This window comes from Trichosurus vulpecula, chromosome 7 (assembly GCF_011100635.1).
Source record: "Trichosurus vulpecula isolate mTriVul1 chromosome 7, mTriVul1.pri, whole genome shotgun sequence".
Lineage (NCBI taxonomy): Eukaryota > Metazoa > Chordata > Mammalia > Diprotodontia > Phalangeridae > Trichosurus > Trichosurus vulpecula.
This window is the reverse complement of record NC_050579.1, coordinates 186,550,558-186,694,736: the sequence shown is the minus strand read 5'-3', so window position 1 is coordinate 186,694,736 and position 144,179 is coordinate 186,550,558. Positions and strand designations below refer to the sequence as shown.

Here is a 144,179-nt window from a genome sequence, read left to right as displayed (position 1 = left end):
ATTATTTGGAAAGAATTAAAATGAATTTACTTTTAAGAATTTTGCACACATTAAACCTCCTCCCCCTTGGATAACTGAATTTTAGCAACTCCTGGGTTAGCAGCCAGTACTTAGCATGTTCCAGCCATTGTGATAAACACTGGAGACATAAATAAAGGCAAAAAGAAAGAGGTTGTCTACCCTCAGGGAACTTACATTCTGATGGGGAAAAACAACACATCCCGGAGGCTGCAGGTTCCCCACTCCTGCATTGAGGTGCTAAGGAAAGTTCCAGATTAAGAAGGCAGCTGAATCATGATAGCAAAGTCCAGAGGGTCTGAAGCACAATCAGAAGGGTTTAGGAATGACCAAGGGAAATTTCGGAAAGAATTCCTAAACTAGTCTATATCGTGACAAAGAAATAAAAATTTCCTAGCACAGGATTGATTATGCCAATGAAACCATGAGACAAAGAAAGGTTTGGCCTGCTTAAGGTAGGTACTGAGCGAAGGTATGAGGTACTTTTGCATTAGCTGTTGTAGTTTAATATAGTGTCCCAACAAAGGAAATCATTCCCCCTTTGGCCTTGTTCCATGATCCATGATGGCTCCAAAACCTTTTCCACTGCTTTTTAAATCAAAGCTATTTATTGCCTTTTCCCTATTAGCAGATATATTGCCTGGAGGATAACAGCTTGATATCTTCCCATTGAGCACTTCTGATAATAAGCTTTTAAGCAAACAGACAAAAACTAACAAATATGCATGAAGTACAAGATTGTTCCAAAATTTAATTGTGTAGTTTGCTACCTATTTCAGTAGGAGATTATTTAAAGCCTGTTGTTGGTGAACTAACGGGTACCAGTTATTAGTGAGACTTTTGTCCTCCTCACTGGCTGCCTACTTAATTGGAATTTTTTTTGTTTCCTAAACCTAGCATGCCTAAGGGTCTGAAATCAGGAGGTGAACCTTCTCTGGATTCAGATAAGTTTAAAAAAATCACTCATAACCAGGGGCATGTGAGTACAATCGCTTCCACCAGCTGCGTTCACCAGGCTCAGCTGTCCTTATTCTGAATGTAGTTATATCTTTCACTGAAAACTTTGATGTGCCCAGCACCAAAGCCAACAAAGTTTATTAGAAACTTAGTGATACTTTGAAAGCTTTCCAAGCAGAGAAAGGGATTTTCAAAACTCAGCAAGCAAGTGCCCAAATGAGACAAGCTATATGGCTAGTGACCGGACCCTGATTGAAGGGAGCATTCAAAGCTCAGTCAGACATAGCAGAAAAAGTTGGCCAGTTATTTGTACAAACCATAGCTCAGAGTGCCCCAAATGCTTCATGTACTCACAAAAACAGGCCAGGAGAAATGGTGGTATGAAACAAAAATGGAGGTTCACACAAAATAAGCCATTTGTTTATGGCAACGATCATGAAGGAGCTGGTTTTTTAAAATCTGTTATCTATACTGATTAAGACATCTCATTTCCAAGACATTTTGTAACCTGAGACATTCTTAAATAGGCACATTTGATGATTTTGTACACTCAACTTCTTATTAGACAGCAGTTTAATCGATTCCTCCATGAATTTCTCCTAGCTGAAATCCTCTTTCATACTCAAGATATTTTGGGCACTCTTCTCATCAGGAAACCAAAAAAGAAAGAAAAGAAATCTGACAATGAAGATGGAGGAAGAATTATGACAAACTGAATATTTACCCCTCCCAGACTGCACTTAACTTCTGAAGACACTTTATCATCCTTTTGTTTTCCTTTCCTGCTATTTGTGTATCATACATTCATTGTTAGGAATCAAGAGACCTGATTCTTGGGTATTAAATGAATTACAAAATTGCTTTGCTGCTCCCATAAGGAGGATGGAAAATAACCAAACAACTGATAATCATTTAATATCCATTTAGTAACTTTGATAAGGGCCAGAGCCTGAACTAATCAACCAGAAGCAAAGCCTGGACCCTAACAGCTTCTTTGTCCTCTTCTTATGTCAACAAGCCCAGATGGGGCTGACTTAAGAACATTCTTTCTTCTGTCCATGGCCATTAAGGATGAGACCTTTAACCCAAAATACTATTTTGAATAATGGGACTTTTTCTTACCTCAGTATTTTATGGACATATACTCTGTTATAGTATGTTAATGGTAAAGAAAATCCAGATGTCCTGATCATAATTTCAATGGAAATTTTGTCAACTCTCTCATCTTACTGTATTTACAACCTATGCAATTGAGAAATTCCTTTCTTATACTGTGATTAAACATACATGGAGATCATAAATTTTGAGTGACACAGACATGCTGAGTTGGGGCTGTCCTGAAATGCATTTAAGCCTTTTCATTCTTTTGTTCGGAGTCAGAACTTATGCTCTGGCTCCCTGAACGTGCAAGTAAACTAGCTCACTAGCTTTAAGGGAATAAACTTTATGAATTTACATATCACCTAGCTTGTTTACCTCCTTTAACCGAACTTTCAGGTCGACACAACCTAAGGATTCCAAAAACACAGAACTTTATGTAACATCGAATAGAGACTATAATCATGCAAATGAGCAGACACCCAAATTTCCTTATAAGAAAAGAAACTATTCATTCCTCGTGCTTCTCCAGGCTATACTCCAGATTTCCTCTGCCACATCTCAGCTCTTCATCCTAAAAGCTTGCTCCAGCCCTGGAATTCACAGGTCAGAAATACTTGCCCTTTGGGCCTATCCCTCTGATTGGATGTTTCCTCCCAGAACTTCTGTTTAAGGAGGGTTCCTAGGTCAGCCATGCTTGTTAGCTCTGTGGAAAATATTATACTATTTTATATCATTTTTGTAATTTCAATAAGACTCAGGGCCTGAACTACTTAACCAGAAGAAAAGCCTGATCCTAACAGTCTCTTTGTTCTCTGAGTAAGCTCAGAGACATCTCTATCTTGTATCAACAAATCCAGATGGAGTATTCCTTGCTCTGTCCATGGCCATTAAGGGTGAAAACCTTGAGCCCAGACACTATCTTGAATTATGTGACTTTTCCTTATATTAATATTTTATGGGCATATACTATGTTGTGGAATGTTAATGGCCAATTAAACACAGAGATCCTGGGGCTACAAATCCAATTGACACTTTGACAACTATCTAATTTGTTGTATTTACAATCTATTCCATTAAGGAAAATACTCTTCTTGTATCATGGTTAAACATACATGGGGGTCATAAAAATGAGGTCATACAGGCTTGCTAGCTCTGCTAAAATAACGTATATAAGTTTTCTCATTGCTTTGTTCAGGCAGCCAGAGTTCATACTCTGACTCCTTGTACGTACAAGTAAGCTAGCTCCGCTATGCTTTAAGGGAAAATAATAAACAACATGGATTTTTCTATCACCTAGCTCTGTTGTTTCCTTCAACCAAATTTTCAGGTTTAACAGCTCTATAGGCCTGGGTAGAATGGAGTTAGAGTTCAGACTGCTAAGAAGAAAAAAAAAATACCAAGACTTTATTATAAAATTGAAATTATTTTCTCTTTTGGGGAGGAGGGAAGATAAGGAGAAAGGATTTATTAAAAATGGAAAATGGCTTCCTGCCCCCCACTTTACCCTCTGTTGGCCATATATGAATTAATATGTTCATAACCCGGGTAGCAGAAGACTATGAAAAGAATATGAGATTTAAAATCAGAAGACCTAGGTTTGAATCTGAATGCGTTTACCTATTTGAGTTTGAGCAAGTACTTCATTTAACCTCTCTAGACCTCAGTTTTTTCATCTGTAAAATGAAGAGATTGTACTAGATTTAGGTCTCTTCAAACTCCAAATTCTATGATCCCATGAAATTATAATTAGCATGGTAAGGATGGATCAAAACTACTATATCCCATTTTAGCCTTGATACTTTAACTGAGTGAGATATAACCTTTAGACTAAGTCAGAACAAGGTTTTTGAACTGAACAAGAACCAACTTCGGATAAGCCAAGGAAACATGTGCATGAATGCCCCAGGGATCTTTTATAAATTACCAAGCAAATTAGAATCAGATTCATTAGACAAGTGGGTGCAAAACTGGAATTCAGCTGAATTTCATCCCTGAAAAGGAATTTCTTGGAGAAAGAGAGGTGTCATCTCTAGCTTTGCATTGTTCTCCTTTCACCACCCCTGCCTCCTTTTGACCACAAAAGAACATCATGGGCTTCAAAGGTTCCTATTCTCTTCAGAAGACTTTTGGACTTCCCATTGTCCCATCAATGTCCTAGCAGTAGTGCCTGTATCTGGAGCCAAAGACAGACTGAAATCACAGTTCTAACAAGGAACCCAGCAAAGAAATTACAACATGCCTAAGAGTACCTTCTTAAGCACCCCCATAAATGGGAAAAAAAGACTTATAGCAACTAGTTGCTAAGAGTAACCCCTTTGCCAAATGTGTCCAATAAGCCTGAGTCCCCTTTCCCCCAGATTCTATATGTACTTTTGGGTGACCATGTCACAGAATCCTAGGGGATATTTTGTGCCAACTGTTGTTGTACCATCTTAACAAATTCAATTATTTTTCAGTCATGTCCAACTCTTCATGACCCCATCTGGGATTTCTTGGCAAAAATATTGGAGTGGTTTGCCATTTCCTTCTCCAGCTCATCTGTAAAAGATGAGAGAAATGAGGAAAATGAAATTAAGTGATTTGCCCAGGGTCACAGAGCTAGTAAGTGTCTGAAGTCAGATTTGAATTCAAGAAGACTCTTCCTGACTCCAGGCCCAGCATTCTATACACTATGCCACCTAGCTGCCCACTTTAATAAATATCCCTTTAGAAAAACTACTTAAAGGCAACTAAACTGATTCTTATTTGATAATATTGGAGAGAAGCACACCAGTAGAGACTCAAGCCAATGGCTTTAAGAATCCCCAGATTCTTCAGGAACACTATTAAAACATTGAAAGGGAGGAGTGGCTGAGCTCTGAGAACTGATTTATCAATACAAGTGAGAATTAAAACAAAAGATCCTCACACCTTACCTTGTCAACAAGATTATGATAATTAGACTTCAAAGGACATTGGGCCAACTGAAGTTAGGGAGAATCACAGAAATAACAGCCTCAGGAAAAACTGAGAGGCATGACTTTTTTTTTTTGAAAATAGATTTAATTTTATTCAAGTTAGAAATGTTCTCTTTCCATCCCAACCACTCTTGCAACACTCCCCTCCCACCCCATCTCATAAACACATCCACATCCACTCCCACATATATCAATGCCCATTCTTACAAAATGCAAAACAGAGCTGCCGGGAAGAGACAGAAGAAGTTCACTCTGTGTGTGTGTGTGTGTGTGTGTGTGTGTGTGATTAATGTGTCAAAATCTACAAAATCAAATCATTTTGAGGTAAGAAGAGGCTAGAATTCTAATCCTCTGATTTTGAGAACATGTTGAGGGCTGAGGGTGGAAGAGGGAGAGAAGAATCAAATCAAGACAAAAACGTGCCATAATTACTAGCCCTAGATGCATATAAACCCTAACACAAATATTGCATTCTGATGGAGTATACTTTTTAGGAATTTGTGACACTGTGTTAGAGTAAGTGTGCATTGAGGTGGGTTATTTTTGTTGCTTTTTTTCTTATTTCTCAATGCATAAAATCTGATTCATTTAAATTTTTTTTTTCAGAGCTGGTGGATAGAATGAGTTAGTGTTCTTAGAGGCATGACTTTTTAAAGAGTCTAAAATCCAATCCACTACTGGATTGGAATGGTGGGTGTCCAATCCACTGAGGTCCATTAGGTATTGTTAGACTGAGTCCTTTATGAACGGAACTCACACAGAGCCTCAGTAAAGTCACAGGTTAATTCTGCTAGGGATTTTTCCATTATGTAAATAGCTCTGTAGCAGTGTGAAGGCTGAACATAAAATGAATAATTATAATTATTTGACTCAGAATCTAGAGCTTGAGTTAATGATTCTGACTTATGTATACTATAAGACCCAAACTCACGCAAACTGAGGCTCAGATTGATTAGGTGACTTATCCAGAGTCACAAAGCTAGAAAATGCTAGTCAGATGGTTATTTATAGCAGCTCTTTTTCTGGTGGCTAAGAATTGGACATTGAGGAGATACCCATCAATTGGGAAATGGCTGTACAAATTGTGGCATATGATTGTAATGGAATGCTATTCTACTCTAAGAAATGATAAACTGGATGATTTCAATAAAACCCAGAAAAACTTACATAAACTGATGCAGAGTGAAGTGTGCAGAACCAGAATAACACTGTATACAGAAACAGCAATACTGTATGATGAAGAACTGTGAATGACTTATTCTCAGCAATACAATTATCCAAGACAATCCCAAAGAACTCATGATAAAAATGCTATCCCCCTCCAGAGAAAGAATTGTTGGAGTCTGAATATAGACTAAAGCATACTCCTTTTCACTTTCTTTCCTTCCTTCCTTCCAGAAGTTTCTAAAATGGAGCTGAGTTAATTTCACTGCAAATTAAACATGTGTGAGAACTGTAGCATTAGGTCTTACTGCTCCTGTTTTTTATTTCAATATGTCATCCATGACAAAGCTTTCTCATCTTTCATCAACAGGACCATATGTCATTGACACATAGAAAGGTCTCCAGGAACAAACAGAAAAAATAATATGCTGTTGCCAGGAGTAATCAAGAGAGCATTGATAGTGGTATATGACAACTCACTCAAACACTTTGCCCAGAATGGGCATGTGGGAGGGAAAATGGATTGGAGGAAGAGAGCCTTTGTAAGTTGGTTTATTTTTTTCCCCTTCGTCCAAGCAAGATTTATGAGCTTAATGTGTGCCACAGTTCACAGTCTGTGACAGCACAAAATCAACTCAGAAAAAAAGTAATTCTCCTCTTTTTCAAAATTAATAATATGAAGTATAAAAGAACAGAGGAGGACATTCAAAGGATTGCAGGAGCAGGAATCTAAGCAATCAATGACACTTTTCCAGAGCCTGTGAGCCTAATAAATGTAGAATTATCTATGAAAAAGGTTCAGGGATGAATTTTCTTAAACAAAATAAATTTTTGAATAATGTATCCCTTCTGGGGCAGCTAGGTGGCACAGTGAATAGAGCACCAGCCCTGGAGTCAGGAGGACCTGAGTCCAAATTTGGCCTCAGACACTTGACATGAACTAGCTGTGTGACCTTAGGCAAGTCACTTAACTCTAATTGCCTGGCCCTCCCCCCTCCAAAAACAACAACAACAACAAAAAATAACATATCGCTTCAAGAATCATGACTTCTAGGATCATAGATACAGATCTCAAAGGTACCTCAGAGACCAGCTAATCCAATCTCCGCGTTTTGCAGGGGAGGAAAATGAGGTTCAGGCAGATTCAGTGACTTGAGACCAAAACTCAGCCCAGTAGGCTGTAGAAGGCTTAGATTTGAACCTAATTTTGCTCATTCCAAAGCCTTTGTTCTTTCCACTACAGTACATTGTCTCTTCTTAACTTAAGCCTACATAAAAGAGAGAAATGTTATGTTAACCACAACCTGTGAATAGTACTGGAAAGGAGAAGAGAGGAGAGAAAAAAAGGAAAGGAAGCATTTATTGAGTACCTGCTGTGTGCCAGGGACTGTGCTAAGCACCTTACAAATATCTCATTGGATCCTCACAACAACCCTGAGAGACTGGTGCTATTATTATCCCCATTTCACAAGAGAGGAGACTGAGTGGAATAGGAATTAAGTGACTTGCCCAGGATCACATAGCTAGCCAGTGTCTGAGGTAAGTTTTGAATTCAAGTTGTCCTGAGTCCAGCCAAGGGTTCTGTCCACCATACAACCTACTCGACAAGAAAATCATGCAAATGATCTGAATAAATATGACAGGGATCAAATTATAATACTTGTATTTCTGTAGCATTTTACATGGTTTGTAAAACACTTTGCATGCATTATTTGTTTTGATCTTCACAGTAACCTTGTGAGATAGTAATGCCAGTTTTGATGTCCATTTTATGGATGGGGTCACTGGCTAAAGTATCAGAGCCAACATCCAAATGGAGGTCTTCTGACCTCAGGCCTGGCATTCTTTCCACTATACCATGCTACTTAAAAATATAAATGGAGAAGAAGCCATAAGCTATTGTCAAGTTTTCCCAGTAACCCCTAAATTAAAACCAATTTTGAACTTCCAGAGCAGCATAATATAAAGATTAGAACCCAGGGCTGAGAGTCAGGAGAAGAGTTCCTGGCACTAACCAGCCATGTGATCTTAGACAAATCGTTTAACATTCTAGGACCTCAGTTTCCAACTCAATAAATGAAGGGGCACGCTTGTTGATCTCTAAGATAAGATCCCTTCTTTATCTAAAGTTCCATTATTCTACCAGAATTCATGTCAGGAAATAACATGAGTGAGTTCATCCCTTCTCAGCCAGGTATACTTTATTTGTTTTAAATCTCATTCTTCCCACTTGCCTTGTGGTACTAGCAAATGTCAAACCCATCAGTCTTATTGAGAAATGAGAGCTGTGAAGCTTCACATGATAGTGAAATACAAGCAGCAATTATCCAAGATGATTTCTCTTCTATAATATATGAAAGCACTTATTAGTCATACAATAGCCTGAACCAATTTCTTAAGACAGATAAAAACATCCCTCTATCCGTGCAAAGAAAATTTGTTTTGAGATGAATTTGTAATGCACAATTTAATTGTCTCTCTTGAAGCAGAATGTAGAGGACATAGCCCTGGATCAGGAGCCAGAAAACTTGGTGTCACCTGCTGATGCCACCCTTTACCTGCTGTATGACCTTGTGTGAGGGCAATCAAAATGGGCTGTTAGCACTCAGTTCAACGAAGTGCCCTTGAAGAGTTTGGCCTTTATTTCCTTGATTAAATTAGCAGTCCTTGATGACATCCTTGCCTCAAGGGAAAGCCTACTTTACATGGGTTTGAGTGACATGTTTGTGACATCAGAAGCTTTTAGACCACATGGGTTTAAGTCTCCTCTTTGTGACGATATCAGTTCACGTGGGTGAGTCACATGTGTGACTCACCCTTGACCCTGAAAGAGATATAAAACCAGGGGTTGGCTTTCTCTTTTTTGGAGCTCTGATCCACAGCAGTGGTAGCATGTGTGACTCTGGGCCAGCCCTGGTTATGAGCTCCCAGGCTGAACTTAGATGTTGGTAACTATGAATTGTATTTGGCCTGTCTGTCGATGTTTGTAATTTGTTTGTATTTGCTCTGAAGTTCAGGGTGCTGGCTTTTTCCCCTGAACTAAGTGAATGGAATTTGTATGCTGAATTAAAGTAAACTTGTCAACCCCTTAACATTGCTTTCCTTAGTAAAGCAGATCAAAAGAACCTGGGCTTTTGCAGCCCCCACAGCAGCTGCTAGCTGGATTGTTGAAACTCCTTGGACAAGTCAACTCACCTCTATGAACCTCATCTGTGAAATGAGGATCAAAATATTTGCACTAATTCAAAGGATTATTATGATTATTAAATTATTGACTCTAGCTACAAAGGGCCTGGGTTCAAATTCCATCTTTGACATTTTTTACCTGGGTACAAATCACTTAGTCTCCTTAGACCTTAGTCTACTATTTTATAAGATGAGGGAGTTGAAATTGAGGTGGATGACCTCCAAAGTCCCTACTGGTCCTATATCTATGATCCTATGATCCTACATATAATTAAAGTGCTATGTGAATGTGAGGGGTTTTTATCTGAAATCATATGTCAACTGACCAACATTTATTAAATGCTCATTTGTGCTAGAAACATGAATTCAAAGACGCAGTTGAAATAGTATTTACTCTCAAAGAGTTTACATCTCATCTGATTCTATGTTCTTCAGATGCTTAATGCCAAATATTAAGCAGGCTTAATTGTCAGTGTGGCTTAGTTATTGCTAAGACTGATACCAAGATCCCCATGCCATATGCCCATTCCACTTATAAAACATTTCTTTTGCGTTGTGATCCGAGCACATTTTTTAAGTTCTAACAAGTAGATGTTTTTTCATGAAAGCCATCTAAGGAAATAGTTCTTTTTAGATTTATTAATTCTGAGATCACATTCCTGCCTCCTAAGGATTGTTTTCAGTTTAATAATGTGACAATTGTGAAGAGCCCAGTCAGCCTGGGACCTCAGAGTTCATCTGGTTCAATTCCCTCACTTTACAGATGGGTAGAACGAGGTCTAAGGAGGTTAAATGATTTGTACAAACTCACCCGGGTAATAAGTTTCAAAGATAGGATTTGAACCCATGTCCTTTGACACCAGAGCTGGTGTTTTCATAATCACAAACTCTTTGGGGAAAAAAAACCAGATGGCATATCCGGCCAAGGAATGCTCAAAGACTCAGCAGATCTGGGGCCAGAAGAAAACAGGGAAATGATCTAGTCCAATTCCTTCATTTTAAAGATCATAAAAGCGAAGCCCAGGGAAATAAAATGATTAACCCAAGGTCATAGAGGTAGTTAGTTGCAGTGTCGGGATTCAAACTCAGGACCTGTGCTTCCGTGTTCAGTACTCTTTCCATCACCACACCCTAAGTCTGGAATACATTCATAGTCTCAGTTTCATTGGAGAGCTGACACCTTGTTTCTCGAGAATATTATAGAGAAAACACTTTCCTCTGGCAGGACCTTGAGTTAGATGACCTTTGAAATCCTTTCAGTTTTGAAATTCTGTGACTTATTTATTCATTAATTCAATAAGTGCTCATTGAGCATAAATAATGCACAAGACATTATGCAAGGCAATAAGAGAATACAAAGATGAATAAGGCAGAGTCCCTGCCACTCTTGTGGAACTTACAGTCTACTAGGGGAAATATGACATGTCAAGACTCATTAAGCAGTTTCCCCACAATGCTTCCCTGAAAGAGATAGTGTAAGTATTATTATCTGTATTTTTACAGATGAGGAAATTGACACTCAGAGAAGTTACTTTTCTGACCCATAGTTGTAGACTTATTCAACTATGGAACCAAGAATTATCTGAGCCACAGTACAGTGCCAGGAAAACACAGGAAATAATTAGCAATTATCAAGTTATTTTATTGGAGAGTAGCTAGAGTGAAGAGTTCATACTGCAGAAAGGTAGCACCATGGATAGAGTCCTGGACTTTGAATTAGAAAGACCTGAGTTTAAATCTCACCTCAGAGACCTATTAGCTGTAAGACTCTGAGCAAGTCACCTAACTTCTCTAGAATCAGTTTCCTAATCTGCAAAATGAAGGGTCTGGACTTTCAATCATGCCCAACTCTTTGTTACTCCGTTTGGGATTTTCTTGGCAAAGATACTGAAATGGTTTGTCATTTCCTTCTCCAGCTCATTTGACAGACGAGAACTGAGGCAGAGTAAAGTGAGTTGCCCAGAGTTACACAGCTTGTAAATGTCTGAATCTAGGTTTGAACTCAGGTCCTCTCGACTCCAGGGCTGGCACTCTATCCACTATGCCAACTAGCTACCCTTGAGGTAGCTCTCTATATTCCCTTCAAGCTCTATAAGTGTGATCTTACATAAGGGAATAATAGGAAATAAGTCCCAAAAAAAGTCTAGAAGCATCATAGGCTAGAAGCCAGGATATAAAGAATCTTGAGTCAGAGCTATGGAGTTTGGAATCAATTCAGTAGGTAATGGCCAACCATGGGAGGTCTTGTAGTCGAGTAGGCACATGGCTGCAGTGTGGAGAATAACACATGGTTTGGGGACAGGAATGACTGGAACCAAAAAGACTAGTCAGCCGATTATTGCTATATTTCAGGCAAGAGGAAAAAACTGGTTTTGTTTTTGCTTGTTTATTTGGCTTAATATCTCTGGTCCCTGGTAAAATGCCTTTTACAGAATACATACTTAATAAGTTGTCATATATTTTAAGCATGAGATAATGGGGGCCTGAACTAAGGTAGTGGCAATAAAATGGAGACAATGGATAATAGAAACATTTCAGAGGGAGTATTGATAGGACTTGGCATCCGACTGGCCTTGGAAGGTGAGAAAAGGGAGAAGTCAAAGATGACTCCAAGGTTTTGAGTGAAAATGACTGGGAGAATAGTATTGTCATTGGGGAAAAAAATAAGTTAGAAGATGAATTATTAATGATTTTTGTCCTCAGAGGTGTCATACAAAGGTGAGTTATTGTTATTACATAGGCAGCTTTGCAATGTTTCAGGGCTTGACTAAATTAGTTCAAAGAATATATCCCTCTTCTCTCAGGAGAGAGGTGGAAGGCGAGGTATAGAGGCAAGATGTGGTATGTGCTGTCAAACAGTTGCTGTGCTAATTGGTTTTCCTTCAATTTTTTTGTTGTAAGGAAAGGTTCAATGGGGAGATTTAAGAGGAAACTGTGTAATAAAGGGAAATATTTTCTCCCATTCATAAATAATTTATAATGAACAAATTCTCAATTTGTGACTTTTTCTAACTACAAAAAATCAACCTTCCACCAGGATTTTACTAGGTTAAAATGAAAGGCACCATTAAAACTTTTTGAAAATTATTTCAGTGGAGTGCATTGAGACGGTGGAAAGAATTCTGGCTTTAGATTCAAAAGACCTGAGTTCAAACCCTGCCTCTTATGCTTGCTAGCTATGGGACCTCAGGCAAATCACTTAATCTCCCTGTGCTTTAGTATCCTCATGTATAAAATAAGGGGATTGAACTAGTTGGCATCTGAGGTCCCTCTTTGTTCTTGAACCATAGTCCTATAAATCATTTGGTCTGTAAGTAGGATCATCTGGAAGATTTCACTTCATATAAAGAATCTCATTACAATTTGTAATCTATATGGGGCATTCTCCATAACAGTAGCAAATATCTTTGAAAAGTATATACCTCCAGGTTTTTATAGTCCAAACCAGAGGATCACTGAACAAAGTAACTCTGTTGTTACATCTCTCACACAATCTTGTATGATTCATATATGCCCTTTGAAGATAGCTTGTTGGAAGAGAGCCATTAATAAAGTCGGGTTTTGCTTTACCAAATTAAATGGTTGTTTATCATCAATAAATGCATTTGGATCTTATATTCTCTGAACTTTTCAGTCAACTGTGTGACTTTGAAGATATGATCTTTGCTAGAATAAAATTTGCAAATATCTTCCCTTTTCATGTCCTCATCAATGATTCACTCAGTAGATGTATAGATTGTTTTCAAGATTTTATAGAAGTGAAAAGGAGGCATATGAGTCTTCACTATTGGAGGAAGTGCCTATGACAAGAAGATCAAAGATCCATTGAAAGGCTGAAGTATTAGATTGTCCTTATGGTTGATGTTGTTTCATGGTCAGATCTTAGAGCATTCATATCTTACCATGCTTTTATCTACTGTTAGCATGGAATTTGACTTGTCAATGGAATGCCATCCCAAATGCTATTTTCCCAGTACCTGGAAATCAAAGTATATCATGTGCATGTGTTAGATTCTTTTTAATGGTAAAACAGTCTTGAAGTTAAATACTTTTTAGAAATATATATTCCATAGTCCTTTAATGGTTTTTCATTTCCCCTGAGCCCTTGAGGCTATAATAAATTATCATTCTTCTAACTAAACTATCATATACATAACTCATCTAACTTCATTCACTGATAGCAGAAAAAAGACATACAACAGCAATAAAGACAACAATTAGTTCCACAAGAACAATATTATAGTTGGGAAGCACACTCCTGGGGGCTCAAAGTCAGCTTCCCCATCTTGAAGGGGAAGACCAGGAGGTTTACAAAGGAGCAGTACCTCCCATAAATTTGACCAGCAAATATTTTCTAATTGTTTGGATTTGCTACTCCACCAACCTTAAAGTGGAAGTTTCCTAATATAGGCAAAGGAAATGACTGCCCTATGCAAGTATATTAGGGCCAGATTTGGTTATCAAATCTCAACAATGTTATCATGGGCAAAATCATAATAACTAAGCAGCATAGTGTAATGGATGGAAGGATGAATGTGAAGTCAGGAAAACCTAGGCTCAAATTCAACCTCTTTTGCTCTGTGTCCCTGGATGACTCACTTAATGTCAGATTCCTCATTTATAAAATGAGGGAATTAGACTTGATAACCTCATGGTTCCTTCCTAAATCTATGACCCTGTGAGCTTAACCCAAAAGAAGAGACATAGAAAGTCTCCTCCTTCCCCAGTCCTGTATCTTTGCATAGTTGGGGTCTTTTGGGTACAGAATATTGTACATAATGTCAGACTTTTTTCAATCTGCTCATTGTTTTGCTGAACTCTTCCCCCCCCCTTTTGTTTCAGACTACAATTGTATAGTAGTAAGGGATTTTTTAAGGTGTTTCCTTACAAGCCACACCATTTTAAAAAATAACAGTTGCTTGTTTTAATATTGAATTTCAATATCCATTGTATTACTGTATCCAGTATTAGTATTGCAGTTATAATAAGAAGTATAGATTTTCTATACCTAAAATATTAGTGCCTAGAAGTTTAATCAGAGCACATTATTATAGCTCATAAATTGTGGTGTTTTTTTCCTAGTAGATCTTGAAAATTGAGGTATCCAATGAAAAGAATCTTGTGTGGAGAATCTCTCCAGTGTATCCTTATAAATAGGGAGGGCCCAATATTTATACCAAATAAAGCCCCACAGGAAGCTGATGCTCTGGGCTTATTACCCTAATTCCCACGCACACTCCTGGGTCAGGTCTCTTGTAGGTGACTACTGTTTTTCCCCTTAAGAGAAGACTCTAGGAGACCATAAAGGTCTGAAAGGTAGTTTTCTAATGATATAGCTCATAAGCCCCCACTGGTAGGCTTCCTCCTCCTATTGATTATCAGTTGATATCAATTAACTAGAGAAATGAGCTATTGGACCCCTATTTGATTCCAATCAGTATTAATCAGTTCAGTGTGATTTCATAGGAGTAATGAGGATTAGCAATTATTAATGATATACTTTTCTACTAATATACATTTAGTTGATTGTCAACTAATATTAATAGAAGAATAACATATAGTAATATATACTTTACATATATCATATAGGGATAATTAATTAAGATCGATTCCTTCTTACAGTAGGCCTCAAACTTTAATACCTATAAATTCACTATTCTCTACTTATTTACTGGTTATGAAGCACTTACCTAACCACAAGAATGCTGATAACCAAACCGAGCATAGATGGGATATCTTGACATGATATGGAAAGTCTCCCAACTTATTTTTGTACCTCCTGACTACCCTTCCCTGCCCAACATGAGGAGGGGACAATGTTATGACCATTTAATCAGTTGAGATGACCCTTGCCTTGCCCATCCTGTGACCACTCATGCTGATGCATCATTTCTGGCCCTTCTGGAGGGTCAAAAGCAAGCTCTATCAAACAGTCAGACTGTGTTTTACTTTGCCTTTTTTGAGTGTCTGAGTACCAAGCCCTATAAAAGGAAGGCCCTGTGAAAAGGGGGCATCTCAGATCAAGAGGAAGACCTGAGATCCCATTCACTGAAGGTGTCTGGTCCCCTTAAAAAATGGTAAATGGCTCAGAGCTTTTTGCCTCAGTGGTTCTTCTTGCAGAATGGATAATTTTGGACCTTACATTAATAAGCCAGACAGTTGGCTTTTAGAAAGGGACCATGACTAAGACGGTATAGTAGGAACAATTGGTATAATAAATTTATTTCCCCCAAAATCTTGTGATCCATTATCCCACCAATACATAATTTACCATGTTACTTTCTCAAATCAAGAAGGCCTGAGTTCAAATCCAGCCTCAGACCCTTACTAAGAGTATGACCCTGGCAAGGTCACTTAACCTCTGTCTGCCTCAGTTTCCTCAGCTGTAAAATAGGAATAATAATGGCACCTACCTCTTAGAATTATTATGAGGATCAAATGAGATAATTTCTTTTAAGTGCTTAGTCAGAGCCTTGATTATAATGGGCACTTAATAAAAGTTTGTTCCTTTCTCTCCCCCATGGGAAAGAGCAAAGGGAATAACTCACAGCTCCTGGAAGTCCTTTTTCTGTAGTCTTCAAAATATCCCCTTTTGGAATGGTGTGACTTTCTGCTGGCTTCCTTATAGAGTCCTAAATCTGCCTTTCCTCAGTTTTTCTAGTTTGTCCTGAGCCTCTCACGGCAGATACTGCCACCAGTCTCTGTTGTTCTATGGGTGGTACTAAGACAACAATAAGAAGTACAAGTCCTCTCACCCTGCAAAGTTCACAAGGCTGTCCTCTGGTCAAGAGGAGTGGGGAAGGTGGCGGAGTGTCCCTCTCTTCTCACTCCACCCCCAAGCCATTCCTTCTCAGGGGTTCAGCAGGACTGCTGTCTGCTGTCTTCTGCCAGACACTTGAATGGCTGGGTTCCAAACTGGTTTGCTATTTTATAGGTCATGACTGAATTTCTTTATGCAATCCAGTAGGCTCCCTGTGTAGTGTCACTCCATGTCATCCACTGGCTTTCAAAGACTTTACAAAGCTTGTATAACGTCCTCTGATTGAATAGAGGCATGCTCATGGTAGTTAAAATCATATCTTTAAGGGAAGGGAAATAAAACACCTACTATGCACCAGGCACTATGCTAAGCACTTTACAAATACTAGCTCATTTAACCCTCACAACAACTCTGCAAGGTAGGCTCAGTCATTATCCCCAATCTGTGGTTGAGGAAACTGAAGTTAGGGTGACTTGCCTATAGTTCTACAGCTAGTAAGTGTCTGAGGTCAGATTTGAACTCAGGTCTTCCTGATTCCAGGCCCAGTGTTCTATCCACTGTGCCCCTAACTGCCTAACTGAGCTGGCACGTTTGACTATTGTTGACAACTGTTTCAATGGAGAAGTCTGAGTGACCCCCAAATTTTCAGAGTAATAGAGTGGACAGAAAGGCAGGAGCAAACATGATAAGCAACTACCATCATTCCTGAAATTTCCCCCTCCCATCTGTGAACCCTCTTCCCTAAAGTCATTTTTGGCCCAGCCCTTTCGCTCTGTGCAAGTGGAAGTATAAGCAACACTGTGGGTTGGAGGACCCCAAGTCTCCAATAGGAGCTTATTTCCTCTCTCTCCCTCCTCTCACTCTATTAGAACAGAGTGAGGAAAGGTAGATAACCATTTCCGACTTGACAAAGAAAAGGGAAAAAAATGTCTTATATAGTGGGTGACATTTTTACCCACATACTGACTTGGCAAAAAAAAAATACACTTTTCAAAATTTGAACATAAGAAAAAAAAACCTCACTAAACAAATAGTAATATGCAGTGGGGTAAAACAAACAAGGGAATACTTTTATTAAAAGCATGTAAGATCAAGGCCCAAAGTGAACCAGTACAGACAGACCCACACACCAAGAAGAGATCAAATACAAGCAAAGTGAGAAAAATTAAAGCAGGAAAAAAATCTTGCAAGATTGAATGTTGGCTGTTCCACCCTGTTAAATTTTGAAAGAAAAGAAACAATTATCAATTCCCTTGAAGCATAGCCTGCCCTGAGGCTAGCTGCTCTAAAAAGGAAATTTAAAGCTAACAGCTTCCTCATAGCTTCACCAGCCAGTGCTCATGTGTGATTCTCTGGTTATAAATTTAAATACCTACAAAATTCATAGAGTAAACAATAGCACTGGCCCCTAGGGGAATATGCACATCAGAATGAAATCTAGTTCTCACATGAAATATATTTGCTAGAAATTCATGGATATAGAGAGTGTGTCAGTGAAATTTCTAATCAGCCAAGGCACAGGCTACAGGGTTTGTGCTATTTTATGCCCTCAGGAAACAGAAAAATGTGATCAATGTGAACAAAAAGAAAATAAACTTTCCAGGAAGCCATGAATAATTTGGTTTCCTGGGGACAATTGTAAACCTAAGCATTAAAATATGCACTATTTAATGTCTGAGAATGATTGGGGTTGGGGATGGTGGTAGGAATTATCTGTGATCAAAAAAAATTTTAAGAGAAAGCATTTTTTACAATCTATTATTCCACAGCAGCTTTCTAACCAAGAGCACATATCAGACTGGGTATGTTAAATATTTCAAGGGAGTAGGGAGGCTGTTTATTTTTTTTTAAGCAAGCTTGTTGAGTTTTTTAATTCATAGGAGAGGGAGGGATATTTGCTGTTCACAGAATTTTAGATCTAAGAAGCACCTTAGAGATCACTTAGTCCAACCCCCATATATTTTGCAAATCAGGCAACAGAAGCCCTGATAAGCTAAGTAATTTATCCAAGGTCACATTGGCAATTAGTGAAAGAGCTAGAATTATGAACAGAATCACTTAGGCTTCGGTGCTCTCCCTACTATGCCATTCTGCCTCCAAAGAGAAAGACAAAAAGAGGTACGAATACACTGAAAATACAAGTGGTTGGTCAATCAGTCATTGAACATGTATTAGCGTTAATAATTTAGGGGGCTATTTCTGTCAGAATTGCCCTCTTACTAAATATATACCTATCCTTTTAAGAAAATGAAATGAAGACCCAAGTAGGATCAGAAAAGAATGCCTACTGTATTTGTTGTGTTTGACATGAGAGAAGTAGTTGGCTGTGAATGGCAATAGCCATCCATGCTGCCTCCTTCTACCCTTCAAAAGAGTGTTCATACTTTATTTCATACTGTGAAAAGATACCCACCTAAGCAAGGGCACTGATTCTAAACAGAGGCTTGTTAGCTATGGGACCACCCCTCAGGAATATTTGTAGAGGGAATTCCTTCATGGAGGGGGTACTTGGAATAGATGACCTCTTCATTCAGTCAACAAATATTTATACCTGCTCTGTGTAGAGAGCACTGTGGCAGAAACTGGAAGTGATACAAAGTTTAGATGAGACATGATCTCTACTTGAATGGAAACTCAGCCTAGGAGCACATACAACACAAACACTAATAACCTCAAAAGAAAATACAACTCCAAGATTCTGGGGTTTTATTAACCAGGATGCTGATTTACATCATTGTGCCTTGTTGTAAGATTTAAAATAGCAACAAAACATGGACTCAATTGTTTAAGACATCTTCACACAGTGGAAAGAAAGAGTGATAGACTGGGAGTCTAGAAGAACTGGGTTCAAATTTTGCATCTCATATAGTAAAGGTGTGAGTTTTTCATAGTGTCTGTTTCCTTCCCCTGTAAAATAGGGATTAATGATACACATATTACCTAACTTACTAAGACTCAGATTAATCAATCAACATTTATTAAGCACTTACTAAGTGCCAGGCACTGTGCTAAGCTCTAGGGATACAAAAAGAGTCAAAAATAGTCCCTGCCCTCAAGGAGATTACAATCTAATGAGAGAAATGATTATTTCTCTCTTACCTAATAACCACTTATTGCATTAGGACTAAGGTTTCTCTCCTTCTATTTCCTTATTCCCCATAGGCTATTCAGTCAGTCTTTGAAGGGCAGAGATGATAAAAAGATAAAATCCTGGGCAGATGTGCCCCACTAGGAAAACTCAGGTCTGATCAAAAGGTAGAGAAATTTAAGTTTAGGTGAATTGGTGGATTCCAGCCCATTGTGTTTTAGTCAGACAGGTCTTAGTGGAAGTAGATTCCCCCTTTTGCCTAGATTGCCCTAGACTGGGGTGGTCTGGGAAGAGATAAGTCTCCTCCAAGACTCAGTGATCAGTCGTATCCCCTAGACCCTAATTAGAATAAGCCCACCTCTCATTATAATATTCGTTCTCTCATTGTTAACCAATCAGAGTTGACTTCCACCCTCAGGACACCCATTCTTCCAAGGGCATATAAGCATTGAGTAGGTTCCATGAGGGGTCTTTGGCATTCAAGAGTCCCAATGATTAATTACTCAGAAACTATGTCTTTCAAGCTTTTTATACATCACATTAATGAGTTAATGGTATAAGACACTTTGCACTCTATAAACACAAAGAGAGCAGCTAGATGGACAGTAAATAGAGTGTTGGGCCTGAAGTCAGGAAGACCTATCATCCTGAGTTCAAATCTGACCTCAGACACTTACCAGCTATGTGACCCTTAGCAAGTCATTTAACCCTATTTGCCTCAGTTCCTCATCTGTAAAATGAGTGGGAGTAGGAAATGGCAAACCACTCCAGTATCTTTGCCAAGAAAACCCCAAATGGTGTGTCACAAAGAGTCCAACACAAATGAAACTACTGAACAACAAATACAAGGCATTATTTATTACCAAGAGTGATGATCATTTAATATCAATTTGGTGACTTCGATAAGGGCCAGAACCTGAACTAATAATCAACCAGAAGGAGAGCCCAAACTGATTAACCAGAGGAAGAGCCTGAACTGACTAACCAGAAGAAGAGTCTGAACCTAACAATCTCTTTATTCTGAGTAAACTCAGAGAACACCTCTTCTTATGTCAACAAGGCCAGATGGGGCTGACTTAAGAGCATTCTTTCCTCTGTCTATTAACCATTAAGGATGAGATCCTTAACCAGAGACACTATCTTTAATAATGTGATTTCTTCTTCTTTTATGGGCACATACTATGTTATAGCAATGTTAATGGTAAATTAAACACAGAAATGTTGGGTTGTAGTTTCTATCAGCCCTTTGTCAACTCTCTTATCTTATTGTATTTACAACCTACTCAATTTATAAAAGTCCTTTTCCCGTATCATGGTTAAACATACATGGAGATCATAAAACTGAGTAACACAGACATGCTGAGTTGTGACTGTTCTAAAAATGTATTTAAGCCTTCTCATACTTCTGTTCAGTCAGATTTTGTCTGACTCCATACATGTACGTATCTGGTAGCTTTAAGGGAATAAACAATATGAATTTACATATCACCTAGCTTGTTTGCCTCCTTTAACCAAACTTTCAGGTCGACAAGAGTCTGAAGAGCTAGGTCCTAACTCAGCTCTGGGTCAGACTTACCAAAAGATAACTCTAACTGGGTTTGTTTCCTAAACACTAAAGATGGATCCCAGAGACCTCTTCTTTCTAAGATTCAATGAGAATAGAAATACTATACTTCCTGAGGCTGAACATATTTATGCAGACCAAATAAACCTGGATACAGTATCCCACAAGTTACGGCAAGTAACTGAGGAGCAAGTAGGAACAATTTTCAGTATCCTGAGTTGGACATGACTGAACAACAAAAAGATTTAGAGGTAGAAGAGAACTCAGATGCTCATCTTGTACAACCCCCTCATTTTATAGGCAAGAGAACTGAGGCCCAGAAAGGTTAAATAATTTATCCAAGGTCACCTAGGGAGTAAGTGGCAAAGGTGTTAAACCTAATTCCTCTGACTAATGATCCAACATACTTTGCACTGTACCATGTCGCCTTCCCCTCAGAATGAGTTGTAGTAGCCTTTAGAGCTAGATGGTGTTGTGGTTTCATGATTTGTTGTGGTGGAACTGTCTTAAAGAATTCAGAGTCAGACCACCTCTAATCCAACTATAGGCATTTATTGAGCTTGATGCTTCTCACGAAACATGCTAAGTTCCAAGAGGAACCAGCAACTTCAGAGAAAGCAAGATGGATTTTTATAGGGTAAATATATAATTATATAACAGAAATTACAAACATTAAAAAGGCAGGAGGGGTTTGTCAAGGGGTTAGGTAATAGGGGAGGAGTCCCTTCTATGGTTTGGTGGTGAAACATTGTGGTCATGCTGCCTTCCAATTGGCTAGTTATTGTGTTCCTATCTGGCCAAGAGGGACAGTTAGGTATTGGGTCCTGACTTGGTTTAAATGGATGATTGTGGTTGAGTACAAGAACACACCTGTTCAAATATGTGAATTGGATCAGAGGGCCGTGGTTAGCTAGTGGTAGTGGCTATATTGGGTCTGGGGGCCTGAGATGTGGTTAAAACCAGATTGTATGGTTAAATCAGGACATGCCTGCTGTTCAGTGGGGCCCATAAAGAATTTAGAATATCAGGGCTGGGGGCAGCTTTATTAGGATTCCATCAATGGGACCTTAGAAGTCATAATAGTACTACTCTCTTATTTTACACAGGAGGAAACTGAAGCCCAGAGAGGTAGAGAGCTCGAGGTCACACAGTAGCAGAGGCAAGGTTTGAAGTTTTGTTGTTGTTCAGTCACTTTTTGTCATATCTGACTCTTTGAGACACCATTTGGGGTTTTCGTGCCAAAGATACAGGAGTGGTTTGTGTTTTATTCTCCAGCTCATTTCACAGAAGAGGAAACTGAAGCAAACAGGGTGAAGTGAGCTGCCCAGGGTCCCACAGTTAATCAGTGTCCAAGGACAAATTTGAACTCAGATCTTCCTGACTCCAGGTCTTGCACTCTACCCACTGTGCCACCTAGCTGCCCTATTTGAATTTTGAATTACCAGATTTGAATACAGGTCTTTACTTTCCAAAGGCAGGCCCCTTTCCACTATATAATCCTGCCTGTCTGGGGCTTTCTAACATAGATTGTCACTGTAGAATAGAACCTTCTTTAGAATATGGAAGGATGGCATTACAGCCCTGATACCAATCCAGAAAAACCATTACCAGTAAATTTAGAATACTTCGTATTCAACTAAAATGGACAGTGCATGAGAGGGCTCACTTGTAATTGCCTTGCTAGAATGGGGCTATAACCTAAAGCAGGCTTCTAAAGTCCTTCTAATGAAGCTATTGTTTATTCCTAGAGAAGAATTACAGATGCCCTGTGAGAAACTCTTCCCACCAATTCTCTTGTTAAAGGAAATTTTAGCTGAAAAGAATAGAGTATTGGACCATAGAAGTAATGGTGATGGCAAAGACCAAGTGATTCCACAGAATCAGGCTAGGATTGAATGAAGGAAGGGTAACCCTCAGAAGATGAAAGCAACACAGTTCATGAGACTAGAGCCTGATCTTTGTGTTTTCATGCAAACATAGGTCCCCTCCTCCATGAGAACAAGCCACAAACCTTTCAGCATAGCTTATCCTTTCTAGCTCTTATCCACAAGTGTTCTACCCAATGTACTATTGGGCTTTATAGATACATGAGAAAGACAGACAGATAGATAGATAGATAGACTGATAAAAGATAGACAAATAGATGATAAACAGATTAGACTGGTAGATAGAAAGATTAGATAGATGATGGATATAGATACACGATAGAAAGATTAGATAGACAAAAAGAATAGGTGGACTGAGACAAATTAGATGATAAATAGATTATATATATATATGATACACTGATAAACACAAAGATTAGATAGATGATAAATATACTGATAGTTTAGAGACAAATCAAAGAAACAGAGAGAGAGAGAGAGAGAGAGAGAGAGAATGCACCATTAAATACCTACTATGTTCCAGGCATTGTACTGAGTGCTAGGGTTGCAGAAACAGGAAAACAAAATGGTCCCTAATCTCAAAGAGCATACATTCTAATGGGAGAGACAATACATAAAGGCCTCTAAAAGTTGTGTTTATGGAGGTGGAAGGGAGTAAGATAGTTGGAGAAGGGGTAGAACAGATGAGGGAGCAAGCAGGAAGTGAAAAGAACAATATGGCTGGAGTTCCTCGAGACATGGTGGTCCTGGCCAAGAACTAACCAATCCAATCAATGAGGACTCCTTAGAGCCAAACCAGCCTTAATCCAGCAAGGCACTGCCTTGGAGGTAAAGCAGATTGGAGAATGAGCAGGAAGTAAAAAGGCTTCTCTGGACTTTTTTTAGTAACTATACACGGGGATCAGAGCAGCATCTGTTATTCCTCACACCATTGGTCCATTTCCATTTCCAGTCATACATATCTTTGACAATGTCCTTTATGCCACTTTCAGCACATAAACCATTGTTAGTGATATATCACAGCCTGCTTATCTAGGTTTCTTGCCATTGAACTTGGGGCAGCTGAAATTCTGATTCTTCTGATATCATAATTCTCAACCATTTAGAATCTTCGGAAGAGCTGAGTTGGAGAGGGGAGTAGGGCAGTGCTAATGGATCCTACAATTTCATTGATACAGGGAATTATCAGTGAAACAATTTCCTCTCCAGGCCGGAAAATGCTCTTCTTCGCCTGACTTTCTATCCACTGAGGCATGCTGCCTCTTTCACTGGAAAAAATGTTGGTGCTAAATATTCCCTATGGCAGAAGAGTGCCATAAAAAACTAAATCCTCCTCATTAGAGCATGGACAGGAATACAGACTATGAACTCTCATTCAGCTAAAAGCTTGTCATCGGAGCATGTGTATGTCTGTGTGTATGGACATAGAACTTCTGGAATGTTGGAGTGTCCAGATTCCTCTTCTAAAGTCATGTTTGGATACCTCATCCTGATATGGAAGTGACCATAGGTTTTGAAGGCTAAGCTTAGAGAGTATAAACTCTCTGAAATTCCAAATTCTACAAAATCAGAAAGGCTTCAAGTACAGAACCTACAGTTGTTTATGTGGGGATCCAAAGATAAAAATGAAATATCCCCTATTCTCAAGCAGCTTACATTTTATGTGTACTGGAGGATTTGGTGTATGTGGATGTACCAATTTTAGTAAACTACTGGCCCTCAGTACAGTAGTATACACAAAGTATATACATAATAAATACAAGAAGTAGGTAACTGGCCGGCTCTATAATCAGAGGCAACTAGATGGCAAAGTGGATAGAGCTGGGCCTTGAGTCAGAAAGACCAGAGTTCAAATCTGGCCTCAGGCACTACAGACAATTCTCACTACGGAAATGAAGAAGAGAGAAAAGGAGGGAAGGAGGGAAACAGAGCGTTGTGGGGCAGTAGAGGGAGGCAGCCCGTACCTGGGTTCAAGGACACATGGGGACCAAGGACAAAGAAGTGAGATTAGGAGGAGGAACATGTTGGGGCAAGGCCAGACTCTTGGAGGCCTGGCCAGAACCAAGGGACAGGCAACAAGAAGGGACTGGAGACACACATGCCATACAGATCCTATGGACAGAGAAGACAGACACAGAGGTGGGTGGGCAGAGCAGGACACTGGAGGTCTCAAGGCAAGCCCCTAGTCTGGCAACTTGGTCTCTGTTCTGCTGCTTTTAGTTGGAGTCTTTTTTTTTTAAAGAGTTGTGTTTTTTTTTTTAGTTGATTGTTTTGTAGTTGCTTTTCGGTTTTTGGTGGGTTTTTTTGGTAGAGGGGGTATGTAGCAGTACTAAATGATTTCAAATTGCTGTATTTTTTCTTGGGTTTTATGCTGGTATTTTATGTTTTTATAGATGTTTTTTGGTCTCTTTCCTTTCCGCAAAGCTTTTTTTTTTCTATCGCTTGTCACCAACTTAGGCTGCTAGACACAGAGCCTATGGAGAGAGGATATAGCTGGATCAATGCAAATCTATTTTCACAATGGGAAAAATCACATCCTGCCATTTGGGGGGTTGGAGTCATCTTTTAGACAAAGAGGTGTGGTAGGATGTGTATGCTAGCCAGGGCTCCATCCAACAGCATTCATGCAAAAAAGCTTGAACAAAATACAAAAGACAAAAAACAGGCAAACCACCATGCTTGTTAAGAGTAGGAGCATCTGGGCAAAGTGAGTTTTAATGAAATCTGATCTAACGATTAAGTAAATATCTATGTTATGTGGTGGTTTTTTTTATTTTCATTTTTTTTTAAGGCCAGGATGTTTGTCTGAAGGTCATCATTACACAGCAACTCTCAGATTAATTTGGCTCCTTCACTAGGTGAACAGAGAAAGTGTCAATAATCTGGTCTTTGTAGACACAAGTGGAATTTTTTTTTGCCTTTCTTTTCTTGTTCTCATATCTATCAGTCATTTTTAATTAAATTCACAATTTTGAAAGGTGAAAGCATTTGGTCTGGTTTGGTCTTGCATTTCATCTCTTGAGATCCCTTTCTCTGAGATTTTTAAAATGTGAATGAAAAGCTTTCACATAGAGAAATCGAGAGCAAATTTCTCAGAGAGAAATGGGGACCATTAAACTGTACAAAAGGTTCCATTGTTGTGGTGGTGGGGGTGGTGGTGGTGGCAGCATTTTTCAGTCATGTCTGACTCTTCATGACCTCATTTTCTTGGCAAAGATACTAGAGTGGTTTTCCGTTTCTTTCTTCAGCTCCTTTTACAGATGGGGAAACAGAGGCAAGCAGGTTTAAGTGACTTGCCCAGGGTCACACAACTGGTAAGTGTCTGAGACCAGATTTAAACTCAGGAATATGAATCTTCCTGACTTTATCCATTGCACCTTTGAAATGTAATCTTATCTCTTTTTTATTGTACTTTTAATTTGCTTTGTTAAATTTTCTCAAGTACATTTTAATCTGGTTCTTCCACACTCACATGTGTGGTTGGCTACACATGCAGCTAACTGGGTCATGTGTCCAATGCCTCTGATACCCCTAATCCACTCCCAAGGTTTCAGCTTCCTTCTGAGTCATGTTCCCCCACCCCCCCCACTCCCATTAGATTGTAAGTTCCTTGAGGGCAGGGACTGTCTCTTTTTCTTATTTGGACCCTCAGCATTTAACACAGTGACTGGCACATAGCAGTTATACTTCATATACTTCATAGCTGTTGACTGAATTGGACTCAATCTGATATAGTGGAAAGACTATTGGATTTGCAGTTAAAGGAACTGGATTCAAATCCTCATACTGCCACTTACTAGGCAGGCAAATGCCTTCACCACTTTGGGGCTCAGATTCCTAGTCTGCAAAATGAAAGGACTAAATTAGACGACTTCTGAGCTGTCTTCTCTCTCTAAATACATGACCCTGTTGTTAGCAGTTTGAAAATTCTGTGCGCCAACTCACACGTTGACAGCAGCTCCTTACAGTTTACAAAACACTTTCACATTCATTATCTCCTTTCATCCTTCCTAAGAGAAATCCCAAAATGTTACAACTGGAAGACACCATAGAAATTACTTATTCCACGTCCCTCAGCTTACAGATGAAAAAACTGAAGCTCTGAAAGCTTAAATAAAATACAACTTTGCACAGGAGAAAAATAACTTAAAGTCCAGGGCCTAGAACTGAGTCCCAGGTCTTCTACATTCTCTTAGTAAGAGGCAGCTAGGTGGTACAGGGGATAAAGTCAGGAAGACCTGAGTTCAAATCTTGCCTCAGACACTTAAGTAGCTGTCAGCAAGTCATTTAATTTATGTTTGCCTCAGCATCCTCATCTGTAAAATGGGGATGATAATAAAACCTACCTCCTAGGGTTGTAGTGAGGATCAAATGAGATAGTATCTACAGAGTGCCTGGCACACAGTAGGCACTATATAAATACTAGCTACTAATAGTATGACCTCACGTATGTCATTCTTTATTTATAAAATGAAGGAAGTAGCTCTCAATGGTCTCCAAAGTCCTTGCTGGTATTAAATCCTATCACTGGACTAAGATATCATAGAGCTTCATATTAGAGGAACAATCATTTGAAGGCATTTGAACATTCTTTCCACTACCCCATATCATTCACAAGAACTTTATGGACTAAGCTAAGCATTCTTACAAATGAAGAAACTGAGGCCTGGAAGGATTAAGTAACTTGCCCAAGGTCACACAGGCAGTGAGTCACTTTTAGGACTCTTAAGCAAGGAGAATTCAGGTAACTATTTAACCCCACGGGGGTGGGATGGGAGCCGTTTTATATCCTCTCATTAATCATTAGACAAAGACCTGTCATCTAGAGAACCAGCAGAGAATGTGTCAACTGATAAACACTCACTAACCATCTACTATGTAATATTGTTCATTCTTCATTATTAATATTTTCTCCAACACTTTCTCAAGTTTAGATAGTCAACAAAACAATAAATCAACTCCTATTGCCTCTAGGATAGAGTCAAAATCCCTTGTCATGGCATTTAAGGCCCTTCACTATCTGGCTCCAGGCTACTTCACCAGGCTTACTGTACGTTATTGACCCTCATACACTTTTCATTCTAGCAAAGCTGGCCTACTTGCTATTCCTTTACACACCATTTCATCTCCTATCTCCCCTCCCCGCCTTTGCACAGGCTGTCCCCAGTGCTCTCCCTCCTCACCTGCACCTATAGGGACTTTTAGTTCCTTTCAAGACAACTCAAATGCCCTCTCTTCTGCAAGGCCTTTCATGATCCTCTTCCCCAGTTGTTAGTGCTTACCTCAGCCCCATTCTCTATATATTTAGTATTTCCTTATCTGTGTACATGCCATTTCTCCCTGGTTGAATGCAAAGTCTTTTTCGTTTTTGAAACTCCGCAGACTAGTACATAGAAGTGCATAGTGCCTGGCACACAGAAGATGCTAAATATATGCTTGTTGAATTGAATTAAATTTCTTAATTGGAATAGGGGGAATGAAGGTGGGGAGAACATTTTTCTGGGAAGACCAGATCTGCGATTTCATTGTTATAAGAAATTCTCAATGAGAAAATTCTCTGTAGCAATGAAAATCAGAAACTGTTCTGCTACTTATGAATGAAAGATGATGAGGAAGGAAGCATTTATTAAGTGCTTATATTGTGTTACACTATAACGAGTATTATAGTTAAAAATATCAAAAGACAGACCCTGTCCTCAAAGAGTTTACATATTAATGGAGAAGACCATACATAACGAGGAGTTGAAAAGGGGGGAAGGGTCCAAGCTTCAGGAGGAAAGGGATGAAGTGAATGAGGACAAAAGGCTGGACTTTTGGCTCTGTGCACACTTTGGAAATGATGACTGGAAATGAAGACCTGGTTCCAGGCAAGATGAGGCAAAAGCTTACCTACCATATCCTAGGATGGTTCCAGGAGTAGAGTGTCAGTTTCCAGTGAGAGGAGAGCAAGGATGATGAAGAAAATGGGTGAAGGGCTAGAAGCATGATTTGGAAATGGTGGCCAGAAAGTTTATGAGCCTGATAGTCTTAGAGAATTGACTGGGGCACTGAGAGGTTAAATTATTTGCCCTAGGTCATTTCAGCAGCACAGGTCAGATGCAGCACTTGAAGCTGGGTCTTCCTGACTCTGAGGCAGGCTCTCTAGTTGTCACTTCCCTGCTGCCCCTAGAAGGAATGGGGGAACAGGTCATATAAACACAAATGGAAGTTGTTACCAATTGTTACGAATTGAAGTTGTTACCAAATTACCTAGAAACTTGAGTTCAGACATGGTCTATACCAAGTGAGAAGCCCTAACTACACCATAGTGCAGAAAGGTCATGCTAGAAGGTCGTTTTCTAAAAAGAAGGCTAGCCCACCCTGAGTCAAGGGCATGTAAAAATCTCCTGTCACAGTGTATAGCAGAAGGAAACCTACGAGGAGTTGGAAGTGTGATCTTGGATAACATCATGAAGGTTTATTCTAAGGTCTTAAATAGTTGCCTTTTAGAAGCAACTGTACAAGCCCCTGGTTGTTAGTAAATGGAATCAACAGGAACATGGGTGGTTGGTTGGTTGTTGTCCTTCATTCTCTAAGAGGACCAAAATGACATCACTATGCTAGATTCACGTTACAATGTGTCTGACTGTGACTGATCAGACCAATATGAGCTCAGAATATTCTGCTATAGGTCAGGCACTGTGTTCTAGAATTGATCGATAAACACAAATTTAAGTGCCTACTATTTTCCAAGCAGTGTGGATTAAAAAAAAGAAATCCCTGCCCTCAGATAATTAACATCTTATACCCAAGTAAGTAAATAACAAATATATGCAGTCATGTCAGAGGAGGCACTAGCCACTGGAGAGAATCAGGAAAAGCTTCATGTAGGAGGTAACACTTTAGCTAACCCTGGAAGGGAGCTCAAGATTCTAAGAGGCAGAGATGAATGGGGATGCATGAGGCAGCCAGCTGACACAGTGGATAAAGCAGAAGACTTAGGGTCAGGCAGACTTGAGTTCAAATCTTATCTCAGACACTTAATAGCTGTAAGCAAATCACTTCTCATCTTCAGTTTTCTTGCCTATAAAATGGGGTTAATGATAGAACCTACTTCAGAGGATTGTTGTGCATGGCTTTGCAAACCTTAAAGTGTTATATAGATGTTTATTATTATTATTATTAATTATATTCCAGGCATGGGGGACAGTCCATGGGAAGACAAGAAGTCAGGACAATTCGGGAAGAGGAGCTGTGTAATCAGTCCGGAGACGTTGGCTAGAATCATGTTGCGTAGGGCTTTGAGCAATCTCCAAGTCAGATACAGAGGAGAGAGTTTTTAAAAAGATCAACCAGAAGTATTCTGTGGGAACAGCTAATAGACTGGGAATTTCAATCATCAGATTCTAAAAATGTTGCTAATGCAATGGTAAGAGCCCCTAAGATAGAATGACAGACTGAGTGCTTTCCTAATTGTACACCCCCAAAGCCCCCTCTTTCTGCTGTGAAACCTTTTGAGGGGGCAGCATAGGCACAAAGAGGAAGGAGGAGTTAAAACTGTTTTTATTCAAGAAAGTTCTTTAAGGCAGAGATAAGACTGATTTACCACCAGGTGATGCAATAGGACTGGAATCTTAGAAATTTTTGGTAAGGGTTGTTGCAAATCTGGCCGCCAGGTTCCCAAGGGAAGAAGGTTATAGGCTGGGAAAGAGAGCTATGTTTGAATGCTCTGAGGCAAGTCTGGCTCCTTCTGTGTTGTTCTTTTTTTAAATAAAAACTTAAAAATCATGTACAAACATAAATATTTTATCAACCAGCAAAAAAAAAAAAAAGATTGCATAAGAAACTGTAAAGTTTTCTTTTTTTTTTTTTTACATCTCTATCACTACCCACCAACTTCCCCCTCTAGTCATGCAAAACGCATCAAAACTGGTCATATCCGAAAATGTGTCTAGGTCGGCACTCTAGTCCATCATTTCTGCCATGAGGTGAGTGGCATGTTTCATTACCAGGACTGACTCCTTCTGAAGGATTAAGCAGGTCGCTTTGCCTTCTTTCTGGTTCATTCATCTGTTACAAAGAGATGATGGTATCTTGGAGGCAGCTATTTTGTAGCCCAGTGTTTATAAAACATGTGGACCTTGAAGAATAACAGAAACTTGGAATGGACCTGCCAGACCGCATACTTCAATATTTCAAGGATGTGTAATTTCATCAGTGTGGGTATTCCCTCCACTGATACAGATCAAAGCCCTTCTATAAATTAAGGAGTAAGTCTTCTAGAATGACTCCCCCCGTCAAAGGAAAATAAAAAAAGGCCACCCTGTGGCCAACAAGGTGGTGAAACTCTCTAAACAGATAAGCTGATCTAGTCATAACAGGCATACTATCCATCACCAGGATGAAACTCAAAGCCTTTCCAGTCAGAATTCCTGAGGGATCAGTATAATAACAGTAGTAGTTAAAAATTTATAGAACACTTTAAGGTCTGCCAAAAAGCCATATGCATATTATTTTATTTGGTCTTCATTACAATCATGGGAGGTAGATACTGTAATTGTCCCCATTTTGCAAATGAGAGAACTGAGACTCCAGCTAATATGCAGCTAAGACAAGAGTCAAACTCAGATCTTCCTGATTCAAAACAAAAAATCTCTATTTCACCAGCTGGCTGCCTCCTAGGACATCAGTCAAGGCCAGAGCACATGAAGATAAGAAAAATGAGAGAAAATATTCTTTTCTCCAAACCCCACCTCTATCCACTCTACAAGGACCTATTTTTATCCTGTAGGAAAGTAGAAGGGGACAAGAGAAGGGGGATGATAGAAGGGAGGGCAGACTGGGGGGAGGACGTAGTCATAAGCAAATACTTTGGGAAAGGGACAGGGTCAAAGGAGAAAATTGAATAAAGGGGGACAGGATAGGATGGAGGGAAATATAGTTAGTCTTTCACAACATGACTATTATGGAAGTGTTTTGCATAACAATACATGTATAACCTATGTTGAATTGCTTGTCTTCTTAGGGAGGGTGGGTGGGGAGGGAAGAAGGGAGAGAATTTGGAACTCAAAAGTTCTAAAAAAAAAGTTTAAAAAATGTTTTTACATGCAACTAGGAAATAAGATATACTTGCAATGGGGGATAGAAATCTATCTTGCCCATATGGGATGAAAGACCCTCACCAATTAAAAGTTAATAAAGAGCCATCTCAGGGTGGGAACAGAAATAAATTTTATTCAATTATCGAGAATTGTTCATCCTCTGCTAGCACAGAACCAGCAAAGGAGGTGCTTTACAAGGGGCAAGGGACGCATAATTATACCTAACACAAGAGAATTCCTGCCCACCTTTGACGCTTCTCACCATTGGCTGGGAGGTGGGCTTACAATCTGAGCACGAAAGCCAAAGAACTGGGAAACTGAGGCACAGAAACTCCAATTCCCATTCCCTTAGTTAATGATTACAACTGAGGTGACATCTAAAATCTAAAGAAGGAGAATAGGATAAGGGAAGGGGGAGACCCTCTCCATTCTTTACAGTAGAGAAAAACAGGTCATTGTGACCCTATTCTTACTGAGCAAACCTTTAAACCAGAACCAGAAGAAAGAACAAAAAGTTTCAGGGTAAACTTTCCCAGAGGCTGAGCCATCAGACTCTCACGGCCTCAGAATTTTTCCACTTCCCTTTTTCTTGATTTTTTAAACATTTCTTAGCGTGTGTGTGTGTGTGTGTGTGTGTGTGTGTGTGTGTGTGTGTGTGTATATATATATATATATATATATATATATATAGCCCTACAAGAAAGTAAGGGGAAAAAGGATGGGGAGGGGAGTGGGGTGATAGAAGGGAGGGCAGACTGGGGAAAGGGACAATCAGAATACATGCCATGTTGGGGGGGGAGGGTAGAGATGAGGAGAAAATTTATAACTCAAAATGTTGTGGAATGTTGTGAATGTTGAAAACTAAAAATAAATTTAAAAAAATTTTAAAAACAAGGACCTATGTTTATTCAACAAGGTGGCGGTAGGGAGAGAATAGTGCTTTCCTGTCATCAGTTTGGGATCCAAATTTCAGATATGACTAATGAATTGGGACACGAAGTTGAATCTTATGTCCAGAATCAGGAAGATAGGAAAAGGAGACAGGTCATGGAGGAGGAGAAGGAGTTATTCTGTGATAGAGTTACAGATCTGTTCTGTTTGGAAGGTTCAGTCCAAGAAAGGGTGATATAACCAGAGTGTATATGGCCATGCCTAGAGAAGGGAAGAATGAGCAGCAGCTTGGAACCACCTGGAAATTCTTCAAGGAAGAGGAAATGAAAGACTCATTATTTAATGAGTAAATATGATTCTCAATGAACAAAGGGGAGAAGTAGCAAAAAAAAAAACTACATCAGTACAGAAAAAGGAAGAGAAAGGAAAAGTTTAAAAATGGAGAGAAGTTCAATGAGGAGCTTATGGAAGTCAGTGAATACATTGTTTGCCTTGGAGTCAGGAAGACCTGAGTTCAAATCCTACCTCAGATACTTCCTAACTGTATGGCCCTGGACAAGTCATTTAACCTCTCTCAGCCTCAATACCTTTCTCTGTAAAAAGGGGATAATAATAGCACCTACTTCATAGGACTGTTATGTGATAAAATACAGTAACATGTATAAACTGTTTTGCAAAGGTTAAAGCACTATATAAAGGCCAGCTATGATGATGATGATGATTATGCCAGACTTTCAGAAGAGACAAGAAGAAACAGGTGAAATAGAAAGAATACTAGATTTGGAATCAGGGAACCTAAATTAAAAGCTCAGCTTTGGACAAGCACATCCCTGGGGTTCTGTAAAATAAGGGGATTAAACTACATGAACTCTAAGACCTCTTGCAGCACTAAATCCAATAATTATCCTATGATCTGTCCATTGTAGTATAGGCTAGTTAGCCTGGGAACCCATACCCATCACTTATGGCTCCTTTAGGACTATCTTAGGATAAGATTCCAATGCTTGGTAAGCTCTGGGCTCGATACTCTGAAAGTTTGTTTTCATTGACCTTATTCCATTTGGTTGCTAGTAGAATCCTTTTGTTTTTGCAGGGGGGAAGGCAGGGCAATTGGGGTTAAGTGACTTGCCCAAAGTCACATAGCTAGTAAATGTGTCAAGTGTCTCAGGCCAGATTTGAACTCAGGTACTCCTGACTCCAGGGCCAGTGCTCTACTCACTGTGCCACCTAGCTGTCCCAGTAAAATCCTTTTTTAAAAAAGCAAATCTCCATCTTGGGAGCCTTTCAGAGAACAAAGAAGTCATCAGGGCCAAGGCTAGGTGAGGCTTGGTATAAGTAACAGAGATCCAGAAGGGGTTACCATCCCAGCAGCTTTGGGATACCAGCATATACGTATGAGTATACATACAGGAAAGTCCCCTCCCACATGGGATAGATTTGCTCACAGGCACTTGGCCTAAGAGATGAAAGAGAAAAAAGCAGTCCATGCTATACATCGCCAATCTTTATAGAGGACCCCCCCCCATCCTTTTCCAAGTTGAATACATTGGATACAATGGATGGTTGCTCTTTGTCCTTTGTTCTCAAAGAGGACCATGATATCAGGGAGGTGATGCCATGACATGCAAGTGAATTGGATTTGAGTGAGAAAGGGCTGTGCTAAGTCACCAGCCTCACTTTCTCCTCCAGAGTCATTCAGTGGTGAGATATAGATCAGGATGACTGGAGATGGCCCTGGATGCAGTGGGAGAGCATAATGGGATACAGACTGGGAAGGGAAGCAAGTGAAAGAACACCTGGGTGATACAAAAAACAGGCCGGGTCAAATGGCTGGAGGTCACATGAGAATGAAGAGCACTTTAAGTAGGTGTGAGGAAATGGGAGAGTTATAAAGTTAGGAGTCCCGGTCTGAGAAGGTACTCCAGAATTATTAACAACCAACAAATATCTTTCTTTCATACCCAAAGCAAGTATGTTACAGGGTAAAAAGCTCTGATTCTGGGGTTGAGGACCCAGGTTCAAAATCTAGGACAACTCACTTAACTTCCCTGGGCCTCAGTTTCCTCATTTGTAAAATAAGAGTGGTTGGACTAGATGCTAAGGTCCCTTCCAGATCTATGATCCTATTCTCTCCATACCTCCCTAAATGAAGTTTAGACCTTGTTCAGTGAGCAGTAATTAACAACTCATATTTCTTTATCAATTTAAGGTTGACAAATTTCTTTTCTACAACAGCCATCTAAGATAAATAGTACAGATGGGGTCCTTTTGGCAGATCAGGAGATTGGGGCTGAGAGCAATCACAGTTAGGAAGCTGCAGAGCCTGTACTGAAGACTAAGTCTTTTGACACCAAGCCCAGAGTTCTTTCCTCTCTTTCAATTATGCAATTAAGAAGTTCACTGAGTCAGCTGACATTCCTTCTTTCTATACCTCATAATTAACTCAAGCCTAAATCACAGAGTTTTATTCATCAAATTTTACAGCTATTTGTAAACAATCTCTTTCTGCAAATGCCTTGTAATTTTCAGTGTTTCAACGTCAAAGACCCGTAATCTTCTGATTAGGAATGGGCCAAGGGGAAGGAAGAGTGAATAACCAATGAACAAAAAACTTAATGGAAGTCACAACTAGCTCGCTCCTGCAACTACAGCAGTTGTAATGGGACTGTTGGTGTCATGCAGACCGTTTCTGATAGGCTTGTAACATAGCATAACTAGACCTGTAGTATATTTTGTACCATATCTAGTCATACCTAGATAACCAGCATGGAGCTATAACAGTTTTGCCCAAAGTCATCAAAATTCAGAGGGTGATGGTAGCACTTGCAGGCCATCAGAAGCATAAACAAATAAGCTTGGAATTTAATTTTCAAGATTAGAGATAGGGACCAAATCAGTGATTCCTTCGATACAGAGAATTCTCTAATTAGGAAACTTTCTATCTATCTCCAGAGAGAGAATTGATGAGCTCTGAATGTAGATTGAAGCATACTTTTTTAAAACTTTCTTTACTTTTATATTTTATTTTGTTTGTTTTCTTTTGCAACATGGCTAATATGGAAATGTTTTGCATAACTTCACATGTATAATTGCTATCAAATTGCTTGCCTTCTCAAGCAGGGGGAGAGACAAGAGGGAGAGAGAAAATTTTTTAAGTGATCGTTAAAAAAATTTTCACATGCAATTAGCAAATACTTAACAAAAGAAACAAAAACAATTTTCTAAAAAGGAAATCAATGGTAGAGCCAGATCAACCACAGTCAACTGAATCCTAGCACTCTGTTTCTCCTATCATGTTAGTTTGTCAGTCCAGTAGAGAAATGGAGCTGCAGTATCATAATAATAATGATATTAATAATGATAACAGTATTAATAACATTAGTATAATATTGACTATTTTAGGGTTTGCAAAACACTTTACATATATTAACTCATTTGATCATCACAAATATCCTTTTTACAGTTAAAATATCCATTTTACAGTTAAAGAAACTGTGACACAGAGAAATTAAGTGACTTGTGCAGGTCCACACTGCTATGTGAATTCAGGTCTTCTTGGGTAGCTGAAATAACAAATATGGTTGGGAAAACCCACTGAAATACTGGAAGGATTACTGAAAGGTAAAGGTCACTGTAGCTCACAAGAAGGTGATATGCTGACAAAGCTATAATCAATTATTTTGGCACCTGGGGCAAGTTTTGCAAAGTGTTCCTTGGGCTAACAGTTCTCTGCCAATGAAGATCAGCAACTCATCTGTGCCTTATAGTCTCAGAGAGTTGCCTGGGGAGCTGAGGGTGAAGTGATTTGTCCATGGTCACATAGCTAGTAGATATTATAGTCAGGACTTGAACCCTGTTCTTCCTGACTTCAAGGCTGGCCCCCTGTTCTATGACATACTATCTCTCAGATGCTTCTTATTTCCTCTTTGAGAATGAAGGACAATAACCAATTATTCTTGCTGACAAGAGAAGCAACATAGCATAGTGGCTAAAAAGCTGTCCTCAAAACCAGGAAGATCTCAGTTCAATTCTTACCTTTGACACACATTAATTCAGTGACCCTAGGCAAGTCTCTTTAACCTGTCAATGCACTAGGCAAAATTATAAGTTTCAGAGAAGGTGTTCTTCCTTGAGTGCTATTTAATGTGAAATAATTTTCTCCATTCTTTCTCTCCCTTACCTTTTCTCCCAGGGCATCTCTCCTACCCATCTGTTTTGGGTTTTGGTTTTTGGGGTTTTTTTTGCATTATCCCAACATAGTCCACTCACTCCTATATTTTCTTTCTATGTAGAATCCTTCTAACTGCCCTAATAATGGTAAAGTTCTTAGAAGACACATGTATCATCTTCCTATATAGAAAGGTAAATAATTTAACCTTATTGAGTTCCTTATGATTTTTCTTTCATGTTTACCTTTTTATACTTCTCTCAAGTCTTGTATTTCAAAGTCAGATTCTCTTTTCAGCTCTTGTCTTTTCTTCAGGAATGTTTGAAGGTCCTTTATTTCATTAAATATCCTTTTTTTTCCCTTCAAGGATTAGACTCGGTTTTGTTTCAGTAGCTTATTCTTGATTTTAATCCTACCTCCTTTGCTGTCTTTCCAACCTCCTATGTTGTCTGGGGCTGAAAAAACATCTTACTCTGACTTTTTGTTAGCTCTGCCACTCCAAAATTTAATTTGAGGCATTGTTTTAAAGTTATTTGAAGGGGAGTGTTGGGAGAGTTCAGTTGAGCACTTTCTCTACTCTGCCAGCTTGCTCTACCATTGATTTTCTATGTGGCCCTGAGCAACTAACTTTAACTTTCTAGACCTCATTTTCCTTACCTTAAAACCAAAGAGGAAGAACTAGATGATCTCTAAGGTTCATCTATCTCTAAAATTGATATTTTGATTCTGTTTTTAATAATGAACCTTACTAGATCTTTATTTTTTTTAAAAAAAGAATATAACCAGGTGTATTGTGAGGCTCAAATGAGATAATTGATGTAAAGGATTTAAAGTACGATATAAATGCCAGTTATTATGATTATTATTAGCCTGGAATCCAGCCTGGTGATGATATAATTTTCTAAGCCTTCTACTACACTCCTGCTGAGCTCAGGCAATGTTTATAGAGCAGTACAGAGGTCTGCCAGTAAGTGTGTAACAATTTGACTCTCAGCACACATTCTTAAATTTAATCTGCATTATTAACTCTTTCTTAAGTCTAGATAATCACAAAACCAATCAATCTCTGGTTTGTAACATTGGCTGATTTTTTAAATATAAATGCTTATGCTGAAAATTAACCAATGGAGCTCTCTCAAGTAGATTAGAACTGTCTCCAGCACACACTTAGATAGTATCAAGGAGGTTAGAAAATGTGAATTTGTAATGGACTCAAGCAGAAAATATATAATGACTACAATAATACAGCTTTTAAAGGAACTTTAAAATAAAGTGAAATGCTGAATAATTGTAATAACACATCTTAGGTTCAGAGAAGAGATGAGAAAACACCTCCTTTCAGTGGAGAGATGGGAGACTATAGGTGCATAATGTTGCAGTCATTGTTAGAACCTGGGGTATCAATTGATTTTGCTTAATGGTTTGTCTTTGTTACAAAGGAGGGCTTGGGGTGGGAAAGGGTGGGGGTTGGAGCAGGGCATATCTAGAAATTACTGTGATTTTTTAAAAAGCATCAATAAAACTTCCTTTTTAAAAAATATGCTAAATGATATTTCAAAACTTCAGGGAAGATGTAATAAAGGCCTGAATTATCATGATGGCAATGGTTACTTCAAAATCATAGGGTTTGGGAACTGACAAAGACCTTAGAGATCCAAAATGCCAAACAGTAAGTTGTTTTCAAAGGTTTGAGCCTTAAATAAACAAAAGGCATAGGTTTTTCTTTGCTTTTAGGGGTAAATTTAGGCATAATTCAATATATCTATGCCTCAGTTTCTCCATTTGCAAAACAGAAATACTGGGGGATCAGCCGTTCTTAACCCTCCCATCAATACTATAAGGATTAAATATGAAGCAAACTATAAGCTTGGAGTTAAAAGTCACTAAAGGAAACATCAGTTCCATTATAGTCCAGGACAAAATAAGAAACAAAAGACATGTTCTTACATTCTGTAAAGGAGCCAGTGGGTAGCCCTTTAAAAAAAAATTCTAAATAACTCCATTTGCATAACAGCTACAGGACATGAGAACAATAAAACATTGAACAAAAAGCATTAAAAAAAACTCAATCATCAGCAATAATAAACAAAATACATTAAAATAACATGCAAGGAAGTCCCTCCACCACTCTGAGACTGTTTTCTCATTTGTAAAATAAGAGGGTTGGACCAGAAAAGACAAAGTCCTTTCTTTGGCCAATACTGACTCTAATAAGTTAGGAGCATAGAGCTACAGCTGGAAGGTACCTCAAAGGTTATCTGGTCCAACCCCCTAATTTTACAGATGAGGAAACTGAGGACCAAGAAGGACAAGTGACTCATTCAAGTTTATACAAGTTTCCAGATGTTCCTATGTCACTTCAAGATAACTTTTTTCTACTGGATAGTAGGTGGAATTTAAGCCCAGCAAGGACTTTGTAACAGTCCGGCCTATATTAGGTACTGTCCTTTATTGCTATATATTTTTGCTTATTGATTTAAAGTAAATCAATAACTCCAAATACAAATTTCCAATGAATAGAAATTTTATTTGGAATATTTAGTATTTACATGAAAATGTCTCATCTTTCAGTTTTTTACTTGGATAGAACTGACGCTAGAATTTTTGGCAACTTATTAAGAGAAAGTAACAAGAAGTAACATTCTTTTCATATGTGTAAGTTGATGCTTCTGTATTATTGGTAACAAACTACCGAAATATTATAGTGTGTGAACCTAATTAACTTATGCTGTTGGTCTTCTAAAATATGTATTTCCTTTGCCCTTTAAGCTTATGTGTACCACAATGTTTCTTTTTTTCAGTATTTTCAATTTATTTCTTATTTCTGTTTCTTTTTGGTATTTAGTCATAGGTGCTTCTTTCTCTAGAGGCTTTTTTTTTGTTTTGAGGGGTTTTTTTGGAGAGGAGAAGGGAAGGCAATTGGGGTTAAGTGACTTGCCCAAGGTCACACAGCCAGTGTGTCAAGTGTCTGAGGTTGGATTTGAACTCAGAGTTCTTCTGACTTCAGGGCTGGGGTGCTACTCACTGCGCCTCCTAGCTACCCCCTTTAGAGGCTTGATGATGCTTCTTGTAGATGTAAATCTACTCTTGTCTTTCATGCTTGGCCCATTTCTAGAGTCACTTCTCAGTTTGAACCATGTTGGGGGAGAGAAGGATGTATTGATTGACATTTGGAGGTTCATAACCTTAAACAGAAGCTACCCCCATAGTGTATTGTCCCATGTGTTTGAATGAGGAATTTGAAACTTCCTGTTAGTGTGGTTCCCAATTCTGGACTGAGGCTCGAAGGCTGAAGTTTTTAATATAAATCGCGAACTTCAGCAGAAGGACATCCTCCCAGACCCTCTGACTCCACAGCCAACGAGTGGTTTTTCCATCATCTTTGGTGGCTGTGACTCCTTAGCTTCTTTGTCCAAAGAACAAATAAATGGCGGCTTTTCTTATAAGCATCTCTCCTTGTCTTTCGACAACAGAAAGATAACAATGATTCTTGCAGTTTTGTTTTCCTGTGACTAAATCTCATCTTGACCACTAGATGGTGGTCCAAACCTGTGAAAGCAGCACTACAATGGTAGGTCTGAATACATAAAGAACCTTGTTTTCAATGGTACAGGGCTTATTTCAAATATTTCCCCTCTAGTATTTACATGTGAAAAAAAAAGCACAAACACAGGAGAGATGGAAGTGGCCATCTTTAAAAAGAGAGGCGTGTCCATCTTTAGAAAGACAGAATCTTTCTTCTCCTGAGGAAGAATAATGTGCAACCCTAGAACAGATAACCAAAGCTGTTTTCAGGGATCAATAATTTGCCATCTCCCTTTGTGGAAGGTATGATTACCGACTCACAGCAGTGACTGAGGTCAGAGGGCTTGGCACGATGGGATTTTGTTTCGATTGAGAGCTTTCTCTGATTGTAAGTGACTGCTTGCTTCTCTAACATACAAAGAAAGACCAACAAGGAGAAAAATCAGTCTCTATATCTACAGTGCTAGCTCTTCATCTCCGTCTCTATCTGATATATATTTCTATTTCTAGGTCCTTGTCTTTCCATCTGTATTCCTCTCTGCCTCCGTCTTTATCTCAATTTCCTTACTCCATTTCTCCCTCTAAATGACCATTTGCATCTCTCCCTCTCCCTCTCCTCAAATGTGTGTATGTTTCTATCCCTACCCCCTCTGCCTCTGGTTCTCTTTCTCCATCTCTAGTTCGATCTTTAACTCAATCTCTTCATCTTCACTTTTCTCTATGCATTTGTTTCCATTTACATCTATAGCCCCATTTCGATATCATTCCCTCTCCCAAAGCATATTCCTGACCAGAAAGCCAAAGTCCAGACTTACAATTAGAGACCAGCAACCCACTCCCTAGGGAAATCAGATACCAAATGTCCATCAGAACACTAATTATTTCCCTGATTGGAATAAGGCCCCTTGAATTATTCCCCGCTTTGACAAGTCCCTGAAAGGTTAGGAAAGCACCGCAAAGCAGAGTAATGAGCTTTTCATTATCTATAGAGACTGTGCTAACAGCCCCTTTACAAAGAGAAAAGTAACACGGGGTATATCTGCACTAGCCCTAAACTGAAAGACTTTTTTCCTATCCAGCTTTATTAGCATTTTTCCCATGTGCAGATTCTTTTACAAACCACAGCTTTTAAAAATGAATATTTAACAGCAAAATGTACTGACATGGCTGTATAAAGACACAAGGGAATTTAAGTGAGCTCTTAGGGAGCTAGAAACAGAACTATTCAAGGAAATCATTATTGCAGGAAGCATCTGAATTACCAGCCATTTTTCTGCAGGCCGTTGCTGAGTTGACAAAGAAGAAATATCACCCTACTACTGAAAAATAGTCAATAGCTCGTTTTTTCATCCAAGACAAAATACAAAACCCTACATCTGGCATCTAAGACCCTCCACGATCTGGTTCTCATCTATCATCCAAATCTAATTTCATATTATTCTCCTTCATATATTCTCCTGTGTTGTAGTCAAATTGGCCAGCTCATTGTTCACAACATCCCACCTCCCACCTCTGTGCCTTTGCACAAGACCAGAATGAAATCCTTCCTTACCTCTGCCTCTTGAAATCTTAGCTCTCTTCAAGATACAGCTCAGATGCTACCTACTACAGAGGTCTTTTCTAAATGCCCGTTGTTAACATTTTCCCTCCTGAAATTATATATGTGTGCATGTATGTGTGTGTATATATATATATATATGCATGTGTATTTATATGTGTATGTATGTATATGTACGCACAGACATATACATACATACACACATATACCTATATCAAATATATAATACATGTGAGAGAGATACAGAGATAGCGTTTACTTCTCTAGGTACACATTATGTACTCCAACCTCAGTAGATTATAGGCACCTTGAGGGCAGGGATTGTTTCATTTTTACATTTCTATCCCTATTAAATAGCATAGTACTTTACAAGTAGCAGATATTTAATGTTTGCTGAATTAATGTCAATTAAGTCTGCTAATATTGTTCTGGAGATCTATCACATTTACAAAGTAACCGAGTTCCCCAAGTCAGAGACTTGGCAACTGAGAAGAGAGGGAGAAAAGATGTATGTATGTATACGTATATGTATTGAGAGACAGAGAAAGATGGAGACACGGTCATACACAAGGGTATCTACTCCAGAGACAGAGGACAAAGCAAGAGAATTCTAATTTCACCCCCAAACTTTCTGACTTCTCTCTCCCTAACAAACTTTATTCATATCATCTTAAAAAAATCAGCTCCTAACTTCTCATAGGAACTCCATCTGGCTCTACACTGGACACAATGGGGAGCAGAGATGGCACTGAGATTCTTGCAAAAGTGTAAAACAAGTATCTGCAAAGTCCTCTGCCTACCCTACTCTCTCTCTCTCTCTCTCTCTCTCTCTCTCTCTCTCTCTCTCTCTCTCTCTGTCTCTCTCTCTCTCTCCCTCTCCCTCCCTCCCTCTTCCTCTCCCTCCCTCCCTCTTCCTCTCCCTTCCTCTTCCTCTCCCTCTCCCTCCCTCCCTCCCTCTCTCTCTCTCTTTCTCTCTCTCTCTCTCTCTCTCTCTCTCTCTCTCTCTCTCTCTCTCCCCCCCCCCCGCCCTGTTCAACCCAGCCTAACAGTGGATTGACTCTGCAGCTAAGACATCTGGTCCTTCAAACAAGACTGACTAATATATCAGCTATCCCATATCCCAAAATGAACTTGGTAGGGGGAATATTTTGTAACTACCACTTTAAATCAACTCATCCCAGGTATCAACTAGGTATGGAAAAGGAAAAGTATGCTCCCAGTTTAAGAGATTATTTTACTTCCATTCCTACTCTATCTTCTCAATAAATATCCCTTTGTAAAAGTTAATTAGTGCTAAATGGTAAATGGAAATTGGGAAGATTGTAACTGGTTGATTAACATCAGCTAACATACTAGATGGGGGCCCGTAAGTAACTTCTGAACCAATTAGGGTTACCCATAGAATCTTGAAGGTAGAAATAACTAGCTGAGCTCTAGGGACCCAAACTGTTAGCCCAAGTGCAGTTTGAGAGAGCATGGAATGTATGTTTATATATGTAAAAAGTTTTGTAAGCACTAACATGCTATACAAATGTTAACTCTTATCATCATGGGTGCATCTATCACCATGCATCTTGTCCTTCCTACTATGAGTTATTGAATTATTTGATTCAATTCAACAAGCATTTAACAAACCCTTTTGATATAATGGGTATATAGGCACCTCTAGCAAATGGGACAACAAAGACAAAAAAGTTTCTGCCCTCAAGGAACTTATATGGGTCCTCACCTCCTTATATGCATATACAATATGTAGATAGATAGTACCACTCAACTTCCATTTGCCTAGACCCTATGATCAACCACTTCAATACTCTCTTCACTAATACCATAGTCTTACTCATCTCTTAATCTTCTAGATTTTTTGTACTAATCCCCCAACACTGTATCACTCTCACTATTTGCTTTTATTCTACCTTCTCAGGTTGCAGTGTTAGAAAGCCATGTAGCCATTTTGACTGAAGCTACTACTCATTCACTAATTCCCACAAAGTCCTTACTGTTAGATAGCAGTACTTAAAAGCTTTTCTTATTGATCTCCTATCACACTCTCCACATAAGGCTATTTACACTACCTGCCTCACACTCTCAGCAAATGTTTTAACCTCTTAATTTACTGATATTATGTTATGATGGCCATACAGAGTTATAATGAAGAGTAAGTATACCCAGACAGGAATCAGCTCAAACCCAAGGATGCAAAAGTCAGATAAAAGCATCCAAGGATTCTGTAAGGACTGTTCTTCATTTCTTTTCAAGGAATTTACATTTTATTGGAATCAGGAAATTTTGTTCTTAAGCAAAAACACATACTCTCCCACCTGCTGGGCTCTTTAAAATGCCTTGCTCCATTAGCTTTATCCTCATTACACACCAATATACACGCATCCCCCATGTGCATGAGAAAGAAGAATATAAGAAACCATACTATATTGGAAATGTAGCTGACCCTGTCTTTAAATGATATTTTCATCACAGATTCAACTTTTACTGTAATATTGACACACCTGCATGAATAATGCATACGGTAAGACACCAGGCATATAGAGAGGGATGCAAAGACACACAAACTGTCCCTGCAAGTTAGTGCACAACAAAAGAGACATAAAGACATATCCATATCAAGGAAACATCTCTTTGAGAAATTCAGAGAAAAGGCAGCATGATACAATAGAAAAGGGCACTAAATTTGGAGTTAATGGATAGGATCTAGGGTCAATAATAACAGCTAACATTTAGATAGTGTTTTAAAGTTTGCAAAGCAAACTTTAAACCTGGATCTGGAGCTGACAGGGACCTCAGAGGCCATATAGTCCAACTCTACCATTTTATATTTGATGAAGTTGTGTGGCCCAGAGAAACAATGGGAGACAATGTGACTTGACCAAGGTCATATAGGCAGCAAGCATCACAAGAAGGATTTGAACTCAGGTCTTTTGACTCCAGAGCTAGTGTTCTTTCCATAGTACCTAATGACTCCCTACAAATTGTCTCATTTTATTTGATCCTCACAAAAACCTTAAGAAACAGGTCTGCCTCAAACACTACCTCTAACAGTTTGTGACCTTCCCTTAACCTCTCTCAGACTCAGATTTTCCATCTGTAAAGTGAAGGGTTTGCACTACATGGCCTCCAAGGTTCCTTTTAGTTCTTTACCTATAAGCCTATTAATAGCAACCCTTCCCACACCCTCAAATCTAATCTCTATTCTAATCTTCCTCTATGAACAATCCAAACTCCTAAAAGGCACAAGAATGAGCTTCATTAATAAACTTCATGCCTTTTCTCTGCCTTATCCACCTCTCTGTAAGTCAAGCAAAGATACAATGATGCAGTCTTTCAAAAGCAAGTGGCTTGGTACTGTCCACTACCTCAGTGCTGAACCACTCAGAACTACTCCGTTTTGCTGCCTCCACTGCAAGTTCTCCTGTAGAGGAACCCAGAGGTTGCAATGCTGCAGCAACCATTTAAAATGCTACTATGGTCTGGGGAGCATTCACATACTTTCAAAAAACAAAGTAGTACCTCTGAAGGTGAATGGGGTCAGCTTCCTTGTCTGCCAAGAGAGCATTTAGTTCCCAGATCCTTTCATCCATGAAGTAGAGGACATATTAAGGTAACTGCCTCAATACAAATTGTTGAAGGACTTCCATCCACCCTTAGGAATGCCCCACAACCTAAGGTAGCTTTTGTAATAATCTTCCTGGTGGTGTAAGCTTCCATCTGGACCGCGCTCAACCTCACCAATCTCCTACTAGGCAACATGGAGGGATTTCTTCATTTGACAAGCCCTTGGCCTGCTCTAGCAGAGGCAAGGAACTATGGAAGAATATATTGATTCATTCTTTAACCTGTCAAGATTCTGTATAAGATACACCTGCCCTGGATGACTAATTTTTAGAGGGTTTGTCTATGTTTTTCTGTGTTGAATTAGCACAAGTAGAGATTTCCATCAACCTGCCTGGGTTTATCCAGGAATATGATCACAAGTCTAGATCTGCGATCCAGGAGACCAAACTTCTGAGGGTCATAGTGGGAAAGCAATGAGAATACTCGGCCTACAAATAACTATGATACTAGAAATCTGGCACTAGGTAATGTCAGTGAATGGGACTCTGAAAAGGACATCTTCTACTACAGCACTGTGGGAAGCAATGCATAGAGATAGATGGTTGTTATATGCAACCATAAATGTTTGTTCCATCCCAATTATAGCACTTTTCATCCCTACTGCCAGGACTATCAAAATAGGTCTTCTGTGGTTGAAGCTGATAATTTACCCACACACGTGCAATTAATTGGCTTCTGGGCACACGAAATTCTACTCACTAGCTCTGATGACTGACTACTGTTTTACCTTTCACTTCACTTCCCCAGCATTGCATATAATAGGAATTTAATAAACACTAATTGGATTGGATTAAATCAAACTGACAAAGACAAAGATGGTGAGTTCACAAAATAGTCTAGGAAAAAAAGAGTTTATCTGTTCCTCCACCTCCCCTACCATAGCCCCTGTAGTATTTATGAAGAAGAACAGGAGTTATTGCTTCACTGTAACCACAGAGCCCTGAATAGAACCATTATCCTGGACCAGTGCCTTTGACAATTTATGCCATCTAAAACATTTTGTTCTGTTCCTGGCACCATAGTTTTAGAAGGGAATTTACAAACAAGAGAACATCCATAGTAGGACAACTAAGGTGGGAAATGGTAAAGGGCCTTGATTACATGAGGATTGATTGAAGGAAATGGGGGTGGTTAACTGGAAAAAGAGATTTGAGAGGAGAGACATGATAGCTATCTTCAAGTACTTGAAGGATGGTCATATGAAATAGAGATTATTTTTTTTCTTTTGGGGCCATAGGGTAGAAATAGAAGCAATAGGTAGAAGTTACAAAAAGGTAAATCTAGGTTTGATGTCAGGAAAAACTTCCTAATAATTAGATCTATTCATAAGTGAAATGGACCATTTTATAAGGTATTGTATCCCTTCTCAGTAGAGCCAAATCTGCATTTGTCAGGTATGTTATAGTGGTGTTTCCTTTCTGACTATAGGTTGTACTAGAAGGCTATATGTGTATATATGTATGTGTATATATATATATATATGTATATATATATATATATATCCCTTCCAACTTTGAAATTTCATAATGCTATGATATGCAACATGATGTACTCAAAGGCAATAAGATATCGGCCACTCCAACTGGCCCTCCTGCAGATCTTATTCTTTGTCAGAATTCAATTTCATTTTTGAGGTCATCTTATTTTTTTCCATTTAATAGAGATTTCAATTTTAATCAAACCTTCTTGACCTGATCTACCAGAAACAGGCAGGGTAGATGAGGTCACAAAGACAGCATGACTGGACATGACTGAAACAATTGAATATTAAGAAAGATTACCTTCACATAGTTCATCATATCCCATCTTATGGACAGACAGAATATTCAAACTGGACTCTGAAACAGTATCTCATTTGTTATATATTTCCTACCATCAAGATTACTGGGTCTGCCAACCACTTCAGAATCTTGCTATAATAATTCGATTCACTTATCCATCTTAAATAAGTTCTTTAACTCGAACAATGGTTTCTGTTCCTGATTTTTCCATATATGTATATATATATACATATATATATATATCAAGTACCACCACCCCTGAAGGCATTGGCTACCTGGGCAAACTAAAGATTAACTAAGTCAGTTTACTGTGTTATAGAAAACCAAAGTGGCAAAGAAACACTTGAATACTGATATCATGCTCCCTCCTAAAACATCTCTTCTCCAAACTAAAAATCCTGCCTTTCCTTCAATCAATACTCATATGACATGAACCCAAAGCTTTTTACCATGCTGGTTTTCCTCTTTTGCACACTTATAGCTTTTCAATGTCCTTCCTAAAATATGCATTCTGAAGGCTGAATGCAATATTTCAGTATACCTCCCTAGTTCTGGACACTGTGCCTTTTTAAATGCCCACTCAGATTGCATTAACTTGTTTAGATGCCATATCATACCATTTACACATATTGAGCTTGTACTAAAACCCCAAGATTTTGTTCGGACAAACTGTTGTCTAGCCATGCCCCGCTGCCATGTGATGATCTTTTACTAGCAAAATTGATCTTTAAAGTATAAGGTTTTAGGGGCTTGGTGGTGCAGTGAGTAGAGTGCCAGCCCTGGAGTCAGGAGGACTTGAGTTCAAATTTGGCCTCAGACACTTGACACACTTACTGGCTGTGTGATCCTGGGCAAGTTGCTTAACCCCAATTGCCCTGCCTTCCCCCCCTCCAAAAAAGTATAAGCTTTTACTTCATTGCTACTAAATTTTATATTATTTCATTTTGCCAAGCATTTAGGATGGCCAATTCCTTTCAGATCATTTCTCTGTCATCCTATGTTACTTATCTCCCCCAACATTATGTCATCTGCAAATATGATGAGCTCATTATCTATGCCTTAAAATAGGATTAAAAGAAAATTGACCCAGAAAAAACTATGCAAAGATAGCTTAAAATTCCCAGAGCAAATTTACAGTAGGTTCCCATAGGTGTTTTCCCTACACAGCTCTTCCATAGCAAATTAAGCTATTCCTTGAAGAAGATACTGGAGTGTTCCCATCTAATTTAGGCTTGGAAAAAAGAAACAAATACTTGAAGGACAGACTTATAGACAAAGAGATATGATAGCATAATTCACACCTCCATAGATCACCACATGAGAAAATAGGAAGTACCAAGGATATCTATGTATTTAACAGTTTGAAAAATATATGTAGTCTTTAAATCATAAAGTTTCTCTCTCTGTCTGTCTGTCTCTGTCTCTTTCTCTCTGTCTCTCTCTGTCTCTGTCTCTGACTCTCTGTCTCTCTCTGTCTCTCTCTCTCTCTCTCTCTCTCTCTCTCTCTCTCTCTCTCTCTCAGTTTGCCCTCTACTTGCCACCTTTTTTCTCACTCAGAGCCTCCTGCTTATCCTGAGAGCTTAAATGTTCAGAAACTCCCTTGGCTTTTCAGCTTAAATGGTCCAATGGGACACTGTTAAAGATATTGTTCTGTGATGTCTTCCAATCAGTACTTCTATTGTAGATTGTAGCCTCCAGCTTTATCCCCTATATACCATCTGTGCCTGTGTTTGTGTATGTTTTCTTCTTCTCATTAACCTTAGCTTTACTCATTGTATGTCTGTGTATATATCTATTCTGCTTGACTATATACTATAGTGAGTGTAATTTATGGTGAAAAGTTGTTAAAGCTAAGTTCCTAATACAAAAGTGTTAGTTGATCAAGCAAATTTTCTTTGTCATGAAAAATAATTTGCATGTTTTGTGAGCTAAAAACAAATGTATATTTGAATTCTCCATGCCTCATAATAGAGGCAGACTGTTGTTGTCTAGTTGTTTTTCAGTAATATCCAACTCTTCATGACCCCATTTTGGGTTTTCTTGGCAAAGATACTGGAGAGGTTTGTCATTTCCTTCTCCAGTTCATTTGACAGATGAGGAAACTGAGGCAAACAGGATTACGTGACCTGCCTGAGGTTACATAACTAGTAAGTGTCTGAGACCAGATTTGAATCCAGAGAGAGGATCTTGACTTCAGGCCCAACAGTCTATCCACTGCACCACCTAACTACCCTAGATAGTGTACTGGGTAGATAACTTTCCTAGAAGCCCAGAGACCTAGGTTCAATCTTCTACATTACATTTGTTTGTGGGGAAAATAATTTAATTTTACATAATCAAAAATGTCCATTTTATCTTCTGTGATCCACTCTATCACTTGTTTTTCTATAGAGCTGAAGAGCAGTTTCTTCCTTGTTTCTCTAATTTGTTTATGATATGATATCTAGGTCATGTTTCCATTTGGAACTTGTCTTGGCAAAGAGTATGCATGTCTACACTTAATTTCTGCCATATTACTGTCCAGTTTTCATCAAATAGTCATTCTTCCAGTAAATGGGGTCTTTGGATTGATCAGATACTGTACAATTGTGATTGTTTACTTCTGTATGTAATATACCTAATCTGTTCCACTCATGGACTTCTCTTCTTTTAACCAGTACCAAACTATTTTAGCGATTACTGCTTTGCAGTATAGTTTGAGATCTGGTGTTGATAGACTCTATTCCTTCCTACTTTTTTTCATTATCACCTTTTAAGTTCTTTACCTTTCATCCTCCATAAGAATTTCTATCTCATTTTTTTCTACCTCTACAAAATACTCTTTTGAGAGTTTCACTGACACAGCAATAAATTAATTAGGTAATTTAGGTAATGTTTACATTTTTATATTGACTTGACCTAATGAGCAATTAGTGTTTCTCCAATTATTTTATGTCCGTCTGTATTTTTGTGAATACTGTTTTATATTCTTAGTTGGTTTTATTTTTTTTAAACATAGAGATTTTTAAAATTCTTTTTTCAGTTTCAAATTCTATCCTTGTTTCTACCCTACCACCCACTGAGAAGCAAAATAACAAACATTATAAATATGCAGTTATGTAAATCAAATTTCCATATTATTAGTGCTTTTTAAAAAGAAAGAAAAAATATCCTTCAATCTGCATTGAGTCCATCAGTTCTCTGTCTAGAGGTGGAGAGCATGTTTTATCATGAATAGTTTGGAATTATGGTGGGTCATTTTGTGAATCGGAGTTGCTAATTAATTCAAATTTGATTATTTTACTATATTGTTGTCATTATACAGAATGTTATGGTTCTACTTTCTTCACTTTAGATTAGTTCATACAGATATTCCCAGGTTTTTCTGAAATTATCCTCTTCATCAAGTCTTACAGTACAATAGTCTTCCAGCATACCATAACTTGTTCAGCCATTCCCAACTGGGTATCTCTTCGATTTCCAATTCTCTGCCACCACAAAAAGAGCTTTCATAAATGTTTTTGTACATATGGATCCCTTTCCTCTTGCTTTGATGTTTTTGGTGTATAGAGCTAGTGGTGTGGTATTGCTGAGTCAAAGGGCATGTTCAGTTTAATAGCATTCCAGGCACAGTTCCAAGTTGTTCTTCAGAATAGTTGGACTAGTTCACAGCTCCACTAAGCATGCATTAATGTATCTGTTTTCCCACATGCCCACTAGAATTTGTCTTTTTTTTGGTCATTTTAGCAATCTCACAGGTATGAAATAATACCTCAGAGTTGTTTTAATTTGCATTTCTCTAATTATTCACTGTTTAAAGCATTTTCATAAGTCTGTTGATAGCTTTGGTTTTCTTCCTCTGAAAACTTCCTACTCATTTCCTTCAACCACTTATCAATAGGGGAATGGCTTTTGTTCCTGTAGATTTTACTCACTTCCCTATATATTTTAGAAATTAAACTTTTATCAGAGAAACTTGCTGCAAAGTTTTTTTTTCAGTTTCCTGCTTTCCTTCTAATTTCAGAGGCATTGGTTTGTTTATGCAAAACCTTTTTAATTTGATGTAATCAAAATTATCCCTTTACTTTCTATGAACCACTCTCTCTGTTCCATGTGTTCATGAATTCTTTCCCATCTATAGATTTGACGAGTAATTTCTTCCCTGTGCCACTAATTGACTCACAATGTCACCCTTCATGTTTAAATCAGGTACCAATTTTGAGCTTATCTTGGTATACCATGTGAGATATTGGTTTATGCCTAGTTTCTGCTAGATTACTTTCCAATTTTCCCAATAGTTTTGGTCAAGTAATGAGTTTTTTCCCCAATAGCCGGGATCTTTGGGTTTATCAAAAACTGTTACTATGCTAATTTATTGCATATGTTATATACCTCATCTGTTTCACTGATCAACTTCTCTATTTCTTATCCAGTACCACATTTTTTTATAATTACAGATTTGTAGCATAGTTTGAGATGTGGTACTATTGGGTGCCATTCCTTACCATTTGTTATTTATTCCTTTGATGTTTTTTGACCTTTTGTTCCTCCAGATGAATTGTGTTATTCTCTACCTCTATAAAGTAACTCTTTCGTAGTTTAATTGATATGGCACCAAGTAAGAAAATTAATTTAGGTAGTATTGTTATTTTCATTATATTGACTCATCCTACTCATGAGCAATTAATATTTCTCCAATTATTTAGGTGAATTTTATTTGTGTGAATATGATTTGTGTTTATATAGTTCTTCTATATATCTTGGCAGGTAGATTCCCAAGTATTCTATGATGTCTGTAGTAATTTTAAATAGAATTTCTCTATTGTTTCCTGTTGGATTTTGTTAAGAATATGCAGAAAGCTGATGATTTCTGTGGATTTGATTTATATCCTGCAACTTTGTAGAAAAGTGGTGCAGTGAATCGAGCATCAAGTCTGAAGTCAGGAAGATATAAGTTCAAATCCGGCCTCGGAAACTTACTAGCTATGTAACTCTAGGCAAGTCACTTAACCTCTCTTAGCCTCATTTTCCTCATCTGGAAAATGAAGTTAACAATAACACCTACCTCCTAGGGTTGTTGTGAGGATCAAATGAGATTAATAATTATAAAGTGCTTAACTCAGTGCCTGGCACACAGAAGGTGCTATATAAATGTTGTTGTTATTATTATGACTGAAGTTCTTATTTGTTTCAATTAACTTTTTAATTAACATTCTAGGTTTCTCTAAGTAAGCCATCATATCATCTACAAAAAGTGATAGTTTTATTTCTTTGTTGCCTATGCTTATTCCTTTGATTTCTTTTTCTTTTTTGTCTTATTGCTATAGCCAGCAATGTGGTATACACATTACACTATACAATGTGGTATAGTAATGTTGATAATGAACATCCATGCTTCAACCCTGATCTTGTTGGAAAGGCTTCTAGCTTATCCTCATTGCAGATAATGCTTGTTTTTGAATTTACATAGCTACTACTTATCATTTTGAGGAAAGAGCTTTTTATTCCAATGCTTCCTAGTGTTTTTTTTAAGCAGGAATGGATTTTGTGTTTTATCAGAAGCTTTTTCATTTAACCTAGGAATTTTGTTGGATTTTCATTGATATACTATAAGGTTAATAGGGTATAAGATCTTCCCCAGCCATTAATAGGCCTTTGTGACCTGCTTTGAGCTCTGGCCCAGCTCACAGTTGTGATACATCCTGAGTCATAGAGCCCATTGGGGGAGAGAAGCTTGTTTAGCAGAGGCTTGCTTGTAGGAAGGCTTTCACACCTTTTGGAACTAAGTTAATTAGACACTGAGTCATGAAGGTTGCAATGCCTTCTGACTCTGAGAAGTGTATATATACTCTGAGTTGTATTTGGCTTTGGAGGCTAGCTTATGAGAGGGATCTTGTGATTTCCTGGTTGAGACTGAGTAGCTATATGTTCAGAGTTCTCCAACTGCTCAGATGTAAAGGCTCTCTCAATCCAATGATGTACGTAAAGTGTATAGCAATATTGCTTTGATCAGGAGGTCAGAACTCTGCCTGTTGGTTTTATTGCTAATTTCTTTGCTTGCATTTTCTCTGTATTATCTCTTCTTGTATTTTCTCTGACATTCAGAGTGCTGACCCTTCCCCTCAACTAGTGATTGTAATTAAAGAAGATTGTTGACCCTTTTAAAATTTCTTTCCTTTATAAGCAAATTAAAGAACCTGTGCCAGCAGGTCATCCTGGGTATGCCAGGGTGCTTGCTGCTACATATGGTCATTTAAGCTTATAGTTTTTCTAACATTGAGCTCAGTCCTACATTCCTAGTATAAATCCAGCCTTGTCATAGTATATGATCTTTGTGTTATATTGCTATAATCTCCTCACCAGTATTTTAAAATTTTCACTAAGGAAATTAGTCTATAGCACCTTTTTCCCCTCTGTTCTGTCTCTCCCTGACTTATGTATCAAGACAATATTTGTGTCAGAGAAGAAATTTGGTAGAACTCCTTTCCTTTTTTTCCAAACAATTTAAATAATATTAGAATGACTTATTCTTTAAGTATTTGGTAGCATTTTCTTGTAAATTCATCTGGGCCTGGATTTTTTTCTTAGGGAGCTCATTTATGACTTGCTCAATTTATTTTTCTAACATAGGATTATTTAAATATTCTATTTCCTATTCTACTCATCTGGGCAATTTCTATTTTTATAAATAGTCATCAGTTTCATTTAGACTGTCAGTTTTATCGGCATATAGTTGGGCAAAATAGCTCCTAATGTTTGCTTTTATTACCCTTTCATTGGTTTTGAGTCCATTTTTTCATTTTTTATACTGATAATTTGGTTTTCTTTTTTTTCTTTAAATAAAATTGCACAATATCTATTTTATTGTTTTATTTTTTAAGCAGCTTCTAGCTTCATTTTTTCTTACTTTTAATTTTGTTAATTTCTCCTTTGATTCTTAGGACTTCTATTTTGATGTTTAATTAAAGATTTTCACATGGTATTTTGTAGCAAGATTTATATAGCCCCTGGGACAATTTTGAAGCTATATTCCCAAGTATTTTATAGTTTCCCTTTTATTTAAGCAATTTATTAGGTTTACTTTCCAGAATAATATTCACATAATATACAAGGAATGTAATGGGAAAGATGTAGTATATTTGCTTTTATTAATTCCATTTAAATACTTAAAATCTAAAAAAATGTTATAATCAGGATTTACAGAGTTGATAGGAATTTGATTCTTACAATGCAAGTATTTCTTTACTATTAACATCAATCTATTCAATAATATGACTAATAACCAGTAATAATGAGCAACATTTTAATGAATTTTTTTAAAAGACACTTTAAATAATGCTTTGTTGGTCAATTTAAAAATGTAGTTTTATTGTGTTGTGCAAAATTTCTTTTCTACTTCACTAACCTCAGATTTGCATTTTTATTCAAAATGAACTATAATTCCCAATGATCATAGTTTTTCTCTAAACAAAATAATCATTTATTATTTTCAAATGATTGTCTCATATACATCCATCTTGGTAAAATCACTATTGATATCACATAAAACTCAAATAGAAATAAGGACCATACATAAGGAACCATGTAGGTATGTATTGACTTAGAAAACCAATCTTGCTCTGCCTTGTCCTGCCAAGCATTAGCCTTGAATTACTCTGACCATCTATTGCTTTGGCTGTTACACCCATGTTGCTGAATTAAGCTAGAGAAAACCACAAAACTGTCCTGCCTGAGTCCATTACAAATTTATGTTACATAACCTCAACTGAGTCCTTGTTGCTGTAAGGCAATTGTCGTACACTCCCACCTCTAATTAACTCACAATCCCACTCAATACAGCATCTCTTCCAAACCTTTCTATCCTTCCTCAAACTTCCCATGGCTCCCCTTCCTGCCACTATCTCTTCCTTCATCCCTATCTCAGATGAAGATGTAGCTCTCTCCTTGCCAAGGCAAAACATTTTTACATGTACAAGCTATCTCATTTCATCCTATCTTCTTTAGTGGATTTCCCCCTCTCATCCCCATCTCTCACTTACCTTCAATCTCTCTCTGCCTACCTCTCTACTTCCTACAAACATGCCCATGACTCTACCATCCTCAAAAAATCCTCAGTTAATTCATCTCTCCTCACCAGCTACTGTCCCATATCTTTCCTCCCTCTTTTGGCTAAACTCTTTGGGAAGCCCATCTACAATAGGTGCCTCCTATTCTTTTCTTAACTCTCCACAGTCAGCGACAGACCATCATGCACCTGAAACTGTTCTCTCCAAAGTTACTGACAATTGCTACATTGTAAAAGCTAATGGCCTTTTCTCAATGCTCATACTTCTTGACCTCTCTGCAACCTCTGACACTGTTATCATCCTCTTTGATACTATCTTCTCTCTAGGATTTCAATGCACTATTCTCTCCTGGCTCTCTTTCTACTTCTCTAGCTGCTCCTCCATAGTCTCCTTTGCTAAATCTTCACCCAGGTCACACCCACTAATCATCGGTATCTCATAGATCTATGTCCTGGACCCTCTTCTCCTCTCCCTCTATGCTATTTCATTTGGTGATCGCAACAGGGCCCATGGATTCAATTATCATCTAAATGCTGATGATTCTCAAATATACTTATCTAGTCCATGTCCTTTCTTATCCAGAGGCAGCTAGTTGGTGCAGTGAATAGAGTGCTTAGCTTAAAGTCAGGAAGACCCGAGTTCAAATCCAGCTTCAGATACTTCCTAGCTGTGTGACTGGGCAAGTCTCTTAACTTGCCTCCTTCAATTTTCCCAACTGTAAAATGGATAAGAATAATAGCACCTACCTCTGGGGGTTGTCATAAGAATCAAATGAGATAATATTTGCAAGGCACTTAATACAGCACCTGGCCTATTATAGGAGGCTAATAAATTCTTATTTTCTTCCTTCCTAACCTTTCTCATGACCTCCAGTCCCACATCTCCAACTGCATATTAGTTATCTTGTACTGGATGCCCTATAGACATCTTAAACTCAACGTGTCCAAAATGGAATTCACTATCTTTCCCCCAAAACTCTCTGTCCCTTCCAAAATTCCCTGTTACTGTTGAGGGGACCACCATCCCCCTAGTCACCCAGGCTCACAACCTAGGTGTCATCCTCAACTTCTTACTCTCTCATTCCCATATCCAATCTATTGCCAAAGCCTATTGATTTTATCTTTGTAACATCTCTTGTATATTCCCTCTTCTCTCTTCTGATGCTGCCCCACCACCATAGTACAGGCCCTAATCACTTCCCACCTGAACTATAGCCTGCTGCTTGGTCTCCCTGCTACAAGTCTCTCCTTGCTCCTGGACAACCTCCACTCGGCTGCTGAGAAAATCAAATATTGATTTTGCATTTTATATTTGGCTCTATTCTGTAACTGCTTAAGGCAAATTTCTTCATCTCTGAGTTAAATTCAGAAGTGCATGAGTCCAGAAGTTCAGTTTTCCTCTCTGAGTTAAGTTTGAAAGTTGTTTCCATGTAAATCAGTTTAATTGAAAAAAACTGTTATCTCTGTACTACTAGCTGCCCTCCTGCAATTAGAAGAAATCTATTATGCTTGAAGGGTGAAGGTGGGTGCCAAGGAGTCTGGTCTATCATCTCTGCAACATTGGCTATCCTTCAAGAAAGTCTGGTCTGGTATTACCATGATACTAACTAGCCATGCAGGTGAACACCACCAGTGAGTTTTCCCTAGCAACAAGATGGAAGGAGGTTGTTGCTAGCCTTCCATTCTGGACTTCCATCCAATCATATTGTTTTCCATCTGTGATATTTCCTATTATTTTTTCTCTTGTACTTCCCGAAACTATATGAAGGCTAGTAACGGCCCACCTCATGGTCTTTTTGGCTTACTGAATTGGTGAGAAACCTCATTTATTGGTAATTACTAGCATTACCAACATATTAATTGTGCTTGGAACTTTACGCCTACCTTATTTTCAATTGTGACACTGTCAAAGTTATCTTCTAAAAGCACAAGTTTGACCCTGTCACCCTCCTACTCAGTAAACTCCAGTGACTCCCTATCACCTCCGGGATCAAATATAAAATCCTCTGTTTGGCTTTCAAAACTTTTCATACACTGCCCCTCCCCTACCTTTCCAGTCTTCTTAACACCTTACATCTTAATCCCTGTCACATATTCTATGATCCAGTGGCCCTGGTCTCCTTGCTGTTCTATGAACAAGACATTGCATCTCCTGTCATCCTGAATCTTTACTGGATGTCCCTTATGCTCAGAATGCTCTTCCTCCTTATCTCCACATTCTGGTTTCCCTGGCTTCCTTCAAGTCCTAGCTCAAATCCCACCTTCTACAGAAAATCTTTCTTGATCTTCTTTAATCCTAGTGCCTTCCTTCTGTTGATTATTTCTAATTCATCCTGTAAATAGTTTGTTTGTACATGGATGTTTGCATGTTGCATCACCATTAGTCTCTGAGCTCCTTGAGAGAAGGGGCTGGCATCCCTGTCTCCTGCCTCCCCCCATCCTCTGATTCATTTTGCATATTGCCACCTGCTTTTCTACCAAAAAAATCTAACCAATTTACTCTTCTACTTAGAAACCTTCAGTAATTCCCTGTTAACTACAGGATAAAGTCTGAACTCCTGAGTCTGACATTCCATCCATAATCACTACTCATCTCTCTAATTTTAACTTCCGCTGCTCTCCAACTCAAATTCTCAGCTTCAGCAAAGTAACTTACTTCACATTCCCTGAGAATACTTTGTACTTTCCTGCTGCTGTCCTTCACTCAGATCATCCCATTTCTTTCTTCTCCACCTGTGCAGGTGGTATACATTCTTGAAGATCCTACATCCTCCATAAAGCCTTCTCTGACTTGTCATTGTTTCAGTAATATATGATTCTCCATGACCCCATTTGGGGTTTTCTTCACAAAGATCCTGGAGTGTTTTGTCATTTCCTTCTCCAGCTCATTTGACAGGTGAGGAACTGAGGTAAACAGGTTTAAATGACTTGCCCAGGGACATACAGCTAGCAAGTGTCTGAGGCCAGAAGGCCAGAAGATGAGTCTTTCTGATTCCAAGCTGTATTGCCAGTGCAATATGAGCAACTGCTATGAATCTGTATGTGTGTGTGTGTGTGTGTATACATATATATATATATATGTGTGTGTGTGTGTGTGTGTGTGTGTGTGTGTGTGTGTGTGTTAAGGATCAAATTGCAAGGTTTAATAAGCATTCTTCACTCAAAACTGAACCCGTACAATATTTATTCTGTACACTACTATCAGACAAAGCATCACTATGGAAATACAGAAAAGCAAAGCTCAACAGAACAACAAAAGTATTTACACACATTAACAGCCCAGGGAGCACCACCATCTCAGTTCTCAGCCAGAAGAGTCCTCAGTAACAGCTACTAGTTTAAACTGAGCATCCTTCCCATGGGCAGGTCCCCCTCCAGCAAGTTCCCCTGCAGCAAGTTCTGCCCCTTAGCGAGTTCCTCACCCAATATCAATCTTCTAGGATGTATATATAGTTTTCAAACAAAGACTTAGCACGTGATTTGCTCAGTGCAGAAAGGCATGAAAGCCCACGGGCCTAGTGCCAAAAATCATGAGAGCTGGCTCTGTGTGACTCGACAAGGGATATATAACAGCTGTGAACTGGGCCAGAGTTCAAAGGCGCAAAACATCCATGATCGGCGAGGTGAACACATATGGTCACATTAGGCCTATTAATGGACATTAATGGAATTAATATTCCATTAACCCTACCCAAGCCTAGTGCTCTATTCACTGCACCACACAGCTTCATCTACGAAGTTTAACAAACCACAAAATACCTGGTGCTTTATCCACTGTGCCACCTAGATGCCCTTCTAAAGCTATGATCCTATGAGATCTTGGCTCTGCCATTAACTGCCTGTGTAAAATTGGGTAAGTCATGTAACCACTGTGGGCTTCAGCTTCTTCATCTGTAAAAAGAGGACTTCAGATTACTTTGAAGTCCCCTTCCAATTCTAAATCTAAGACCATATTACTTCTGTGACCTTGGGCAAGTCACTTAACTCTCTCGGGTTTCAATTTTCTCAGCTGTAAAATGACGAGGGTGAGCTAACTCATCCCTGAAGTCCATTCCACCTCTATATTTATGATTCTATGAGCCAAAGAACAAGATTTTAAACTCCTTGGAGGCAAGACTATCTCTTACTCATCTTTGTATGCCCCCAGAAAATTTATATATTCTTGTCGTTGTTCAGTCGTGTCTGAATCTTTGTAACCATACTATCCATGGGGTTTTCTTGGCGACCTTATGTATCGAGCAGGTATCAAATAAATCTTTTTTTATTTGCTCTTAATTTTTTAAAAAAGTGTTGGACAAATACTAATGCCTGTCGTTTCTTCTCTGACAGGGCCAATTTACAGAGAGCTGTGTGTATCTAGACATTCTTTAATTGATAATAATCACAATCATGACAATAATAGTCTTCCTGACTCCGAGTCTAACAGCTACTTCAACAATTGGAATGAGGAAGGCTTCACTTCAGTAGTCACTTTACTTCCTACGTTGGCATATTGAAGTCCACTTACCCACACCTACAAGATGTCATTAATTTTTTTTAATCATCATCATTTGAACCTCCTTTAAAATTCTCAATAGTAGGACAGTTTGATTATGTTATTTTCACAGCCTCCGCTCCTTTTTCCAACAGGAACAGTCTCTATTAACATTTCAGGAAAGTTGATTGCTTTCCTCAGGATCAAGGTTAAAGATTTGACATTCCATTGGGCTTTGGCTTCCTGAGCTACTGCACTTACTGTCTGGGAGCAGACTTGCATAACCAGAACCCCATAACCAACCTCTTGTTGATATGTGGAACACAAGTGACAAGCCAACTGAAGAAACTGGTACAACTCCTCTCATTTTAGTAAAGATGAAGTTCCAAGGGGAGAAAGTCAATAACCATCTTTGCTTTTTCTTCCTAGTACTTAACTTGAGATGCTCATTCAATAAGACAGAAAAGAGTAGGAATGCAAACTCTAGGACACTGAGGCAGTAATTCAGATTCATATCCTAACATCTGAAGAAAAGGAGATTTCAGGAACAAATAAGCGTGATCATATCCAATATGCATTCCAGCCCTAATGCAGAGCTAAACGTTAAGTGAGGTTCAGTGATGAGACTTCCATTCATTAGTCTCATGTTGGCATTATGCTCCTCATCCTATGAGGGAATTTGGAAAGAGGAAGGGATTCTCTGCCAGAACCCCTGCAAAACAGACAGCCTGCCAATGTACAAGGTGAAAAATAGAAGTCAGTCATTCAAGATCCCAAGATCCTGGCACCATGATCAGAGTTGAACCTATGAAGTGAGTTTTCTCAGCAAAAACCATATGGTTTCCTAGAAGGAAGTAGTAATCTTTTTTTGGTGTTGAAGAACTGGACCTTTCATATAGAAATTACTATTAGAGATATCTGGGGGTGGGTGGGATTTTATTTTGGCTACAATTCAAGGGATTCTGAGTGACAATGGAGAAATTAGAGGAAATTATTGATCAGATGGAAAATGGTCTACATAAACACTAGCATCCCCTTCATTTTTTGATCCTGTAATTCTGTGAATTACATTCAAATCATTTTATGAGTTGCTTATCTCCAGGGTCTACAGATGCCCCCTGTACTCAATCACTAATCAAGTTCACCTAGAGAGAGTTCTCTACTAGGTATACAAGGCTCTGATCTATGTCCTATTTCATTGGAGATTTTTTATTAATAATTTGGATTATTTGCTTATCAAATTTATGGATGACATAAATATAACAGAGATAGTTGAACTGATGGTTGACAAAATCAGGATCAAAAAAGATCTTGATAGGATGAAATTATGGGCTGACTATAGTAGAATAACTTTAAATCAAGGCAAATTTAAAGCTTTTCTTGTGGATTTTTTTTAATCAACTGAATGAATAAATATGGTGTGGGGGAAGCGTGATTAGAGAATAATTTATGTGAAAAAGACCTGGAGGCTTTTCTTGACTACAAGCTCAATTTGAGACTACAGTGTGACTCGTTGGAGTAGCTTGTGCAAGAAACAGTAAGGAGGAAAAGCGGAAGGAGAAGAAAACAAGCATTTGTTAAGCTCCATCTACATGCCAGGCACTGTGCTAAACACTTTGCAAATAGTATTTCACTTGTTCTCATTTGATCCTCACAACAATCCTAGGATATAAGTGCTATCTTACAGTTGAAGAAATTAAGGCAAAGGTTAAATGACTTGCCTAAGGTCACACAGCTAAGAAGTATCTGAGGCTGGATTTGAGCCTTAGCTCAAAGACTTCCTGACTCCAAGCCCATAACTTTATCCACTCTATCATCTAGCTGCTGATCCCTGGATTGCAGAATACGTGGAGGGGAGAAAAACACAAGAAGACTGGAAAGGTAAGAAGGCCAGGTTATGAAAAGCTTTAAAAGACAAACAGAGGAGTTCTTTCTTGACCCTGAAGATAATAGGGAACCACTGGAGTTTATTGACTAGAGAGGGATGACATTGGCAGACTTGTCTTTTAGTAAAATTGCTTTGATAGCAATGGAGCTGAAGGTGGGCTGAAGTAGGGAGAGACTTGAGGCAGAAAGACCAATTCAAAGGCTATTGCGATAGTCCAGGTGAACTGTGTGACCCTGGGCAAGTCACTCAACCCCAATTGCCTTAGCCAAAAAAAAAGTGCAGGTAAAAGGTGATGAGAGACTATACTAGAGTGGTAGCTGTGTGAGTAGAAAGAAGAGAATTTATGCAAAAGAATTTGTAAAGGTAGATATGACAAGATTTTACAACAGATTGAATTGTTGTTGTTGTTTGTCCTTCATTTTCAAAGAAGACCAATGACATCATGGGGTGATATCTTGACTCGCTCATAAATTCGATTTAAGGGAGGCAGAGATGCACAGTCATCAGTCAGCCTCATTCTCTCTTCCGGACTACAGAGTGGCAAGACAAAAGTCAAGATGACTGGTAATGGCCTGGGATACAATGGATGACCTTGACATCTTTGATGTCTGACCAAGCTCTAAGGGCTCCATAGTACCTGCTTCAGTTGCCTTTGTGGCCTGTGAACAAATTGTTCCCATCCACCTATTCCACTGGAGGAAGTATTGATATACTTGGGGAAACACCCTCCTAACTCACTGGGGCGTGTTGGTTATCCTCAATCTGTCTGCCTTTCTGCCCAGACGGTTTTACTGGCACATAGCTACTGCACAAACTACAGATCCTTGGAGCCACAGGTGAGAACTGAGTGAGAGATGGACACCAAAGGTGGATGAGCAGTCCTGAAAAGGGCATGGCAAGCCCTCACACCAGAGGTGCTAGTCCTCCCTGAATACCCCATACACACCAACAGATTGAATATGGGGTAGGGGAATGTGGTAAGAGGGTAAGGAGTTGAGCATGACAACTAGGTTCAGAGCCTAGGTGTCTAGAAGAATGGTGATGCCTTCAATAGTAATGGGGAAGTTTGGAAGGGGTAGGGTTTGAAGGGAAAAATGATGAATTCTGTTTTGGACATGTTGAATTTAAGTTGTATGAGATATCAAGTTCAAGACATCCAGTGGGTAGTTTTAGATATGAGACTGGAGGTCAAGAAAGATGTTAGGGCAAGATAAATGGATCTGAGAATCATCTGCATAGAGATGACAACCGAATCCACAGGAGCTGATGAGATCACTAAGTGAAATAGCATCAATGGAGAATAGAAGAGGTCCCAGAACAGATGCTTGGAGGATACCCATAGTAAGCAGATACAATCTGGATGAAGACCCAACAAAGGAGGCTGAGAAGGCACAGTCAGACAGGTAGGAATGGAATCAGGAGAGAGTAGTGTCATGAAAACCTGGAGAGCAGAGAGCATCAAGGAGAAGAGAGTGGTTGGTAGTGTCAAAAGCTGCAGAGAGGTCAAGAAAGATGAGGCATGAGAAAAGCCATTTAATTTACAGTTAAGAGCTCACTGGTTGCTTTGGAGAGAGCAATTTCAGGTGAAGAGAACTGCAGCCAGATAGCAGAAAATTTAAAACGAGGAAATAAAATATAGGCACCAAGTGAAATACAAGGAGTTGTTGTTATCATCTTTGTTGTTGTTTGTCCTTTGTTTTCAAAGACGACCAATGACACCATGGGATGATGTCTTGACTTGTGTGTGAATTGGATTTTAGTGAGTTAGAGTTGCACAGTCATCAGCCTCATTCTCTTTTCCAGAGTCATCAAAGTCCAATGGCAAGACAAAAAGTCAGGACAGCTGGCAATGGCCCAGGATACAGTGAATGACCTTGGCATCTTTGAGTTCTGACCACAGCACCTGCTTCAGCTACCTTCACAGCCTTTGGAACAAATTGTTCACCTCCACCCATTCTGCTGGGGGAAGTCTTCACATGCTTGTGGTGGAAATCCCCTAACTCACCAACAGGTTTGAGGCCTATTGCTTACCCTTGACCTGATTTAGCCCATCTGCCAAGATGGTCCAAGGTGTAGTTACAATCAGACACCTGATATGAGCTTAATACACTAAATGGGAAATTAAATATTACTAGGGATCATAGCCATAGCCCTGATGTGGAGCCAGCTGAGTCCCAGAGGCTTTGATGCATGAATACTGAAGATAAACAAACTTTCCCTAAACTCAGCTGTTGCTACATTGGCAGTTATGGTTCTATCTATCCAGGCAGCAACAAAAACCAGCAACACACCTAAAAAATTCCTAATTGGTATTAACACTAGTAACCTTCTCACTGGGTTGAGAGGTTTTCCTCAGGGCAATAGCTCTGGGAGATTTGAGTGTGAGCATAGCTTTTTGGGACCTCACATGCTATACTATGGTGTCTGATACTTAGCTGATGCATCCCTGGTGCAGTGAACTATGTGTATCCCACTCCCAGCCAGGGCTATAGGCACAGGACTCTTAACTAGTAAGGGGAGAACAGGACTTTGAACCAGGGAACTGACATCTAGTGGGGGCATATATCATGAAGGCAGAATTCATGATTTCAAAGAAAATCATAAATATGTCTGAATGGTTCAGAACTGCAGGATATAAGGAATTCTCTAAGTAGAAGGCAGAGGAATTAAAGCATTTATTCAAGCTCCAAAGTAGCAGACCCACAGACCAGTGTCCCTAATTCAATGTCCTGGCCAAAAGCTTCCAGACCCAATAAGTCTGCCTCACAAAAATAACCAGGAGGTTACAGAAAAACATTATGACAGTAAGCCAAATCATATTCGTTCTTCCCCCCAATGCTAGGACCCTCCAGTAAGAAAATTACCCACTGGCCTCAAGGCCTTGCTCAGCACTCTCCGGGCTGCGGGTGGGTCAGTTCTGCTGTCAGCAGCACCTGCTGCTTGAGCTCCTTCTGCTTCGGCTTCAGCTTGGCTGCCACTGTTGCTGCCACTGCTGCCACCGCTGCTGCTTCTCCTGTCTTCACCATGTTTCCGTCTCCAAGCTGTGTTCTCTCTTTTTACACAGTCATTAGATGTCATCCAATCCACTAGAGCATCAGCTGACCCACCAGAACTTAGGTCGGCTACTATGGGCTCTGTAGTTAGCACCTCCCCCTAGAACCTTGAGGGCTTCATGCCCACATGGACTTAGCACCTAATAGCTAGGGGTTTGGAGCCTACTTGGGAGTGAAGTATAATCAGACCTCCCTTCATGGGTCCCTCCTGGAGCCCCACCTTAAGCCTATTCAAATAGGCGGGAAAGATCTTCTCATTTACTGTTGTCTTAATAGGGCATAATTCCATCTGGCATTCCTATACCTTGTGTTCCTCTACAGGTGTATACCACAAGGTACATCACTCACGTTGTCTGGCCTGGCTTTGGGTTACCACCACAGGCTTTTATTTTGTGATACTTACTTCCTGAGGTCTACTTTCCTCCATCACTATACTGTATTCTTCTGCCTAGAGCAAAATCAGCTGTTTATGGTTGGGTGGGGTTGGAGTGGCACAGAGGACAATCTACCCCATTAAAATGTGGACAAATCTTTGACTACTTGTTATATAAGCTGGAATTTTTACAGGAAGCCATTGTAAAAATGATAGTACTTTTTCTGTTCTTTGATGCAAAACTCCAATAGTTCTTTTTGGATTCATATTGTGACTCAATTCAAACTTTTTGGATTTGATTGTGACTTCCTCTACTGGAGAATTGACCCATCTAATGTTGGGCTTGTAAATGCACACACAACCCCACCACCATGACCACCACCACCAAATAAATATGCTTTGTGCAAAGATTTTCTTGTTATGACACTGGGTCCAGGTTAGACACATTTATCCTTTCTATGCCTCTGAGATCAGGGTTCCTTTTTGGGGCTACTGATGGTCTGAGATAGATAGACACAGAGAGAGAGAGAGAGAGAGAGATCTATGAGGTACTAGAGGAAATATGGGTCTGGTTCTGGATTATTGGAGCCACCAACAGGTTGGTTGTTTGTAATTAATTGTAGTTCTCAAACTTATCTTTCTTCTGAAATAGAATAGAGAACTTGCTTGACTTCTGAGATTTTGAACCTCCACTATTATTTTTTAATAGAGGCATCAAAAAACAAAAAAAGGCATCAGCCATCACATAAAGTATTCGTGGAAATAAAATCATGTTTATTTGTCCTCAGAGACAACATTTTGGTATAATTCAACTCAAGGAGAAATTTATGATGAAGTTCCTTATATAAAGCATGCTGGGAAATACGGTAAATAATGTATCAACTATGGCTTTACAAAATAGTTTAAATGGACAATTCCTCTGTATTGCCCCATGATGACATCCAAGGTCATAACATTAAATTATACCTGTCGGTAAACAAGATAATATGATCCAAGTAGCTTTTTCATTTAAAAATATTAATACTTTTTTAGCAAAACAAATGTTGTACCTAAGAAGCCCTCTACTTTTCTTTTTCATCAAAAATATGCCTAAGTACATTTCCAAAATGTCATTCCTAAAAATGTCTGATTCCTCTTAAGCAAACTTCTCTTTTGGAGAGTTGAGGCCTGGGATGCTACTCTTCTACCTCTGTAGTCTCTGAAATCCATTCTCCTGATGTCTGTAATATAGTTTATACCGTTATACTAGGCACTTGGCTTCTAAAATGATATAGTCATTGCTCAGGTTTCCTTCATTTCCACTTCTTAGCTCCTACATATTGGTCAGAATCAGGCCTGAAATAGTGATATCTATCATGGCTTCTTCTCCCTTCTGAAAATTTCTCTCCCTTTGCTGAAAATTATCAATTGTATGGTCAAGAATTGCTTTTTAAGGCACTACAGCTTTGTACTGTATAAACATAAAAGAGACTATCCTGGAGGGAGAGAAGAAAGGAAGGAAGGAAGGAAGGAAGGAAGGAAGGAAGGAAGGAAGGAAGGAAGGAAGGAAGGAAGGAAGGGAGGGAGGGAGGGAGGAAGGGAGGAAGGAAGGAAGGGAGGAAGGAAGGAAAGAAAGAAGAAAGGAAGGAAAGAAGGAAGGAAGGAAGGAAAGCTTAGGGAAAGGCTGACTTGACCTCATCCTTAAAGAATATCAGTATAGTCACTCTGAAATATGTGATCTTGAACAAAACATCACCCTGATGAGCCATTCAAAATCAGTTAGTTTAAAATGACCCTCAAACTCCACGACTTGACTAGTGCATAAATTAATTCAATGCGAAGTTATACATGACAGTTATATGAGATTCCATGCCATCTTGGGGAGGGAGGGGAGAGGGAGGGGAGAAAAACTGGAACTCAAAACCATGTAGAACCGTGTGTGGTAAACTAAAAATAAATAAAGAAATTCAAAAAAAAAAAAAAAAGAAAAAAAATGACCCTCAAAAGGAACTAAATTAATTTACCTAAAAATAATGTCTAATATTTACATAGCAATTAAACCTTTACATATGTATATATTTATAGCTAGAAGGCACCCTGGAGGCAGTTTAGTCCAACCCCCCCCCCACTTTTTTTTACAGGGATTAGGGGAGATTTGGGCCCTGGTCTTCTAACTCCAAATACATTGGGCTTTCCACTATATCACACTGCCTTCTATTGTATGGGGTTACTTGAGTATCCCCTTTTCATCATTTAATTCTTCATTTTCTTCATTTAATTAACAAACATTATTTAATTATTCATAGTACTCATTTAAGAAGCTGGACCATATGCTGTAGTGGATACACCAAGAATTAAGTCATGATCTCCTCTCCCCAAAAGAGGTTCTAATCTAGTCCAGAAGAAAAAATACACATGCAAGTAACTCTGATACAGCATGTAAAAGGTTGATATTTGATGAGAGATTCAAGAGAAAGTGTAATAAGAGATAAGCATATAGTGTTGTGGTAGTCCTGAGGAGGGAGAGATGGCTTCTTGCTCAAAAGAAGTGGGAAGGGAGATAAGGGATATGATTTCAACAGAGAGGGCATTTCTGGCAAAGAGAATGGCATGAGAAAAGATACGGAAGTATGAAGGCATGGGATATGTTTAGGGAATATCAAATAGCACAGTTTGATTGGAATATAGGATGCCTGGGGGAAAATTGCTTAAGGATAGAAAGGCTTTGGATTGTCACCCTTGGGTCCCCATTGTCCTGGTGTCCCTCTGCCTCATCATCCCATTCTGGGATGCAAAGCAAGTTCCTTTGAGTAGGGTTGAGGATGACCCAGTGTATAGCCCACACAGTAAAATATAATATATCTTCTACAGATTAGTAAAAAAAAACCCATTAACTCATCTCTTTCTCTAGCCTAACCCACATACTGTTCTTAAATTAATGTGCCTAAAGCATAGATCTGATCATCTAATTTATCTGCCTTAAAAAAATCCTTTAATGGCTCCCCATTCCTACTGAATAAAACCTAAAGTCTTTAGAACTCAGATACAGCAGGTGAAAGCATAGTATTTAATAAGATACCTAAAAGAGAAAGTTGAATAAAAGAGACACAACCATGAGAGTACAGAAGAGGGAGAGGAAACTTTCTTCTGTGGGGAAGGAGAAAAATCAGAGCAGATTAAAAAACTAGGAAAAGGAATTTGAGCTTTATTCAATAGGAAATGGGGAGCTATTAAAAGTTTGAGATTTTTTAATCGGATCTGTGCTTGAAGAAAATTAATTTGATAACACTCTATAGAATAGACTTGAGGAAGAAGACCAAGTGGTAGGCTATTGTCTCATAACTCCCTGTCTAGGGGTATGTTGGAGCCAGCTTGAATTAATAGAGCTGTATTAAATTTTCAGGGTGAGCATTTACACCTTGAAAATTGGAAAATGTTACAAATAAGGGCTTTATTTATTGTTTTGTTGATTGTTTAGACTTAAGAAAGTGATGAATAAAATATTAATAATGGATAATAAACTTAAAAGTATGCCAAGCATACATTCCTCCCCTCCCTCCAGAGTTTTAGTTGTTAAGAATTTACTAGCACATCCTTGCTCTGTTGATTATGTTTTTGCAATGTCTTTTGGATTCATCCTCTTCCTTTTCCTTCTCAATACTACAAATCTGCTTCATTCCCTGTTTACTTCTGAGACATAGTTCTAAATCGTTTTCCAGAATGGCTGGATCAGTTCACAATTGAATCAAAACTGAATTAATATAACTGCTTTCCTACAGTCCCTCCAACATTTTTCATTTTCCTTTTTTTGGTCACCTTTGCAACTCTGACAGGTATGAGATAGAATCTTAGAGTTTCATTAATATGCATTTCTCTAATTATAAATTATTTGGAGATTTTTTTAAAAAATTCGTTTTTGTTCTTTAGTCATATCTGACTCTTCCTGACCATGTTTGTGATTTTCTTGGCATAGATACTAAAGTGGTTTGCCATTTCCCTCTCCAGCTCATTTTCTAGATGAGGCAACTGAGGCAAACAGGGTTAAGTGATGTATGCAGGGTCACACAGCTAATAATTGAGGTTGAATTTGAACTCGGGTCTTCCTGACTCCAGGCCTGATGCTCTCTTTATCCAATGCACCATCTGGAGGTTTGTACTAATATGCATCAAAAATGTTTTCTAAAACTTGAAAACATAATTCTTAACAAGAACCCAAAAGTTGTAATGGATAAAGTGTCAGCCTTAAATTCAGAAACATCTGGATTCTAGTTCCAACCTCTAATATATACTGGCTGGATAACACTAGGTAGGTCAATTACCCTCAATGTCTCCAGGGAAACTAAGGCTATAAGCTTCAGAGTAGCCTGCTGACCTACACTGGTAGAGGGAGCTTCCTCAATGGAAGTTCCTAACACCAATGAAATTATAAGTCTGTCTGAATGCAGATTGAAGCATGCTATTTTGGTTTGGGGATTTTGTTTTTTTGTAACTTTTCCCTTTTGTTCTGTTTCTTCTTTTACAACATGACTAATGTACAAATGTGTTTACATGATTGCACATGTATAATCTAGATCAGATTGCTTGCCATCCTGGGGAGGGGGGATGGGAGGGAAGGAGGAAGAAAAAATTTTAAACTTGAAATCTTATAAAAAATGAATATTGAAAACTTTCTTTACATATAATTAGAAAAAATAAAATACTATTTACCAAAATTTTTTTGAAATTATATAATATTATTATAAGAATATTGAGGCTAAAAAGATAGTGTTTCATTTCACAAATAAAGATTGAAAATAGTTTAAAATAATACAATTATCTAACTAAAATCCATTGTCTTTATAATGTGTTCAGAGGCAGCAAGAACATTATTTCATGGGGGTACCTGGACATCTTATTTTAAAGTGCTTATGATATATGACTTTTTTAAATGTAATGAAGTTAATTGTGGCTCATGCGAAATGAAAATCTGTTGAAGAAAGAGAAAGAATAAGTTAGGGAACTTTCCAAAGAATCAAGGCATCCCATCACGCTGGGTTTAGACACGGAATTTGAGCAAAAAAAAAGATGGAGATATCTTTGTCAGTATTCTTGCGTCTGTGCAAGTGAGCTTCATAACTGGTAAACAAGTAGTGAATATTACATTAAAGTTTGAGGCCTACTATAAGAACCTATCTTATCTAATTATCCCTATATAATTTATGTAAACTATTAAACTGATTAATACTAATTAGAATAGAGTAGGGGTCCTAATGAATCTATCTCATACCATCAAAGAAAACCTGAAGGAGAAAGGGTAGTACTACCATGAGCTGTTGCTTTGTCTGACTCCATGCCTATCCTTCCACACTCACAATTAGGGAAAGAAAAGAAGAACAAAATTGTTGTCAGCAAGTAACATAGTAAGGAGAAAGATTTCAGAAGACCTGTCTTTCTTTATGCAGGTACATCCTAATATATCTAGTCTTATTCATTCCTATGTACTCATATTCCATTTTACCAACCTATCCCTGCTCCTTGGTAAAGCCTTGGGCCTGGAGGCAAAACTGTACCTTCTGCTTTCCCACATCTATGGCAGGTCTGAGGGTCAGTGGACTTACCACTCACTTTCAAAGGGCAATTCAGCTCTGAATTACGGTCTTTCTCTATTGAGTCAAAGGTTGATGAAAGATCAATGAATGTTATAGAAAGTCTGAAATCCTTTTCAGCTGTTTTATCAGTGAACTAACAAAAGGCATGACAGTGTTCAGCGGTTGAATAATTGCTCCTGAAATCTTCTTGCTCCTCATACAATCTGCTAGTTTCTAAAACCTTATCCTTTAATTTACTGAGGTGCAAGGGGAGGGAAGAAAAGCAGTTAAATAGAATTTTAAAGGAACATCAAAAAGACTGATGGATCTACAATCTGTATTAGGAGACTGTTGCCCGCTTAGCCATTCTTGGTAGTTTTATAATTAACGACTAGCACCTAATTAATTCTTATTTTGTTGTTCAGTTGTCTCTCAGTGGTGTATGACTCTTCATGACTCCATTTAGGGTTTTCTTGGCAAAGATGCTGGAGTGCTTTGTCAATTACTTCTCCAGTTCATTTTACAGAAGAACTGAAGCAAACAGGTTTAAGCGACTCGCCCAGGGTCACACAGCTAAATAAGTATCTGAGGCCAGATTTGAACTCGTGAAGATGAATCTTCCCAATTCCAAGCGTAGTGCTCTATCCACTGCACCACCTAATTGACTGAATTGCCTTATAGGTGTTTGGAATTAGAGGGAATGGTATTATGACTCATTTCTTCCTAACTCTGGATTCAGTCCAATTATTGTTCTCAAGAAAGTGGGCCTCAGGAGTCATGTGATTCCCTTGAGGAGGCAGCTTTCTATTTTTTTTTTTGGTAAGTCAGCAATTGATTTATTTATTTGTTTGTTTTTTAAATCATATTTTTCCTCATTACATGTTAAAACAATTTTTAATTTTTTTTAAGTTTTGAGTTCCAAATTCTATACCTCCTTCCCTCCCTCCCTGCCCCGCTTCTGAGAAGGTAAGCAATCTGATATAGGTTATATATGTGTAATCATGTAAAACATTTCCATATTAGTCGTTTTGTACAAGAAGTCACAAATGAGAAAGAGAGAGTGAAAAATAACATGCTTCAGTCTGTATTCCAACAATATTAATTCTTTCTCTGGAGGTGGATAGCATATTTCATAATGAATTCTTTGGAACTGTCTTGAATGGTTGGATTTCTGAAAACAGCTAAGTCATTCATAATTCTTCATCGTACAGTATCACTGTTACTATATACACTGTTCTCCTGGTCCTGCTTACTTCACTTCACATCAGTTCATGTAAGTCTTTCCAGGTTTTTTCTGAAATCATCATTTGTCATTTCCTATAGCACAATAATATTCCATTACAATAGTATACCACTATTTGTTCAGCCATTCCCCAGCTGATGGGCATCCCCTTGATGTCCTTTTCTTAGCCACCACGAAAAGAGCTGCTATAAATATTTTTGTACAAGTAGGTCCTTTTCCCTTTTTTTTAAAAAAAATATCTTTGGGATCTAGACCTAGCAGTGGTATTACTGGATCAAAGGGTATGCACAATTTTATAGCCCTTTGGACATAGTTCCAAATTGCTCTCCAGAATGGTTGGATCAGTTCACAACTCTACCAATAGTGCATTAGTGTCCCAGCACCTTTCTGTTATTAAGAGAGTTTTACCTCTATGAACAAAAATGACCCTCAGAAAAAGGATAGAATATATTCCATTCAGTCCTAGCCAAAAAATAGAGGATCTCAAGCTTTCTGCTGCTAATAGGGAAGGATCTGCTTGATTTAGAACTGACTTGTCTTTGTGGGGTGGAAGGAGAAACTATCTGTTGGCCCTCAAAACTTGCAATATATTGTTTTTCCAATGCTTAGCACAGTACCTGGCACATAGAAAGTGTTTAATAAGTGTTTGTTGACTGACATTGGGTTTGTTTCCAACCAAGAAGACCTGGGTTCTCTAGGAGGCAACTTAATTAGAATGGAAGGAGACAAAGAATTGTCTTGAGAGGACCCTGGTCTCTTCTGATGTCTCCACTTATGAAGGAGCATTTCTTGCTTCTTTTGATTATTTCAGATGGCTGCACAAGGGTACTGTTATACCTAGGACAGGTTGTTGATTAGGAATCCCTTTCTATTCTCTTGTTTAGAAATTTTTATATTTCTCGTATTTTAGGAGTTGCTCTTAAGTATTAAATTCTCAGTCTACAGAACGAATTTTGATGGGCTTGTATGTTCATTAAAATTTCCCCAATTATTAATGTGCTTGATAGCCCAAATTAAATCTCTCTCTCTCTTTCTCTCTCTCTCTCTCTCTCTCTCTCTGTCTCCCCCTCCCCTCCTTGCCTTTCGCTCTCCCTCTCCTTCTCCCACCCTCCCATTTTCTCTTCCATACCTCGCATTGGCCTTTGAGTAAAATCAAGTTGTTTTTTTTTCCAACAATGTGGTGGAGGCTGCAAGCACAGAGTTTATTAAATATCTCACCCTCTCTTGCTCAGAATGTCTTAAGGAGATAAAGGGATTTCTCATTTGAAAGACTAAATTATGCTTTGTGCTCATCCTGAAGAAACCTGTAAAGTTAATTGTGGCAAATAGTTTAGCAAATATCAGGGACTATTTCTCAGCAACAGCAACAATTATTCTTCTCCTGGAGCTTTTTTTTTTAATTTTAAGTGATTTATCAGATATTTATAAGGTGGGTCTTGGCTTCTATAAAATTTGAAGAGATCATAGAGGTAAGGAAAATAGCTTGTCAGCTATAGTTTCCTTTTCACTGACTACAAGGGAGGAAACAATCTCAGCTGACCCCTTCAGGTGTGTGTAAATAAGCCAAGTCTGGCATGAGGGCATGCTTGCTTCTCTGAAAACAGATTTTAAGAATTGGAACAAGAGGAGTCCCAGAAAACTCATTATCAGCCATGTGTTCACTGGCAGGATCTGAAGTTTGTTTCATCACCACCCAAGTAAATCATGGCTAACTACAAGCAGTCCCTAGGACTTCCCAATGCAGACCAACAGACCCTCAAACTGAATACTCAGGGCAGGTGGAGCGATTGCACTGGGAAAAGTATAAATTCTGGTGTCAGAGGACCTGTATTTAAATCTCAGTTCTTCCACTTCTGGCCTCACGACCTTCATTTCTCCATGCCTTAGTTTCTTTGTCTATAAAATGAGGAAGTTAGATTAAATGGCTTTTTAGGTCCCTTTTAGCTTTAAACCTAGGAACTTTGAATTAAATCTTAATTGAGTAGCATGGGTCACTATGGTGATATACAGAAGGGCCAGAAGAAAAGAGAGCTCCCTGACACTTTAAGCAACAGAGATTTCCCAGCGCTGTGCTTTATAATGACTCCCCCACATGCCAAACTCACATCAGTCACACAGCAAATAACTCCCCAGAGAGTGGCCTAACTCATCACATGATAACTATGAAAAGAAAGATTCTCAGCTGGCATTTGGACATCCAAGATGTGTGTAATAAGTGAGAGAGATGACAGCTATCCTAAACTGTCGTATGCATGCATTACTCTCTCTCTCTCTCTCTCTCTCTCTCTCTTTGTCTGTTTCTCTAATCCTTTTCCTTCCCTCCCCCTTCTGTCTGCCATTTGTGATTATGAAATTAAGCAAGATCTGTTGCTCTGTCTATGAGTCTGCCCTTCCCAGGCCTAGTAACTGCTGGAGTGGATCTATTATGAGACAATTTCCATAATGATTATAACCAATGCAGGTCTCCCATCTAGCTTGTATCCACAACCCACAGATCCTCTAGGGGTGTAATTACCATTATTTGACACACCAGTCTGCTGACATGCATTTTCCTATACCTCTATATTCAGTCACATTGACGAGTCCTAAGCTTACTCAACATCTTTAAACTGTGACATTTTCAGTCACAAACGTAATTTTCATGTGATCACAAAGTTTAAAGATGGTAGGAAATTTAATGATCAAATAGCCCCTCCTCCTTATTAAGGATAAGGAAACCGAGTCTCAGAGAGCTTAAGTGACTTGCCCAAGATTACACAAGTAATAAATAATCAGGGTTTGAACCCAAGTTTAAATGCTTGCACTGATACAATTATTCTTGCAAAAGCCACAATCTTGGGAAACAATATTTCAAAAGCTGAGCCCCAAATCTTCTACTGGTATCTTTTGTCATCCAGAATTTTGTTATTAGTGGAGATTAGTTTTTGACTGTTTTTTTCCCTAAAGAAATCCAATCATAACTATAATATACATCATTTCATGATAAGTCCATTAGAAAGGTGTTAAATAAATGTCTGAAGGAGCTCTCATTGGCCACGGAACAATGGAAAGCTTCATGGAGGAAGTGGCATTTGAGCTGAAACAAATGAGAATTTTTCAGATAAAGAGAGATAAGGAAATATAGTGAACAATCAATCGATAAAATAAATGGATATGAAAAATAGGTGTTTCAAATTCAGATCCTCGTCTTCTGTACTTCTGTCAGCAATTATCATAATACCCCAATGTTTCTGTGAGCTCCTCAGTGTTGCTATTCCCTCCAATATGCTGATTGTAATCCACCCTCACAGGCTGGCCTATCCTATGCAAATCTTGCCCTTGTCATTTTATAAGTCCAGGAGTGGGAGAGGGATCTAACCTAGATACTAGCTGTCTTCCTCAAGTAATCTGGATGTCAATAGGAAATTGATGGAGCACATAGGCTATCCATTTGGTACCCCTCATTGTAATATTATGACCAGCCTATCTTCTGTTTTAATGACATATGCATGTGATGAACTACTTTTATCTCTTCTCCCAAATTTTTTTTATTTGTAATATGTTAGAGCTTGTTTGCATCTACGTTGAATATCTCCATTGTACTTGGCAAAATCCTCAAATGCATTCTTCAGAAACTGAAGTATTCTGTGACCATAGGGAACACCTGATGAGGAAACTCCCTCTAGCTATGCAAATCAACACCTGCTCCACAGTTTTTGATCATAGAGTAGCCTGGGGCATTGAGAGGTTGAGTTGTCCAGTACAAGTCAGAGGAAAGATTTGAACTCAGGTCTTCCTGACTCTAAGACTGGATCACTATCAACTTTGCCACATAAGCATTTAATTAATGTGAAAAGGAGGGAGAGAGAGAGAGACAGAGAGAGAGAGAGAGAGAGAGAGAGGAATTTCTAGAAGTGGTCCAAAGTCAGGGAAGTCAGGATAGGATTGGAGAAGTAATCATCCAAGGGAGTGGAAGAAGTAGACAAAATGATGCTTTTTTCTCATATTTCTCCTTTAGAGAAAAGGTCTGTTTCATTGCTCTCCCAATCCACACTCTTCTAATTACCGAAATAGGGCCCCTGTTCCCTTATGACTATGACTGCTCCTCTAGATCCTGGAACTATGACCTGGAACTGGGTAATGAGTGGCAGAGCTGCTAAATAGCACCCAACCCTATTCCCAGTTCTAGTATAAGGGTCCCCTCAGATCTCTTTCTGTCTGTCCAGTCTCTTTACTGTTGTGGGTTGGGAGTCTACTCCCTACTATTGCTACTGCCACCACATCCTGGTGCCACTTTCAACGTGCTCCTGGCTAACTCTCACCTGTGTCTACAGGCCTCTCTATCTTCCTAAGCTGCCCTGGGCTGGAAGAAATGACTCACTATGATTTTTTATTAGCTTTCCTACTCAGAATTGTTTGGCACATTTTCTAGGTCATTGTGGAAGAGGTTTTGGGGGAGCTAAGCCAAAGATTGCTAGCTCTCACTCCACCGTCTTGACACTGTCCAAAATCATCTTCCAGGTATTTTGCACTTAATATTTTGATCAATGAAATTGACCATATGCTTTCCTTCATGGCTAAGACAGTTATTGCCAAAATGATGGGCCTAGTATTGTATCTGGTACAAGGTAAGCCATCAAGACATACTTATTGAGTTTAATAGGATGGCCTGTGGAAAATAATTAATAATGGCTCTCATTTTGGCCCCCAAAACAATTGTGTGAGGTAAGTACCAGGGGATAAAGTTAGACCAAGATCTATAATTTCAGTAACATAGGACAACTCCCTCTATTATTCAGATCAGCACCTTCTCTGTGCCTAAAGTACTGAGATGTTAATTGACTTGCCCACAATAACTAGCCAGTATGTGTTAGAGACAGAATTTGGACCCAGGTCTTTCAGGGTCTGAGGACAGCTCTCTATCCATCATAACCATACTTCTCAAAATAGGCACTACATGTATTATTATCTCCATTCTACAGATGAGAAAGCTCAGTCTCTGAGAGGTTAAGTGGCCCAACTATTGTCATACAGGTAGTACATTTCAGAGGTGGGGATTCAAACCTAGATCTGCTTGATTCCAAGTCTAGCATTCCAGACACAGCACAAGGATTCATAGAGCAAAAGCCATGGCAAAGTCATTGGCAGGGCTGGAGTTTAAGTCTCCCAAAATTATAATGCCATCTTATGGGCAATTGGAGAACAAAGTATTCAAAACACCATGTATTGTTAATGTAATTTTTGCTTGATGGGAAGATCTTTCCCATCCATTAATAGGCCCATGTGATCTGCTTAAGTCACATGGAAGCCTAAATCATATGAGACTGGGTCACCAGGGTTGTGATGCCCTCTGACCCTAAAGAAGCATGTGCATATATATATATATATATATATATATATATATATATATATATATATATACTCAGAGGTTTGCATTTTGCTTTGGGGCTCACTCATGGGAAGAGCATTCATGTGATGTAGCCAGATGAGACTCTGGGTAGCTGTTAAGGAGCACCCCCGCTTTGAAAACCCAGATGTTGGTGCTTCTCTCTCTGGTAACTATGTACATGTTGCTATGGACAGACAGAAGCTCTGTCTGCTGATTTGTGTTATTTGCTCTGTTTACATAATTTTTGCTTGTAATTTCTATTTGTATTTGCTCTAAAATTCAGGGTGTTGACTCTTCCCCTGAACTAAGTGAATGATATATGTGTGTATACATATATATATATATATATATATATATATATATATATATATACATATATATACACACATATATGTGTGTGTGTGTGTGTGTTTGGTTAAAGTAAGATTGTTGACCCCTTTTAAGTTGCTTTCCTTTAGAAAAACATATCAAAGAACCTGTGTTAGCAGCCCTCCAGTGTGCTGGTGTTATTAGTCTTACACCCCCACAGCAGCTGCAAGGAACAGAAAAAAATACAGTATAGTAAGAGGGTCTTTTGAGGTGAAGTAAATTTTGGCATCAAGGCTAAAAACTTCAGGAGTTAATGCAGCTAGCTTGTGCCCTAAGGTAACTTAGAGATTTTATGCTGGAATTTGGAAAGCATGGAAGATATGAGGGTCAGCTCACAATTCAGTCAATGGAAATCCACGAAAGTCTGGTTCATAAGCAACCTGGGCAGAAAGCCATTAGGAGTGATCCCTTAGCCTCAGGTTAAAAAAAAAAGATTCTGAAATTACACCTGGTAGGGGGAGGAGATAAACTAGAGTCAGTTGGGGAGATGTCCAGGTGCAAGCCACCTCATACAAAGCACAAGCAAATCATACACAATACCTCCCTTTCCTTGATCCCTTCTGTGTTGATATCCAGCATTATTAAAATTCACTTGGCTACTTGTAGAAAACATAAGCTGAAAAACTGAAGAAGTAAATTCAAGTTCTGTATTGAGAAAGGTCATTGGCTTCTCTATTGAGCTATTCTAATTATTCCTGCTTCCCAAAGCATGCAGGACAATTGCCTCTGGCCCAGGCTCAAGGCTTCTTCTGAGCAAAGACTGCCAATCATTTAGCAGTTTTGTGAAGGGAAAGTCTGCCAAGGATTAACCCAAGTTTAGAAAACTAATTTCTATTTATGAGCTACACCAAGCTCAAAGCCCACACTCCCCCAAAAGAAAAAGATCATAGGACCATAGACTTAGAGCAGGCAATAACTCATCTCACTGTCTACCTTTGTCTTTCTAATCTCAAATTTTTGCATCTCTGCTGCTAAGAGCTTGGTGGGACAAATACACTGCTGAGCTCCTTGACCCATCAATCCACAGCTAGAATTATATTGACAAAGGTCCCAATTCAGGCCTTTTCCAAGATGATTGTATGCTTTCATGCTCTGCCTGCCTTCTGACTGAGAAAAGAAAGGGAAGCAAAACTCAGTACCCAGAACTAGAGATATTCTTGCCCAACTGAGGCTTGGCAGAGAGAAGGAAGGAGTTCTAGCAGAGTGCAGAGCAAGAGATTAAATATTCCTGATAGTAATTTCTTTTGGATGAGCAATACCTCAGATTCTGTTGCTATGCGTTTTTCTGACTTACTGGCTAGGGTAGTAGATAATGCTAATGAGGCAGCTGTGGTACACTAAAAAGCCCTAGACTTGGAGGCAGAAGACTTGGGTTCAAATTCTGCTTATACCACTTATTAATTTAAGGCCACTCATTATAGCAATTTGAATGAGAGCTATTTGTGTGAATTCTATGAGTTTTATGAGAACTGATATGTTGCCCTGTTTCAATTCCTATGCATAGAGATAAAGACAACTTCATACAAATGATTCTGCAGCCATTCCATGTAGACTCTAGGAAAGGGAAAAGTAAATAAACCCATGCACAAGATTTGCATGTCCAATTGAGATTTATGTAAGGATGTTCAGTAATAGACTGTCCTCAAGGAGGTTAGAGACCTGAGGGAGTGCTGTGGTTCTCCAAATCTCTGCCCAGATTGGGTTGGAGGTATGAAAGCAGCATCAAAAAAGGCTTCCCAAATTTTCCCTTTTGCACAGGAAAAGGCCCATGTTTTAGGGATACTCCCTTGATTGGGGTAGGGGGAACTTACCAAGGTGAGGAAACAAGGTATTATCTGTTACTTTCAATTTCAGATCTATGCTTTGGGATTTTTAAACATTGTCATTGATTAAAAGGACAAAGCATAGAGAAAAGGAAATGAGGAAAGAATCTGCTCACTCCATGGCTGACTCTGGGCCCATTCTCACAGAGACAGCAGCCAGCTCTTCATAGCCTTGGCTAGACTTCTGAGAAACTTTCCCCTGCACAGGTGGTCATAAACTTATATGAAGAACAAAAGTGCCATTAACTTTGTTCATGGACTGAATTTCTGATTTAACTCTTAACTCTCGTGTGCCCGTCCCCAGATTCTAAAGCATGGAGAAAACAACATGAATAAGTAAAATATTCACTGAAGTCCTTTTGTTCAGTACTTCCTATAGCAAAATGGTCCCTTTCAAAAAGGACCTATACATGCAAAAATATTAATAGAGGCTCTTTTCATGGTAGCCAAAAATTGTAAACTAAGAGTGTGTCCACCTATTGGGAAATAGGTAAACAAATTGCAATGTGTGGATATGTAAAGGAATATAATTGTGTTTTAAGAAATGATGAAATGGATAGTTTCAGAGGAAAACTAGGAAAGACCTCTTATTATCTGATGTTACAGTGAAGAGAACAGAATTAAAAGAACAATTTAGACAAGGATAATATCACAGAGAAAAACACCTCGATGAGGCTTTAGAACTCTGATCGATGCACTGATAAACCATGAATCTGAAAGAATGAAGATGAAATACACTGCTCAGCTCTTGATGAGAGGATGAACTTAAAATGCAGAAGAGAACATACATTTTCAAACGTGAACCACACAGGAATTTGTTTTGCCCCCCTATAAAGTTATGTATTTAGGGCCTTATTTTTCAGTGATTTTTCAGGTATAATTTGCTCAATGAGAGATAGGTGGAGGAATGAATTAACTTTTTTAAAAGAATAAAGTATATTTATGCTATGATATACCACATTTATTTCAATATAATTTATTGTTGTACGGTGACATTGCTCTGAATTAAAACTCAGGCACTGAACCACACTGCGAAAGGAGATTGTTGAAAATATGCTATATCATCTTGCTAACTAAAAGACAATGTTTCAATGTGCTGTTTTGATAAGGTAGAAACTGCTATTTACGTTACTATTAGTGTGGATGAATATGGAGTATTTATTGAAAAAATGTGTTAATTACACAGGATTTAAAGTAGGCACAATTCATATTTTTTTTAAATCATTGTATTGCTAAGACTCATATTCTGTATAATAAGATTTAAAAAAAACAACCATTGTCCTCAAAGAGTTTACTTAACAATGATAACAGCTAATATTTATGTAGTGCTTTAAGGTTTCCAAAGCACTTTATATATGTTATCTTCCTTGAGGCTCACAAAAACCTTGTGAGGTACATGCTAGTATTATCTCCTCTTGATATGAAGAAACTGTGTATGAGAAAAGTTGAGTGATTTGCCCAAAGTCACATTCCTAACAAGTGTCTGAGGTGGGATTAGACTTTGGGTCTTCCTCATTCCAAGTTCAACATCCATAACAGATGGAACCAAGTTCTATCCATAACAGGCTCCTTTCAGAAGAAGTTGAAAGTGAAAGCAGGATAATATTAAATTATAAACCCTTAAACCTAATTCTGATCGCTAAGTTTCTAAATCTCTCTGAGTCTGATCTCTCTACAGTCTGACTCTAATTTAGAATGCCAATATTATTGGTTTATCTCCTTCCTGCATTCTATATTCAAGCCAATCCAGAACTGGACCACTAGATGTTTCCTGATCTTTTCCTATTCTATCCTACCCATGTACATTCATGGAATTTGACCCTAGACCTGGAACTTATATCCTTATTATCGGCCCTAGATGAAATCTTTCTTCTTCTTTACAGATTAGATCAGGTCCCACCTTCTCCCAGAAGCCTTCTCTAATCCAACCCCAACTAAGAGTTATACCTTCCATCTCAAATTTTCTAAAGGCACTTTAGATGTCTTCCTTCACACTTATTAAATCCTACTCTGTAACATATTTCTTTGCGACACAAATCATAACATATAAAACCTAGCAAAATCTTCAAAGTTGCCTAGTCAATGAAGTAAAGTGACTCATCCATGATCACATAAGTAATAACATAGGTCTTCTTGACATCAGATATAGCAAAAAACCACATTGACTCTCAATCCTGCAACCAAATGTAGAGGGAGAATCACCTAACAATTCTAGCACATTCTCTCTTTAAAGCAGTACCCTCTACCAGGTACAGAAACCATGCAGATACCTCCCTGGTGTTCCTTCAAATACAAGAGATCCGAAATATTGTCCTTCCTTGCTCCATGATAAGTTGGGGCTAGGAAACTTTCCAGATGCTGAACCATTCAATCATTCATCACCTCTCTAAATGTAAATTTCCAATCTAAAGAAAGTACCACATTAAAATGAGTCCTGAAAATGAACACATTTAAATGACTTAATATGACAGAGAAATTCTTCTGAATTCCTAAAGTCTCTACCACTGGAGCACAACTTCTGACTGGAACTACTAAGATAGAAAGCTATGGAGTCTGGTGACATGCTATGTATGCTGCCTATGGAGAAGCCTTGCTAAAGAAAGGCTCATTTCCAGAAGGTTGGCCACCAGATAATTTATTTTTTGCCCTCAGTGAGCCACAAAATGAACAAAAATATAACGGATAAGTTAATCTAATTTATAGGATAATCGAGTTAGAGCTAAAAGGGAGGTCCTCTAGTCTATACACTCAGTTCACAGTTGAGAAAACAGAGATCTAGAGAGGACAAGTTACTTGCCCAGGATCACAAAGTAAGTGGAAGAGTCAGGATTTGAACTCATATACTCTGACTCTAAATCCAGAACCTTTTCCATTGCATTCAAGGTGCCTCAAATTAAACTTTATTTTCTTAAACAGTAATCTTTGAGAGACACGATTGTTTTCCTGTCAGAAAGGTTTTTACTTTTACCTGGGATTTTAAACTATGCCTTCCACTTAAATCTCCAGCTTTATCCAAACAAATTATAAATCTTCCAGACAAAACAAGGTATTTGTGAGGCAGTCTTTGATATGAAAGATATTGTTTATACTTCCTGCTCAGAGAAAATCTTGACTGCTTCCTCAGCAGCCTGACCCCTCCTTTTTTTTCTCTGTTTTTCCTCTTCCCACTCCCTCTCTACACCTCTGCTTTCAGGTTCTTGTGACTTGTGAGTCCTGGGAATCAGGTTCAATAGGCCAGCATTCATCAGAACATATGCTTTTCTGGAGCTCAAAAGAGGAATGCATTCAGAACACCAGTACTTATTTCCTTTTCATGTCTCCTGTTTTGAAGTCCAATGCGATAATTAAGTTTCCTCTTTGCTCTGAGGAGACTCTGAGAGTGCATCGGTTCTTTGTAAAAAGCGCGTTTAATATTTACAGTTCAATGTACTGCACTATTTTGTAGAGAAGAATATGGAAATTAAACAAGGCACTTGGGAGAGAGCTTCTTTTGTGGCTTGGGGGATGGGAAGAAAGGGTGCTAATTAAGTCCAAAATTAAATGTGTATGAGGTTGTTGAATGAATTAATAAAAGCTACACAATGAAGCTGATGTCCTATCAAGCTGCCACACAATAAAATCATAAAATCAGGACAAATATTTCCCATCTCAGACTGCTTTTTACCTCAATACGATGGCCAGATCCTCATCCACTGTTGCGGTGGTGGTGGTAGTTCAGTCATGTCCGACTCTTCAGGACCATATGGACTTGTCCATGGGGTTTACTTGGCAAAGTTACTAGAGTGATTTGCTATTTCCTTCTCCAGTATGTCCCCATTTTACAGATGAAGAACTGAGAAAAGGGTTAAGTGACTTATTCAGGGTCACATAGCTGTCATTGTTCCTCCATTTCAACAAGGGCCAGTAACATCACAGGGCGATATCTAGACTCACTCATGAACTGGATTTATGTGAGGCAGAGTTGCACAAAGTCATCAGCCTCACTCTCTCTTCCAGAGTCATCAAAGTCCAACAGCAATGGAAAAGTCAGAACAGCCGGCAATGGCCCAGGACGCAATGGATGACCTTGGCATCTTCAATGCCTGACCAAGCTTTAAGCCACCTTCATGGCCACTGGAACAAATTGTTCTCATCTGTCCATTCCTCCAGAGGAAGTGTTCACATGTTTGGGGTAGGCATCCCCCTAACTCACTGATGGGTCTGAGGCCTGTCAGTTATCCTCAACGTGGTTTAGCCCATTTGCTGAGACAGTTTACCAGGGATTGTCCACTGCACATGCTACAGCTTCTTGGAACCCCAGGTAAGAACTAGGAGAGAGATACACACCAAAAGTGAATGAGAAGCCCTGAAAAGGGCTTGGCAAGCCTTCACACCAGAGGTGCTAGTCCACCCTGAACATCCCACATACCTCTAGTAAGTGTCCGAGGCCAAATTTGAACTCAGATCTTCCTGACTTCAAGCCTGGTGCTTTATGCATTGCACCACCTAGCTGCCCCCTTCATCCTACATAGCTTTCTAGAAAAATGTCTTGATTCTGTTTCTATGAGGAAATGGGCCCATTGTGTGGAAGGTAAAGTTCTTTACTCTATACAAGAGGAATACAGGGCTGAGAGTTTTTATCCTATGTCTGAAATTAATTCATCGTGGAACCTTAGACAAGTCACTAACTTCTCTGGGCCCCAGACACAAATCTGTCCCACATTCATTCATTTATTCATTTGTGCATTCCTTCAATAAACAATTAAGTGCTTACTATATACAATACACTGTTAGATGCTGTAAAAGAGACAATATTAAATAAGACATAATTACCCCAAGGGAACAATAAAAATATATGCAAAATAAGTAGGAGTTATATAAGATATATAACTATAAATATATATATAACTATTAAAAATAACTATAAATGAACATCACTTCATATGTATCTAGATCTAGAAGGAACTTCAGAGGCCATAAATTCCCTCATTTTACAATTAAAGAAACTGAGGACCAAGGAGTTAATGACTTTAAAAGGTCATACAAGAAGTACACAGAAGTCCAAGGAAGAATTTTAATCCAGAGCCTCAGACTCCAGAGACAATTTTCTTTCTACTATCCCATGCCACCTCCCTATACTTGGGTTGAAAAAAACCATGGAAAAAAATTGAGGTTTTGGTAGTTTGCAAACTCAGTATGAGACTACAGTGTGACTCAACATTCAAGAAAATCAATATACTCTTGGGCTACAAATTAAAGGAGTCATATTGTTTCAGACTAGAGAGGTGACAGTTGTTCTTTACTCCTCTCAAGTCAGGCCACATTAGGAGTGTTGTATTTACTTCTGGGCACCACATTTTAGGGAGGATATTGACAAGCTGGAACATGTCCACAGGAGGGCAATCAGGGTGATGAGGGGCCTTGAAACCATGCCCACCAGGAGGCTGGCTGACAGAAAAAGGCTGACAGAAAACCTTGAGAAAAGAATAAAAGGAGTATATAAATGCTTTATTCAAATATTTGAAAAGCTTTCATGTAAAAGGATAAGACTTTTTCTTCTTAGTCCTACTTGGAGAAAGAGGTAAGAACTGCAGAGAGGAAGACTTGAAGTATATGAAAGGAAAAATTCCCTAATATTTAGAATTATCCGAAAGAGAAATGGGCTCCTTTGAGAAGTAGAAGTTTCCTCCTTGGAAATGAAGGCTGTATGGCTAGGTGCAGGTAGGATGCCTGTTTGGGTACTTTTGAAAAAAATATTATACTCCCAGATTCTATGAATCTATAGTAAACATAGTACCAGGAAGTGATGTGGTTTTTCAAGGGGTTCAGGGACCCCTCAAGGACTGACGTATAGGAGAGGGCCATCTGGAATAAATTCACAGAGTCAAGCATCCTTTAAGTTGTAATACCAATATGGTGGGCAGAGCTTCTTAGGGAACTTGCCATTTAGGAATGATGCTAAAGCTTATATAGGAAAAGTGGTGGATTATCTGGCAGATATGCTAAGTAGGTGATAACTTGCAACCTAGGTCACAGGCATCATTCACTACTGGAAACCAGGGGAAGGGGTTTCTCAGGGTTGTATTTTTGGCCTGTTATGTCTGTAGCAAGATAGCTTTGAGAGTTGATGTTTACAGCTTGACCTCTGGATTGAATATGATAACTTTGGGAATCAATACATGATAATTCTGTGGTTATAAGATAGTCCTGTTTTTATAAGAGAATTTCTTCAGAGTCTGGTTTGTTCTTGTGATGGGAAAAGATGGTTTGTTTTACTGGGGCCTACTTATGAGTTATTGCTAGGCATAGTGTCCTTGGGCTGGGAAGAATACTGTCAGGGATAGTGTTTTAAAGCTAGGGAGAGATGTGTTCTTGGAATTGAAGCACCCAAGCGCCTCATCAGAAACAGTTAGTGCTACCCAAGACTTTTCACCCTATTGCCATCACTACCTGAAGACTTAGGATATGGGTCAAAAAAGAATTGTAGAGCTTATTCAAAACAGATTCAACAATTCTACTAGCCCAAGGTGTTAGCAGATGTCTATAAAAAGTCTGAGATTTGTGCTTAATATGTTTGAAAGGAAGTGTTACCAACAATTGCACATTTGTGGAAAGAAGTGGTAACAAGATTTTTGAGTGAATGTGTTATGGGTTTGTTTTGGTTTTTTTTTAATCTCTGTAGGGAAATGGAAAAATATAAGCAAAATTCTAATAACTGAAAATTTCACCCATCACATATAATCAAAGCCAAACAGAAGGATGGAGGAAGAAAAGAAGGGAAAGAGAGACAGAGGGAGGAAGGGAAGGTAGAAAGGAAGGAAGAAGGGAGGAAATGAGGGATGGAGGGAGGGAAGGAAAGAAGGAGAGAAGGAAGGAAGGAGAGAGGGAAGGAAAGGAGGGAAAGGGAGAAGGAGGGAGAAGGAAGGAAAGAGAGAAGGATGGAGAGAGAGGGAGTAAGGAAACAAGCATTATTATACACCAACTATGTGCCAGGCATTGTGTTAAGCACTTTACAAATACTACCCCATAACAGCCCTGGGAATTAGATGTTATTATTATCCCCATTTTACTGTTGAAAAAACTGAGGCAAACAGAGATTAAGTGACTTGGCCAGAGCTGCACGATTAGCATCTACGGTCAAATATGAACTCCATTCTTCCTAATTGCAGGCCTAGCACTCTATCTACTGTGCCAACTAATTTCTATAAAATGCTTTACGATTTGCAAAGCGCCTTACAAATTTTATCTCCTCTTATCCTCACAACAACTCTGAGAAGCAAAGTGCTATTTTGCAGATGAGGAAACTGAGATAGAGAAAGGTTAAAAACAATTCGCCCGGGGTTGTACAACTATTAAGTGTCGAAGGCAGGATTTGAACTCATCTTCCTGACTCCAGATCCAGTGTTCTGCCCAGGGAACCACCTAGCTGCTTGATAATGGAAGGCTTCTTGGAAGAAGTAGCACTTAAGGACAGACTTCAAAAAACAAATAAACATGTGAAAAGATGTAAGCGGAGATCTGAAAGTGGGGATAGCATAGGACATGTTTAGAAGGCAGCAAATAGTCCTATTTGGCTAGAGCATAGGATGTGTATTACCACCTTGGGCTAATCACTTAACCTTTTGGTGCCCCAGGCAATTCTAAATTGCAGGGTGATTACTGACCTCCTTTGGTGAAGAGTTTCCTTAACCCATACAAGTGAAATCACCAATGCAGGCTAAAAGTAGATGTATTCAGGAATAGTGAGAAGATCATTTCTGATTAACATGGTAGCAAGAAAGGTTCTAGTGAAGCCCAGCGTTTCCTTGTATGCTCCAGGAACGACGTAAGAAGTACGTTCTAACCTGACCAAATAATGATTAAGAAAAATAAAGAGAAACAACAAGAAACAACAAGAAACTCCTTCCGTCCAGCCCAAGACTATACAAAAAGACAGCCAGAAAAGTGGTTGTGTCAGGAAAGCTAGCATGAACTCAGTTAGACAGGTCTAAAGCCCACAATACCCTAAGCAGAGATATCCCAGGAGAGAAGGGGAAGGCAGAAGAACACAGCACCTCATGTGGGAATGAAAAGTCATCTACACTCTCTGTCTCCACTTCCTCAACCCTCACGTATTTTTTATTGTTGTTCATTTTCAGTTGTGTCCACCTCTGTGACCCCATTGGGAGTTTTCTTGGCAAGTAGTAGAGTGCTTTGCCATTCCTTCATTTTAAAGATGAGGAAACTGAGGTAAACAGGGGTAAGTGACTTGCCCAGGGTCACACAGATAGATAGATATACCCACACACACAAACACACATACACACACATGTGTGTATGTGTGTTTGTGTGTGTATATTTGTATGTATGTATATCTGAGGCCAGATTTGGACTCAGGAGTACGAGTCTTCCTGACTCTGGGCCCAGCACTGTGCCACTTAGCTACCCTTTAACCCTCCTTGCAAATTGGTTTCTGCTTCTCCAATTCTACTGAAACTGCTTCCCAAGGCAATAAGATTTCCGATAAGATCCATGTATGATTTTTCCTATGAAAAAATAGCTTATTTCAGTGTTTGGTGTACTAAGACTCATCATTAGAAACCATGCAAGGTTTTGTCTTTTCCTAAAGGTTTAAATTGGGAGTTCTTTTTATATTCTATTCCAATATTCCATTTTGGGATAGTTCCCATCACTAATAAGTTCTTCCTTATGCTGAGCCAAAATCAACACCTCCCCCCTCCCCAACTTCCACCCACAGGTCTTAGTTTTGCCCTCTGGCAATACACAGAATAAGTCTAATCTCCCTTTCTGCATGACAGCCCTTTAGATATTTGAAGAGAGCCTTCATGTCTCCCTAAATAGTCTCTTTCTCTGGCAAAAAAATCCCCCGTTCCTTCAATCATTTCTGTTATCACATAATATCCAAACCAATCACCAGGCCCTTCATTGGATAGGCTTCAATTTTTTCAATGTCTTTCTTAAAAGAACAGGCCCAGAATCAGAACCCATTTGCACTTTAATAGATTATCATTCTGTGAGTTATTGTGACCAAAATCACTGAGCATCTAGTGGCCAATCTGCCAGTGGAAAGACCTTCTCCAGGTAGTTCAGCTGGTTCTCAGGTTAGCACACAGTCCATTGTTGGGCATATACTCAAAGCCATCTCAGCCGGTCGGGATCTGCCATAATTACATTTCCCCTTGAAGAACCCAGGTATATCTTCTTCATGAAGCATTGAAGCAGATTCTCAGGAGAGGATAGTAGAAGGGAAGTCAGCTAACCATGTCTGCCCCATCTAACAGCTTCCCTGTCTGTCTCTAACGATCAAATGAGGCAATGGATAGAAAGCTCCTTGCAGTCTAAGTGTTGTACATGTCAGCAATTAGTATCTATGATAATAGATTTTAAAGCCCTCTTTAACTTTTCAAGTCCTATACAGACATAAGATGGTTTTGTCATTGTGATTTAACTTTTGTCCACTGTGTGGGTCTGGGTTCCTATTCCCTTTGGAGGTTTGTGGTCTTAATGGATTTCTTTAGGTTACTGGTAGCAGTGAGTAAGACCTGTCATTTTGGATTTATCTTCCTGTGGGGAAAGATTCTTGGGAGAAGCAGAGAGTTTCACCAAAAGTGACAGAAAAGAAACCAAACTATGTCTGAGACAATGTTTCCTCTGTGATGCTCCAGCAGTATGGAGAAAGGTAATATAATGTCTTTGCACAGGCTGTCTTATGCCTAGAATGCACTTCCTCCTCACCTTCACCTCTTCAAATCCTGAGCATCCTTTAAAGTTCAGTCACTGTACCATCGCCTCCATGAAACCTTTCCTGATCCCCTCAGCCACTAGTATCCCATCTCCCCACACAACCCCCCCTTTGCCTTTACACCCTGTTTATCATGTCTGTTTTGTACATGCTATATGGACATGTTATATCCCCTGATAGAATGTAATCTCCTTGAAACCAGGGACTATTTCACTTTTCTCTTTGTATCTCTAGCACCTAGAACAGAGCCTGGCACACAGTAGATGCTTAATGAATGTTTCTTGGTTAATGAAAACTATATTATATTATATTATATTATATTATATTATATTATATTATATTATATTATATTATATTATATTATATTATATTATATTATATATATACACATATATATACACATACACACACACATATATATATATATACATATATATATATATATACTTTTCATATATACGTGTGAAGAGCAGTAAATCCCCAGTTCAAAGACATAGGATTTAATCTCTTGCTCCTTTCTATCTGTGTGACCTTCATCTCTTCCCTGGGTCTTGGTTTCCTCATTGACAAAATGCATGCATCTACATCAGGGGTTCTAGAGTCTATGAATTTGGTTTTTAGAAAAATATTTTGCTAACTATATGTTAATATAATGTATTTCCTTTGGAATCCTACATATTTTATTGTAAACATTTTAAAACATTATTCTAAGAAGGGCTCTATAGGCTTCACCACATTTCCATAAGGATCCATGACACAAAAAAATTAAGAACTCTTAACCTAGATCATTTCTCAGTTTCATTCCAGCCCTAGATCCCATGTTGTAACCTAGATAACTGGCTTTCTTTTTAGTTTGGGAAGCAGGAGACATCCCTTCAATTTTCTTTTTTCCATCTAAAGAAATTATAAATGATAAGATGTCCCCTGGTACTCCTAGCTCACTTGTTGCTGAGCACTAGCAGGGAACCAATTTACATACATACAAAGGTCCACATGATGACTACCCTTGGACAGAGTATTCGCTGCCTTTGTTTGTTGCCATTTGGGATTGCCTCTCTTCGAGACACCCCTTCTTCCTACCTTAAACAAGTTTTTATCTGGAATGGTCACCCTTTCTGTATCATTCCACCTCCACCTCAGAGCTTCTTACCTCCTACTGGTGGGAGCAGAGGCTACAGTGACAAAGTGAGCTAGATCAGGACTGACAAAGGTGAAGGGGAGGAAATCAGAGAGCGCAATGCCCTACTTCTCTTTTCGTCCCCCTTGCTCTTTTTTTTAGATACATATTGATTTCCTCACCTCCAACCTGTATGGTCTGTCCTGCTTTTCACTCCCAGAAACTTGACCTCTCACCCTGTAATCCTAACTCCTGTGGGAAAATTCCCAGTAAGATCCATGTATAATTTTTCCCGTGAAAAGTAGAAGCTTTAGTCTTTTGTGTATGAAGAATCATCATTAGCATGCACACAAGACTTTATCTTTTCCTGAGGGTTTAAATTGGAAGTTCTTTTTATGGTCTATTGTTTTTATTTATTTTGTGAAATATTTCCTGATTACATTTTTGTTAATTTTTCTAGTTTTATTTTCAGTTTCAAATTTACTCCCTCCCTTAAACCCCTCCCCCACCCATTGAGAAGGCAAGAAACACAATACCCATTATACATATGAAATTGTACAAAACATATTTCCACATTAGCCATATTAAGGAAGGAGGGGGAAAGCAAGGAAAATAAAGTGAAAAAATGCTTTAATCTACACTCAGAGTTCATCAGTTCTCTCTCTGGAGGTATATAGCCAAATTGGGGGTTCTTAACCTTAATTCTTTAGGGTCCATGGACTTCATGGAGTTCATGAACTTGGGTGGGGAAAATGTATCTTTATTTCAATATAATTGGTTTCCCTTATAATCTTATGTATTTTGTCTTATACAGTTAAAAACAATATTTTGAGAAGTAGTCTATAGGCTTCACCAGTTTGCCAGAGTTAGAAGTTAAAAAAAGTTAAGAATCCCTGAACTAAATGAAAAAAATGGAAGTGGGGAATCAAGGGCACCATCTGTTTCCCTTTAGTACTAGCAGTAAAACCTCAAATTCCATAGCAAGGCAAGAAAGGAGAGAAATTCCTTTCAATTGATCAATCAGCAAGCATTTATTGAAGGACTTCTATGTGCCAAGCATTGGGTTAGGCCCTGGGGAGCCAAATATGATACATGACTCAAGCCCTACTCCAAGGGAATTCACATTCTAACTCTCAAAGAGCAGGTGCCTGCAATGGAAAGGGAAACAGCTAGGTCAATATCTGAGGCCCCAGCTTCCCACAGGTGCTCACCCAGAATCCATGGTGGTCCCATCCCCTACTTCTAAAATCAGCTCCAATATATGTTAGTATCACTACTCCTGCCTCAGAACTGAAAGAGCCTCTTCTCCTAGTGGATTGCAGGTTATGATGAAAAAGGCAAGGGATGTAGCCAGCTTAGGAAATCCTGTTTGATGAGGAGACATTACTATCCATTCTATCAGAGCCATAACTAGTGATTCTGGCAATCAGGGGAAAATGAGTGGGAGGGAGGGGAGATGTTAGACAGTCTTGCTCTGGTTAATGATAGTTCTATCAGGGAGGAGTTTGTGCATCAAAGAGTCCAGCCTACATGACAATGCCTGACCTTCTATTGGAGGAGATAAAAAATGGAAAGGAAGTGGAGGAGGAGATAGGCAGGCCCAGGAGAATGATGAGATGACAAAAGGATCCTAAGCCATGATGGCTGAGAAAGTGAAGAAACTGGAGCTATACATCTGTGAGGTTATCACCCTGCAATAATAAGCCAAAGAACTGCCCTGGAAAGAAAGAAGTTCCCCAGGGTCTACGACCTGGAGGAAGGGTCAATCTCCCCCACTTAGTTAGGGCTCTGAGCTAATTTTCCCATTGGAGGTTAGGTTCTAGGAATAAGGAGGGTTAATTGATAAAGGTAGGGAAATGAGCTAAGATGACTTTTTTTCCTATGAAGCAAAGGAATACAGTGAATTCCAGCTTGAATATCCCTCTGAATTCTGCAGAGGTGTCTATAGCTTCAATGAACAACTATTGTCCTGCCAACAAGATTCAACTTCTCCTCCTTTCAACAAGAGAAGGAGTGAACTCCAGAAAAACCAAACCCTGAGAGATCAAAACAGGAAGACAATCTGACAAATTTACACACTTCTGTGTGAATCTGACTCAGGAGCCAGATTTGGACAGAGGTGTTAAATCAATTAAGAGAAGAAAGCAGCCAACATCAAAACCTAGTTTCCACTATATTTGTATGGAGGACCAGGTTTTACTGCAAAGCCACAACTTCAGTGGACTCTTTGGAGGGAATTATTCCATTTAAAGACACCCTATCTAGAAGCCCTAATTCACTCAAACCTTACATTCAAGATTTTGTTGTTCTGTCATTTTCAGTCATGTCCAACTCTTCATGGCCCCATTTGGGGTTTTCTTGGCAAAGATACTGAAGTGACTTGTCATTTCCTTCTCCAGCTCACTTTACAGATGAGGAAACTGAGGCAAACAAGATTAAGTGACTTGTGCTGTATCGCACAGCTAGTAAGTATCTGAGGCTGAATTTGAACTCAGGTCTCCCTGACTTCCTGGCTCTATCCACTTTGCTGCCTACTGCCCTTATATCCAAAATGGTGCATTTTAACTATGCTATAACTATTTCTAGGACCCCATTATAGAATTGTAACAAGTGTGAGGCAAGAGAGACATTTGCCCCAGAACCACAAAGCAGAGAGGAGTAGAAAATATGTCATTCTGAGAGGTATTCTGAGAGGTAACCCGCTTTAGTGAACAGACAGATGGTCTCAGAGTCAGAAAGACCTAGATTTAAGGCCTGCCTCTGCCATATACTGGCTCTGTCACTGTGGACAAGTCAATTAAACTCTCAGTGTAACTAAGGTAACTCTCTGAGACTATAAATTGCAGAGAAGGTAGGGATTATCACTGGCAAAAATAAATTCCTTGCTGGTAGCTCTGTATGCATGTCTAGTACAAGAAAAAAAAATCCACCATCCCTAAGATGTCTTTATATAAGGAAAAGGGTTACAATTTTATAGTTTTGTCTGAGAGCATAATTAGCAATTATGATTCTCCACACTGGCACAAAAGTCCTACATATAGTCCTGGTGAACTACTAAGACACCTGTAACTTCATGCTTGGTCTTTTTGTTACTCTAGCCCCATGTTGCATGTATATGATAGTAGCAACCACTTTTTAAACAAAAACCACCTGGATGGGTTGTGTGTTGTTTCTGAGCAAGAAAACCTGATTTAAACTCATGAGTGTCTTTCTTACTCACTACTGAACTTGGTGGGCACAGTACTTTACTTCTCTTGGCCTCAGTTTCCTCATTTGTAAAATGAGGAGATTAGGTGAAATAGAAAGAAACGGGGGCAGCTAGGTGGCACATTGGATATACCAGTGGCCCTGGAGTCAGGAAGACCTGAATTCAAATCTAGCCTCAGACGCTCACTAGCTGTGTGACTCTGGGTGAGTCATTTAACCTAGACTGCCTCCAAAAAAGAAAGAAACAATATAGAAAATAAAGAAAAAGAAAGAAGGAAAGGAAGGAAGGAAGGGAGGGAGGAAGGGAGGAAGGGAGGAAAGGAGGAAAGAAGGACAAAAGATAGCCTTCTAGCTAATCCATGGGGTCTGCTGATGGAAGAGGAGAGAGAGGGAGAAAGTGGGGGAAGTCAGTAGGCCCCTGGCACCATAATAAAAGTGAACTGAAGTGTATCATCAAAATATTTTATTTCATAAGTATGAACAAAAATGTCACAAACATATTGTTAGCAATGAGAACTGCACATTTGAACATCATGACAAGCATGTGTAGTCGTGTATTATGGGTAAATAATGTCTGTTTTAAAAAGAGAGGGAGAGAACTCACCTTATTTGTCGAATAACTCTCCAGCTTCTGAGTGTTATAGGTCAGTTAGGATTTTGTGGGCTGACCCAAGAATCTAATCACCATATATATGAGTTCTATAGGAAAAATGTGTCTTGAATTCCAAATAACCTTTTAAAACACAGATGTGCCTATTGGTAGGATGGAGACTGTAGTTCTCTTAAGACCTTTTCTGCCTGCTTCGAAGGCTAATAGGATCAAAGGATTTAGAAGTAGAAGGGATCTTAAAGGTCAAGACTCTAATTTTATAGTTGAGGAACCTGGGAGAAGTTAAGACCAAGATCATACAGTTAGTAAGCAGCAGAGCTGGGATCCAACAAACGTCCTTTGTATCTAAATTCAGTGCTCTTTCCACTTGTGAAAAGAAACAGAATGATAGATAGATAGATAGATAGATGGATAGATAGATAGATAGATAGATAGATATAGATATAGATACAGATATAAAACTGCTCTGAAAACTGTAAAATGCTGTACAACAATAAGGTACAATAATCATTATCCTTGTTACCTATTTCAGCACTTTTGACAAGCTACGACGAAAGAAGGAAGGAAAGAAGGAAGGAAGGAAGGAAGGAAGGAAGGAAGGAAGGAAGGAAGGAAGGAAGGAAGGAAGGAAGGAAGGAAGGAGGGAAGGAGGGAAGGAGGGAAGGAAGGAAGGAAGGAGGGAAGGAGGGAAGGAAGGAAGGAAGGAAGGAGGGAAGGAGGGAGGGGAGGATGGAAGGAAGGAAGGAAGGAAGGACGGAAGGAAGGAAGGAAGGAAGGAAGGAAGGAAGGAAGGAAGGAAGGAAGGAGGGATGGAAGGAAGGAAGGAAGGAAGGAAGGAGGGAAGGAGGGAGGGATGGAAGGAAGGAAGGAAGGAAGGAAGGAGGGAGGGAAGGATGGAAGGAAGGAAGGAAGGAAGGAAGGAAGGATGGAAGGAAGGAGGGAAGGAAGGAAGGAGGGAAGGAAGGAAGGAGGGAAGGAAGGAAGGAAGGAGGGAAGGAGGGAGGGGAGGATGGAAGGAAGGAAGGAAGGATGGAAGGAAGGAAGGAAGGAAGGAAGGAGGGAGGGAAGGATGGAAGGAAGGAAGGAAGGAGGGAAGGAAGGAAGGAAGGAAGGAAGGAGGGAGGGAAGGAGGGAGGGGGGGAAGGAAGGGAGGAAGGAAGGAAGGGAGGGAGGGAAGGAAACAAGCAATTGTTGAGAGCCTATTATGCACCGGGCAATGGGCTAAGCAATTTACAAATATTATCTCATTTGAGCCTCAGAACAACCTGGGAGGTCAGTGCTATTGTAATTCCCATTTTACAGCTGAGGAAACTGAGACAGACAGTGGTTAAGAGACTTACCCAGGGTCACACAACTAGTAAGTGACTGATACAAAGTGAATCTAAACTCATGTCTTCCTGACTCTAGGCCCAGTGCTTTATGCACTGAACCACCTAGCTGCCTCAGAGATCCACCCCAGACTTTGGTTTTTATCTATAGTGTCCTAGATTAACAGTAATAATAGCAGTAGCAATAGTACCAACGAAGCAACTGAGAGGACTGATCTTGAAGTTAGAAAGACCTAGGTTCAAGCCGTGCTTCTGACACATACTGGCTATGTCTCTCTGACCAAGACACTTAACCTCTCAGTGCTCTAGAGGCAACTTCTTTTTTTAAGATTAATTTATTTATTTTTAGTTTTCAACATTCATTTCCACAAGATTTTTAGTTACAATTTTTCTCCCCATCTCTCCCCTCCCCCCCACCCCAAGAGGGCATGCATTCTGATTACCCCTTCCTCCAGTCTGCCCTCTCTTCTATCACCCCACTCCCCCCCATCCCCTTTCTCCTTACTTTCCTGTAAGGCAATACAGATTTCTATACCCCATTGCCTGTACATCTTATGTCCCAGTTGCATGTAAAAACACTTTTTAACATTTGTTTTTAAAACTTTGAGTTTCCGATTCTCTCCCTTCTTCCCTCCCCTCCCACCCTCATTGAGAAGGCAAGCAATTCAATATAGTTTATACATGTGTAGTTATGCAAAACACTTCCATAATAGTCATGTTGTGAAAAACTATATTTCCCTCCATCCTATCCCACCCTCCATTTATTCTATTTTCTCCTTTGACCCTATCCCTTTTCTAAAGTGTTTGTTTCTGACTACTAACCACCCCTTCCCCCAATCTGCCTTCCTTTCTATTATTCCCCCCCCCATCCCCTTGCCCCCTACTTTCCTGTAGGGTAAGATACCCAATTGAGTGTGTATATTGTTCCCTCCTTAAGCCAAATCCAATGAGCATAAGGTTCACTCATTCCCTTTCACCTCCCCCCCCTTCCCTTCCATTATAACAGCTTTTTCTTGCCTCTTTTATGTGAGATAATTTACCCTATTCTATCTCTCCCTTTTTCCTCCTCCTAATATATCCCTCTCTCACCCCTTAATTTTATTTTTTAGATATCATCCCTTCATATTCAACTCACCCTGTGCCCTCTGTCTCTGTGTGTGTGTGTGTGTGTGTGTGTGTGTGTGTGTGTGTGTGTTCCCTTCAACTACCATAACACTGAGAAAGATCTCATGAGTTAGAAATATCATCTTTCCATGTAGGAAGTTCAACTTTAATAAGTCTCTTATGATTTCTTGTTCTTGTTTACCTTTTCATGCGTCTCTTGATTCTTGTGTTTGAAAGTCAAATTTTCAGTTCAGCTCTGGTCTTTTCATCAAGAATACTTGAAAGTCCTCTATTTCATTGAATATCCATTTTCCCCAGAAGTATTATACTCAGTTTTGCTGGGTAGGTGATTCTTGGTTTTAATCCTAGCTCCTTTGACCTCTGGAATATTACATTCCAAGCCCTTTGATCCCTTAATGTAGAAACTGCTAGATCTTGTATTATCCTGATTGTGTTTCCACAATATTCAAATTGTTTCTTTCTGGCTGCTTGCAATATTTTCTCCTTGACCTGGGAACTCTGGAATTTGGCTACAATATTCCTAGGAGTTTTCCTTTTGGGATCCTTTTTTTTTGCTTAATAAACATTTATTGTACTGCTTGTATGTGTGCCACAAGTTCATCAGGGAGTAGGAGGAATCAGTCATTGTGTTGGGTGTATGCACAGTGTACCCAGGTCCTCACTTTCCCAGGCCCTGGAGGGCCTGTGGCTCCGGAATGGAAGGAGTCCAGTCGATATGGACATCCTGGTCAGTAAAAAGCCTTCCTCATATCCTCTGAGAGGACCAAATGGTTGCCTGCCATCAGAGAAGGGTGGGGAGTGGGCTGGGGTGGGAGGTCAGAGTGTGAGGGTTTGCAGGCACCCACTGCATAGACCTGGCCTCTGAAGCCTGCTGACCCCACAGGGAATGGGAGCAGGAGGCTGTCCTGCATGGTGCTTCAAAGGTCACAGTCTCAGGACCTATGAAATGCCTGCATCTCCTCCCATATCTTGGCCTCAATCTTGGACTCCTTCATCATGTCAAACTTGAGCCAGGGCCAGCTCCACTTCTGGGCCTCCTTCAGCTGGTCCTCAGTCAGGCGTAGGTGAAGCAGATACCCTTGATATTGAAGGTGGGATGCTCCCATCATTTAGACCATGGCTTGGGCTTCATCTTGACCTTTAGCTCATTCATGGGCATTGCCCAGCCAGGGGGCAGGGCCACAGGCTTCATGTCCACATCGAAAGTGCTATGCTCAGAGAGGGCATCACGGAGGTACATGAGGTTGTCATCCAGGTGCTTCTCCAGCCTGACCACCTGGATCTTCTTCATGCATGGGCTGTACAGGTTGAAACAGATCTCAATCCCTTGGCCCTCGATGGTGTTGTGCAGCATGAAAATGGCCCCCAGGCCCTTGCCTGACCTCTGCATACAAATGCCCAGAAAGTGGCTGGTTTTCCCCTTGGTGTAAGGGTTCAAGGAGGTGATGGCCAGAATGCTCCGCAGGTCCTGGGCACAGCCCCCAAGACAGAGGCAGAGGATTGTAGATGCCAAGCCCATGGGCACTGCCATGTTTCCAGGTTTGGGAAGAAGAGCCTGGCACATGACTTCAGTCAGATGGAGGCCAGGATCTTTTTCAAGAGGTGATCAGTGGATTCTTTCAATTTCTATTTTACCCTTTGGTTCAAGAATATTAGGAGAATTTTCCTTGATAATTTCTTGAAAGATGATGTCTAGGCTCTTTTTTTGGTCATGGCTTTCAGATAGTCCAATAACTTTTAAATTATCTCTCCTGGATCTTTTCTCCAGGTCAGTGGTTTTTCCAATGAGATATTTCACACTGTCTTCTATATTTTCATTCTTTTGGCTTTGTTTTATAATTTCTTGATTTCTCATAAAGTCATTAGCTTTCCATTTGCTCCATTCTAATTTTTAAGGAATTATTTTCTTTCAGTGAGCTTTTGGACCTCCTTTTCATTTGGCTAATTATGTCTTTTAAGGCATTATTCTCTTCATTGGCTTTTTTGAGCTCTTTTGCCATTTGGGTTAGTATATTTTTTAAGGTGTTATTTTATTCAGTATTTTTTTGGGTCTCCTTTAGCAAGATGTTGACTCATTTTTCATCATTTTCTTGCATCCCGCTCATTTCTTTCAATTTTTCCTCTACTTGTCTTACTTGATTTTCAAAATCCTTTTTCAGCTTTTCCATGGCTTGTGATCAATTCATATTTTTCTTGGAGTCTTTGGATGTAGGAGCTTTGGCTTTGTTGTGTTCCTCTGGTTGTATGTTTTGATCTTCCTTGTCACCAAAGTAATATTCTATAGTCTGAGTTTTTTTTAACACTGTCTGCTCATTTTTCCAACCAACTACTTGACTTTTGAGCTCTTTGTCAAGGTGTGACTCTGCTTCCAGAGTAAAGAATGCTCTGTCCCAAGCTCCAAGGTTTTGCACAGCTGTTGTTAGAGCTACTTGTAGGCACCTGTAAATTTTCAGTTCTTCTGAGGTGTTTCGATTCAAGGAGAGGTGTTTACTCTTCTATTGGCCTGTGCTCTGGTCTGTGAGTGACCTCACACACTTTTCTCTGCTCTGGAACTGTGAGGAGGATTCCCTCTCCACAGCCACCACAGCACTCCTCCTCACCCCAAGACCACCACCCAGAACTGTGACCCAGATCCAAGCAGGGTAAAGCAAGATAATCCTGCCTCACTGCCAGCAAAGAGATCCCTGCACTCCTGCTCTGATCAGACACTTGACCCCCTTCCCCCCACTATCTGTGGGCCTATAGCTCCAGAAGCAGCCGCTGCCACTGCAGCTGCTGCCACTGCTGCTGCCGCCACCTCTGCCACCCCAAGGCTGGGGCCAGACTGTGCTCTTCCCTCATCATGGTCTGACAGAGTTTTCTCACTGACCTGCTAAGTTGTCTTTGGCGCTTGTGGGTTGAGAAGCCTGGAAACCGCCACAGCTGCCAGTGATTCAGTGCCCTGAGGCCTGCTCCACCCAGTCTTCTCTGGCCTGGTCTGTGCTGGCACAGCCCACACTGGGCTGTGCTCTGCTCCTAGCACAGTGTTATAGACCCTTCCTGGCAACCCTCCAGGCCATCTTGGGCTGGAGACCTGTCTCACTCCATCATTTTGTGAGTTCTGTAGCTCTGGAATTGGTTTATAGTCAATTTTTACAGGTATTTGGAGTGATTTGGGGGAAAGCTCAAGAAAGTCCCTGCTTTTACCCTACCATCTTGGCTCCTCTCCCTAGAAGCAACTTCTAAGACTACAAGTTGCCATGAAGGTGCCGGTCAACATTGGTAGAAGGAGTTTCTGCATCAAGAGTTCTTCAAGTCAGCAAAATCATAAAAGTTCAGTCCCATCTCAATAATAATATATTACATTTATACAACGAGTCATACATATGCATGTATACATATACACATATATTTTCAAATAGAACTACATACATATGTGTATTTGCAAATAGAGCTTAGTAACTTTAGCACTTAGTAAACCTTATGAGTTATTAATATTATCTCATTTGACTCCTACTGGCTAAGAGTCAAACCACTTGGGCCAAGAACTGGGCTGGTTGAGAAATAAAACTTGTGACTATTTTTGTGCAACACTATTGATTCTGATTTTTTTAGTTGGTGTGGATCTTATTAAAAAATTATGTACTAGAAGTGTATGTCTGTGTATGTGAGTGTACATGTAACCAGAGGCAGCTAGGTGGTCCAGTGGATAGAGCACTGGGCCTGGAGTCAGGAAGACTTGAGTTCAAATCTGGCTTTAGTTTCATCTTAGCTATATGACCCTGGGTAAGTCACTTAACCTCTTTTTCCTTCAGTTTCCTCAACAGCAAAATGGGGATAATAATAGTATTTACCTTTGAGGATTTTGTGAGAATCAAATGAAATAGTATTTATAAAGTGCTCATTATAGTGCCTGGCACATACTAGGCACCGTAAAAATTGAAACAAGGAGAGGGTCAATATTACCTCATTTATTTCTTACCTGAAAAAAATCAAGAAAAATTTCCTTCGATAGCACTTTGCAACCCAAAAGAAAGCTAACCCCCATCCTCTGTGTGCCCTGATAGACTTTACCAGGGTTTATGTTTATTTAAATCAATAGCACCGATCCCCTCTTCCATGGGCTAGTTTAAGCCACACCCAGGCCTCAGGACACAAGAAAATACTTGTAATAATTTACTGACTTGTCTACTAGGAAAGTGAGGATCACTGAGACATTGGGAAAGGAGAAGTTGCAGGGAAAAATTGAGTAAGATAGGGGAGGAAAATAGGATATAGAAACAGGGAGTGGGAGGGGGGACAAGGGTATAAAAAAGTCCCAGAAGCAGCCTGGAACAAGGCAATGTGATAAAAAGAATGTTGCGTTTGGCATCAGACAACCTTGGGCAAGTCACTTAAACCCTCCAAGCCTCAACTTTTCTTCTGTAAAAGAAGAAAGGTGGATTAGTTGGTCTCTAAAGTTCCTTGTTACTCTAAACTCTGTGATCTTACACTTCTCTTTTCCGTCAAGAACTATGAATGCCTGTGTGGTTCCCCATGTTCCTGCTTCAAACTTGAGAAGAGCTGTCCAAATTGAGGGTTCCAACACAGGTTGTAATTTTTGGATACTTCCAAGTCAAAATCATCCTTGGATTGTTTTTTGTTGGATACCTGCTTATCAATCTGATAAGAAATTAAATTCTATCACTTAGAATTGTCATTCCACTCTGGATTTGCTGCCCAACTCATCACTTCTAGTCTCATCACCATGCTGCTAACTCAAGCCTTGACTGACACTACCTCCTTCAGCCACCCCTCCCCTCTGTTCAAGGGCTGGAGGGTAGAGTACCAAACTCTTCCTAATGCCTTCCTTTATAGAGGACAGAAACTGAACTCTCAGATCACTACCCTCTACATTTGCTGCTCTGCCTGGTTTCAACTCCATTGAGCAAGATGCTCCCTGGGCTCCCTTTTGCCCCTTTCCTGCCTCCTTTTGTGCATTATTTCCTTCCATTACATTGTAAGTTCCTCGAAGGCAGGGATTGTCTTTCTTTTTATTAATTGTGTCCCCACCCCTTAGCACAGTGCCTGGCACATAGTGGGCACTTATTGGATTGGATTATTGGATTTAGTAATGAATCCTCAGAGTCTGGGGTTGATTGAAATGAAAAGGCTTATTTGTTTGCCTTGTGATAAATATATACATATATAATACCATATATATGCATATATTTAGTCTTGTGCTCTTTAGGAATAGAAAACTTTGTGCTATCTTTGATTTCTGATTCTCAAAGCTCCATGTTAAAGTTTCTGAGTGTCTAGGTCCCACTATCCAGAAGATAATAGTTGTCCATTTGTTTTTTTAAATTATAGTAATATTTTCATTCCATCTCTGTGCTTTTGAACTCCTTCAGTGCTTTTCCTCTCACATCCACCTCTTTCTTAAAAGCTTAATTGAAGCATCATGAGGTTCTTTACTGATTCCCCCACCCCAGTCACCAATACCTGCTCTTAAAGAATGCCTTGGTTTTTTTTAAATATGCTTATTTGTTCAAATGATGGCTTTGCCCATAGAATGAGAACTCCTTAAAGACAAAGACTTTGTATTTCATCTTTCTATCCTCAGCAACCAGAACAGTGCCTGATACAGAGTAGGCACTTGGTAAACGTTTGTTGATTGAATGCCAAATGTATAATGTTTGTTGACTAGTGAGGTGACTAATATAAGGTTTTGAGAGCGAGCTGGGGAATTGTGCAAGCATAAAGATACTATCCATTGGCGCCCTCAACAGCCTTCATCATTCTTTGAGATCCTTCCCTCTTCCCCTCTCCATTTATTAAGGCATATAAAGAAGAATTAATCAATAACAGAATTCATTGAAATCCAAATATCCTAAGAATTCAAGGCTGCTAAGTATTTTCCAACTTGTATGGCCCTACAAGGAAGGCAGGCCACAGAGGAACAAAAGCAAAACCATGTACACATGATTTTAATAGCCATATAGTTGGTTCCTCTGCTTCCTTTGGCCCTTTATGGCTAGACTCAACTTAAGGTGAGTGTCACTGGAGGCTTCTCTCCTGAAAACCATCCCCCTAAGTCATGACTGCCAACAACTAATAAAGTACTTTCCCTTTCAGTCAAGCACGTGGGACAGGTTAGGAAAAGGGCTGTCTTACAGGGAAGTAGAGGGCATAAGGCAAGTGCTTATATACAAGACAATGTATCCCTTACTTCATAAATTTAAAGAGACTTTGAGGATGACACCATCCCCCTGCCCCACAAGATATTAGGTGGACCCCCTCTGGTAGTTATGGATGGGTTGCAATCTTCATTAGAGGGGAAACTCACCTCAATCAAGGCACAGTTCTGTTGAGATGTATTAGAATTGGCATATCAGGAAGATAGCATAGTATAACAGAAAGAACAGAAGCTTCAGAGTGCTAGTTCTACCACTTGTTGCCCGTGTGGCTACGGGCAAATCAATTCATCTTTCTGGGTCTCTGTTCCTGGACAGATTTCTCCCACATTCCTTTTAGTTCTGATTCCAATGGTTCTATGACATGTACATAGAAATTATTTCTCTCTTTCATAGTAACTCCCCTATCAGGCTTCAAGTGAAAATATAATGTCAAATAACCAAACAGGATGGGGTCGAGAACTGTGATTTATTTCGCTGATTTGGGGAACTCTCAAATAAGGAACTGGATCAACCAATGCAGGTTGCATTGTAACTTATCATCCTAGAGGATTTTAACTCAGATCTACCTGGTTCTGAAGTTGTCTATGAGGAACCATGCTTCCTCTCAAAGAAATATTATGGTATATAGTTGTCGTTGTTGGGGTTTTTTTGTTTGTTTGTTTTAGTTGGTTGATTCCTGTCAGTCAACCTTGTGCAAAGTCATTGATTGCTTTTAAATCTTTGAGAAAAATAAATGAGTCAATTATTTCATATTGATTTAATATACACTTTATTGCCAATGGAGCCACCTTTTTGATATGATGTTAAATTCTGTTTTTCATTTCAAATGAAAAGAGCCAAAATGTTGTTCATCTACAAGGAAAAGGACAGAGGCAATACAACTGGCACGTATATTGCAGTACATTAAGCTGGCCCAGAAAGAAAACCAGGCTTGTCACATAGCAGGATTGTAAAAGCTGAACAACTCATTGAGGGAGATCAAGAATCATCCACAAAGCTCTTGGCAAAATAGCTAAGATTTGTGATAATAACAGGTACTGCAGTGGCATTCTGTGTGGTTCTCCACTTTTGCATTGCCCATCACCGTGGCCTTAAAAGAAGAGAAAAAAATAGAAGGTGATAAATGCTGCTGAATCAAGTTGTTTCTACTAAAGAAAGAGTGAGTTGTGTATTGGTTCAAAACTCTGGGTGGGGAGGGGGAAGCTAGAAACTAAGCAGGTGTTTGCTAATCATACACACAAAATGTCTTGCTATCTTTCTCCTGATGTTTTCGCTATATATGGGTTGGGGTTTTGAGTATGCATTAAGGAATTGTATGAACATAAAGATGTTACTCCACTGCCTGACTCTCTGCTCTCTGTCTCTCTCTGCATATATTTATGCATACGTATATACATGTATTTGTATATGTACTATATATATGTAGGTGTTTATGTATCTATATGCATATACCTATACATAGATATGGGAGGGAGAGAGAGACAGAGAGAAGAGAGAGAGAGAGAGAGAGAGAGAGAGAGAGCGTGTCTATAGTCTCCCTAAGGGGTAGATGCGGAAATAAGTATAGTGATTTCAACAAACCAGATAGGGCTCATTCTTCTAGGTATGTCCCTGAACCACTTATAGATAAAGAGGTATAACTGGAGTAATCAAAAGGAAAGCTATTCCACAAGTAAACACTTTATAGCAGATAGCCCAGATTTTCTTTTGATGGCCATTCCCATCTTAAGGCAGGTGTTTAAATTTCTGCCTTTTGCAATCTAGACCCTATGAATAAGGTGATTCTGTAAATCTAGCATTTTAAGCCTAAGAGGCAGCTAGTAGCACAGCCAATAGAGCCTGGAGTCAAGAAGACATAAGTTCAAATCTGGCCTCAGAAACCTACTAGCTCCATAACACTGTGTCATTTAATATCTTTTTGCCTCATTTTCTACAAATGTAAAATGGAGATAAAATTAGCACCTACCTCACAACAAATCAGATGAGATAATGAGATAATCTCACAAAAGGTCAAATGTGATAACACCTGTAGCAGTGCTTAGCACAGTGCTTGACACTTAATAGGCACTATATAAATAAATGCTCATTCCCTTCCTTCCCCCCCTAACAAAAGGGTCCCTATTGTAGAAGTCCTATGAGTAACGCCTGGTGTGCAAAAAGCCCATAGGAAGATGTCTGTATAATAGCAACCTACAAAAACAGAGGTGGCTTATAGGTGGATGATGGAAGACAAAGCAATTTTTATGAGCTTCACTGGACACGTTCTGTCCTCAGTAATCTTTTTCTGATGTTGATTACTTCCCAGGAACCTGGTCCTGCACAATCCAGTACTTACACAGCTAATGGCTACTGCCACCTTAGGCAGTCCTGGGTGAGACCAGTCCTTAGTCTCCTCTTCCCTACTGTAAATGCAATCATGTCTGTCCTATAATCCCTCTTACTCTCCTAGTCAATGGGGATCATATGTCTATTAGGAGCTTACCCGGGAGAAATGGCCAAGGATGTGTCATTTAGACACAAACACACATACCTGCCACTACCATGACATCCACCAAGCTAAAAATGCAGAGATTGATTGCATGGACAGTGTTAGAGGTTTGGTTTCCATTTAAATGCCATAGAACCCTGCACACTAAAAAGGCTCACCTTTGTAAATGCTTTGGCCACACAGCATGTGGCCTCTGATGTAATGTTCTTTGGAACCAACATAGTCTTCTTTGATCTTGCTGGAGTAGGATATGCTCTTGAGAAACAGCATCCCATACATTGGTAAATGGGAGCTCCTAGCTTGGAGAAGTATTTGTTCTCCTTCAGCTTGCATTCTGGGCAACCTGTCACAATGACATAGGAACATTGCAAAATATAAGGAAAAAAGCTACTATTTTTTTCTGACGCATCTCATTTTAACGGCTTCTTTTTCCCATTGAGAGAATGATAATCAGTCCACCTTAGGATATAGTCTCATCTCCATGCTTGTACATAACATCCTATTAACACTGATTAGAATGACGCACATGGGAAAAACAATTCCAGCAGATGTGCGTGCCGAAGTCTCAATTGTGATAGTTCCTTTCTCTACAAGCATGGATTCCCCAATCTGATGATAATAGGATGCCTGTAGGGAGAGCAAAATATGAGGGCTGAAAATACCATGCTGGTATAAAAAACAGAACTTTACCCACAAGTAAAATTTTCTTTCCTTTGGAGTCTGCTATTCTATTCTGCTAAAAAGGGAGGCATCAAATGAAAGATGAATATGTTGTTAAGAAAGCTTGGAGATTGGAGAAAGAGCTTGATATTAGGTCCAGCATCGGAGGCAACATAGAATAGGGTGTAGAAGGTTGAGTTTGGACTCAGGAAGACCTAGGTTTAAGTCCTCTGACACATAGTGGCTATGTGACCCAAGACAAGTAATTAACCCCCAACGTCACAAAGGGAACTCACAAAAACCATCCGTATGGTTGCCGGGAATTTGCACACACTGGGATATTCACCCATGTATGAAACCTCAGGTCCAGACAAATAAAAAACAAAGTAGCTCTATTGAAGACCTGAGATAAGACTGTTACCACTTATCTAGAAGAAAAATCGAGTCCAATCATGGTTTACAATTTCACAGCAGATGGAAGTAAACCAGCTGTAAGATGTGATTGTTCAAACAATACAGCAAAGCAAATTTATTGCATAAAAATGTTGGATAGAAACAAAAATAGCTTTTCTCACTCTATAACTGATGTGCAAATTCCTCTCCAAATAGAATTTTACAATTTCCCTAAGTCTTCTGGGAGATGAAAAAAGATAATAAGACAACTGAACATGGAGAAATTTCTATTTGTAAGACTGTGAAATAAATGAAGAATAGTAACGGATTTCTCCATTCGAGATGAAAATGTCCTTGCTGGCATACAAATGGAGATGTAAAATATCACTAGCGCTTTACATTTTCCAAAGCTATTTTCATTTTATGTTCACAACCCCAAAGTGCCTAGATATTTATCTGGGAGCAAAGATTGATGACCACATTAGGCAAGGTGGTAGAAATGTAATTAATGTGGTTATTGATGTATGTCTAACAGTGTGTTGTCCCCATTGCTGAATACTGAAGTTAGCTCACCCACCCTGCATAATAAACTCCCCATCTGGGAAGGAGTGAAGAATATGCAGAAATACAGACAAGGTGGCCAGAATGACAGCTGCATACTTTCTATAGTAATCCATGGCTCTCCTGCAAAGACAGACAAAACAAATGATTAATATGACGTGTGTAGTAATAATGATCTTTTCAATAATAACTGTCCTGATTTATTACCCATCCACAAAATGCAGCAGAGCATACACTGGAGCTGTATTGGTCACTTCTATTGTAGGGAAACAAGAATAGGGCTGCATTCTCTTGTCCCTACACAAATCTACAAAGATGGCTGCCTTTGAAAATTTATAACACCCCAGCCTTTACTCTGTGGATTAAAGAACTAGGATCAATAAAAAGTGTGAGCATCATTATCATCATCATTAACAACAACAACCTCATTGCACACTGGAAAGAGAACTGTCTCTGGGATCAGAGATCCTAAGTTCAAATCCTACTTCTGATGTTTGCGTTTCTGCAACCTTGGGCAGGTCACAGAGAGGATTGATCTATATGGCCTGTTTTCCCTTCCAGCTCGAGATATATGTTGACTGCCAGGTATGACTTTTTCTAACTATGACAGCTCATGAACCCCATCTGATAAGGCACAAAAGCATTGAGATCTGCATGAGTTGAAAGAATATCCACACCAACAAATTCACAGATCATTTGAAGTATTGAAGTCAGAAGTATAAAATTTCTCTGTGTATGAATTATGTATGAATATTAAAACAGAATTTGTTATGTATGAATAGATGCATTAAGTAAAAAATCGTGACCCATATTTTTGTTTTACCCATAGCTTCTTATTTTAATACCTTGATGAATCCTCAATCTAACTGGGGTTGGTACTCCATCCACCAGCAAAAATCCCAGCCCTTCTGTACCTTTTCATCCTACGTAATTCTTGTCCATATCTTTCTTTAAAAAACAAAAATCTATCAATTTTTTAAATGTATATCACTATCATTTCCAAATACCCTCCCTCCCCCAATCTAAAAAAAAACCTTCCTTATAACAAAGAGAAACATGAGTAGGCTACAAAAGACAATGAGAAATGAAAGAGAGAGAGAGAGAGAGAGACAGAGAGAGAGAGAGACAGAGAGAGAGAGAGAGACAGAGAGAGAGAGAGAGACAGAGAGACAGAGAGACAGAGAGAGAGAGACAGAGACAGAGAGACAGAGACAGAGAGAGAGACAGAGACAGAGAGAGAAGAGGACATCACGAAAGAACTGTATGACAGGAAGAAAAGATCGTACTAATAATTTGCCAAGATCAAGGGATAACAAGCAGACAAACAGAGGGATATCAGCAGAAATTGAGGAAAACCTCCAGCAGATTGGGTGGATCCCCTCTCATGAAGTTTGGGGAGGAAGAACATGAAAAAGAGTCACACAGGATGGACAGGCATTGAGGGGTTGATGTCTCATCAGAGGGAGCAACTGATTTGATGACATCACAGATCAGTTTGAATAGTTGAGTATTGGGAGCCTCTGGCATGGATTTTCTTCTCTACATATTTGTTCATGTCAATTCACTCTTCCTGACCATCTTCTTAAGTGCCCTTGTCACCTTCTCACACAGCACATTAAGCACTAGAGTCACCGTGTAGCATTTCCACTATCATTGCTGGTAAGAATAGATTACTACAGAAATGCTTACGAATCTCTTTCATTTTACGTCTATTTCTTTTACTCCTTTCCTCTAACGTTTTCAGGACGAGCTGACTTAGTTGGACCTCACTCACTTCATCCTCAAATACTTTGTGCTGTCATTTGAGATGTTACCACTCTTAATGTTATATCATCCTCCTATATATTTTGTAAATGTCCTTGTACATTAAGTTGCCATGGTACATAAATGTTCTCTCCATTTGGCAAGGTTAAATGTTTATTGGCTAAAATGGTTTTTGAGCTTTCCCTACCTCCTCATTTTAGTGGCTGTTTTACAATAGTTAAACATCTCCAAGAACTGGTAATATTTGGGATCAGCATTTTTACTCTGGCCTATTTCTCATTTTTTGGAGTTGACAGTTTACATGATCCAGTTAGGTTGGAGTTGCTGTAATCTCCTGTAGCAATGGCATCATCATCTTCTTATTTCCAGCCTTTCTTGTAATTTAACCTCTCCTCTAAACTGTTTGCATGAAGACAAAGGATTCTGAAATAACTTTTACCTTGGTAAGCAATTGTTGCCTATCTTTGTAGAAATAATGAGTCAGTCAACCAAAATTTACTAAACTTCTACTTGATTTGGAGAGGTTTTGGACATTCCCAACATTACATGGATAGTAAGGAACAGATCTGGAATCTGAATCTAGTGTCACTCGAGATTCACTCACTGTTTTTTCTACCGCAATAAAAGAACCACAAGTAAATATGCTTTTTGGCCCAAGCCTCTTAATAGCCTTTATTTGAGGGAGAATTGGAGTGTTGTAGATAATAGAGTTCAAGATCAGAGAATAAAATATATCGATATTGTGTTTGCCTTCTTCTGAAAAATCTGTTTCCTCCCCCATGGTCATGAAAAGTGGGCTCAGCAAATAGATTGGGAAGTGTTAATCATATCTATAATGTTAAAGGGACTGTCCAACAAGAGCCCTGCCTTTACGACCATGAGAAGTATACTCAGCTTGTTTTTGTTGTTCAGCCATGTCCAGCTCTTCATGACCCCATGTGGGGTTTTCTTGGCAAAGATACTGGAGTGGTTTGCCATTTCCTTCTCTCTAGATGACTTTACAGATGAGGAAACCAAGGCAAACAGAATGAAGTGACTTGCCCAGGCTTATATAGCTAATAATTGTCTGAGGATGAATTTGATCGCAGGTTTTCCTGACTCCAGGCCTAGCACTCTATCTAATGTGCAACCTAGCTGCCCCCTCAGATTGAGACTACTCTTATGTGGACTTTGGAACATGGGCAGGTATCCCATTTCCTGTCTGCTAACTACATAGTGAAGAAATTGACTTTTGATCAGCTGCTAAGCTAGAATTGGAAGTGAATACAAAAACCTCCCTCATGACAACCTGTATTTTTCCTTCTCTTGTGGTGAGCAGAACAGGGAGGACAAGGTGCTATGGGCCTCCTCCAGAAGCAAGAAAGATCTCGAGCTTTCTTTTGCCTGAAGTCACCATGAAACCAAGAGTACATGGTCCTGATCTTGTTGAGAGATATAGTTGTAGTAGCAACAATGACCCGATACCAGCTGCCTGTCTCCCCACCATATGGCCTGGAAACATATGGTCTGTTGCTTCTGACTCTATCTCTGTTATATATTCACTGTATCCACATATGTTTATATATGTGTGTAAATATATAAATGTTATCTCTGCTATATCTCTATTCTCTCCTGCTTTTAGGTGACAGAGTATCTGACTTGTCCATGAACTTGAAAGCTTAAAAAGGAGGAAAGAAGAGAGAGAGTGAGAGACAGAGAGACAAAGACAGAGACATAGAGAGACAGAGAGAGACAGAGACAGAGAGAGAGACAGAGAGAGCTGTCCAAGGTCTGGAAACCATAGTTCAAGACAGACTTCGTGATCCACAAACAGTCTGCCAAGGATCTACTAGGACCCAGAACAGTGAGGAACAGACCCGAAGACCAAGATGGTAAGCCATACGAGAGAGAGACTTGTCTATTGGTTATGTCTAGTAGGACAAAAATTTTATAATAACTGCTGTATTCTCTGAGGTGGTATGGGGGTATTCCCCTAAGGGTTGGGAGGAAATGTTTGTTCTTTTGTTCTTGATATATCTGCTCAGTAAACATCCTTTTATAAAAATTCATTGGTGTTAAATGGGTAGGAGAAACTGGGACTTTACTTGCTGATTATTGAGGTTGGGGAGAATATACTGAAATGGAGGTTCAGGCTGATGACATTAGAGAAAGACACCACTCACCCCTTGGGCTACTCCTAGAATCCAGGGGTGGAGATGTAACTTGTTCAGGGACCTAACTGGACTGGGGGAGTGGGAATTAGGCTAAGAATCCTCTGAGCTTTAAAGGCCACATACATGGAAATGCATGACTAGGGCATACAGTAGAGCACTGGGCTTAGAATCAGCATGATTTGAATTCAAACCACACTTCTGACTATCTGGCCCTGGGCAAGTCACTTAACCTTTATGTGTCTCAGAAACTCTCTAGGACTTGTATTCTAAGTTGAGATCTGTTAGCGGAAGGAGTTCCCACAGTGGAATTTCCCAATACAGATGACATCACAAATCATTTGCATATTTTACTTATGTGTGTGTCTGACAGGATAAATATTTTTCTCTGTACACTTACATAAACTGTGACCCTTCTAAGAATAGTTGATTTGAATACACAGACACTAAAGTACTTTCCCCACATATGACCTAAATGCACTTCTTGTGTTCATAGGGGCCTAGGATACTTGGATATTACTTGAGTAATAACAACTCATGAGTCTATAGTGTTTCATGGTTTACAAATTGCATCCTAACAACAGCCATATGACGTTGATAACATCATTATTATTATCTCCACTTTACAGATGAGGAAGTTGAGGACCAGAGCAGTTAATGACTTGCCCAAATTCCCAACATTTTAAGTTCTAAAACTGGAATTCAAACCCAAGGCTCCTACCTCCAAATCCAGCCCTCTTTCCACTACAGCTTGTTACCTAGATACAACTGGGAATTAACCCAAAAGCTACTGAGAGTTTTGAAGGCAGGGAATCAAGTGGATTACTTATTTACAAATCCAAAGAACATCCTTAACATCCTGGATTAGAAAAGCAAGATTCAAAAGTTGACTGAAGGTCCTCTCTAACAACACATTTCAAAAGTGTCTTCAAGTTTGCAAAGTCCTTTAGTTCTGACACTGATATCAGGCAGACAGGGAAAGTATTATAATCCCCATATGACAGATGAAGAAACTGAGGCTCAGAGAGGTAGCAAGTGTCAGAGCGATGATTTGAAACCAGAACACTTGACTCCAAGACCAGTATACTTTCCACCATACCTGCATTGCCTTTCCCCACCAAAAGGCAATCTAGAGCTGAGATTTCAAAATGCCCATGGCTCAAAACTGACATTCATTTTTCATCCAAGCTAACAGAGTAAAATGTGCACAGGAATATACTAGCATATAACATGACCCTTATAAGTGATTTAATTGACCAGTACAGCTAACAGGTTGAAAACCCAGCAAACTAGAGAACTCATAAGTATAGCTATGGCTAAAATAAATATATAGGTCATGATTTTTGCTTAATGCATATATTCATGCATAACTAATTTGGTTTTTATGTTCATACATAATTAATGCCCCAAATCCCATGTGAATTAATGTCCCGAGTAGCACATAAAATCATGAGAAAAATTCATAGTTGAAACTGATTTTCCCTTTTAGCTCATATTGTTTTTGTGCCTTGGTTTCGCAGCCCATATATTATGAAAATTCACACATTATTCAGAGACCCATTACTTAGAGATTAATTCAGAGAGAGACATTCATAACAGGGTTGGGGAGGAACAATCCAATGCAGATTTTTAAATACATCTTATAATGTATTAAATGACAGGTCAAAAAATCCAGAGCAATCTTAGAAATTAGAGTTGGAAGGAATTGTAGAGATCATCTAGCTTTCCCTTCACTTTTGAGGAAATTATGGCCCAAAATGGCTCATCCACGGTGGAATAAGTACTAAGACACAGAGATGGGATTCAAACCCAGATCCTCTGACTTTAGATCTATTCTTTGTTTCACCACACTCTACACTATCTTTGTAGGCTCCACTTGTCATTCTTTTTTTATTTTTTAAAGGAGGAAGATGGAGTGGGGAGGGTAAGAGGGATAAGGTCTTTCTCAAATGTTATGAATTTTCAAAGGGATTTCTCTTTTTCTTTTTTAGAATTTGGTTTAAATTGATACTGCACAAGTTCCAGGTATTTTTCATCTAAATGGCATGCAAGTCCTCAAAGCAGGTTGGGTTTTGTTAATATTTGGGGGGAGAGGAGGTTCAAGGATCAGAGAAACAACTGTTTGGGGATATGGGCTCTGTATTTCCTAATAATTTATAAGTATCCATGACTTTATTAGAAAGATGAAACAGAAGGGGACAAGCAGAAGGAGAAAAAAAAGATAAGGTAGGAAAACATGACTTAGATCAGATGGAAAGTATTTGTTTTCTGCTATTTCTGGTTTGAATTGAGTGTTTATGCTAAAACCCCAAATTTGAAATAATAATAAAGAAAAAAATCAAACATGAAAGTGCAAATAAAAAACTATATTTTATCCTGCAGAAAAATTAAGAGAGAAGAGGGAGAGGAAAGAGACTGTAAAACCCAAAACAGAATAAAATCTCCAAAGATTATAATTCACCAGAAGATGATTTCTCAATCCATTCAGCCACAGGAGTCTTAGCTGGCTACCATGGGAATTTACAAGTGTTAAATGTGTCATAGGCAGGAGCCATTCCTGTGTTCGCTGTAAAACTCATACACCACAAATTACAAAGAACACATGCAAAAGAATTACATAGATGAGTTCCAGGATTTGAGCTACATATTTCCTAATTCATAGGAGAGTATATATGTGCACAAATACAGATCTCTGTCTATTTACTTCCTTCAGTATAATATGTGGGTAAATGGGGGGAAAGTTATTCAGTGTGAATTTGTTTCAAAAATGCCAAATACTGAGGATTTTGGAGTTCTAATGACCTGCTTTAACTAAACATACACTGAAATGCAATAAAGTTAAGTAATTTATAGAACATTAGAGTTAGATATAGGGCTACTACATCAATGAATTTAACATACATGCTAAATAGCAAACAAGGTTATCTGACATTCACATACAAAGATGATGCACTTACCCAATAGGTGAGGAATCCACAGAGTCCTTTTTTCCAATAGTTGTGATGGCTTCACTGAACTATCAATACTTTCCCATTTGGTGACCCATTTGACCCATGGAACCCATTTGAGGGAATGTGCGGTGATAGTAAAGGGATGTAGTATGTGGCCAAACAGTTCCATGGAAATTGAACCAGCAGAATTATCCTTATTCAAATGGTGAACGTATCAACAAGGGAATAAGGAGTGTGTTGGACTTTTCAGTAAGTTATAACTACCAAAAGGAAAAACCAGGCTATATAAACATCTTACCCACCAATATCATCTTAAAGAGTTATACGGATATGGTAACCCAGAAGCAGTCTTAAGGATCGAAAACAGTCATTTAGGAACGGGAAAATTGACTAACTTTACTCACAGGCCAAGCAATTACCTACATGGTGGTATTGGGAGACATCCTGAGTAAGGCCCTTCACCCAAAAATATATCCGCATACTGCCTAAAATTCCATAAATTAGAAATACATTTCAGTGTTTTTATTCCTTTTTTGAAATTCAAATATTCCAGTAAAGTCATTTATGCCTGAATATGAATTCATTTCAGCAACTTTCTTTCTTCCTTACACCTCACTAATATCAGAAGAAAAAAAAGGAGTCTGATTAAGGAAAGAGCAGCAGGAACACTTCGGGGGAAAGTAGACCTTACAGGGTAGTGGAGAAAAAGGCCTATGATTTGAAAGGGAAGTAGAAGGTTTGCCAAAGACAAATTTTATCTATGTCCAAATTTTGCCAAGGTCCTCAAAGGCCTGAATTGTTGAAATAGAAAAGCAAGCATTTTAAATGTACTGTGCCAGCATGATTTAGTTCTGGTTCCAATGTAAAAGAAGTGGAATTTAATATCCAAGTTGATTGCCTGAAAGATAGAAAGACTCATGGGAATATTAACAGAGACCAAAGGAGGGAAAGAAATAGAAGAGTGAATAAGATTCATTTGATCAGTAAACATTTGCACACCTCTTATGAATTTATATTCTCATCTATTTATTTATCTGTGCATGCTGTATATCCACTTACTAGCTTCTGATCCACTTGAGAGAAGATTATTCCTGTATCTCCCTAAGTGCCTAGCACAGGGCAGTATACATAGTAGGTAGCTAATAAATCTTTGCTATATTCGGGGGGTGGGGAGGAAGGAAGTTAAAATCATTTAAGTGGAGAAATAGGAAACTCGGTCATTACAAAAATTTTTAAATAATTTTGAAATTACACAGGATTCCAAATGCCGTATCATTTAAAGTGCCTTTTCTCTAGCTCCTTTCCAGGTCTTCCCCACACGTAGAAGCTGAAAGGGGGAGTGTACTTGGTTAGTTCAATGATCATATAGTGAGGTGACTGGGACTTTTGAAAGTGTTTCACTATGGAGAATGTAGATGTGCCCATAGGCATCTTGTTGAGAGGACAAAAGATATTCCTAATTAAGATTCTGTGACTGGCACTGTCCTCACAATGAGTTGTTTGGCCCAGATTGAGGAGGATTGTGTCTTATAGGATTCTACAAGGACTATAGCTTTTGCTGGGCTATAAAAGGGAATTAACAGACAGACCTACCTTAATTTTTTTTTGCTTTCCACCCTTCTTCTATAAATGTCTTGAAATCATAACAAATGGGAAGGGCTCCTCCCAAGAGTCCTTAATAGTGAAGAATGCCAGCATACATACATACATACACATACATACACAAAGTTATTAGTGGATGCCTTGTGGCATAGGCAAATGCTTACCCACGTGGCCCAGGAGGGGAATTTCTGTATAATGTCATCCACAAATCCTAGTATCTGAATTAAAAGATAGGTGATTTCCTGGGCAGTATTGACCTTAACAGTTGCCTCACAGGTAACCCCAACTTTGTGAGTTTAGGAATGCAACCTTCAATAGATAGAAAGGGAGTTTCTGGAGAAAAACTCTTAGAGAGAAAAGAAGATTGTACACATGACCCAGTGCTGGGAGAAGTAGAGGCAAAGAGAACTGGTCTAGGCACTCTGTTATTACAGTGAATTATTCAGATGATAGCAGTCCATTGGGAGTATCCTCTGTCTAAGATCTCAGAGTAGTACCACAAAGCTGATCATTTGTATGGATCTCTGCACTCTAATAGGAATTCACCATAATACAGAGTCTAGCAGCCCCAAGTTCAGTTTCCCTCTAAAGGAAGTCTAAATAACAGCATGCTGAATCAGGAAGACTTTAAGATCTTGGTGGAAAAGTGGGAGCCAATGGATAGGGAGGAGGGTGTGCTGTTTGATTATAAGCTATTGTGAGTGCTTTTTGGGTTTTTTTATTTATTTATTATATTTAGTTTTCAGCATTGATTTTCACAAAAGTTTGAATTACAAATTTTTTCCCCGTTTCTACCCTCCCCCCACTCCAAGATGGCATATATTCTGGTTGCCTCATTTCCCAGTCATCCCTCCCATCTGTCACCCCACTCCCCTCCCATCCCCCTTTCCCTTCTTCTCTTGTAGGGCAAGATAAATTTCTATGCCCCATTGCCTGTGTATCTTATTTCCTAGTTGCATGAAAAAACTTGTTGTTGTTGTTGTTGTTTTTGAACATCTGTTTTTAAAACTTTGAGTTCCAAATTCTCTCCCCGCTTCCCTCCCCACCCACCCTCCCTAAGAAGGCAAGCAATTCAACATAGGCCACATGCCTATCATTATGTAAAACCCTTCCACAATACTCATGTTGTGAAAGATTAACTATGTTTTACGCCTTCCGAACCTATCCCCCTTTACTGAATTTTCTCCCTTCACCCTGTCCCTTTTTGAAAGTGTTTGTTTTTGATTACCTCCTCCCCCCATCTGCCATCCCTTCTATCATCCCCCCTTTTTTATCTTCTTCTGCCTTCTTTCCTGTGGGGTAAGATACCCAATCGAGCGTGTATGGTAGTCCCTCCTCAGGTCAAGTCCGATGACAGCAAGATTTACTCATTCCCCCTCACCTGCCCCCTCTTCCCTTCCTACAGAACCACTTTTTCTTGCCACTTTTATGCGAGATAATTTACCCCATTCTATCTCTCCCTTTCTCCCTCTCTCAATATATTCCTCTCATCCCTTAAATTGATTTTATTTTTTTAGATATCATCCCTTCATATTCAACTCACCCCATGCCCTTTGTGTGTGTGTGTGTGTGTACATATATATATATATATATATATATATATATATACATATATACATAGACACACATATGTATATATGTATACACATATATGCATATGCATATTCCTTTCAACTACCATGATATTGAGGTCTCATGAATCATACACATCATCCTTCTATGTAGGAATGTAAACAAAACAGTTCAACTTTAGTACGTCCCTTATGATTTCTCTTTCTTGTTTACCTTTTCATACTTCTCTTGATTCTTGTGTTTGAAAGTCAAATTTTCTATTCAGCTCTGGTCTTTTCATTAAAGAATGCTTGAAAGTCCTCTATTTTATTGAAAATCCATATTTTGCCTTGGAGCATGATAATCAGTTTTGCTGGGTAGGTGATTCTTGGTTTCAATCCTAGCTCCATTGACCTCCGGAATATCATATTCCAAGCCCTTTGGTCCCTTAATGTGGAAGCTGCCAGATCCTGTGTTATCCTGATTGTTTTTCCACAATATTCAAATTGTTTCTTTCTGCCTGCTTGCAGTATTTTCTCCTTGACCTGGGAGCTCTGGAATTTGGCGACAATGTTCCTAGGAGTTTTCTTTTTGGGATCTATTTGAGGAGGCGATCTGTGGATTCTTTCAATTTCTATTTTATTCTCTGGCTCTAGAATATCAGGGCAATTTTCCTTGATAATTTCTTGAAAGATGATATCTAGGCTCTTTTTTGATCATGGCTTTCAGGTAGTCCAATAATTTTTAAATTATCTCTACTGGATCTATTTTCTAGGTCAGTGGTTTTTCCAATGAGATATTTGACATTGTCTTCCATTTTTTCATTCCTTTGGTTCTGTTTTATAATATCTTGATTTCTCATCAAGTCACTAACTTCTACTTGCTCCAATCGAATTTTTAAGGTAGTATTTTCTTCAGTGGTCTTTTGGACCTCCTTTTCCATTTGGCTAATTCTGCCTTTCAAGGCATTTTTCTCCTCATTGGCTTTTTGGAGCTCCTTTGACATTTGAGTTAGTCTATTTTTTAAAGTGTTGTTTTTTTCAATGTTTTTTTCAGTATTTTTTGGGTCTCCTTTAGCAAGTCATTGATTTGTTTTTCATGGTTTTCTTGCATCATTCTTATTTCTCGTCCCAATTTTTCCTCTACTTCTCTAACTTGCTTTTCCAAATCCTTTTTGAGCTCTTCCATGGCCTGATACCAGTTCATGTTTTTCTTGGAGGCTTTTGGTGTAGGCTCTTGGACTTTGTTGACTTCTTCAGGCTGTATGTTTTGGCCTTTTTGTCACCAAAGAAAAATTCCAAAGTCTGAGACTGAATCTGGGTGTGTTTTTGCTGCCTGGCCATGTTCCCAGCCAAGTTACTTGACCCTTGAGTTTTTCATCGGGGTATGACTGCTTGTAGAGCAAAGAGTACTTTGTTCCAAGCTTGAGGGGATGCGCTGTTGATTTCAGAGCTATTTCTATACAGCCAGCTCTGTCACCCCAGCACTCCTCCTTCCTCAAGAACCACCAATCCGGACCTGACGCAAATCTTCAGCAGGCTCTGCACTCCTACTCTGATCCCCCACTTAATTCCTCCCACCATGTGGGCCTCGGGTGGGAAGTAACTGCAGCTGTAGTTCTGTAGCTGCACCTCCCTTGCTGCCCCTGGGGCAGTGGTGGTTGGGGCAGTGGCCTAACCGCGAACTCTGTCCCCGCAGCTTTTCCCACTAACCTTCTCTGTTGTCTTTGGTGTTTGTGGGTTGAGAAGTCTGATAACTGCCAAAGCTCACTGATTCAGGGTGCTAGGGCCTGTCCTGCCCGGCTCCTAGTCTGGTTGGTCCTGCTGCCTCCCATGCTGAGCTCTGCTCCCCTCCACTCCGTGTGCCATAGACTTCATCCAGTGACCATCCAGGCTGTCCTGGGCTGCATCCCTGCTTCCCTCTGCTATTTTGTGGGTTCTGCAGTTCTAGAATTTGTTCAGAGCCATTTTTTACAGGTTTTTGGAGGGACATGGTGGGGAGCTCAAGCAATTCCCTGCTTTCCAGCCGCCATCTTGACTCCACTCCCGGAAGTCATGAGTGCCTTTTGTTGTTGTTGTTTTCTGCATTTGTTTGTGAATTCTTATGAGTCCTTTAAATGTTTTGCAGGGTAAAATAAGGCTGTCCTGTCCATGATATTTACACTCAAGTTATCCTGAGTGCTCAAGCTAGGGGTCCTTTTTACCCACATACATGAACTATATTCGGTGATTTTCCCAGAGTAAACTCTGAATTTGAGCGTAATGAGCCAAAGAGAGAGCAATATTTAGGGGATACCCCTCCAAGATCAGATCTAGTCTTTCTAAGTAAAGGGCTTGAGGTATTGACACATGGGTTACATAAACCTTTGTCTTTATGATGTGTAATTTTGAGGTTAGATTTGAATAACCAAAAAGAAACCTAAATAATTGAGAAGCCTAAAGGATAGGATAGACCAGAAAAACAGAAGCAAAAACCTGAAAAGTAGCACTGGAATGGACAACATAAGGCAAAATAGACTCGACTCAGCTAAGATATCAGGTGCTGTGGCAACTGCCAGGGCTACTCTACCTAATAATAGCTGTGGTGAGCCAAGGTCATGGCCACTTCTGCTAGCCATTGATACTGCATCAACAGATAGAAAACAGAAAATCATCATCAAGAAACCATTATCAGGTATTTTTCCTGACTATACAAGTTCACTGTGCATAAGCCCAACCCTGATCAAGTTCCAGGGAGCATATTGCACAATTTCACTCATGCCTTCCTTCGTTTCATTGCTATTAAGCACCTACTATACAGCAGCTGGGTGGCACAATGGATAAAGCTCCAGGTCTGGAGTCAGGTAGACCTGAGTTCAAATCTAGCCTCAAACACCTACTAGCTATGTGACTCCTGGGCAAGTCGTTTAACCCTGCTTGCCTCAGTTTCCTCATCTGTAAAATGAGCTGGTGAAAGAAATACTCCAGTATCTTTACCAAGAAAACTCCAGATGGGGTCGCTAAGAGTTGGACATGCCTGAAACGACCAAACAAGAATGGACAAAAAAACTGAGCTAAATGCTTGATAATGAAAGCAGGGAGGAGAGGAATACAAAAATGAGCAAGATACACTCTCTGCCCTTTAGTAGTTTACAAACCATTTCCACCAATACTTGAATGGATCTGAGGCTTCAAATCTCCATTCCATTCTAGAAAACTAAAATCAACAGTGGAACAAATTATCTCCTATTATCTTAAGGCACTCAAGTTGTGAGCTGGAAGAATGACTGCTTTGGGAGACATGTAGCCTTTGCCTTGTTCACCACTTTTTTTTTCCTTTCCTCCTTATCCCTCCCTAATTTGAAGTGGTCATTGTGACCTTCATGGAATAGCCATAAATGCTACATTCAAATAGCATGCAGTCTCTGTTAACAATAAAAAATGAAAAACTTTGTGTTCAACTTTATTAGCTTCAAAATCAACCAGCATCACTGAGTATCAACCAGGGATAGAGTACCAAACTGAGTAAAATACTTGGCAAACTTTAGGACATTGTATAAATGTCAAGGATTAGCATGATTAATAACAGAGCTATCATTATCAATTTTGTACGCAAGGCAAATGGCACCAAAAAACACCCTTAATTGGATTTGGGAGGTGGGGTAGAGACCCCCAAATACTGCATGAATACTGCTGGGGATGGTTCGTAGGTCAGAACTAGGACAAGAGAGGAGTTCATCTAGGGTGCAGCCATAGAACAGCTTCCTGTTTGGACAAATTATCTTTACTAACTAGGTACTAAGCTCAATTATTTCTCTGCCTTTGAAGAACTGAAATCACCATCAGTGCCTCCTCTAGATTTCAGCACTGATTGGCCTATCTTTGTTATACCTTGGTTAAGTCTTACTTTTGAGAGGAAGTGGGTGTAGATAAAACAGAAAAAAGAAATATTGGGTGCTCTCCTTAAATGGTCTTTTTCATCTAATGTAAAGTCAAAAGGCAAAAAACCACAAATGATAGTAAAAAGAACATAATCCATCCCAGCTGTACAATTATATAGCCAATAGCTAAGGAGGATCCTCTCATGGAAAGTCTGGTAAGAGCCAGATAAAATTCCACCCCTCCCCGCACAAACACACCAAGCTATCTTGATGTTTTCTTATAGTCCAGTCTTTTTCTTTTACCTTCTCCCTTTCAGTCAAACTTCTCCTCACCTTTGAAGCCAGTTTGAGAACAATTGTATCTCACATACACATATTACTTTTCAGATTCATAAGCCACTCTGCTCACAGAAGTCCTGAGAAAGTAGAAGTATGACTGTCTCCATTTTACAGATGAGAAAACAAGGGCAGAAAGATTAAACATCTTGCTTAGGGTCACACAGCTAGTATATTTCAGAACTAGGGCTCCGATCCAGGTCTTTTGACTCCAAAACCTCTCACCACTATACTATGCTATTCTTGGAATTATTTGCAAATGTTAAATGAAGAAGCCTAGGATTTATTTTATTTTTAATTTTTTCCTAATGAATAACAGACTTGGAATTTCATGGATTTGGCTTAAGACTCATCAACCTTCCAAGCTAGGGCCAAAACCTAATTAGCAGCAGATTTAGCCTGATGTCCAACTCTCACTTGTTCCACCATTTTCCCAGGGCCTCTCCCCATGGTGACTCACACTAGTAACCCACCCTCAGGCACTTTTCTTTCCTTCTTTCCCACTAGTGTCTTGCATAGATTCATAGACTCAAAACTGAAAGGAACTTCAAAGACTGAGTTCAACCCCTCTTTTCTAAAGATGGGACTTTTCTCTGCAGCAGTCCAGGAGGTGAAACTCTCTCTGGCTCATTCCCTGTCATACTTTTTCTGATGCGCACATTTTCCTTCATCTTTTTTAGGTGCTTTCCTCTGACTCTTTTACCTTTCCTGCACACACCTATGCTTTCTTTTTTCCTCTTTCTTTGTCTCCCTGCCTCCCTCCTTCCTTCAGTCTTAGCTGCTCACCTACAAATCCCTTCCCTACCTCAAAAGCTTGCATGCTAAACTCTTCTCCAACAGATTTTCAGGGTTTTTCTTGTCCTCTGGCTAGGGATATAGGGAGAAATGGCTGTGCCAATGACAGCATCAATGAATGAGGTTAAAGAGTCCACTTTAAGGTATTTGAAGTAGTGCTAGACAGCTAGCTCCAATGTCATGTATGTCAATGACTCCTCCTACCAACCCTTCCATTCAGTGCAGCCACCTACACTTAGTCATTGGGTCTGAGTACCCAGTTCCTTCTAAGGAAATCCCATCCAAGAAAAGTAATTTTAAAACCCATTCTAATTCAGATGTATGGTTCTAATTCTCATTGCTTCCTGGGTCTCTGGAATTCAGAAAACCTTCACTAAATAAAAAGCACAGAGAGCAGCATGTTACTGGCATGACTGGGGAGATTAGAATCAGGTCATTATGTAGGAGGTTAGAGTTGAAAGAAGAGATTCTTAACACGGTCTAGTGGGCTGATAGCCCAGGGAAATGAAGGAAACAGCACAGTAAAGAAGATAAAAGCAAAAATAGATGGTTTCAACTTAAAAAGCAGAGAGAAACAGCTGATCCAGAGGCCAAAAACTCTGGGGATGAGTCAATGGTCTGATCATTTCGACACATATGGAAGTGAGGGGTGCAAAGCCATCAATTCTGTTGTTTGGTGGATTAGTGTTCTTATCAATCTAGCAGTGACTAAAATGAAATAGATGAATTTAATGCAATAAAGAATTAGATGGGAAAAGAAGCACAAATGTGATAGAAGGATACATGAGTGAAATAATGATATTTATCCAAAGAGCTCCAAATATCCATTAATTCTCACAACTTCCCCAAAGAATGTTGAATCTGGAGTCAGAAGATATGGGTTCAATTCTCAGTTCTACCACTCATTACCTGTGTGACCTTGGGAAGTTTGCTTAACCTCTCTGTGCCTCAGTTGCCTCATCTCTAAAAAGAGAGCTATCAAAGACTCTGCCACCTGTGGCATTGTGGGTTGCAACATTCCTGAATGCAGCCTGAACTAGATTAAAATGTAATTGGGAATTATTTAACAAAATAAATAAAAGATAGAACATAGATAATGTTAATATGTGGTTTTCTAAATCACCATGAAGGCCACTGGGATCCCTACATATGGTTTAAGGGCTCCTGTTTCTATCAGATTTTGACACTGCTATAGACAACCCCTCAATTCCTTTCCAGGCACTCCAAAGAATTTTGAAGTCTTCCTCCACTGTCATCCCTAAAACAGTCAAATAAGGAAAGGAAATCACGAATCATGACTATGCCAGGAATAATAGTCACATTTCCTGATTTAGGGACCCAAGCTTTTTGTTCTGCATACTTTGAAGGGATTAATAGTTTTGTTTTGTGTTTGCTTTCTTCAGGCAGTCTAGAGGGGTTAGTGGTGACGATGACAAAACCATGGAAACGTCATACATCTGGAGTTGAGGTCATCAAATGCAACCCCTCATTTTACAGATGAGGTAACTGAGACCCAGAGAGGTTAGATGATTTTTCCAAGGTCACAAAAGTCACAAACGGCAGAACCAAGATTCAGACTTGGGCCATATAATGTCAAGCTCAGTGTACTTTCCGTTTTGTAATGTTAAATTGGTAATATCTTGAGGACTAAGGTTTTAACAATTAAGGGGGGAAGGGGGCACAAAAGAAAAATTGTAGCCATGTCTAGCCAGAAACTAAAGGGGTAGTAGAAAGGAAAGATGATTTAAAATACACCTTCTGCCTGTTCTTATAAAGATCGCAGATGTTTACAGAGTTGGTTTTTTTTTTTCTAATTTGACTCAATTTACGTGGATCCCATTACTGCTGCTACTTTAATTGTTACTTAAGGCCGATTTGTGATGCTGACATAATTATATAATTAGAAGACTGGCTCTTTCATTACTCTCCTGGTTTTACTAGCTCAGCAGCTGTTCTTAGGCAGTGTATGAACAATGCATCTAGGAGCTAAAAATCAATGAGAAACGTTGATGGGGAAGAAAACCATGCATTATAAAGCACAATCCTCAGTCCTCACTAATGAACATTTACATTGTATGTTGTTCCAGAATACCCGGTGAACAGGTGAACTTGAATGTACTAAGTGCTTCTAGTAATAAAGCATGATATAGTTGCAGTGCAACCCACAACAATCTGTAAGAACCAAAAGCCACATGCAGGCGTTATTATTATTATTAACGATAAGTGGCCTTCTTCCCATTTTTTTATATTTGCCCAAGGCTTTATTACAATTTTAGCTCTTCTGAAGCAAATGAATAACTTAAAAAATTGAGTCGCAGAAAAGGTTATGTGTTTATCCAAGGTCACTCACCAATCTGGTAGCTGAAATAACATTATGGATAGAGCTACATTCACATTTCCATTTGCAGTTTTTGTTTCCATGATGAAATCAAAGTAGGATGCTCCCAATGTGAAAGTTCCTTGGCTTGGTCACTGGTAACTTTTGATTGTTATCTCCCAATAAGATGGATTTCTCAGCATGGCGAAGGAAAAGAAATACTGGATTTGAGGCCAGAGAATCACTGATTTAGAGTGCTGAGGGACCTTGGAAACCATCTAGCTCAAACCCCTCATTTTCCAAATGTGGAAGTGAGAAGTAAAGGGACTTGCCCAAGATCATATATAGAGCAAGGAGCAGAGTTGAGATCTGAAGCCAAATTTTCTGACTCCAACTCCAGTATTCTTTCTACTGTGCCACACTGAGCTACGTCACCAGGGTTCAAATCCTATCGCTGCTTCTTACCCTTGTATAAGCTTGGCCAAGGTCCTTAACCTCTCTGGGTCTAAGTTTCTTCACCTGTAAACTAAAGGAGCTTGGATTAGGTGATCTCCAAAGTCTCTTCTAGCTTCAAACCTATGATAATACAGGTTCTTTGGGTCTCTCGCCTTTGCCCTTTACTTTTTCCCCATTCCCTTCTGTAGTTTTGGGTCATCAGCAACATGTATGCTCAGTTAGACTCTTAGGTTGAAATGCTATTTTCCTATGCTGTGAGGAAACCTCAGGATACACACTTTGTACAAACTCTTGCAGGAAGTGTGGTGTTGTGGAAGGGTCACTGGTCTTGGAATCAGGAGGCATCTATTTTTGAATCCATTCTCCAATACTGCTTAGCTTTGAGTCACTGGACAAGTTGCTTAACTTCCTAACCCTCAATTTTCTGATCTATAAAATGAGAATAATAATATTAGCATCTACTGTAAGGATTGCTGTAAGGCTCAAATAAGATTATTTATTCTGAGTACTTTGCACACATCAAGATGCTATATAAATGTCAGCTATTATTTTTTATTGGATTTTAGTGGCTTCCCAAAATAATCAGCCTCCACATTAGTCCGATTTCATCTCATAAGAGTTTCATTTATAAGATCATAGATTTAGAACTGGAAGAGACATTAGATACCATCTAACCAAAACCATTCAATTTACAAGATAAGGAAAATGAGGCCCAGAGAGGCTAAGTGACTTGTCCAAGGTCACACAGGTAATAAGTGACTAAAGCAGAATCAGGATTCAGGTTTCTACTCCAAAACCAGCATTCTTTTTATCATACAATGGTGTTCATTTTGTTTCCACCCATAACCTAAGTTAGAACCTTTGTCTCAGAGCTCTTGGGCTATGAGGAAGTAAAGTCATTTCTGTCTGGTCCCTGTAGGTCTTACCCCTGAGTTGAATCCATACAAGACTCAGGGATGAACTGAATTATTTGTCATTCAGCTCTGGAATTCAAAAGTTTTTATAAAGGGATTACTCTTGTGGAACAAAAAGTGGGGCCCCCAAAAAATTAAAATTAAAAAATTTATGCACAGAATGCATAATGAAAATAGACTAAGATCCCTCATTAGGAGTGACTGTAGTTTGGTATGCTATGCCATGTTGCTTCTAATGGAAATAGTAATTGATTAATATTAAAGTTTCCAATTGTGGTTTGTGTTATAACATAGAGTCTAGGATATCTTGTATTTCTTCCTGAACAAGATTCATATTTGCTTTTTCTCTCAGAGCTTTCATGTAAATTAGAACTCCACACTATAAAAAACCATATTACTGAGGATTTACTCTGAAATGTAATCAATTCTTCTCCTGACATTTTTAAAACAATAATAGTAGTAGCTAGCATTTATATTTCACTTTTAGGTTTTCAAAGTGCATCACCTAACATTATGTCATTTGATATTTACAACAACTCTGTGAAGTAAGCATAACCTTCATTTTACAGATGAGGAAACAGCGGTTCCAAGAAGTTAAATGACTTGCCCAAGGTCACAGAACTAGTAAGTATCTAGGACTAGATCTGAGTTCAGGACCTACCTGACTCTAACCCAGTCCTCTGTCCACTACGCCATACTAAAGTAGAAAGAAACAGGAAATATTACTCACTTAAAACCTGTTTGATTACTAGATAAAAATAAATTTCAGAAAACTTAAACCTGAAGTTAGAATAAAAACTAGTAAGCCTTTGATAACAGAAAAAGATGCTTATTTCTTAAAAGAAAATATTAAGGTGACAGCAAAGTATAATATAATGCAGTATCTTGAACAATTGACTCAGAGATGCACTAAAATAAATTATCTGTTAATTCTTTTTTAAAACCACCTACAGATGCTTAAAAGGAATACTCTGTGTTAAAGAATATGTATTTTACTGTAAAGCATCTTCCTTTGAGGTTGGTAGAGGGCTTTTTAAATTGACAGGAAATACATCACAGTTGAAGCTTATTTTCTTCATTTACCAAAATCAAAATGTATGGGCAGTTCACAATATTTTCCATGCTCCCTACTCAAGTTCTTCAAAACTAATTAGATAGGGGAAAAGAGAACTTTTGAATGTCTGCTTTCAAATCCCCATCTCTCTAAAGGGATTTTTTCAACCAAGGTTATAGAGATGTAATAATGATTTTTTTTATGAGAACAGTTATTTAGTAAAAATTTAAATGAGACCAGCATTAACTTCAAACCATAGACCAACTAACTATTCAATCCCTGATGACCAGAGTATAACTAGGGCAAAGCAGTTAGAGATTTTCTCCAGGTGCTGATATCTGGCACAAGATGGGGGGAAGGGAGAAACTCATTCTACCTACGGAGCTGGGCACATAGTGGGTGCTTAATACTTATTGACTGACTAATTGGCTGGCTCCATGCCTTAATGCATTCAAATCCCCATTGGCAGGCTCAGAAAGAGGGTGAGGGAGTCAGGTCATGGGCCAAAAGAAGTAGGTGAGGATGGGTGAAAGAACCATTTCTCTCTCCATTCAGTTGGACTGTCTGTCTCTACCTCTCTCCTTTGAGACCATGCCTGTGCTAACCCACATCCAACACGATCCCACCTGGCAAATGAATTTACCCAACATGCCTCTATGATTATGCTTTTGCCTCTATTGCTGACCAAGATTAGACTTTAAAAAGTAATTTATCAGGGAAAGGCTCTACGTCAGTAATAGTTACTAACCTCCAAGGAAATATTGGTCGCTCAGAGATATTTTAAGAATTTCATAAAACTAGCAAGAGAAACAAAGAGATGTTATTCAGAAACTTTCTAATCCACTCATCGAGTCCAACCTGGAATTCTGGCTCATAAATTGTTAGAAACTCCTGTTCTCAATGCTGAAATTATGGACTGTTCTTCCACTGGTCAATTTTAATGCCTTTCCACTAGTTTGGAGCCTGACAATCTACAAAGGAACATAGCTTCAATTTAATTCTTTCTCCTCAATTTGACCCTTAGAAGCTATGACCAAATGAAGGCCTTCTAGTTGACATCAAAGAATCTTCCAGGAATGAGTTCTGAGACCAAAGAACGCACTTACATACCAGCAGAGAGGGAAACTAAACTGCTGGCTTCCTCCACATTAGACTCTGTGACATAATGTCATCTTTGCCTGTGATCACAGATCCCAGCTTTCCAGACTTCACTTGGGAGTTCAACTGTAAGTGTGTTAGAGTCTGAGTAAATGCTTCAACCTAACTCCCTTCCTCTTTCCACTTATCTTGCCCTGACAGCTTTCAGAGAGGAAAAAAAATTCTGTTTTCCTTCTAGTCTCAAGCGTTTCACCTCTACCACCCCCCAATTCAATGAGAATTTTAAAAGACATTTCATTCATGTTACCTTCCTTTGGTCTTTTTTTTGCTGGATGAAGACAGGACAGTTGATTCAGAATTTGAAAAGGGAGTTTAGATTCTGCCTGGGATTCTGACAGCAAAGGCTTTCCCTTCAGTATCCGTAGCTAATAAAGTTCTTTCCTGCCTTTTATACAAGCAATGTTCAATCCCATATGGCCACCTACATCTAAGCCCTAGGATCAACTGCAAAGTCTGCCCGGTGATTGAATGGTCCTTGATGTAATTACTGGCATATCAATTTGGCCTTATCTCTTGTTTTTGACTCAAATCACTTTTTGTTTTGAAGTTTGTTAAGGTGGCCATGACATCAAGGTCAGTTTGTGAACACTGCTGTTCTCTATCCTCTAAACCCCACCATCCGGTCCCCATTTTATCAAGACTTACATGATAAGTCTGGGAACAGAGTATTTTCCTATAAACAAGGCCCTAAAAGCATCTACCTTAATTAAATATCTTCAATTTATTTAAAGCAATAAGAAGTTTGTAAATTTCCGACAACTGAATAAAAAATACCTCCTGAATCATGAAATTATTCTGATAGAGAATCAAAAATAGTGCAAACACAAAACTCTGAAAGGTTTCGATGATGGTGACAGTGATGGTGATGATAATAACAATAAACATTTATAAAGTATTTGAAAGTTTGCAAAGTTTGTTGCATACGTTGTCCTATTTGAAGTAATGGGATCCCTTCCCCACCCAAATGAAATCTTACCTTTGATGCTTACCTGTTTGACAGGCAAATCATCTAACCTCCCTGGGCCTCAGTTTCTTCATCTGTTACATGAGGGGGTTGGACTAGATGGCCTATGAATTCTCCTCTAACTCTAAATCTGTGATCCCATGATCCCAAAATAGGTCATTTTTGGTTTTGTTTTGAAAAGGTAGAAGAATTTGCTTTAATTTTTAAGAGAAATAAATGCACATTGATTCATACCAGCAGGGTTCAATTGGATCTGCCCGCAACATCTAAGACAGAAAAGACACGGGAGAACTTTGTTAATTGCAGATACCGAAGGAGAGACACCTACTTTGAGAATCACAAATCAAATCTAAATTCTCTCTTCAGACACCTAGTGGTACAAGGAAAGAACACGGGACAGATTTGACTTAGGGCTTGTTTGTGCCCTTGTCTTTTCCTTTTTTGTATTTATAGAGAGATTCAGTTATCCTGAAACTCAAAACAAATGAAAGAGAAAGAAATGTTTTCATTTGAACATGAAACATAGTTCACTTGTACAAAAGCCTTGCATATCATCAAAAGTCACAGGTTCTAAAATCCTAAACCCATTTTGCAGAAGGAGTTTTGGCTGTTAGAGATTTTTTTCATCTGTTTTGAAAGAATAAGTACTATGCTTTCAAATCCCAACACATCTTTTGCAAAGCTCCCTTCTGAAGCTTCGAGATCCAGTGATCTAGGGGGCAGGATAGAAAATGAAGTAGTCATTTCATACTCTTCACTGAGAATAAATCTGCCCTGGCAACCAGCTTTCTTCCTATTCAAACTGTTGATTTGGGGTTTTTTCCTTTTCTTCACTGTAGAGATCACTATCCACCCTGCCCACACCTCACACTCTACCAAATTGCCCCCTTTCATTAAGTATTATGAAAATTGATATTTCATGGCATGAAAATTGATGTCATAACAATTATATCCTGTCCTCCACCTCTGAGTGCCTCATCTTCTTGCCCTTTCAATGTTCCTGTCCTGCTAATCCCTAACCCTGTGTCATCCCCAAACATCTGTTTTCAGTAATTGCACTCCAAGCCAATGAAGGTTGTCCAGGAAAGTCATGAAACTTTACTGACTGCTTCCAATAAAAAAGTCATGCTTCCTAATCTTAACTACGCCCTCACCAGTGCAAGGCAATTCTTTAATTCACTTCTGATTGACTCCCTGTCACAATCCCTCTTTTGGGTGACTACTCTAAACTTTCCCCTCTATCCTAAAGCCTCCAAAACCATCTTCACCCATGATGTCTTTCAGCAAATGGCATGGCTTCCTACTTGACTGAGAAGATTGAGGCCATCTATCCTGAGATCTCTCATCTCCATTTCTCCACAGTGCAAAACCTCTTAACTCATTCTTTCTTCTTTACTGCCTGTCTCAGAGGATGAGGTAGCGCCCCTCTTACCAAAGGCTAAACCCTCTGCTAAAACCCTTGATCCCAGTTTGTTTCTCCCATCTCCTCTTCTGAGATCTTATCATATCATGGAATCATAGAAACACAAAATGTCAGACTTGGAAGGAACCTTAAAGATTATCTAATCCAATTCCTTCATTTTTCAAGTGAAGAAATTGAAACCCAGGAATATTAAATGACTTGCTCCAAGTCACATAGCTAGGAAGTAACAGAACCAGAACTCTGAATTCAAAGTCATTTCTTCTGAGTCTGAGTAGAATGTCTTTGCATAATATTTCTTCCCATGTTCTCTTTCTTTTCATGACCCCTTCCAGGTACCATCATCTATTGATCCTCCTCTTACCTACTAAGCATGTAGAACAAGTATTTAAACTGAGCAATATTATTTGCCTCTACTTCCCTTGCTACCCTTCAGTCTGTTGTCATCTATCATCCCCATAATTTCACTGAAATTAACTCTTTCCAAAATCACTAACGATTTCCTTATCACCAAATCCCTTTTCTAATCCTCAGCACCTGGACCCTTCTGCAGTGTTTGACAATATTTGCCACACTTTATTCTTGATACTCTCTCCTCCCTTAGCTTCTATAACCCTTCTCTCCTCCTGGTTCTAGATCTACAGCTCTTGCAATTCACCTTTGACATCCTTCATTTGTTTTTCTTTCTGGTTCCTGAGTGTGGGTGACCCCTACAACTCTTACACTCTCTCCTTTGGTGATCTTACCCCTACAACCCCTACACCCTCTCCCTTGGTGATCTCATCCACCCTCTGTGGTTTCTATGAGCACTTCCAGGCAGATGGTCTCTATCCAACTCCAACCAGCTGTCTTTGGTCTCCAACTGCCTACTAAACATTCCTATTTGGATGTTGCACTAGCATCTCAAACTCAACCTTGAACCTAACTCACTCTGGAGCTCATAGATTGGACAATAGGTCTCTGCCCTCCTAGCACAGAGTGAATGTAAATACTAAGTAGTAACTGTTTCTCTTTTGGCCAGGAACCCTGAGGGTCTTCCAATCCCAGTTCTATTATTTGGGGTTTTTTTGAGTTTTTGATTAAAGGGGCCATCCCTTGATTGACTTGATTAACGGGCCTTACCTCACTCAAAGTGAGAACCTGAAAAGACCTTAGCCCAAAAGGGCTAGGATCTCCCAATGCATCCTAGGCCATCTCTAGTTGTCCTAGTGAATTTCAGGCTACTGGACCCAGATGGCTCTGGAGGAGAAAGTGAGGCTGGTGACCTTGCACAGCCCTCCCTCACTCAAATCAAAGTCAACTGCAAGTCATGCCATCATTTCCCTGATGTCATGGTCCTCTTCGAGAACGAAGGACAAACACAACAACAAACTCAACATCCCTAAAATTGAACACATCTTCCTTTCAAAACCCTGTCCTTTTCCCAGCTACCCAGTTTTTTATTGATGGAACCATCATACTCCCAGTCATTTAAGTTCAAGTTTCAGTCATCAATCAATCAACAGGTATTTATTGAGTACCTACTATGTGCCAGTCTCTGTGCTCAGCATTGAGAATACAAATACATTAATGCAAACAATCCCTATTCACAAGGAGCTTACATTCTTTGGCTCCTCTCTTTCATTTGTCCACATTCATTTAGTTGTCAAGTACAATTTCTACAATATCTATTCTAAATAGCCTCTACTCACATTGCCACTACATCCTCACCTCTTACTTAGACTATTTTAATAGCCTCCAAACTAGTTTTTCTGACTTTATTCTCTCTTCCTTTGTATGTGTATAGATACACAGCTACCAAAATAATCATAGGATTGAGTTTAAAGGGACTTTAGAGATCATAGGACCATAGATTTAGAACTATATACAAGGAAATTTGGAAGTCATCTAATCTAACCACCTAATCACAAGAGAGGAAATTCATGTCCAGAGCGCTAAGTCATGTGCCCAAGGTCACACAATTAGTAAATGGCAGAGCCAGGATTTCAATCAAGGTCCTCTAATTTCCAAATCCCATGTACTTTATACTGTACGTCATCTGGCAAAACCCCCTAATTTTACAGATGAGGAAATCAAGGATTAGTAATTTTTTATAAATAATGCAGATAATAAGTAACAAAGCAAGGATTCATATACAGGTAAGATCCAAATCCATTATTCTTTCCACTACAACACATTCCATTTTTAATAAAAGCTCTGACCATGTTACTTCCTACCTTCAAAAACCTTTATTGTTTGTAGGACAATGTAGGCTTGTTAAAAGTCTCCAAAATCTAATTCCAAACTATTACCAATCATATTTCATACTAGACTTTTTGACATCAGCATTTCAGCCAAACTGTACTACTTACGTCCCAGCTTTGTCTTGCATTCTCCTGCCCCCTTGCATTCCCACAGGCAGTCTGTCCCCATGCAAGTCTAATATAGAGCCTCTGCATCTGATCCCAAAAAATCTGGAGTACTATGCCACTTCATGGCATGGGTTCAATGTTGAGGAGCCCTGATCTTTATTTCATTAGAGGGATTAAATTCACCATCCTCAGATTCTTTGGCTCATTAACAAATCCCGTACTTGGCTACTAGGAGGGATGGTTCTTATGGCTCAAGTCTAGGACATAAAATGTGCTTAGTGTACAGCACAAATCAGGTATGTGATGAGGCATTTATTCCTACACAGAAAGAGGAATGATAAGCATAAAATAATCATTGTTGTTGTTCATTCATTCAGCTGCGTCCAACTCTTCAAGACCCCATGGACACCAGGCTCTCCTATCTTCTACTATCTCTCAAAGTCTATCCAAGTTCATTTTCATTGTTTCCATGATACTATCTATAATCATGGCACACGTTAATGATTAGAATGGAATTCAATTAACTTATAACTACAGTTACAATAAGTTATAAGGCTAATATTAAAAACTCATTAAGACAGAAAAGAGTTGGGGGAGGGGTAGGTGGTAAGTGGGAAGACAATACAAGAATGAGTAAGGAACTCCAAAAGGTCTTTCATTTCATATCAAAACACAAAGTCCTATCAGTCCTGGGACATCACAAGGCCAGGATCAGCCAGCAAGTTCATCATCATCAAACACCTAAGCAATGATTCACCATGTCTTTGGAGTCCCCAGAAGTTTTTAGGAGAGCTCTGAGCACATGCTCCCCCGGCTGGCCCCTTTGGTCTCCTTCAGCCTTGCTATATCAGGAACATGGGTCATCCTCATGTCTGCTTATTCAAATCTTTCTTTCAAGGCCTGATTCAGGTTCTAATGCCTTCAGGAAACTTTCCTTAATTTTCTACTAACTGAATGTGATTTCTCCTCTTCAAAATTTCTTATCATTCTTTGCCTAGATCTCTTATGTTTCTATCACACTCTACCTGCTACCATACTTATCTATATATCCATCTTAATCTCCATGTTAAACTAATATTGCTTTGAAGGAAAGGACTATATAGTTTCTGTATCCCCCAGTACCTAGCACAGTGCCTTTTATGGACTTCATTGTTTTGTTTCATTTTGATCTGGACTTGTTATTTCATCAGGGAAGTCTTGATGAAGAAATTCCTTTTACCAATGCAGGCTGGCAACTTGTTCTGCAACTTACAATCTCCACAAGTTTGGGGGGTCATTGAGAGGGGTTAAGTATTTCATCCAGGATCATACGGTGTGGGTCAGAGACTAGATTTGAACTCAAGTCTTCCTGACTCCAATGCTGGTTCTCTATCTACTATGCAACAGTGACCGTATATAATAGATGGTTAATAAATACCCCATCCAATTGATTATCAGTTAATTACTCTTATCAGTTCATATTTGAGTTTCAGAGTACTGATGGCAAGACACCTTTTTATTAATGTAAGCTCCTCATTTCTGAAATTCTATTGCTGTATTTCTCTGATGATACTTCTGTGTAAACTTTTAGACTTTAGGAAAGTTTTTCCTTTTCCCACCTTTCCTCATCTTCCTTCCTTTCCTCTTTCATCCCATCTCTCCTTTTTATCTTTTCTACTTTCCCTTCCCCTCTCCTTTTTTTCTCCTTCTTTTAAAAAAATGTGAATAATAATTGTCCATTGCTCCCAGTGATGCTCTCTGGAGGGAAACAGAATGGCATTTCAAATACCTGAAGAAGCTATCATCATTCTCCCCATTTCTATCAACGTCTTTTCTTCTCTAGGCTAAAGAGCCCTGGTTCCTTCAAGTTATTCTTGTATGACATGGTCTCAAGGTGTTTCACCAGCTCTTGCCTCTTCTGGACACTTTCAGGCTTGCCAATACCCTTCCTATGTGGCATTTTTTCAACAATCACTGACAGTGGTTGAGCAATCACATCTCACAATTCTTTCAGAGCATCTACCTCATAGGGTTATTGTAAGGATCAAAGGAGACAATGTCCATAAATAAGGAAATATATAAACGATAAAATGTTACATATTTATGAGCTATTATGATCATATCGTTTATCTGGGCTTGATGACTTGAACTCTACAAGAGAAGCTGTCTCCTCTCATTTCCTAATTTTTCTTAGGTTTCTCTTTCCTCTCTGATCATCTCTCTTCTCTTCAGCTCCTTTTCTCTACATCCCAGGCAAGAAACTACACAATTATATGACACTGCATATAATATTGTACAGTGTTGCATAGTTTTCTGGAAAGCTTACTTAGAATGGCAAGAGCTTTCTGTTCTACAAGAACTTCTGGGATGAATGAAAAACAGTTTGGCAATTTGAGACTTTCACCAACCAAATGAGCTTCAAATGGATGATCACCTTAAGTAAAAAAGGTCACACCACAAAAAATAATAAGTAAGAATGGAAAGAGATACCTTCCAGATGTATGCCTAAGGAAAAATTCTTGAATTTCTGGCAAAGATGGTGATGTGAAATGTTTTAGCAAGAACAGATCCATGAGAGACACCCAAGCAAAGGCAAGAAAGGGTGCCAGATTCAGCAATGATTGATTGAAGAGAAAAGAAAACACAGGAAAATTCCTCCTTATAGTTACAGGAGTGGGGAACCTCTGGCTCTGGTTCCTTCAATAAGTCCCCTTAATAAAAGGATTTGTTCGGTGAAGTTTGGATTCAGTCAAAGGGCTGCACTTGAGGACCTAGAAAGCCACGTGTGACCTCAAGGCCAGAGGTCTCCAACCCTGTAAACTATACTAAAAGACTGTTGCAGTGAGTGTCTACCAGAGTAGGGCCTAAAGCCAGTGTAATTTCCATTAAGCTGAGTCTGAAATAAGTGAAATCTTAGGTGCTAGCCTGTCCAAAACATAGCAGAACATAAAGCCAGCTCCCAACAAGTAATTACTCAAGAAGACAGATCAAGCATAGGAACCTGGGTAGCCCACACCTCCAGGTCCTCCAGAAGGTCTGAAACCAACAAGTGCTCTAATATCCTGTGAAGAATGCATTGGTGACAGAGCCACCTCCTAGTAGGTGACTATTCAGAGGGACAGAGATGAAAAAAGCACCCAGTATGTGTCTTCCAGAAGTCCTAAATCCAATATAATCTGGTATATTCAGTCAGAACCTTAAAGGGTCACTTGACAGGAGAAAGCCCACTAACTCCCAGCTGGTGACTACCCAAGGAGAAAGAGATGAATACAAATGATGAATACTAAGAAAGAGATGAACACAAAACTGGCACCCACATTGGGCCACCAAGAAACAGTAGGAGGTCAGCAGAAGCCAGAGTTTGAGGCAGAGAGTTTTACCTAGGCTCAATTCTCAGTTCAGCTCCATGTTCCAGGCCAGAGTTGGAGAAGAAGGTAGAAAGAGGTACCAGAACCCAGTCATCCCATTGAGAACTGTGGTAGCATGCCGGCAACAGCCTGCAAACTTCAGTGGGGACACGAACCTAGCTATACCCTCCAAGAGTGTGGATGGAGGCAGAAGCTGACCTGACCACAAAGTCTCAATCAAGAAATGAGGTTGGAGATGTGGATAAGCAGAAGAAAAATAATATAATGAAGAAATACTATGTGTTAAGAGAAGCCAAAGAGGTAAACCTAGAAGAATCAACCGATCAACAAGAATTAATTAAGTGCCTCCTGTTTGCCAGGACCTATTCTAGACACTGGGAACACACATCCAAAGAATAGGGAAGACAACAAATGTGTAAATAAGTACAAAGTAAATAAATGCCAAGAAAAACAAAATAGTTAAATATAGTGTAGGTTGAGAAGGAGGGTACTTAAAGTGCATCTTAAATGGAGATAAGGTAAAGATGAAGAGAGAAGGCCTGGGGGAAAGCCCTGGCAAAGGCTAGGAAAACAGAAAGGTAGTATTATATGTAAATAATAGAGAGAAAACCAATTTGGTTGGATTGAGAGTGCAGAAGCAGAAATGTCTAAAGAGGCTATAAATTAAGTTAAGGCCAGGTCATGAAAAAGGTAAACAGCATAGCTGATTTTAAAGGCAATAGGAAAGCACTGGAGTTGATTGACTTACAAAGTCAAATTTGATCTTAAGGAAAATTATTTTATTAGATAGGCTAGCTAGAATGGGGAGAGATTTGAGGCAGAGGCATAAATTGAGGCTGTTGTAATAATCTAGGAAAAAGATCATGATGCCTTGAATTAAGGTGGTAGCCATTTGAATGGCATGCAGGGGTCAGATACAAGAGATGTTATGAGGATAGAAACAGCAACTGATCAGATACAAAGGGTGAAGAAGTGAGGAGTAAAAGATAATGTTAAAATTACAAACATAGCTGAACGGAAGTATGGTAGTGCCTTTGACGGAAATAGGGAGTTTTGAAAATGGGAGGCTTTGGGGGATAATGAGCACACTGCATTTGAAATGTCTCTGGGACATCACATTTAAAATATCCAATGGGGGGCAGCTAGGTGGCACAGTGAGTAGAGCATCGGCCTTGGAGTCAGGAGGACCTGAGTTCAAATCCAGCCACAGACACTTGACACTATGTGACCTTGGGCAAGTCACTTAACCCCAATCGTCCTGCCTACCCCCCTTCCAAAAAACAAACAAAAAAATCTAATAGGTAATTAATGATGCAGAATTAAAGTTCAGGGAAAGATTATATAAATATACAGTATAGTATAGAATAATATGGTACAGTTATGTTGTGCTATGTTACGTTACATTATATTATGTTCTGCCATATAACATTGTATGTTGTGTTATATCATGTCATATATCACATTCTGTTGTAATATATCATATCGTCATATCATATCATATATTGTATCATAATGTTGTGTTATGTTGTGCCATGTCATGTCATATCATGTCATATTTTAATCATCTCTATAGAAAGAGTAGTTAAACTAGTTAAATGACAGTTAAGCTAACGAGGAGAGAGAAGAAGACAGAGACAAAGAAGATGGGGAAGGAAGGAGGACACTGAATAGGACAGAACCTTGGGGAAAAGCCACAGTTAGGTTGAAGAGTAATTTTAGAAGAAATGCAAGTAGAGATTTTTTTTAAATGGTTTCTCCACATAGACTCCACGGAAAAGTCACTAAACTGTATATACCCTTTGCCTCCAGCCATGTCACTATTTGGGTATATATCCCAAAGAGGTCAAAGGTAAAAAGGTACCATAGAAATAGAAACATTTATAGCATCATCCTTTGTGGTAGAAAAAAACTAAAAGTAAGCTGGACACCAAAGTTAAAAGGGACCTCAAAGCCAGCTACTCCAACTCCCTCATTTTACATATGAAGAAACTGAGGCCTAAGAGGTTAAGTGACTAGTTCAAAATTACACATAGATGGGATTTGACCCTGATTCCAGAGGTAGCATCTTTCCACTGTACCATATTGCCATCAATTGGGTAATTGCTGAACAAATTGTTATATACGAATATAATAGACTATCACTAGACTGTAAAAAAAAAAAAAGAATATAAAGAAACTTTGGAAGAGTTATATGGACTGATACAGAGTGAAGTAAGCAGAACCAGAACAATTTACAAAATAATGCAAAGGAAAACAATACTGAAAGATATGAGAACTAATCAGTGCAATGTCCAATCCTGACTTCAGAGGAATAACAAGAAGTATATGTATATGTGAACTATGGGTGTGGAATGAGGTATACATTGTCAGATATGGCCAATGTATTTGGATATATTTTTTTGCTTAATTATACTTCTGTATTACAAGTAAGGCATCTGTGGCATTTGGACATGACATTGATATTAAAAAACATTTTTAAAAAGAAAGAAAGATATCAAATAACATAATAGAGAACTACTCTCAGAATCAAGACAAACTGAGTTTATGTCCTGCCTTTGACATATACAGGACGTGTGACCCTGGAAAAGTCATTTAACCTCTCAGTGGCCCTAAGCAACTCTCTAAGACTAAAAATATTGCAGAAGAGTTATTCATTTGCATTGAGAAAGAAAATCTTACTGGAGAGCTCCCTACAACAATTAAATCAAACTAAAGGGACTGAAAATAAAATGAAATTAGAAGGAAAGGAGAGAGGAAAGAAGGAAGGAAGGAAGGAAGGAAGGAAGGAAGGAAGGAAGGAAGGAAGGAAGGAAGGAAGGAAGGAAGGAAGGAAGGAAGGAAAGAAAGAAGGGAGGGAGGGAGGGAGGGAAGGAGAGAGGGAGGGAGGGAGAGAGGGATGGAGGTAAATAATCAGGGAAGAATGTGGAGTATTTTCATCTCAGGACACCTCTGTGGCCCAACCAAATTGTGATAGTCATTTTTCTCTCTGTAGTTGTAATAATATCTTCAGCACAAACAAATCAGCCACACAGCAATCTGTATCTATTGTTAAGATCATCTGGAACACTCAATTATACCATGGCCATAACACCTAAAGTATACAATTATTTATCCATCATAGAGACATAGTTTTAATCAGCATCACAGGTAAGGAGGTTAATCATAGAAGAAGGCTCCAAGCCTTAATGTTTTTCCAAGACACCAACTTAATTATTCTCATGAACTTAATATCTCTAATGAAAAACTCATGAATATGAAGGGGAACAATGTGACATGTAAATCAGAATAGAAAATTTTCTGTTATTTCAGTCAAAACAGTAGGGCCTGATAAATCCTGCAAACATCCTGTTTTTCAAGCTAACAATCTCTGTCACTTTAACCCACACAAAGAGAGGAACTGCTGTTCCAATTATATATAATCTGCCTGCAGTCTAAAATGTCAGTAGCCTAGACAAATAAGACTGGGAGAAGACAAAGAAAATTCTTGAGTTAAAAATAATTTGCTTGGCCTTTTCCAGTTTCTTTTTTTCCCCTGATGTAGATACACATCTCTTCCTACTTCCACTTCATAAAGTCTTCAGTAGTGGAATCTCAATGAATGGCTTCACAGAAGAAACGGGTTTTCTGGAAGAACAAAAAGGGAAGCAGGCTCAGAGATGGAACAATTCTGATGCGTAGTACTACATAAGAGGGAGACAAAGATGATCTCACTTCCAGTGCCGTAAAAAAACATAGTGCTGTGAGAGGTTAGAAGTCTCCCAGGGTTAGGGACATCAAATGCCTCTCCTTTCTAAAAGGGGAATGTCTGGTCACTTTGAAGTGAGAAGTAAAGATATCATCATAAGGAAACTCCATGTATTTTCTATTTATGTCTATATAGTGAAAAGATGGGACTAGGAGTGTGAAGTTAGGCAGCTGCCTGGGGGAGGGAGAGGAGAAGTAAAACAAGGAACGCTTTTTAATACTATATTTTATATCTGTACATATTTTTAATACCAGAAAATTCTATTTCCCAAGGCATGTGGGTATTTATTTTGCAACAATTTGCATGTGTTACAGTGACAATCTAAAGTCTTCCATATGGCTAGAAACACAATTTTCGAATGCAGAAGGAGCTACCATTTTCTAACTTTACCCAGAGTATACAAACATCTTCTCTGGGCTCTAGTATAAGGAGTTATGGTTTTGAATTTTATAAAAATCTTTTCCACCCACAAAGTTTGAACTACCCCCAGGATTTATAAAAGAACTCCCTTCCTCTTTTTCTTTCTTCTTGACTTGTAGGTATCCTTTCTGCTCTTTCCTAAGATCCTCCTGCCATCCAGGGACCTCACAAATATATCTTGTTATGAAGGGGAAAGAATAATTCTGACTATCATAGCTGGACTATATATAGAGCTCTAAGTTTTGCAAGGTACTTTATAAATATTAGCTCATTTTATCCTCACAACAAAGCTATCCTCATTTTATAGATAAGGAAACTGAGGAAGATAGAGGTTAAGTGATTTACCCAGTTAATACATATCTGCATATGGATTTGACTAAGTATAGTAATATCCCTAGTACCAGAGAAAGAGTAATGGCTCTGGAGTCAAGGGACCCGAATTCAAATTCTATCTATACCACTACCTTTGTCACCTCAGGTAAATCACTCAGTTTCTCCGGACCTCACTTTCCTAACTCTGTAGAAATGAGGTATAGTGAACTAAGTGGCCTTAGATCTTTTCCACCTTTAGAGCTATCTTTCTATAAATTCCCTTAATGAAGAGCCCTATTCCCTGATCTCCAGTTCTCAGTATTCTATTTGTTGTTTATATAGTGGGGAGACCCCACTCCTCACAAAGATGCCACCAACGCTTTCCCAGTATTATGAAGACGGTATGAATTTCCGACCCCTGAATAGATCCCAAACCCTACTTGTGATGTAAAAGCACAATCATTCTCTTAATGTCTCTTAGTTTCCTTTTCCTCAGCTGTCAAATGGGACTGATAACAGCACTTATGTCACAGGGCATTTGTGAAGATTATGTGAGAAGATATGCCTAAGCTTCAAAGAGCTACAGAAATAGGAGAGAAATATGAGCCATTATCATTACTATTTATCATTATTTTCATTCCATACCTTCCTTATGTATTGTCATACCATTTTAACAGAATTCAGATCTAGAAAGAATCTTATAGTTCAACTATAAAGATCAACTCCAGCTGACAAGTGATTTTCCTAAAGCACAGGTCTGACCATCTCTCTCTCTCTCTCTCTCTCTCTCTCTCTCTCTCTCTCTCTCTCTCCCTCACACACACACACACACACACACACACACACACACACACACACACACTTATATATACACTAAACACCCATGGCTCCCTATTTTTTTCAGGATCTAATTGGATTTTAAAGCCCTTGGGGTGTATGGGGTGTTTAAGGAGGACTAGCACCTCTGGTATGAGGCCTTGCCAAGCCCTTTTCAGGGCTGCTTGTCCATCTTTGATGTTCACCTGCACTCAACTCTCACCTGTGGCTCCAAGAAGCTGTAGCACGTGCAGCAGCCACAGCCCAGAAAATCATCTTGGCAGAGGGGCTAAACTAGGTTAAGGGTAATGGAGAGGCCTCCAACCCATTGGTGAGTTAAGAGGATGTCTACCCCAAGCATGTGAAGACTTCCCTTGGTGAAATGGGTGGAAAGGAACAATTTATTCCGACAGCCAGGAAAGTGGCTGAAGTAGGTGCTGTGGGGTGCTTAAAGATTGGTCAGCCATCAAATATGCCAGGGTTATCCGCTGCATCCCAAGCCATCATCAATTGTCCTGACTTTGTCTTGCCACTGGACTTCAATGACTCAGGATGAGTGAGGCTGATGACTTTGTGCAATTGTACCTCACTGAAATTCAATTCACGCACAAGTCAAGACATCATCCCATGTCATTGGTCCTCTTCAAAAATGAAGGACAAATAGCAACAAAGACATTCATCTGCAAGGGGCCCTTCCTAGTCCGTCCCAATTCCTAACTGCTAATGCCTTCCCTCTGAGAGTACATCTCATTTACACTGTACATACTTCATATGTACAAAGGCATTTGTATGTTTTTTCTTCCATTGACCTGTGAGCTTCTTGGGGACAGAGACTGTGTTTTTGCACTTATCATAGTACCTGGCCCGTAATAAACACTTAATAGAAGCTTATTGATGATGATGACAATAAAGACAAGACTTAAAAAATTTTTAAGTAACTTATCCAAGGTCACACCCTTACTAGCTCCAGGATTCGAATCCAGGTCCTCTGGCTCCTTTACTAGAGTTTTGCCATTACTTATCTTGTCTACCATGTCTGACATTTACAAATTATTCTCCTCTGTGTTATAGTGGCTACAAAATTAAATCAGATGGAAGACTGGGATGAGCTAGGTAGACCTACAAGAGTGATGACTCAGACTCAAGGATAGAAAGCCTGATAATAGATGGCTTAAGGGAAGACTATTCTGTTTCTTCCTTTATTTTTGTTTGGTGTAGAATTTAGCAATGTCGCAGGTATAGATTACTGGTTTTCTAGGACTAAAATGAATTGGCTTAGCAAAGTGTTGAAAGAAGCCTTAGAAGAAAGATTGTGATGATTAAGAATTAAACCTACTGCCAAGAAATAAATGGAATTTGAAATCCAGTATGAAGAATGGTAACTGGAAAATGTACTATAATAACCCTGTGGATTAAGGTACGTGTGTGGTAAGGCTGTTGTCCAATACAACCTTTGGTAGGTGCCTTACTACCTCAGTGGGTTTCTAAATACAAGATAGAAAAATAATTTGGGGAGGAGCTGGATGAGAAGATACTTATGTTCATTATAGGAAAGTAGGGGTTACAGAGGTTGTCGGGGCTTCTCTGGACTCTTGTGTCTGACTCAGTTGCCATTGCTGCTATTGGCCAGTCGGGATAGTGGGGCTTGCCAGTCATACCTACAGACAGTATGAAGATAATCAAAAAGTCCTGAACCTACCTCTTGATTCTTATAGTCTGTCTCTGTCTCAGTGGCCATGGTAATCAAAGCCGTTCAGCTATAGTTCACAGGCTTTGTAACATGGTGAATAGTGTGAAAAAAATGAGCAGACCAAAGATCCATTCCCTGAAAGGGTGTCCTGGGGAGATATGAAGGCAAATACATGTTGATCTTGGTTAAAAAAGATAGAGAAGGAGGCCATTTTGGGTTCTTGGCCTGACATGAAAGGATCTTAAGGAATAGACAGAGAATTCCTCCTTCCCTAAGGGGGAGAATGTTCCAGAAGGAAGAGAAAAGGCCCTGGTTGCCTAGCTAACGTTTTGTCTTTGGAGATCTTTGATCTCTGAGAGTCAAAAGTATGGTCTGGAAGATCTTAGGGAATAGGTTATGTAGGCTTGCTTCCCTAACAAGAAACCTCAAAGAGAAAAGGAAGAATATTCTGATTGTGGGAATCAGTGAGGCAGATGCCTATGGGCAGTTATTTTGAAATTCAGAGGTTGCAAGACCTGTCTAGAGGGCACCTATGGTAAGGGTGTTGATTTCAAGAATATTAGGAAATGGTCAGAGGGGCTGTCTACAAACCTAGAAAGCAATCCCAAGGGGAAAGACGATTGAATTGTTTTATAGGTTCTATCAGGGACAGGAGTATTATGCTTCAGAATAGTGATCTTGCATTTCTTTATCATTCATTCATCCTTCTCTGAGAACACAAGTACAGGCTGTTGGATCTTAACAAACAAGTAGAGAGATTCTATGAACCTCTCACATAGGTGAGAGCAAACCCCAAAGGGAAAAGGAAGAGAATCCCCTCAGAGGGCCTGGTAGGGAATTATTGTTTAGAAAGCAAAGGTATTTATTCCATGAGAACTACAGGTGTAGGCTGAAGGACCTTAGGGAATGGATGGAGGAAATCTTCCCCAAAGGGAAGAATAAATAAATTTCCTTACCAGCCCTGATGGGTGGAGGGGCTGAAGAAGAGGCCAGTGCTTTATGGCAAGAGTGGCTGAATCTCTGAGAGTATAGTGTAGTATGTTGGCAACCAAAATGGGCTCTTAGCACTCAGTTCAACCAAGTGCCCTTGAAGAGTTTGGCCTTTGTTTCCTTGATTAGATTGGGAGTCCTTGGGGACCTCCTTGCCCCAGGGGAGGGCCTAGTTTACATGGGTTTGAGTGGCACATTTGGGACATTAGAGGCTTTTAGACCACATGGGTTTAAGTCGCCTCTTTGTGAAGATTTCAGGTCACATGGGTGAGTCGCATGTGTGACTCACCCTTGACCACAAAAAAGATATAAAACCAGGGGTTGGCTTTCTCTTTTCCAGAGCTTTTACCCACA

At 39.2% G+C, this 144,179-nt stretch overlaps 1 protein-coding gene and 1 pseudogene across 1 annotated transcript; both read right to left on the bottom strand.

The window, feature by feature from the left end:
* Nucleotides 1-97,535: 97,535 nt before the first annotated feature.
* Nucleotides 97,536-98,134, bottom strand: LOC118857732 (annotated as a pseudogene).
* Nucleotides 98,135-103,513: 5,379 nt separating this feature from the next.
* Nucleotides 103,514-128,133, bottom strand: CGA (glycoprotein hormones, alpha polypeptide). Its single transcript, XM_036769138.1, has 4 exons — nt 128,018-128,133; nt 106,880-106,986; nt 105,408-105,592; nt 103,514-103,851 (listed from the first exon to the last, which is right to left on the bottom strand). The coding sequence occupies exons 2-4, from the start codon at nt 106,977-106,979 to the stop codon at nt 103,774-103,776; spliced, it is 363 nt and encodes a 120-aa protein (XP_036625033.1). The 5' UTR covers nt 106,980-106,986; nt 128,018-128,133; the 3' UTR covers nt 103,514-103,773.
* Between the last annotated feature and the right edge of the window lie 16,046 nt (nt 128,134-144,179).

Coding starts and splice junctions, on each gene's coding strand:
- CGA (XM_036769138.1), bottom strand. CDS start 106,979: ATGGATTACTATAGAAAGTATGCAGCTGTCATTCTGGCCACCTTGTCT. Junction 105,593..106,879: donor TGGGGAGTTTATTATGCAGG/GTGGGTGAGCTA, acceptor TCATTGTGACAG/GTTGCCCAGAATGCAAGCTG. Junction 103,852..105,407: donor TGGCCAAAGCATTTACAAAG/GTGAGCCTTTTT, acceptor TCTTCTTTTAAG/GCCACGGTGATGGGCAATGC.